The sequence below is a fragment of the Lutjanus erythropterus genome, chromosome 17 (genome assembly GCF_056507025.1).
Source record: "Lutjanus erythropterus isolate fLutEry1 chromosome 17, fLutEry1.hap2, whole genome shotgun sequence".
NCBI classification, from domain to species: Eukaryota; Metazoa; Chordata; class Actinopteri; order Lutjaniformes; family Lutjanidae; genus Lutjanus; species Lutjanus erythropterus.
In genome coordinates this window covers 22,140,152-22,253,251 of record NC_139333.1, presented here as the reverse complement: position 1 = coordinate 22,253,251, position 113,100 = coordinate 22,140,152, and the positions used below count along the sequence as shown (strand labels likewise).

The window sequence follows — 113,100 nt, the reverse complement described above, 5'->3', positions numbered from 1 at the left end:
GCACATGGGAAGGGGAGTGTGAGGTAAGCTGTTTGCAACCTGCAAGCTCACCGCTAGATGACACTAGATCCTACACACTGGCCCTTTAAATCACTTGATTTAACAGAAAATTTTGGCTTTTTTTTTTTTTTTAATGTGGGTATTCTCATAATTGTAATCCTGTCATTTTGGGAGCTGCATCCTACTTGTGCAGCAAACTACCAATTAACTTCCACAATTATAAGAAATAAGACTCCCTTTAAATTTCACTTTAATTCTTCATGTTTCCATTAATACCGCTCTTCATCTTTGGTCTGTAGTTTACTTCCTCACTCCATCCTTCATTCCTTTCTTTAGGATTAAAACATTATATACACACATGCAATATCTGGCCAAATCAACCCCCCCAAAAAAACAAATACTTTTTAATCCTTCCATTATCTACTCATTTCTCCAATCCTTCTTTAGTCTTTGCGGCAGCATGTTCTACTGCGACCTCGACCTTTCCCCACAGATGCACTCAAAACCCAAAGCTTCTCCCTGCTGCCCTAATGAAACGAGCTCCAGTTGTCTGAGTCACGTCTCTCCAACGCAATAAATATGGATTTTATTTGTCATTACGTAAATGCAAAAGATGTGAGGGAGACTTTTGCAAGCTGCACACGAAAACTAGGTTTTCTGTTGAAAACAAAATGACTGTAAATGGATAACATGAGCCATGTGTGTTCCTCTGGGAAACAGACTGCATCTTTCTTTGAATGATAGTGTCATTAAAGTCACATGAAATGACAGCAAAGTGCTATTTGCTTCCACATATATATGTACTTTCAGTAAAAAACAGGCAGCTAGGGAGGGAATCATAACAGTAGCAAATAACACTGAATAAACTTTAACGAAACACCTGCCAGCTCTGCATTACCCGCCTCCAAGACTGCCGGAGATTTGATGACAAGTAAAACAGTGCAGAGGTGGTTCGCTTGCCAGGTTTGGCTCCTGACAGCCAGCGGTGAGTCAGCTAACTTAGCTGTATGACTAACCAAGCTAATGTCTACTTAGCTACTTAAGCAACGAGTAAAGCTTTGTTTGCGTTGGGAAACTCCATAAATAACCTTGGTATTGTATTCCCTGTCGGTCTGGGAAGGGTGTGTTCAGTCTCGGCCCAGTTGTGAACCGCTGGGAGTCTTCTGAGCCCAGTTCTGTTGCTTATTAATAGCAGTTAATCAGCAGAAACTCTGACCCAGACATCAGAAGGCAAAACAGAAAGCATATGTGAACCCGTTTCCCCCAAATCAGTCACTGAGTTGTTTTGCACAAGTTATTAAGTTGTGCTTACAACACAACCTTTGAACACACATCCTGCCAAACAATGGGTCGTCACTGTTTGATCTGACCGTAGACTTATCATTCAACCAGTGGCCACTCGTGGTATTGCAGTGAAAATTCCCAACTGGCTCAAAAAAGCATTTTCCTCTCTAGGGAACGTCTGTAAAACTGTTGACAGGACACCTCAAACTGCAAACAAGGTCAATTATGACTCTTTCTATTATGAGTTTTTGATGCATGGAGTTTTTATGTTTGTAAAACTTTCCTCTAGCTGAAAAGAAGCAATCGTAAAAATCTGTGATGTCATCACAATGTACTGTTAAGTCTGTGGGCCGAGAGGGAATTTGGTCGTCAGGGGAACAGGGAAAGCACTACTGCGAATATTCAGTGGTCCATATAAACAGGAAATAAACCCAGAAGCGAGAAAATTTTTTTTGGCTTATGCGCCAGGTGAGAAACTCTTACTGGATTCTTTTCCTTCATTATTAACTATTCACCTGTGAAAGAAAATGCTTTTTGGGCCAATGGGGAATCTTTCGCTGCAGTACCCTACTTTGCTTTGAGCTAAGAGCAAATTTCCTATCATGTGAGGGCAGCTCTGCACTGCTAAAAGTTGAAGATTGATTGACAGGTGGATGTCATGATAATATTGGTTGCAGCTGGTTGGTTCAAGCCTAAATAAGCATGCATATTTCCATGATTTGGATATAAAACACAAAGACACTGATTATTTGTATTTTTGACATAAATTGTTGAATAATTGCACAGTAAGACTGGGGATGTGATCTAAAAGGTGAAAATGTATTTTCAGTTCATCTAGACTTTAATTTTGACCCTTTACTTGTTTGTTAGCAGAGAAGAGAACACAGGAGAACTGAAAATGAGAAGGAAAGCGAGAAGAGGACATAAGAGGCAAAAGAAAACTGCTCCACTGATTCCTCGAAATCAACTGAACAAAGAGAAAAATTGGCATTTCTATCTGTGCACACATGCACAGGCCTACTGACACACTCAGAGGCAACCCCTGGAGCAGGGATTGGACAGAGGGAGGAGTAGAGAGGCAGAGAGAGAGAGAGAGGGAGCACACTTCTCTCCCACCCCTCCACAGCTGCTGTACTACCAGTAGCCCTGTCAGAAGGAGACATGAGAGCAGGGCGGTGATAATGACGGGCCACTTGGACTCTTAGACCACCTCATAGAGACTCCACACCTCTCCGGTCCACTTCTCTCTCATACACACACACACACACACACACACAACAGCTATCCATTATCCACCGTGGACCACCGGGAATGGATTCTAGGCTGCTGATTGGACCGCCGGGGATCCCCACGCCGGACCCGACTGCCCGGGCACCCTGGAACATCAGCTCCATCAGTCCGCACCGGCTCATGGAGCTGTCTCCAGTCTCTACAGCTGTAAGTGCTCCCACTCCCTCTTCTTGTCTTGCTGTGGTTCTGTTTTTGGCTGCTGGGAGGAATCCCCCCCCTCCGGTGTGGCTGGGGAGCCTCTGCGCGCCGCAGCGATGCGTAACCGCGGCAAAAAGGGAGCCATCCAGAGCAGCTGGACTCACCACATCTGGCAAAACAGACGCACAGACTGCCAGGCGTGCGTGTTTTCTTTCTTCCTTCTTTTTGTTGTTGTTTTCATTCATAGAATTTGAGGAATACCACACGAGCAGAGGTGTGAGTGAGAGTGAGAGGTGTTAACTCTGAATGAATGAATCACACCACACTGCGCGTCTGCGCTCCGTTCATTCAGCACCGAACCTGAATGAAGGCAGGAGTGAAGCGCAAAGCCCCGTTATCTCCAGTGCGTCTTCAGACTGATCTGTCGCAGGAAATGGTTGTAATAAAAAAAAAAAAGCTGCTGTAGTTGTAGGTGTTTCTCACCCCTGTTTGAACCTTTTTATGTCGGCATCTGTGCCAAATTATCATTTAGACTGCATGCCATTCTGTCACTCTCTTGCTCGTAATTATTTTAATTTGTGGTGAGATTATCTTCTGTCAGTGTTCCTGGTATTCAGGGAACATTTCAAAGGATTTATGTGAGCTCCATAGTGACTTTTGTTATCTCATGTGTGAAGCCTGACCCATATATCAGTTGACTGATATTATCAGCCTGATATCGGGCTGTCACAGTTTTGTCAGTCTTTATTGGTATGGACATATATCTTTGTCCAATATGCACCTATATGGAAACTTTTTTTTTTAAACAGACCATAATGCAGTTTTATTTCTTAGCTTCATAGGCGGCATTTTATGTGTTTGTGTATTTTTATTCATACTTATTGATAATTATTAGAAATACAAGAATGTAAAGATTTATTTATTACACAACAAAAGTGTAAAGCAAGTCTTTGACATGTTGCTCCCTCTTTGATTCGTTCAACAACAGTCAATATATATATTATAATAATTGTAATTAGCAGTGAAAGTTTACTGTTTCAGGGACTTGATATTAAGACGATGATATGAACAAAACATCACAATATTTTGAGCCAAATACCTCAAAATCACTATTATGACAATATTGTGTTGTATTGCCGTTATCAACAGTTTGTTTTTGATGATGATATTTGTTAAAGCAAATATCAGAACAGCTAGAACAGTCTGGTAAGTTCAGAAAATTACATCACTTTACTGTCATGCAGCTTTTATCATAATATAACCATTTAAAGATGATATCTTGTCTCGTATCACAATATTGATATATTGCCCTGATATCATCTTGGACAATAACATTTATTGTTAAAATGTAAAATATGCTGCCTCTACTACATATCTTTGCCACAACTGTTAACCACGTTTGGAGGATCACTGCAAAAAATTGTGTTTATGTATGTAGTCTATATTCTGTGCATTATAGTCTGTATAAAGATATATTGATATCTGATTTTTAAAAACTTTTTTACTCCCTAATATTGGGGCATCTGCCCCAAAAATCCAGCATCCATCAGTTCCTTCTTGTGTTGCACTAAATAGCGTTTATAGACGCATTTGATCAAGATTTGTACCGTTACAATCCCATGAAAAACCAACAATAGATGTATTTGTGTCCTAATCTTAATTTATTACACGCTGACTGCAGGTTAAGTTCAGATCAGATCTTTTTTGTGCCTTAGAGGAAATTCTGTTTGCAGCAAAGCAGCATGAAAAACAAAACAGCTGGTTTGTGTGTTTGTATGTTCATTTGCTTGACAGTTCATTGAAAAGGACGGTTACACGGTTCATGTAGAATTAAAACGGTGACACAAGAAAGTCAAAGGACTGATTTTTTTTTTTTTTTTTTTTTTTTACCATTTCTATTATTAGTATCACTCACATCCCCTCTCATTGACACATTTATACTCCGGGACAATTATGGTCACCAGCAGCAGGAATGTGTTCATTATCAAGTTAATGGATGAATCAGACTCCATCTCCCTCACTGTCTCCCTCTGTGTCTGAGAGCGGGATTAGATTACGCATAAATCCCTTTATAGAGACGCAGACTGATCCAGCGGCGTGTCAACCTCTGTATAACATATAGAGCATCAAAAGAAAGTAGACTATAGTGTTTTAACTTTGCCCCAGGAGTCCAGACACTCTGATTTAGGGTTAGAAACAGCTGTTTGAGACACATACTGAGAAACACATGGGTGCACGGCTACGGTAAATGTAGTTCAACAAGTGTGAATGCTTCAGTTTGGACTCCGACTTTGAAGTTCAGACCTGCAGGCTTCAGTCTCTGCAGATTTTGTGGTCTGGCCTTCATGGTGGGAGTGCTGGGAAAGCTGATACTGAATCGGTGCCTGAGGGCAGCTTCCACTGAGACAGATGGGATCTTCTACTCCGCAATAAGTGTGGTTTTCATTTAAAAACGTTCTGTGTTTCTCTCCAGAGCCCTCTTTTCCTTTTCCCACTGTTTGTTGCTTTTACTTTCCTAATCATCCATCGAATCTACAATCTACTGGGTAATTAAAAAAAGATGGGTCCAATTTAATGCTCATGCGTGCAGGTGTGTGTGCGCACACACGCATTTCTGCAGCAGTGTGTCTGTGGAATGAAAACAATGTGAGTGCTGGTGTGTCTTTGTTTGCATGTGGATTTGTGTGTCTTTACAAAGACATAGTGATAGTGGACTTTATTCATGTTGTGGGGACATAGAATCCTTTATTTATTTATTTCATGTTATTATTATGATTAATTTTTGTTTTATTCTTTCCTGGTTAAGATTAGATTTACAGTTAGTTAAGTCTCCAGGAAATTAGTCATTGTAATGTCTTCTGACTCGCTCTCTATCTGTGTGTGTGTGTGTGTGTGTGTGTGTGTGTGTGTGTGTGTGTGTGGCCCTTTGTGATCATGTCCTCTGATCTGTGGTTGATTAGACTGTTAGCTGGTAAACAAATTATTTGCCCCTGAAGTCACAAATAACCATTTATCTACCAACGTATTGATAGGCCAATTAGCGACATGTGGTGGGCGGCTAATCGGAGCAGCCAGTGAAGCATTCATGAATACCGTTAAGTCTCTGGAGAACTGAAAAAAAGAGTACTTGTGGCTTTTGATTGTTTCTTGCATTGGCATTCAGTGAGAGAAAACACAGTGAGAGTTCAGTCATACTAAAACATTAATTTGCAAGACAGTGAGGTTTTAATTGAGCCAGCAAATGAACTAAAACCGGGTGCACACCGACTGTTCCAAAATATATCTTTAGGCTGGGACAAAAATCTCACAGTGTCAGAAATATAGAATAACCCTCTCACAGTGTGACTGCTTCTATGACGTACGTCTACAAACCAACTAATAGGAATGCTGCATGAAATGATGCACTGAATGTACGACTCTTTTGCTGTCCCAGGTTGGCTTCTTTTCCCTCGCCACGACCAGATCCACATTCCCCTCCTCTTCCTCTTCTTTGTTTTTTTTCCCATACACATACAGTAAATACCAGTATCACAAGGGTTTGATTCTTGCTTAGCTTATTTGTTTGTGTTTTTTTTTTTTTTTACCACAGATGGATGATACATAGTGATGACACACCCTGATTACCTTTTCTTATGATTCTTATGATTCAGTCGGTGTCTTCATCGTACAGTTTACATACTTAAATTACACTTGATGTGAATCCAAGTTTATTAGCTCGATGTCACAGAGTGGCTGGCAATAAACTTACAAGATTGCTGAAATCTCACAGCCTATAAGCACTGTAAAACTAAAGAAAATAATTTGCAAGTAAACTGGTCTTCATCTACTTTCTCTAACCAGTCCTGTCACAAATGAAGGATTAGTCTTTATCCTAATTAGCAATTTGTTTAATCACCGTTGAGAATTGGTTCCAGTGTGTTGTCCAATCCATTGAAGCCGTATTCCTCAGAGGTTATCAATTCCTTTTCACGAATGCCGGCATGCTTTTCTGACAGCTGCACACTGCAAAGCAGTGATGCCACCTCATGGGTCACGTCTACACTGCTGGAAACTTGGCAACAAGAAGGAGTCATGACAGAGAAAGTGTTGGAGAAAGAAACGGTCCAAAGTGTGGCTTTGTTTCACAAATACAGATGACAACATTCGGGCTAAATGGTCATTTCGTGTCAGGGTGGGAACACCAGCAGCATGCCAGGACTGTACACTGAATGCCTTGAAGCTTTGTTCAAGCTTGGCTTCCCTCTAACTCTAAAATATGTTGAAACATCTTTCTGTGCAACTGTGAGCTTAAAGTCCTGGAGTTCCACTGATACAGGCTTAGCAGATTTATTCCTTTCATTAAGAAAACCTAAATGAAAACAAATGTTGTAAAACTTTTCGCTCATTTTGTTCATTTTAGATGATTATTGACTGTTTCTATAGCTTACGCTCAGGCTACAGACAGCTTGAATAAAATTGATCAGTAATCAGTAAGGGAATCGGTAAAGAACTGGACCAATACACAGAATCGATAATGACATTGGTATTGATAAAATCCTATCAATTCCCGTTGGTACCTTCCATTATCTTATTATTTTAGGGTCAATATGTTGGAAATCAATATCATTATCTAAGAACATAACTCTCCAGTATTGATTTATATCAGTTTTGGAAAATGTGTGCAGAATCACACGATAAAGTGCAATTCACTCTTCATTCATTCAAAACAAAAACATTTGGTAACACTTTACTGGAGGGGGTGTGCATAAGATTGTCATAACACTGTCATAACCATGTCATTACACCTGCCATGAACATAAAGGAGTCTTCATAAATGTTTATAACTGTTGTCACTAAGTGTCATTCAGTCAACTGTGTCAATTTTAAGGCAAAATTGACATTGTTTGAGATGTTTCTGTCACGGAAACTTGACATTAACCAAGACGTCTTTGTCATATGTTCATAAGACTGTCATAACCATGTCATAACATCTGTTAATGACATGAAGAGGTCTTTATAAATGTTTATGACTGCTGTCACTAAATATCAATTGGTCAATATGTCATTTTTAATGCAAAGTTGACATTGTTTGAGATGTCTTTGTTATAACAACTTGACATTTAGTAAGACAACATAACCTGTCAGTGTCTTCGTCATGACAACTTCACATTAACCAATACAAAAATATCTTTGTTATGAAACTTGACATTAATCAAAACAAAAATTTGTCACAACTGCTTGACATTAACTAAGACAATATGACCTTTCTTGTCTACGTCTAGGTCTTGTCTACTAAGACAGCATAACCTGTCATTGTCTTTGTTATGGCAACTTGACATTATCAAAGAATCTGTTTTAACATCACATTATATTGTCATATGTGGTTGGTTTTGACACTGGTTGTCATGAGACCTTCGTAAGCATGTCATGAGTATTTTCCTTGACCTTGACCAAGGTGGTGCCATTTGAACTTGTCATAAAGATGTCATTAAGTTTTATTACGCTGTTTAAAACGGTGCCACGAATAATTCCCTTGACCTCAACTAAAGTGGCACCATTTGGACTTGTCATAAAGATGTCATTAAATGTTATAAGCCCAGTTTGACAACAGAGTGCAGTACCAAAGTGATTTACAGATTTGCGTCATGGACAGAGAGCGGTTAGCAAAAGCTATGCTGCCTGGTTACTAGAAATTAATGGAAGAGCTACCAGCCAATCAGATTGCAGAATTGTCACCACCTGTAATTATCACCACTGAGTCACAGTTTTTTCCACAGCTCTGTTGTCATTATGACGCCTTAGTGACTGCTGAAGCCCTTCAGTTATGTCTATTAAATTAGTCTTTGCTGTTGCAGAGTGATGCTGTTTTTCTGTGTTTGTTTATGCTTGTATTTAAATGTTTGCATTTAATTCAGATTTAATTCTTATAGTGGATGTTTAATTCTCTTCCTTTCCTTCACCCTGTCTCTTGCTCTTTCATCCCTAATCTTTGTCTTCTTCCTCTCTCAGTTTATTTGTCTTTGCCTGCTCTAAATCGCCTTGCATTAGATATGACGAGACCATTAACATTTAGATTACTTGCTCTCCTCTGACGAAGGGAAACCCAGAAACGCTGGCAGCGTGGCTCCAGAGCGGAGGAGAGAGAGACCACTCACTACTTCCATCTTTAAAGACTTCCACGCTGCTCGCCGTCCCCTCTTCTTCCTCCTCGCCGTGTGATCGGCATTAATCTGGCCCCGAGCCGCTGGAGCTGAGAGGTGGAGAGGAAATGAAAGAAAGGGAAGAGGAAAGGAAGGAGTGATTGAGAGATTTAGGGGACAGAGAGAGCAGACGTGAAGGAGGGACTTAGTGAAAGGATCGCGATAGTGGAGATGAGAGAGAGAGATCCAGCAGGGATGTGGACTGGGGGAAGAAATGAAGCAGGGAGGGAGGGAGACCTTGAGTTGACGGCGTCAGACTGGATTTAAGTGTGTTTACATTCCACACACACGCGGCCGGAGACACCACATCTGGATCACCTTCAGTCGCCGCTCCGGTCTTGCCCCCTCTTTCAGTAACACATCCCCTTGACCTTTTCACTCATTTGCTTTCATAACCACTCCATCACTTTTCACTCCGCTGTTCAGATGTCCTTCTTTTAGCAACAGGAGCTCGTTACTCTGCAAAAAAAAAAAAAAAAAAAACAGATGTTGGAGGCGCTTAGATGTGACAGGGCGGGATTAATGAAAGGAGATGTGTGTGTGTGTGTTCCAGTTGAACTCTTGGGCAGCTAAGGAAGATTTAGATAGTTCTGGTGAGTGGGTGTGTGTGTGTTTTGTTTTTATGTGTGTGTGTCTGCTTGAAAGAAACACAGTGAGAGACAAAAGGAGAGTGTAAATGCAGGGGAGTGTGTCACGATCTCTGAAATGAATTCTCAAGTGGAGCTGTGTGCTCTGAGGTGCAGCAGCTTCTCAGAATCTAAATGCTGCTATGAAGCGAAAAACCTCATGTTGACAAAAGTTCAGCTTTTAGGGAGTTACAAGCTGTTTTTTCTGCTCTTCAGTGCACTAGTAGGAGGCTTTGGTGAGTAATGGATTACATGTAATGAGATTATGTAGTCTGGATACATAGAAGGTAACCATTCCATTACAGTTACATGGGAATTATCCGAGTTTAAAATAAAGAACAATATACTGCCGTGCACAGTATACATGTAGTTCAATTCATTATTATGGCCTCTAGAGAAAAAAATGCTTCCCTAGGTAGAAATTTTGCCATTTTTGTCTTTACGTCAATCAGTCAATCAATAAATTTCACACAACTAAGGAAGGAAAAGCCAAACTAATAAACCTTTACAACGAACATGAGTCATCTTTTAATTGAAAACATCTTAAATTTGAACATTTTCTGGGTTCTTTACTTTACTTTACTTGACAGTAAACTAAATATTTATGAGTTGTGGCCAAAACGAGGCAGGTGAGGACGTCATCTTGAGTCTTTTTCACCACGGACTGAACAAGTAATCAATTAACTGATTAATCAATGATGAAAATAATCGTTAGTTGCAGCTATTAAAAAAAAACTATACTAGGCTGCTCCTACTTTTCACATTCCCCATCCTTGCTTTTATTTTTCTTTATATCAGAAAACATTCGATCAGTTTTTTTTTTTTTTTGCAACACATCCTCAAACCTAAACGACAGAACAGTCCCAGTGGAGAGTACCTGCAGTGACAGGCTTACTGGACTTTAACTACATTACATAAGTCACATGACATAACTCCAGAGGGATTACACACTCGGTCTACTTTGTAAAATAGTTGTAGTTGATCAGGTTTAGGCCATGAGTCAGCAGCCTCAGGCTCTCCAGTGGCTCCCAGATGCTTTCTTACATTCTTCAATAGTAAAAATGTCACATTTAAGAAGCTGGAATCACTTTTTTTTTTTTTTTTTTACTTTTTCCCCCTTAAAAATTACTCAAAATGAATGATTTATTACCAAAATAGTTGACAATCGATTTATTTGTTGAAAACTCATTGATTATTTGATTAACCGTTGCAGCTCTAACCTTAAGTCTCCCTACGCCGGCTGTGGATGCCAAATCCAAAAACTGAAAAGTTGCAGAAAAAAATAGTTGCAGCTTCAGACAGATTTTTTTCTTTCATCTTTCAGATCGCCGACTCCTGGTTTAGGATCAAAAACTACTTGGTTAGGATGAAATGAAAGTACTTTGTTAGGGTTAGGAAAAGATTGTGGTTTGTGTTAAAGTAACTATACAGAAATGTTGGTTAACTTGTTTTTGTCAGTGCAGTACCAGTTACTTTAGAGAATATTAAAATACTGCTTTATTTACAGCTGATGCTCAGTGAATGTAGCACTGCCACTGAAGATCCAAATATATCTTCCACTACTGCTTTGACAATAATAATACTAAAAGCAAAAAACATTTTATTTCTAACAACCTCTCAAGACACCCAAGGACACTTTACAACAGACATGACAGTTAATGCATAATAAAGATGACAAAAAGGATACAATAATGATAATAACAGAGCGACAACAACAATAATGAAGTACAAAGATAAAAGAACACTTTCACAGTAAGCACATTAAGAAATTAGAAATCTTAAAAGGTGAGTTTTCAGTCTGTGTGGTTTAACTCTGCTCATTTTACTTGTTTCGATCGTGTAAATCTAATTTTTCAAACCCCTATTGTGTCTGTAATTGACAGCAGTAAGCTAATGTAAGCTGTCTCAGAGGCTTTGCAGAGTTTCTTTGTCGCTGACGGAGGTCGATAGAAGTCAGCGTCTTTCATGACCTTCAAAAAACGAAACAGTTACTGGAGCACGAAGCGATGACAGACGCTTTCATCTCCTCTCAGCTCTTGAAGTAGGATGAGCTGTTCAGAATGGGTTTTTCAGTTCTGTGTGTTGCTTGAAGTCCCCTGAATGATGTTTTAAACCTCATGCTAACACTTGAGACCAATAATTATTTCCCTAATTGTCCCACTAAATATCCTATTATCCTATTATTATTTGAACGGAGGGTATTTGTGGAGTATGATGTGGGCTGCAGACTAAGTGGATTTTCTCCCACACCAGGGATTTATCGAACAGTTGCTGAGACGCTTAAGTACCGCATTTGAATTCGTACCCACAATTCATAGCCACACTTTCCATCATAGTCTATCACAGTCCCAAGCATCCAATTAAACCTCAAACCATATTTTAACCAGTCACTGTAGGCTTTTTGTTTCTAGGCAACGTAGGCTACAGTCTCTCAACCTTTTAACAACATGTGGGAGTTAGTTGCCATAACAACACACCAACTTATCATATCGAGAAAGGTTTGTTTTAATGTTGAGTTTGTGAAAAGTTTTGTGATATAACACAGTAACCTGGTATGTTGTTATTACATCATCTGTTATGAAAGAGAATAATTTGGCAAGTGGAAAATATGTCATAGTAACGTGATGAATATTTTGTTATAACAGGTTATAATTGTCTCTCATAATAACAAGAAACTTAGCAATATTTTTCTGTCATTATGGCCACCACAAACCATACCATGTAACATTTGCACATTTCTGATTTGGCTTTTCGAGCTGCTTTTTGCTTTTAATTTGAGGATAAGGAAAATAAAGGATGAAGATAAAAGTGGGAAATAAATGCTCCTGGACTGCCTTTCTGACATATGTTCCTTTTCCTATCCTCATATTTACAGTTATTTTATTGTTTTAGTATATACACATTTTATTTTTGTCCATCTTTATTCAATTTAGTAATTCATTTACTGTATTGTGATTTTGTTTATTGTTGATATTGTTCCAATCTCAAAATCCAGTTCCATGTCTTTTATATTGTCTGTTTTGTATCTCAGAATGTGGTGCAGATGTTATGCTAATTGTGTTTAGAGTTTGGAAAATGTGACTACAGACTGGACAAAAGGATGTTATTGGTTGAAAAACAAAACAAAACAAAATGCAGTTTTAATTCTGGGTAAAATGATGCCACATCTTTTCGAAGGAAGCCTGTGAAGTTTTCAAATTTCCTTCATGACTTCATCAACGATCACGAGACCCGCAGTGAAGCCAGAACTGTTTTTGACTGACATCTTTGTCTCGGCTTGATATCATGACGCTAAAACCACAAATTAACTTGTTCCTCGCCGTGTTCCTGTCGCCAGGGTTCCTTGGTTCCAAACCACCCGTTTCCAACAGTAGACGTCCCAGACCACGCTCACTACACCATCGGGGTTGTCATCCTGGCCGTGGGCATCACAGGCATGCTGGGAAACTTTCTGGTCATGTATGCTTTCTGCAGGTACGAAACGCTTCAGGTGTTAAATGAGCTTAAATGAGCAGCACTGTTTTCTATCTGTGATAATAATATATGTGATAATGAGATGACTGATTTATTCATAATATCTACTAAGATTAATGACACAACTGTCTGTGCGTGTGTGTGTGTGTGTGTGTGTGTGTGTGTGTGCAGGAGCCGGAGCTTGCGTACACCCTCAAATATTTTCATCATTAACCTGGCTGTCACAGACTTCCTCATGTGTCTCACTCAGACACCCACCTTCTTTATCACCAGCATGCACAAGCGATGGATCTTTGGAAAGAAAGGTGACACACACACACACACACACACACACACACACACACACACACACACACACACGCACCATGACACTTCAACTTCATTAAGCGACATTAACGTAACGTTACTTTTAAAAGCAACTTGTTAGATTACAGCGTTAGCTACTGAGAAAGGTGACTTGTTAGAGTAAGGATATCATTTAAAAATCCTCTTGTCTGTTCACACCCTGAAAAGATTTTTAACCTTGACATGCAATAATCAGTAAAGGCTTTTTAAAGTAGATTTTTGGCTCAGTGGGAGTGTGCCTGAAGTAAGCCTGGTGGTTTCCCCATTTTTCCTAGTTGACCAGTTTAAAGAGCAGTTTACTCCTTTATAACTGAAACATTTTTCTTTTGCTTCTGTGATTTTTTTTCCTTGTTAACTTGTTAGAGTATTTTTGCATGTGGCTCACTTGGCGGAGCGTGTGCTCAGTGCACAGAGGGTGAGTCCTCAGCAGCAGCCTGGGTGCAGTTCCAAACCTCGGCCCTTTTGCTGCCCTCTCACCCCTTTCCTGTCAGTCTACAGCTGTCCTGTCTGATACAGGATAACAAGCCCCGAAAGACTAACAATAAAGAGTACTTTTACATTATTTAAAATGAAAACCCAGTTGCAATTCTTTGTGCATATTGATTTTCCAGAGTGTGTGTAGCTTACTGTACTTCTACATTTGAATGTATTGACTCTACCGCCAAGTCTAAGGCCCCAGAGGACACCAGGGCTCGATGCATATAGCCTAACAAGTTCATATGACACCTGCAATGAAAAAAGTATATGATTTAAAATACATGACCCTAAATAGAAACTGATCGTACAGAGGCATGTAACACAGCTACTTCTTTGAAAACAATAAAACACAAGCTTGCACAGTACAAGCAACTAATGAACCTTTTGACTAAGTCAGTGCTTAGGTTTTGAATTATATACAAACAGAGGTGCACGGGCGTTTCAAATCAATCACTGCTCTCTCAAGGGTGTTTCCTCTATTGTAGGTTGACTCCTGTGGCACACAGGCTGATTATTGAAATTAGTCTTTACAGGCATTACAGCAGCAAGGAATACATGTAACTAGACAACGCAAAATCAGGAAATACAGAGAGACAACAGACTTACTGTGCTATATGAAAGTTATAGCAGTAATATTACAGTAATGTAAAACTTGACAGCCAACATAAGTTTCTGTTGACTCAGTCTGTGTGTGTATGTGCCACACACTCAGGGAAAAGAGAGGCTGCTCTTTTATAACACAACAGAGGTTTTTCATAACGTGTGTCTGACAGTCGGTTTCTCTAACAAGATATCCAAGGCTCTACACAGGTGCACTGGATGGTGTTGGATCATGCAGAAAGATTTGATCGTGGGGAATTTTTGCAATATTATTCAATTTAGATATGCCACCATTTCAGTGTCCATGGAGACCGTAGGACGTGTGTGTCCTCTGTCACCCTCGGGGTCTCCTCCGGTGACAGGCGCAGGTGTTGGTAGTTCTTACAGTGGTGGAATTTAAATTTCAACAGTAACAGATTATTTATTATTTATTTGAACACGTAACTAAATAACTGAGTACTTGAATTACAAACCCAACATGTTATGTAGTAATCTGAATACATTTTACACGTGTATTATAACAGACAAATTATATTATATACACTCTTTTACATGTGCATGCACACAAACATTAACATTAATACACACACACACACACACACACACACACACACACACACACACACACACACACACACACACTCTAAATTCCACTGAGACCTAGACTGTTTTGCTACCCTTTTGAGTGTGACCCACAGTTCAATTAAAATTCTGCACACACACACACACACACACACACACACACATACACACACACACATACACATACACACACACACACACACACACACACACACACACACACACAAACCTGCCATCCTCTATCACCCTTTTCTCCACAGTGTAAAAAAACATCACCTCAGGCTTACTCTGCAGTATCCAAGTCCCATTGATCACAACAAGCAGGCAGGAATGCGTGTCGGTAGCGTGTTTTACATGAGTGCATGTGGCGGGGGGGGGTTGTACTACAGTGTGTATTGTACGTCAGCGTGCAACCTATCTGTGGGAACAGAGATAGAGAGGTGGTAAAAGAGACTCCGCACTGATCAAACGCTGATAGTCGTACAGAGCGCTGGGTTTTCCTTCAGGAGTTGTCCTGACCTTGATGAAGACAGCCAATCACTGTCAGATCTGGAGCTCAGCTCTCAACGGTGGTTACAGCGAGAGGACTATCACATTCCTTCTCCTCCTTCTGCCAAGGTCAAGAATGAATAGATGGAAATCACAAGGCAAAAGACAATTGTGCCTTTTATTTCTGGTTTTTAATCCATAATGATGGGTATTTTTAGCGGCGTTGTTGCTCTAGAGATGGAAATGTTGGTAGGTAAGTCGGAAAATGTCGATCAAACGCTTTGTTCTAGAGGGAAAAACCTTGACAAGTGTTGGAAAAAAAATTTGGTGCAAAACAAAGCCACTAACAGATTGTTTTTACACTTTTCCAATGCTTGACGTCCCACTGAAGCTGCAGTTTAAAGCACCACTTCCTAACTGGAAGCGGTGCGACCAAGCAAACGTCATATTGTTCCAGTTTTTCCCGGTGATGTTCTACCTGCTTCAGCCATCAGCAAACAGGCTAAGCAATGTGTCATTTGTTTTCATTGGTCAAAATCAACCTTGATGTTTTCATTTCCCCTCCAGTCAGCAGTTAATATGGATGATGAGAGACTAATTTATGAGATTAAGAAACACTGTATATCATCCGCAGCACGTTTTTGTAAGGATATCATCAGAGCTGTTAGGAATTACTTTTCCTCCTCAGCCCAAAAACTTTTTTGCCTCATTTTGAGTTTTTAGCACAAACCAGCAGCGATATAATTTGTTGTGTCAGTCAGTCATTTATTCCAAAGTCCCCATGCTTTGGCCCTTTGCCCCACCCCATTTTGTTTGGCCACACCCACCTGTATAACTCACAAATTGTTCATAGAGTTTTGCAGCAGGTGTCTTTGGACTTTGCAGAGAAAGTCACTGAGTCCCACACCTTATACTTTAACCACACAGCTCAAGTGGTTGTGTGTCTGTGTGTGTGTGAATGCACTCATGCATGTATGTGTGTCCCTATATTGCCACAGCTGGTCGTAGCTATTGTGAATTTACACATTTTAAACTAATTTCTGTGCTTCCTCTCCAAATGTGGATGGAAAAAGAGTTACTGATTGATGCTTCCTAAAAAGATTTGCTCCTAATCATCATCGCAATGACCTTTCCATCTCTGAGATGTTTTACATATACTTGGTATGTTGACTTGACCACAACGCAGCGAACTTTGCTGTTAGACAAAACGCCCCAGGATGTTTTAAACGTTGTTCCTCGCTGGAGAACATCTGCTGTTCCCTGGGAGCTGATCTGGACTTCATTATTAGCCTCAGCGAGTTAACAAGGGCTGTCAAACACACACCGGCAGTCAGGACAACGGGCGTGCAGGCGTTGTGATTTATATTAAACTGCCTGAGCGCTATTTGTTTGAGTTTCTTCACGCAGGCGACACACTTCAGATTTTGTCTGGTGCTTGGCTGTGACGACTTGGCACTGTGATTTCATGATGGGTGACAGGTCGGTGGTAATCACACACTCGGGGCCTGAAGGGACAGCAGCAGCTGATAAAGTGATGATGGAGTGTTTGTATTTTGTCAGTGTGCAGTGTGTGTGTGTGTGTGTGTGTGTGTGTAGACTTGTACATATCTGGAAGTGATTTCTTCATATATTATGTATAAATTTAGCATAATGACAGACTCTATAGAGAACAGCACATGTTACTACGACTGTAGCTTGAATGAAGCTGTCCACAGCAGTACGTCAACATAATAGTTTGGTTTATAAACTATTACACACAGCCTGCAGTTAGCATGTGCAACATTAAATATTTAAACACTATATTTAATATTTACATATTTAAACACTAATACAGTATGCTGTTTGTTTACACCTCGTTTTCTCTCCTGTTTACCTCCATATGTCTCCAATCACCCATCCATCTATCTTTTATCAAGCAGCTACTCATCTTCACCCTGACTCATCCTTCACCTTCTCCTTTCCCTCAAACTCTTCTTGCCATCACTGTTGAAGCTCCCAAAGCAAAATATAATATAGCCGACGCTGATTTTTGAGGATTCAAGCGTGTTAAAGATGTTAAACCTGCAGTATGTGATTTTTGGGTCACTTGGTGGCGGAGGAAACTGACGTGTCAACATCAACATATCATATTTTCAGTTGTTTATACATTCAGCAGAGCATCATTATCATTCATTTAGAGTCGTCTTCTTGTCCATCTGATTATTGTAAGCTCTCCTTTTAACTCTGTTTTTGGTCTCTACCAAAACCCTGGGGAAATCTCTGGCTCTTTAGCTGTTAATTGCTCCACCAGCTAGTCGATAACTGTGTCTGTCTGCAGTTTGGTGCTGAGTAGGTAGAGTACAGTGGGTTTTTATAAAGCCTTTTAGCTGAAGAAAACTGCTTGGGTTGCAGCCACAAACAACACCATGAGAGCAATGAGTGAAACGAAACAAATAAAGTTGTGGCCAGACAGATAATCGATGAGCTGAAACGCGCTTCAAAGCTCTGGAAAGCTGAAGAGAGCTGCAGATGCAGGTGCTAATTCTCTTTAGGTTCGTGTCTGCGAGCAGCTCCTTTCATATTATCACACTGTTTTCACATTTTAGTTTTATTTTGTTCTGAAAATATTCATTATAGCTGCTTTAATGTTACGTGTAACTTCTTAGCATTACAATGTGGAGTGTGCGTGTAACAAAGCAGAGAATGCAGTAAATAGAAACACAATCAGCTCCAGTATTTCCAGCTGTTGTTCGAGACTTTCAGAAAATGCACTTATCCTCATAGCTACAGTCAGTAAACCTATTTGTCCCTCCTCTGTACTCCCTCTTTCCCCCTCCCTCACCTCTCCTCCTCCAGGTTGTGAGTTGTACGCCTTCTGCGGAGCGCTGTTTGGTATCTGCAGCATGATGACGCTAATGGTGATTGCAGTGGACCGGTATGTGGTGATCACCAGGCCGCTGGCCTCCCTGGGGGTGATGTCTCGCAGGAAAGCCCTGAGCATTGTGGCTGCTGCCTGGGTCTACTCCATGGGCTGGAGCCTGCCCCCCTTCTTCGGATGGAGTAAGTGCGACCAAGACCTGGAAGCATGAGTCGGTATTGATCAGCGTGATTCCTCTGAGGGATTCGGTTTGCTGAGCTCTGTCTTAGTACTTCCCTCTCGCTGTTTTTATTTGTGTCAGCATGTCAAATTCCTGCTGAAAGTCGTACTACTATATCAAATGGATCTGACTTTGCCTTTTGTCAACCTGCCAAATACATTTAATGCAAAGTCAGTTATCAGAAGACAGATCACCTCATGTTTACCCGCAGCTGACATTACAACAGCCCAACAATAATTGATGATGAGGTTGTGTCCTGCTGGCTTTTTTCACTCTTTGGTTCTACGTGCTTCCAAATAAGACTGTATGTTGGCGTTAACAAGTTAGCAAACCTTTGTTCTACTTCTTCTGCTGCCTTTCTTAATATGAGCCTGCCAGAGCGCAGACGCCAGAGAGGTGGTAAATACTTCCCTAGACCTAACAAACAGCAAATCAATTCACCGCCACAACCTGTGCAGAGACACCGCGTACTGAACTTATGAAACAATATAACAGGAAGCACCTCTTTGTTGTCTGAACTCAGGCACTTTTGCCAGTACAATGTGTCTGTCCAAACAGGACATAAATTATGTCAAAGTAAAAAGCCTTTATTAACTTGTGGCTATTTTAGCCGTTTCTGCCATTAAGTCCTTTGTCAGAGCAACTACAAAATGGTCAACTACAGGCTTTTCGTTTTACGGGCTGACAAGTAGCCATAAGGACCAGGAAGTAGTCACACGATTGGTCTGATTACTCATCAACACAACATGGACGCTTCCCCCCCCCCCACACCCGAGCAGCACTTAATGCAGATTGTTTTCTCACTGAGGACATAAATTATGATTTGGACTCTCATGCACGCTATGAAGTTGGTGGAGATGGTGATGATCAAGGGAAAGTGCGACTGAGCGTCAGATGTATAAAAATTCCCCACTGGAGCGCCTCTGTTGCTCAGTTGGTAGAGCATGTGCCCAATTTACTGAGGCTATCAGTCCTGTGCAGCGGCTGCTGGTTGGACTCCTGCCAGCAGCCCTGTGCTGTGTATCATCCCCTCTCTTGCTACCCCTTTCCTGCCTGCTCTTCAGCTGTCCCTATCAAATGAAGCCAAAAAAAACCTGAAAAAATAAACTTCAACTGTATTGTGGTTATGTTTTATGTATAATGTAGACAGAGAACAGGGAAGGACTGAGAGGGGAACCCTGGGAACTCCACACGTCAAAGGAATCCTTGAAAAAGTCAATGACAGTGGAAAAAAGTCATCAAACTGTGTACTTGCATTGTTTTTGTTCCAATTATTTTTTACAATACATGAATTATTATGGCTTTTCCAGTGATTAGTATTTAGCCATTTGTTGGGCTCTGTCTTTATAATGTATTGCATTGTTGTGCACAGCCAATTATACCTTGTTCATCACATGATAGAGGGTTTGCTTCCATTGAGCAGACAGATTGTACCACAAGTTTAGAGGGTTGGACAATTTGTTTATTTGTTCAAACAGAGGCCACACGTGTCTTTTGGACACATAGACAGGAACCCCCTGTTGAAGTTCTGTCACCCGGCGTCTTCTCTGTTTGCAGTGGCTGTTTTCCACTAAGAATTCTCTCGGGGTTCGGAGCCCCTACTGCCACAACAACTTAACACAACATGCAATAAAAGTGACTTATGGCTTCCTTCCGTGTCTGGAGAAAAGCAGAGTGTTTTTCTCAGTCTGCTGATATATGATATTTAGAAATCGTTACGTGTGTGTGTGTGTGTGTGTGTGTGCACGGTTAGCTGTGTCCTCATGTGTAAGTGAAGACACAGTGGTGTCTCTTTATGTCTGTGTGTATTTTCTTTGTTGACTTTGTGTGAAATGAAGGATGCAGTCCAATATAGAAGAAGCCTGTGGTGTGCATACCAAACAGTACGTGCCAGTTTTCACAGCAGAAACAACCGGAGAGAGCTCCAACTGCTTCATCTGATGGATTATGCACGTGGACCATTCAGGTCCCACAGTCATATATTAAAGCCTGAGCTTGACAGGTGGTGTTTTATATATATATATAAGAGAATACTGCATGCATTTGTATAATACAGTTTTATTCAAATATATACTTGTAATGCATGGCTCTAGTATGGCTCTGTCAGTTGGTTGGTCTGACAGTCCAACACAGAGTGACATATCTCAACAACTATTGGATGCATTGCCATGAAATTTGGTAGAGACATTCATGGTTCCAAGGGAATGAATCCTAATAACTTTGGTGATTCCTGTAGTTTTCATCTGGCACCACCAGCTGGACAAACATCACTTCAAGACAGAGTCGATGAAAGAATCGATTAAATCAGTCAGCGACATTCTCAGAATCTCTGAATGGCAGCGGCGAAAAAAATATGTGCAACTGACCCTTCACCCTCTTGCAAACAGCAACTGTCCAATCATAGAGTAGCAACTGTAACTAGGGAGCTGCAGGCCAAGGTCGAGCTTCGAATTTCTCTACACGTTGAAGCGGTGTGCAGGGGCTCTAAGAAGAGCGATGCTCGCCGTCTCATGAGTCTGGACAGCAGCATGTTTTTTGTAGTCTTTCAAAAACATGGAACACAAGAGCACACGTGAAGAATGGATTAAACTTTGTCTTTATTTGTTCTAGCATATGCTGCGAACGGTAGCATGTTCAGCTAACTAACTTTAGCTTACTGGCTATAGTACCTTTACCTCCAGCCAAACTTATTAGATACAACTGTATCTGCATTTGTTATGTGGGGAGTGAAGGAAGGAGGATGTGGGCTGCTGCAGAATCAAAGCAGGCCAACGCCGTCTGAAACGCTGCTGCACTAATGTAGTTTCTGCATTTCCTTTCCCCCAATGAGTCTGTCTTCTGTCATATACACGTACATGTCATATTTCACTGTCTGTGCTGAGAGCTAACTTTAGCTTCAGTCTTTTAGCATTAACGTTATATGGTGTACATAGCTTTCACAGGTAAAATATGTCAGACAGAAACATGAAAAGGTCAGCTGGAGAGGGATTCTCAGCTGACTCAAGGAGTTAGCTTATGTTAGCGAGTTACACTTATGAAATCTGCTAGCGAGAGTCATCATTTTAGCGGACAAAATCCGCGGTTGTCAGCTAGAAATGAGAGGCTGCTTTTGTTTGCTTCTCTGTGGAATCAAAGACCTCACGTTCCAACAATTACTCCCAGTTTCGGTGCTGAATCTGTCAGTATAAGCAGTGTACGTGCAGTGTGAGAATGGAAAGTTTGACAGGCGTAACTAAAAGGGCGGGGCTTAATAAAAGATCAGTTGTCGTAGGAGACGTAAGTATTTCAACTTGTGAGTTAGCACAGTGAATATCTCCCATAAGAAATGACATTACAGCTCAAAAACATGTTTAAATGTGCAGAATCTCTTTAATGGTTGTGACTGATCTTCTAATATAACTTGTGGCAAAAAAACTAATAAGGATTTTCCCCAAATTTTGGACCATTACTTTAAATTATTTAGTTAAATTGTGTGTCAATTGATGAAACCTCAGAGGAGCAACCAGGGAAATGTATGTATAAGTACATATTGAAATCCAAATCAGATAAGTAGAAAGGTGATGAAAACAACACAACCTGTAGCTTTACAGTATTTGGAATTTTGCAATTTACCAAAACGATAAAGCTTGACAACTGGAATGTCAAATGAGGTACAATGTGAAATTCAACTCTGCCTACACATTATCGTTATCAAGCATACATACCTGGAGGACAGTGGGATGGACGTATTCCTATTACAGATTCAAGTGTTTCAAGGTCTTTCAGATAGGGAAGAAAGAGGAGAATATACAAGACAGAAACTGACAGAAAAATAGGAATTGTTAGACATCATGGCGTGGGAAGCAAACACTGAAGTGTGTGTGTGTTCTCCCACAGGTGCCTATGTCCCTGAGGGTCTGATGACGTCTTGTTCGTGGGACTACATGACGTTCACGCCCTCCGTCCGCTCCTACACAATGCTGCTCTTTACCTTTGTCTTCTTCATCCCTCTCTTCATCATCATCTTCAGCTACTGCTGCATCTTCAGAGCCATCCGACACACAACGCGGTTGGTGCACGCAAACACACACACACACACACTGTTTACCTTTAGTCAGGCTCCTATCTTGTTTACGCTTGCAATACACACTCCCACGTGCGTCAATAAACACATGGGTGTCTGACACGGCAATGTGCATGTGTCTGATACTGATGTCATGTTGATTAACGAGGTGTCTGGGTTGTTCTATCGATTTTCACTGATGTCTCGCTCAACCTGAACGCTAATACTGCCCGTGCGGGCGGCGTTGGCAATGTAGGTGATGAGGAAATTGTGTGTGTAACAATATATGTCTAAGTCAATTAGCTGAGCCATCAGAATTTAAAGAAAAATACAATATAAGCCTTATTGAGGAAGAAGCAAAGGTCTTGAAATGGCAAGTTTTATCCAAATGCAAATTACATTGAAAGAAAAAGAGAAGAGCCTTCATAACTATGTGCATGTGTGTGTGACAGAGCCATAACAAAGATCAACAACTGCGAGGGAACCAGAGAATCGGCTAAGAGGTTCCATAAGATGAAGAGTGAGTGGAAGATGGCCAAGATCGCACTCATCGTCATCCTGCTATTCGTCGTCTCCTGGGCCCCTTACTCCTGCGCCGCCCTCACTGCATTCGCTGGGTAGGTGTGTATGTGTGTGTACTTGGACCACTTAAGAGATATTTTTTACAGTCTAGTGGAGTCAAAACATCTCCATAAGAACTGAAAACAAGCAAAGCACCATATTCTGAGGGGACACGGTTCATGATAATAAAGCAGTTCTGCTAAAACCCCAATTCCACAAACCATTGTGGACATTATGCAAAAAAACCTTTTCGACCTTTGTTAAACTGAATAGAGTAAAATCAAGATATTTAATGTTCAAACTGATAAATTTTAGTATTTCTTTTGTAAATATGCACTCATTCTGAATTTGATGCCTGCAACATGTTCCAGAAAAAGTTGGGACAGGGGCATGTTTACTATTGTTCACCAAAAGTTTTGAAAGCAAACTTCTGTCCTGTTCCTATTTGATATAGGGCTTCAGGTGCTCATCAGACCGGGATCTCTCTCTTCATACCACCACAGATGCTGGCTTTTTAAGTTAGCGCTGGTAACAATCAGGATGGTCCTTTTCCTCTTTAGTCCGGGCGACACGACGTCCATGATTTCCAAAAACAATTTCAAATGTGGACTCTTATCAGACAGCTGCAGCTCATCCAGAATGCTGCTGCCAGAATCCTCACCAACACCAAGAAAGTGGAGCACATTACATTAGTGCTTAAAACACTGCACTGGCTTCCTGTGTGTCAAAGGATAGATTTTAAAATCTTGCTACTTGTCTATAAAGCACTAAATGGTCTTGGCACTAAATACATCTCTGACTTACTTGTACGTGATGAAGCACTCACACCCCACAGATCATCTGGAACAGGTTTACTCAGTGTTCCCAGCATCAAAAACAAACAAGGTGAAGCAGCCTTTAGTTTCTATGCTCCTCACCTCTGGAACAAACTTCCTGAATACCTGAGGTCAGCTGAAACTTTCAGCTCATTTAAATCAGGGTTTAAAACTGCAGCTTACCAGTGAAGTAGATGCATGGCTTATTGTTAATATAATCTAATCTGTAGCTATTGTTTTGATATTTGGATTTTAATGCAGTGCTGCTGAGAGATCAAAGGTCAGGGGCATTCAGTGTTGGTTTGCGGCCTTGCCCCTTACGTGCAGATTTTTATCCGGATTCTCAGAATCTTTTAATGATATTAAGGACTGTAGATGGTGAAAACCCTGCATTCATTACTATTGCACATTGAGAAACATTGTTAGTCAACTGTTGGACTATTCATCAATGCACAAAGTGGTGAACCTTGCTGCATCGACAGTATGCTCGTGAATGACTGAGCCTTTGGAGGACGTCCCTTTTATGCCCAAATATGACTCTGTCACCTGTTGCCAATTAACCTGTTTACCTGTGGACTCTTCCCAGCAGGTATTTTTTAAGCGTGACACAACTTTCCCGCTCTTTCGTCGCCCCTCTGCCAACTTTTTTGGAACATGTTGCAGGCATCAAATTCAAAATGAGTGCATATTTACAAAAAGTCAGTATTTTCATAAGGGTACACTGTCTGATAGATGGCAGTGGCTCTTTAATGTGATGTATTTCATTCTAAATTTTGTGATTACATCAGACAGTCCTAACTGTAACTAATAAGCTGTTATTTTTGGAGTAAGGCAGTTTATTGATTTGATGTTATGCTTAATACTGCAGCCTAAAGTTAGTAAAATACAGTTTTCAGTTCACATGCTCACTCATTTTATGAGACCCCACCCCTGTGTCTCTACATTAATCGTGTACGAGGGTACACACCCACCACTGCCCTCGTCACATGAATGTGTCTCATTTCCTTCTCTCATTTTTCTTCCTCTTGCCCACATCTGTTGCTGCTCCCCTCTCGCCTGCCTCTCTCAGGTACGCTGACCTGTTGACTCCGTATATGAACTCTGTTCCTGCTGTGATCGCCAAAGCATCTGCTATCTACAACCCCATCATATACGCCATAACTCATCCCAAATACAGGTAAGATGCACACTCAAGTGTTGAGTTTCATTACAGCAGATTAAATTAATGGTGCGGAAAGAACATGCTGTATTTACCATTTATCCAGGCTATTATTGGAGATCCAATCGTGCTCTTTCTCAGTCTTTCTCTCTAATTCAAGTTTGCTTTATTTGTGTGACAATAATAAAGTGCAACATTGCCAAAGCAATAGAGGTTTACAATGTAAGCTGTGGTGTAGTCGACGTAATGTGCACGTATATACTATATATGCAACAAGAAAGCTACAGGATTCCTGCCATATATCCAATTAAAATTGTGCAAGAATCCATAACATTCACTTCAGCAATTTGTTTTCATACAAACCAATTAGAAAGTTGTGACAGCAAACTGAACAAATGTTGCAGATCATGCAGAGGGTCTTGTTGTCCTTCCTCGCCCCCAAACTGAAAACACCACCACGACCAGAGACACAGTAGGACCTCGATGATGATGGGCATTCAAAAAAAAAAAAAAAAGTACAAACATGGTCATTGGTCACATGCACCATTCTAAGCCAATCATTTCAGACCATTAACCTGCAGTTGCAGTCACTAGTTTTGCAAATCATAGATGCAAACATGGTACAGACACTGCATACCTACACAAAAGAACAGGTCAGTTGCTAGTGACACTTCAAACAACATATATTACTGGAGAATACTGGCGAGTACCAGCAGTGACAGGCTTACAGGACCTTATGTTACATAACGAACACACATGGTTTACGTTCTAAAACAGTCGCAGTTTGAGGAAGGTCAGCTATAAAAACTACTTGGGTAGGTTTAGGCAATAAAACTCTGTCATCAAATTAAAGCCCCTTGAGGCCAGTTATGATTTGCAGTATTGGGCTACATAGATAAAATCTGACTTGACTCAAAAACTACTGGGGTAGGTTTATAAAAAAAGACTGTGGTCTCAGTAGAAATAAGTGCGTGATGGAAGTTGCGCACAAACTTTAAACTCCACGCTGACTTTCCTTGACTAGTTTGACTTCTCGACTTTCAAAGTTTGTTTTTTTGACCGATCCATCCACCTCACCTCCTCATTACGCAGACTTTCTCGCTGTTTATATTTCTCCTGTCATAGTTACTATGCCCACGACAGACACAAAATAAACTGAAATATGAGTCAGAATAAACTGTCGCTCATTTTTGTGGTGAGGACAGACTGTCTTAAAAAGTTTTATACTAAGAATTCCAATTTGCAGCAATTTTTGCACAACTTATATCTTTAAATGTATTATGTTTAAATGCAAACAGTTCAGTGCACAGTGACTTTTTATTTAGAACAACATTGTAGGAGTAATTAAATTGTTCATTTTTGCATGTCTTTGTATGATTTACAATAACTGATATGACCGTCGTCACAATAACTATTCAAGCATACAAAATAAAATAGAAATGATTCAATCATAACTCAATAAAATATTAATTCAGAATCCTTTAGAGCAAATTCCCCTGAAAACAAAAGAAAGAAATAACAATGTGAGCGTAAAATAACAGCGCGAACGAAAGAAAACAGGAGTTCAAGAGTTTAAATCTCTTCAGCTGTAAATATCCTTGGCTGTTAAAGTCTAAAGGGGGTTTCGTCTTGATAACACGCACCCAGTCTTTTGGAAAGCTCTCAGTTATGTATGAACGCTTGTGCTGTTTGTGAGTGTGGTGGTGCTTATTGGGTGTTGCTGCCGGACGGGTGTGTACTTTACTGCTTTATACTACACCTTATACTACACAGCATTATGGAGATAAATAAAGAACAACATCAAGACGTTTCAAACAAATCAATAAAAATATAAAAATACATATGATACAATAAAAACACACAGTTGTTTAATAATAAAATGTGATAATAATGGTCAGAACCATGGAAGAAAAAAGTGAACTATTTGCATATTCATGACCCCTTGAATTCTAAATGAAGTCAAGGTTTAGAGCTATACAGTAAACCATTTTAACAAGGTATTAAATATGCAGTTCATTACTTTTGCAGAGCATTTTGTATTGGTTAAAACATAACTGGAGCTGGACTTTAAAATCAAAAACGGGAGGCAGGTTTTAAATTTTCATGTGTTCCTGGTTTGCCCTCAGGCAGACATGCTTTGACATACTGTGCTGCTTCCATGGCAATATCAGCTTTCTCCCCGAGTAAATATTGAATTTTATTCTGGTCTGAGAGTGTAGTGAATTTTTGGTATTGCACTTTTTTTTTCTGTCTCTTCATCGTTAGTTTTATCTTCAGCGTTGTCAAGTTGTGTCTTGTGTGTTCGCTCACTGTGGTCAAATCATCTCCCCTCTGAATTGTCTGATAAGCACGATTAAATATTATTTTGACTTTTTATAGTTGCTGATAAGTGGCGTCTTTGGCATCATCCAACAGTGTGGTGTTCTAATAAAATCACAATGTTTTAATTATTTAATGACATGATTTTCAACAGCAAGTTTAAACACTAATAACCAAAGACAGCAATACAAAAAGACGTACTCTATCCCCATAAGTAGGCAGCGTATGCGTGCAGATAGACTAAACAGAATAAACAGAAAGAGCATCAAGTCGGAGTACAACAAGAGCTGGATCCCAAGTGGACCTTTCATTTTTATTTTGATACATAACAAGGAGATCAACATGAGAGATATATTTCTAGACTTACAACTTCCCTAGTTTCCCGTCCCACTCAAACACAAAGACAGACAAGGAGGAGTCAAACAGAATACAGTGGTTTTCTTAGAAATAAAGAGTAAGAATGTAAAAATTAAAAGGCAGTGTTATACAGAAAGAAAATAGACATGAAGCAGTTTTAATAAAAGTACAATATCCTTAATCCCACTGAGTTGAAAACAAACTGGCGTGGTACTAAATTAAAAGTATACCAAGTAGTTTTCTCCCCAAGTAAAGTCACCGTCACAGTTCCTGTTTCTGACAAAACTTCTTGCAGGTTTTTGTCCTATACTGACCTTAGCAGAGTGCTTTCAAGTCGTCCCTTGTTTACGACGGGCTGTATATTTACTGCACACTCAAGCTGTGTGTAGAAAAAAAGACTCCAGGCACTTGTAGAGGAGCGAACAATCAGCGAGCTTTGCTGCAATCAAATGGGCACTTTTGCAAAACCACACACCTCCTGAGTTTGTTCTCCTTCACTCTTGAAGGTTTCAGTTTCTTCGTCCAACGTGGGCCGCGTCACGTCTCGTTCCTTCTCAAAGGGGCAGTTCGCCCCAAAATCAAGAATTCATATTCCCCCCCTGGCCTGTGGTGCTGTTTATCCATCTAGATTTTTTTGGTGTGTGTTGCAGAGTTTTGGAGAGATCGGCTGAAGAGAAGTCTGCCTTCTCTCTGATGTAATGAGACTGAATGCCTCTCGATTTGCATTGCTCAAAGCACCAAAACATACATTTGAAAAATTCAAAACCAGCGTCTCTTTTCAAAAGTCATGAAACTGTTTTTGGCTTCTGAAGGGGGATCCTCCAGAAAAGGTTTGGGAACCTCTCCTTTAAACCAAACCATTGTTTACAGTCCAGATGCTGCAAAGATGCAGATGATTGGTGTACTTTTCTTTAATTCATTTGATCCAGGTTGTGTGAGGCCGTGCACTGTTGATGATGGATTTATTCCTGACACTAAAGGTTAATAACAGCCTCATTGTAGACTAGAGTAGATTTACAGCTCAGTGCCGGTTTCAGCCATTGGTAACCGCCATCACAGCACGAGACGGATGTATTGTCCGTGATCGGGCTGTGTCATGTCTGATCACGCATAACAGCGTCCCCAACTATATTTACATTCTTTCGTTTGCTTTGTGAGACAGAGTGTCGGTGGGAAAGTGGAAAGGATCTATATGCTTTAGTATGGACCCTGTTTTCCCATGTTTTCGTGTCTGCTGGGGTCAACAGTTTTTCAGATTGATCCAGTATTGAGTGAGACCGCTGCAGCCATCAGCTGCAGAACTGGATGCCAGGTCTGTCCACTAAAAGTGCTTGTTCTGGCTCAGATTGTTGTTTGTTGTTGTCTGACAACATCAGAAAAGGGATAAATCTTTTTTGCCTTTTGTTTAAGAGTAAGATCATTTTTGATTTACCAGAAACCAATGATTTGTCCTTTTTTTCAGTGCAGTGCAACACACTGGAGTCCTATATGAGCCTACATGAATGTATTTTACCAGTTAGACTCGTGTTTTAATGCCTTTCTTCTCATCTGTGATGTGAAAATATCAGATTTTTATATAGTCGGATAAATTAAAGGTGTGCATCTTCCAATAGTTCAGTTATAATATCAGCAGACCTGCAGAGCTTCTCTCCTCCAAGGCTGCAGCCGCTGTCCAGCATCACCTGCGCTGCACACTGAGCACGTGGCTGAGCACAGGATTTATTTCACAATAACGACCTGTTTGCTGTATATGATCCCTTACTTATTACATGCCTTTGTTAAACACTCAATAGTCTGTTATTTCTTTATAGCAGACAGATGCAATGGACGCAGTTCTGCTCACAGACTCTGGAGGAGCAATAAAATCATTTTTAAATCAACAAAATCCTTTTTAAAATCAATATTTTGTGTCAGTTTTTAATTATTTATTTTGTCAGTAACGTGTTATAAGCAACATAATACGCAGTGAGCAGGTCATTTTTTTTTAAAATAAACCCCATATCCCTTATTTCTTTATCACTTTATCCCTTATGTAGTGTTAGTTTTAGATTTTGAAAGCTTTCAACACATATTTAGATTGAAGTTGTAAATTCTTGTCAGGGACAACGGTGTTTACTGGCACAGAGCAAGTTTAAAAGTAAGAAAATGGTCACAACCAAAACTTTTCATTAATGATATATATATATTTAATATATGTAAATCCTTACAGAATGCACTTTCAAAACAATGGATTAGAGTGTTGCTATTAATAAGTTTTTTTGGTAGGACATGATTTGTCCCAGTTGTCAAGAATGGATGAATTACAAACATTACATCCTTGTAAATCTTATACACTGGACCTTTAACAAAAATGTCTATTTCTGTAGGGATCTTTTTCCATAATGTTGTCAGACACTTAGAGTAAGAATCTGAGCCTGTCAGTGGCGAAATTGGTGCAATTACATTGCAGCCCATTTTGCCACTGACAGCTGCAGCGCTGTGCAATTTGATAAGTTGTTGTCCCCATTAGTCACTCGGACTTACAATCATGTGGAAACAGGGTCCAGATTAATAAACAAAGTTACCCTTTAACATCCCTGTGGAGAAATTTGTCTCAGACTCCGCACTGCAGTTCAGTTCTGAATACACTAAATACAAAATAAAATTCACAGACATAAACTACTATTTGACATTACTGAGAAGGTGCACGTCAGCTGCATAGTCGTTATAAGCACAGCTTATATGTCGTCTAAGTGGCTCAGTAGCTGTTTTATAACCCCTTAACGAACAACTATAAAACAGCTGACTGTGGAGACTTTTCTCTGTTTCTCCTCCTTGCAACACAGAGCCACTTAGGTCTTTGGCTTTAATGTGTCTATTAATTTGATTACTTTTTTTCTTTAACAATCCTAATTAAAAGGTAAAAATTGGCCAAAAAGGCCAAAGCTTGGCAGGCAAGAATATTAATGGGGCCCCACACTTCACTATCTCTCTATCTCTCTCTCAGGTCGGCGCTCAACAAGTATATTCCCTACCTTGGGGTGCTGCTGTGCGTCACGGGCAGAGACCGTTTCAGCAGCAGCAGTTTCCAGTCCACTCGCCGATCAACCCTCACCAGCCAATCAGAGAGCAAAGGCCACGGCAAGCCCCGCAACTCCTCCCAGTCTGAGAGCGATTCAGTGAGTGTGTCTCATATCTCATATGGTATGTCTCTGTCTTACGCCTCCCATGACGAATGCTCTGAGTGACGAGTTGATGACTTTAGTCCCGTGCGTCTGTGATTTTGTCTGCGCGTTGTCTCAGGCCCACTTCTCAGACACGGAGGAGGACTGCTCGTCTCGGACGCCTGTAAGTCGTCAGTTGTCCAGTGATGGCAGACAGGTGCGCCATACAAGCCAGAGGTCAAAGGTGAGAGGTCACAGCACGACAGAGTTTGACAGAACTGCCGCCCACAACCCCACTGACCCTGCCATATGTCTCCTCTCACAGATCACAGTGAGTACAGGTTTCTGGTTTATATCAACATACTGTTACTTACATACTTCTATAAACACTAGTATGTATTAAACTGAAGATTTGTGCAATCTGAAAGAGTTTAATCAGTATGGAGATGCTTGCTTACCCAAATTTAAAGAAACCTAATCAGTATAAAACAGTATAAAACAGTTAAGTGGAAAGCAGTTAACTTTTGACTGTGCTGTATTCCTCAACAAAATGTTGCATTGTGTGCTACCCAGTTGTTTTCCAACAAGCTAAAAGTTTTTTCTTTTGTTAAAAAAAATGTTATGTTTGCTAGGTCGCTAAAAAGTTAACGAAATATTGCATTATTTGCCATGCAGCTGTGAAGTTAATAAAACATAGCTAGCTAAAAAGTAAAGACAAACAAACAGACCAAAACATATCATATTGTTTCATAGCTAGTAAAAAAAAAGTTAACAAAATAATACAACCTATTGTTTGCTAGCTAGCTAGCTAAGAAATAGTTAACTAAACATTATCTTGTTTGCTAGCTATCTGAAAAGTTGCTAGCTATGTTATTAATGCTATATTATTTGCTATTTAGCTAAAAAGTTAAATAAATGTTGTATTGTTTGCTAGCTAGCTAAGAATTTAGTTAGCCTGGTTAGTTGATGGCTCAGCAGAGAAGCTTTAATTTTGCCTCCTTTGAGAAAAACTAGTTGGTCAAATTATGAACTGGAGAGAAAGAAAGGACCTTAATTACTTTCTAGCACTTAATTTCACTCAGTCCATCTCAAAAAGACTGATATTTCAAAAGGTAAACCTCCTCAAGTTCAAGTTTAAAGTTAATACTGGATCACATTTTAAATTGGAGTTTAAAGTTTTGGTGCAACAGAATTAAATTTAATCTAGGTTTAGAACAAAAACTAAACTGAGATTTAAAGAGGTTTAAATTTAATCTTTCTCAATAATTAGTAATATAAAGCTACTAACAAGTTCAGTGCTACATAATTTAAAGGTGAACCATGATTTAATTGGGTTTAAAAATGAATCCTTGCTGGTGCAACCCAGCTTTAGTGTCAGTGCCATTAGACTGAGGTAAAGTCATGTGAGGCTCAGTTTAACTTTCCCACATTAGTTTTACAGTGTTTTTGATTGGAGGTTTTGCTTCTGTTTTGGCATTACGTCAAAACTGATCCTAATCCTCTCCTACTTAATTTGAGGTTTGAGGTCACATTGTTCTGGAGTCCTGTTAAATTCAATAGACATCATGTTTATATTTGGTATTTGACGGTAAGTAGGTCATGTTAGCCCTCTTAAAATCCAGAGTCTTCACGGTTATGAACAGCGTTCCTTAGCGTGTAATCTGATAAGGTCATGTTGCTTTGGTCCCCTGTAACTGTAGGGTTTGGTTTTGTCATCCCAGTGTTTCAGTGTCACTTGCCATGTTACTTTGGAGTCTGTTTCAGACTCTGAACTGCAAGTTTGTACTTTTATTTTATGAAGTCACAGAAGTTAAGGTCTCAGGATAAATGCAATAGCTCCCAGACTAGGATGACTCTCACATGATTTTCTAAAGGCCACTACCATCCCCAAGAGCGGAATTAAATATTTGCCTGACATTTGGCTGAATGCTTGAACTTACCTTCATGTGTAGATCTTTTGCGTTATTACAGTATTTACAAAATTAGTCAGTTCTTTTTTTTTTATACTAAAGTCAGAAATGGTCCACATCCAACTCACAGGGACTTTAATGACATATTTTGATTTTTAAACCTGGGCTTTGGACTTATGGCCGTGATAACATTCATTTATCTGAGCAGATGGTGACATAAGTTGTTCCAGCTTTATGGGCTTTTCAGGCAGGGAGTGATTGACACGTCGCATTACTTCATTTTTGATGCGAGGTGAGCCGGCAGGTAGGGAGGCACGGGTGATCACACAGGCAGAGCGACAAGCGGGTGCCGTGAAAGTGTTGCGGTCATGTTCATCTCTCGTACACGCCTGCTTGCAGCCAGAATCACTCTTTCCTGAACTTTTTCCTCTGCGACACACAACTCCAGTGGACGAGAGGCTGATCCTTGCACATGGGAGAAAGTTAACTTAGGTGCAGCTGCATACCAAGCTTGCTCAATTCTTATTGGAATTGAGCAAGAGGTCAGGGTTCGAACTTCTCTCCAAGCTCACTGTGAATGTCTTCCAGAAGAGAAAATGTGCCCTGTTATGCCCTTATTTATCAGGGTTCTATTGCTGGGTTTCTACACAAATCTCTGATAACTTTTAGTCCACGCAAGTACTTTTATTGGAACTGTGCGATTCCACTGTGGTCTAAATACCTAAGATAAAAAGATTCCTAGTCTTTGCAGAAAGTTCTTGCTGTGGAAATGTGGAAGACAGCCAGCTTTTCACTCTGCCTAAGAGTGCTGCCGTTTGAATCAGGTATTGATCGCTTTTGACATCTGCCCCGACATTCCCTCCTCGCCAGTTTAAGATCCATTCACACCTTGACTCGTGTGACTCTAATGAATCTCACATGACAGCCAGGTGGACTAATGACCCACGTGTGACCTCAGCGCCTCTCGAGGAGTGGTCGACCCTTCACAGGTTAAACGCCTTTGACTTCACGCCGATCAGTCAGAAGTGATGAAGCCTTTTGGATGAGAGGGTGAAACATCTTCAAGAATCAAAAGCAAATCCAGTGTCCTTTTGACTCAGGACTTCTGGGGATAATTGACAGAGTATAGCGTTATGGCTGAGCACTTTCATCCCCTAATAGACATAAAAAGGATATAAAAACCTACATTAATATTTGCTTTAATTTTAATTGCAAAACATTTTTTATCTGATCTGTGCTTCTTGGAAAATGTTTGGAACATTTCTAAGCATCATGCTATTGGAAAGTGACAGGTCACTTTATGTGGGGCATCCAATATATGGAGCATTTCCGTCTCTCTGTAATCACCGTAGTTCGGAGAAAAAACACAAGTAACCCACATGTACGCACACATGCAAACACACACACACACATAGAGGCGCGCTGCCATGCAGGTCAGGTTCACTGAGGACTCCATTACAGAGGGTCCAAAGACTAATCCAATAATCTGGGTGTTTCAGTCTTAATCCACAGCTTGCACGATGCTGCCCCATGTTTCAAAGTACTGCACTTGTTGGCAGTGGAAGATGGCTGATTGTCTAGGAGCCTCTGACCTCCATCTGCCTCCATCTCTGCACAGAGCAGAGGATACACACTTTTACTTTTGTCTGTAATCACTGTTTGCCCACTTGTACTCTTGCAAACTGTCATTTTAAACCAATTGTTCAAAAATATACTCTCTGATTAGTATACTGTTTACTTTTCCATAATTCATTTTTTGTCCATTTTGTCACATTTTTTTCTGTAATTTGATACCAAATATGTGGCATTTGTAGCTTTTGCAACCAATTTTGATTCAACATATTTCTAAAAACACCAGACAAAACAACAAGTGGCACTAAAACTGCTGTAAATATCTCTGAAGGAATGAATCTCAGTTATTTCTCTGCTCAACATTCAGTCTGACAACAACAGATCCTTCAGGTTTTCAAAATAAAAGAGAAATGTCCCTCACTTTACCTCACACAGCTCTGTTATAAGAACAAACAATCATAATGTGGCAGGAGGTAGTGTTTTTGGCAACTTACATGAGAAATATCACTGAATTTATATGAGGAAAAGTCGTGATGTGTCAAGCCACCTGCTATTTAACAGTGAAACCACCCCCACTGATCTCAATATAGCGATCTGCGCTCCTGATTGCTAGTGAAAAATAGAACTGGTGCTCTGGGGCAATAAGTGGTGTTATAATTTACAGTTTTTCTTTTCTTTTTCTTTTTTTCACAGAAATGCTCATTATCTTTCTTGCAGAGAGTTAGATGAGACAACCGATACCACTCTCATGTCTAAATACTAAATATGAAGCTACAGGCAGATGCCGGTTAGCTTAGCTTAGCATTAAGACCTGAAAGTAGAGGGAACAGCTAGCCTGGCTTTGTACGTAAGTTACACAATCTGTATACCAGAACTTTTAAAGCTCACTAATTAACATGTAACTTCTTATTAGAAAAGTACAAAACTGTCAAAAGTTTTGGTTATATGAGGGTTATGTACTGGACTGATGTTTTGACTATGCTTGATTACTTTCTGGAGTCTCCGCTTGTTGCCTGGCAACCTCACAATGCCGAGAAAACGCCAGCTTTAAGGTTAGGTGCTGGTAGGAAGATTTTATTGCCTTTGGATCAAAGACAGTAGAGTAAGTGGGTGGAGCTATTGTGATATGTGGACTGTCCTTTTTTTAGCCTTGAGTTTGGCAATATGGGGGTCGCCATCTTGGTATTTTGCAACTAGAACATGTGCAGTAGCGCTGACAGCTTGGGGCTGAGGGGTGACGAACTACAACTTGGGTGGTGTTTGGTTTTGGCTCGTCCATTCAGCAGGAAGTAATGGTGACCTGCCTGGTTGCAACCTGTCTTGTATTACAGCTAAAGAATACACTAAAATATTTTTCTGAAAACCTTTTAGGCGAGAAATAGACAATTTAGTAACAGAAACTTGAGCACTGTCTAGTCTGACAGTTCCATCTGAGTTTTGTGAAGCTCTGTTGAAAGAAGGCTCTTTATTGTATTGGCACTTCCATATCGGCTTCACCTTTCAGACTCGGATACTTATTCTACTGTCTACGCTTTGATCAGAGCCAGAGTGTGTTTTCCTTTTGTTTCCAGTCTTCATGCAAAGCTAAGCTAAGCTAACCGGCTGCTGGCTGTAGTGGTATCAATCATCTCATTTGTATCTCAACAAGAAAGGGATTAAACGTACTGAAAATGTCAAACTATTTCTTTGAGAAGGAATTTTGACCACTTTTTAAAATTCCATGGGTTTCAAGAAAACAATGAGATTTTATGTGCCTCTATTTTCAGTGCGGAGTCTAATCCTATTGCTGTTGGCACATGTGATTGTTTTCTGGCATAAGCTGTGAACTACAGGATGAGACAAGTCGCTCAGTATTTTGGTGAAAATGTGACCTGGAGGCTCAAATAGTACAAGAGATCTTTTGATTATAGCTAACGCTACATGGCTGTGTTGTTTATGTGCGTACTGTTCAGACTCTGACAGAGCCTGAAGACATCTCCATGTCGGACATCAGTCTGCAGCCAACCAGTCACCTGCCTGCTACTGTAAGAGTCCATCAACTGTCTGTGTTTGCTCTGTGCTGTAGTTGTGTCATCAGTGTCTTCGTATCATGAAAATCAATAAATCCCATGAAAAGATGAATATATTTATCCCACTAACAGCTAATGGCTGTGTAGAAAAAGCTTGATTTATATGTCTGTGCCATAGAACTCCATTCCAGCATCAATGTTAGAGTTTTACTTGTGTTCTGTATATTTTATTAGCTGTGTAAAAAATTATTAAAAATTATTTAAAGATATTTTTCATCATAAAAAATGTATTACTTACTACTTACTTTCGCTTTGTACATAGTGTGTATTAGTGTGTAGTTAAGATTTTTGATTGTGTTTTTAAATAGTGAAGTTAGCCAGTTAGCTAGCCTAGCTGGCTGTTAATATGACAAAAAAAATGGCAAAGTTTATGAGGAGGAAATCCCGAGGGCTCGCCTTTAAGCTGGCGGTACCGGTGTCTGTCTGCCTGGTGCACACAGCTCTGTGTCAGCGCTGCAAAAAGTGTCGGCTCGGCTCCCTCCCTCTCCCAGCTCAAAACAGCCGACAAATATGTGGAACGAGTTCAAAATTTAACACAATCAGCAGCAAACATGAGACGCTCGCTGTCACATTGCAGTGCGCGTCAGCCGTTTTCATTTCGGGCAGCTCTTCCCTGCACTAACTGTCAAAAAAGAGTCATATCATAGCAACCTAATGTTAGTTCGTGGTTCGCTGGCGTTGCTAACGGACATCGACATGATCAAAAACTCTAACACAATAATAAACACAATATACAAAGCGAACGGTAAACTGTTAATAATATGTACAAATTTAAGAGTGAAGTATTTTCATAACTTTGGGATGAAAAAGCACTCTGGTGACCAAAGACGTACAGTATAGTGCAGATTTGACACTGGAAGCTACGTCACAGGTGGTCCGTTAAGCGGTCATACATAGAATATCCAGTGTGTGATGTGTGACACATAATATACCATTGAAAGGGAGCAACATGCAACACAAAACTACTGTTATTAGATTGAAAAGTGTTATTTGTTCGCAGAGTTGTTTCAGAGTAAACAACACTGGTTATGTTCATTGTAAAAATGAAAACTGTCACTCGCTGCAACATTTTGTCTTTTTGAAGACTTGAATTATAGTTTCTGGACAATGTTGGAGTTCTATGGAACAGAGTCAAAAACCATCAGAGTTTGTTTCTACTGAAGATAAGTGGGTGTGTTTATATCCACCTGTTTTTAAGCACTGTCTTAATTTGTGTACTAAAAAGAGAAGAAACCCCCCAAAATTGGGAAAAGTTGGTTCATCAATAAAACCAAACTTTACATTCATCTGAAGCAAATGTTTTTTACCATTTGAGATTTGAGGGGCACATTTTTATCTAAATTTGGTCAGAATCTGCTTCACATGTGGATGGAAATCTGTCTAATGAGATAAACTCTTTGATTGTTTCGGTCTTTTCAGGGGATTTGTTTATAATAAAAAGCTGCTCCAGCCCTAAACGTCTCCATCTGTCCTGCCCAGGTGTTTTACTCATTTATTTTTAAAGGACTTTTTAAAGGGGCATGCCACCCATTCTGTGACACTGCTCAATGATTCTACCACATTTAAAGTAGCTCGCTGAAAATAACTGACTGTGCAGCTGAACAAGCTGTGTTAACAGTGAATGTAAGGTAATGTGAAATGGTTGGCATATCTCTGTAGTCCTCCCTCCCTTTCCCCCCAACCGCCATTCTAGTAAATCCAATCAACTGTTCGGTACTTTCCGTTCTGTCCCATTTCATTCATTTCCTGCCGCTCTTACATCAATATTAATCAAACCTTGTGGAAAATCAAAAGTGTAGCTTCAATCTGTCATTGTTTGCTCATTGTTTCACACCCAGACCCCGTGTTTCTGCAACCAAACGATAGTGTTATCTGTCCTGGATGTCCTTCTCTGTCCATACAAAAGACTGAAGTGATGTAAAGATTGGTGGACGGTTCCCCACGGACATTATTGACTGACTGATCTACAGAAGTGAACAGAGTATAGTCCAAAGTAAGAAAAAAAAAAGAAAGTAAGAAGACTTTCTTTCACAGAAAAATCATTAAGAGTTAATTGTAGATGCACAATAATAATAAAGTAGCTATTACCTGTAAAAAAAAACAACAAAAAACAGAACACTTATTCAATTTTACTGCACTTATTTATATGTGCAAAAGTAAGTCATTCAAGGATAATTAAAGTTTATCACAACTTTGGTCCCATTTTTGTAATTATAGCTGTCTTATTTTTGCTGTTGTGAATTTTTACTTGCCAAAGTGACTGCTGTGATCTGGGAACTACAAAAATCTAACAGAGCACAAAACAAAACATTATTTTATATCAAACCACTTTATTTGACTATAAAACAAAAAATGAGAACACCTGAATTGTCTGTAATAATCCCTCATTGCACAGGAAAACCACAACACACAGTGTTGGTAATAATTGTGCGGCTCTCCTTAGTTTTCTCTTCCAAGTAAGTTTGTCTAAGTTGTTTTTGTTTCTTGCCCCGTCTGACTTTCTTTTAGCTGTTTTTCTACATTCTCAGATCTTAAGGAATAGTTTGGCATGTTTGAAAATACACTTACTCTCTTTTTTGCAACAAGTTAGATTGGAAAAATTTATACCACTATTATGTTTTAAACTAAATATGAGGCTACAGCTGACAGCTTCTTAGCTTAGCTTAGCTTAGCTTAGCTTAGCGTAAAGACTACAAACAGAGAAACAGCTAGCTTGCCTCATTCTGTAGGTAACAAAATCTGCCCACCACCTCTAAAGCTTGTTACTTAAAGCACTATATCTTATTTGTTTAAACTGTAAAAAATTAATATATGTTTTTTTTCTAATGAAATGGCTAGCAAAGTGCTTGTTGGCTACATGGCATCTAGGGAGAGACTTGCCGCAGACACTGATTGACGTTTGTAGTAGACAACAGCACTATGTGTTACACTCCCCCCAACCCCCCCTGCAGCTAAAGCAGCCCATGGATGTAACGCTAGGAAGCACAGTTACCATATTAACTAACCCTTCCCAGACTGAGAGCTCTCAGTGAACCAACAGAGACCAGTTTGACAGCAGGGAACAGGCTACAGTACCAAGGTGGCTCTGGCTGGGTGAGTCACTGCTAACCAAGCTAACAGCAGTTAGTAGTTAGCTAACTTACTTTAGCAACAAGTAAAGCTATCTTTCCATTATGAAACTCCATACATGACCTTGGTACTGTATTCCCTGATGGTCTTTGAGGCTGTGTTCACTGCTGAGCCCAGTCCTGTTGCCCACCAACAGCAGCTAATAGCTAACATTTACAGTGAGCTAATTTAGCAACAAACAAGCTAAAGCTATCTGTCCATCAGGGAACTTATTGTTGAGCCAGATACTGATGTATAGCTGATGTACAGAGCAATATATATGTGATACAAACACTTAAACACTGATTCTGACTTCATGGGAACTTAAATAAATGTAAAAGTGGTATTGATCTTCTCATTTAACTCTCTTCTGGAAAGCAAATAAGTGTATTTCCCAAATTATAGAACTGTTCCTTTAACATGGTGATAGAAGATTACAAACTACAAAAATAAGACCAAAGTTGGGAAGTCTTTTACTTTGCTCCTCTATTGCGGAGCCATTGATCTCAGGGGTCAACAGTGTGATACAGTCCCACTCCATCAGGAGCACTGTGGGAGAGCCATTCATCAATCCAACCAATCGATACCTTTGATCAGCTGTAACTGTTTCATGTCTTGCGCTGGCAGGTTAAGTGGAGGAGAGTTGTATTGATCCGAATCACAGCAACAGTTCATAATACATCATCCTCTCCTTTGAATTCCTCGCCGTGTCTGTCTTTTCACACAATCATCCAACCGCCCACTCGCATCAGAGGTGTCGGGTCTCGGCCGCGATACCTGAACGCCTCTGTCTCTTCTTCCCTCTGCCTGCACAGCTGGAGAACGTGACGGAGGAGTCGGGGCCAAGGACCGCGTGTAAGACGTCATCCGTCATTGTCACCTCCATATCCAGCCCGTCCATATTGCACAGTCCCCCTGGCTTCCATGGTAACCTCAAATTGACCAAAACTTACAGCCCGGTTTCCAAGGAGCCTCTTGATATTGCCAGGCTGGAGACTACAGTATTACCATGAACATCTGGAACAACAACTGTGTGTGTGTGTGTGTGTGTGTGTGTGTGTGTGTGTGTGTGTGTGTGTGTGTGTGTGTTTCCGTATTTCCCTCCGTGGGACTTCTCTGTACCAGCATGCTGTTTGCTTACTATGGTAACTCAAAGCCAGAGCATGCTCTTCTTAAGTTTTTTTGCACATCAGAGTGTGAGTATGTGAGCGTGAAAGTACATTTGAACACGTGTGAGTATTTGCACGAATGTATGTGTTTTACTTTTTCTGACATATCATGGTGTCTGGAGATGGTTTACCTCGGGGCCAGAGGCAACAAATTAGCCTTAAAAACACATGAAAAGTTCTCTTTGTCCAGGGTTGGGTATCATTTAGATTTTTAAGTAATCTGGATTCAGATTCTTGTCTTAATGTTTGAACTTTAAAAAAGAAAAAAAAACTGGGAAAACCAGTAATTTCAAGGCAACTGTCTTCACTACAGTTTTGAGTTTCATTTCAAACTCAGACTATAGTTTTGCAGAGTTATATTTTGTTTCTTCCTACGACAAACTTGAATATTTGAGTTTTAGAAACCCAAAATATTCTTTATTTCAAAAATTGAAAAGTGAAAAAGCTTTCTTTGTCACGCAGCAGTTGAATGTCCTCCGTCCAACACGTTTTGAGTTTTGTGCAGTACCATTAGATGACTCTGCAGGGTCACTATGACTGGGGACATAAAAAATGATGAAATTGTTTTTGCACAGTGTTTATGAGCCATACTATGCATCAATGCATACCTAACTAACAATTTAGACAGAAATGCAGGGCATCCAAACTTTGACCAAGCTTTCTAAAAGCTTGTTATTGTTTTTTTTTTTTTTTTAAGCAAATCTCAGAACCAAGTCTTGATACCCAACCCTGATTCTTTTTATTGTTTGTTTTCCTTTTTTTTTTTTTTTTTTTTTACTATACTTGAGAATGTGAGAATAGACTAAAAATACTTATATTAAATATGCATTAAGCAGTAATTGTTACATTAAAATGAAATCAAATTACTCCTGGTGGCACCACCGATCCCACTGCGAATCAACACCATAGTTTGCATCTATATGCAGATTTAAAGCACTTTAAGTTTGTTTTTTGTTTTTTTGGTCAAAACTAAAACAATGGCGCTTATGATAAAATTGTGAGCAGCTCCCGCCACAAGAGTTGTTAAAATCTCAGAGAGTCAAAACATCTGGTGAAACTGGTGAACAAAGTAACAAAGAGACACAATTTTTTTTTTTTTTGCAGGAGCTGGTGGATGAAGCCAGAGCTACAATGACCACATTTAGCCAGAAAAACAACTTCATTGCGATGCTGATGTTGCTGTTTCCTCTAGATGTGTAGGGGCCTGTTTCCACATAGCAAAAAAAGTTCTGGCAGGGTGCTGCAGAGTGTTGGGATGAAGTGCTTGTTTAAAAAAAAAACTCGGCATATGGCTTTTATTTCAATATTTTGAAAATATCAATATTTTTGACATTTTATTTCACAATGAGCACTAACTAGAAGATGCTCGCTCTCATATGGCCCTTTCTCAAGTCTCAGTTCTTCTGTGCTGTTGATGTGCACCAGCAAAGGCAAATTTTTAGCACCTGTGTTTCCCAAACATGAAAAGTATTCAGGCCGCTTCACATTTTTCTCCTCTGGGATTTTCTATTTCTTTTGTGTATTTTTGTATTTATTATTTGAAAAACACCCTGTGTGGAAAAATCTCCTGAAAGGTCAGATTCGGTGAAATGTCTTCTATGGTTCATTTATTTAAAAATGCAAAAATGTAGAAAAAAATTACCTTCCTAATACAGCGTCGCTGCACCACAAATTAATTCAAATTCAAACCAGCCTGTGGAATCGCTGCTCATACTGTACTTTAGCCAGCAGAAACTGACTGCTCATTACAGTCTGTCTGCCCTCTAGTGGTCAAAATGCTTTAATGCAGCTTTAATATGAGGTGAGTTACTTCTAAACTGGGTAATCGGATACATGTACCCACACATGCGACCGGACGGGAGAGGATACAGTCCGTTCTGTTTCCCCTCATTGATTTTTCCATTCCTGGTGACATGGAGCACCACAGCTCGGACAAATCAGGTCACGAATGTGTCACAACACCGAAGTACATCAGTTAACAGAGTGTGTGAGCGTGAGAATGAGTGTGTGTGTGTGTGTGTGTGCACTGAAGAACAAGACTCAGTACTGTACTTTGCATTTCTTTTGATGCCATACTTTGCTGTAATGTCTACCATTAGATCTACAGGTGACGGCTAAATGACTTTACTGTTATACGAGTTTGGTTTCGGGATCATTGACCTCATCACACGCAGCCGCACAGAGCCGCTTCATTGATCGCCACATCTCCAAAGCTATTTCTCTCCACTTCTGTACATTGCAGTTCCCTTTGAGATTCCTACGATTGCTGCATCATTGACTATGATTGTACTGACTGTTCTGTTCACATGTCCAATTAAATCTGACACGTGCTGTCATTTTTTTTAATGTTTGTTAAATGATAAACACTCAAATTGAAAGCTTAAAATCTTAGTTAACGAGGCAACACAGGTCGATGCATTCACGCTGTTGCTCATTTGTCCTGCAGTACCCATCAATGAATGTACAAAATGACATATGGCTAAAATGATGGCATTACTACAAAACAAAATATGATATAGTATATATATGAAAATTAATTTCTGCTTTAATTAAGTGATGTTTTATGAAGTGATGGTTTTTATGTTGATTTTGTTTTCTTTGTACAAAATGTTTTGTGTTGTTATTATTTATTTTTCTAAATAAAAATGTTTTAAAAATTCAAAATTCTGCACGACTGGTGGCCGCGTCTCCATGTCTTTGTCTTTGTGATACTTGAACCAGCCATGCATTAAGCTAGGCCTGCAACCTCGTGGTAATTTTCACAGTTAATTAAAGGTACAGTCGGCAAAGTTGATAGTTGAGTCTCATCCCCAGTTAGTCAGATACTTACGTTTTTAGGAAAGAGGCTCAGGAGGAGCCAAGAAGAGATGCAGAAGTCTAGTCTTCTTTCAGACCACCAGAATTACATTATTTTTAAATGTTATGGTTGAATTTTTGCCCGAAACTGAACTGCCTCCCCAACTTCAATCTGCTGAATCCGAGTACTTTAACATATCCTCCAATTGTGATCCTGTATATTTTTATTTTATTTTATTTTATTGAGTACACATAGTTTCACAGTTTTCTCTTTTTCTAAAGTCTAGTTTTTATTTTTATTTTAGTTGAAATGGTTCTCTCTCTCTCTCTCTCTCACACACACACACACACACACACACATTCATGCACAGCACCATGATGATTGTAGTTACTGCAGCTCTTAATGCATCATCTGTCCATCAGCGTCGACTGGCTGATATTATCATAAATCATTAGGTCAGTTTCCTGAATGGAAGAGATCCATCCAGCCGCAGATAACAGCTGGAACATCCTGATGTCAGATGTCAGAGTGGCATTAACGCAAGTCATTTCTGTCCATCATGTCAGGGAGCAGACAGGGATGGACATTTATCCTGCATGCTGTTTGACCTGAATAAACCTCCCTGCAGAACTATGGCGCCCTGCAGAGGCGAGAGGTGGTACTTGATTTGCAGGAGTAGAGGGTGTTAGTGGAAGGAGCAGACAGTCATAGAGATATTATTCAGTCATCCCCACCCATCTACATCTGCATTTTGTCTCTCTTTCATGTTCAGGTTTCATCACTGATAATAATTTAATTAAGTATGGACAAAGCATATTGTAAAAGGTCAATGTACATTACCATTATATTATTTTTCTTCTTTCCTTTATTATTATTATTTTTTAAATATAGCACCCATTCTTGAGAACTGAGACAGATGATGTCCTGCCAAATAAAATCTTTCAAAATTATTAATAAAAGCACTCTAATTCCAATTGTTTTTGGTCTAATTGTATCCTTAAGAGCTATTTGTTAATTCAGTATTCAGCCTAACAGATTGGTATCTGAGATAATGAGATCCTTTAGATTAGTTTTTGTGTTTTGCGCACTTTAAAATGATCAGTGTGTAGGATTTAGCATCATCTAGTGGTGATCTTACAGATTGCAACCAACATGCCTCAACCTCCCCTTCTGAACAAGTCAGAGAAAAAAAAAAAGTATAAGTCCATATCTAGAGACAGTGTTTGTTTTTTTCCTTCTGGGCTTGCTACTGAAAATGAAATGAAAAATACTAATTAGTCACAATTTTTAAAGTCCCTCTCCACTAAAAAAATGTTTTTCTTTTTGTTCATCCAGTTGAGTGTTTGAGCTTCACTGCATGACAACAGAAAGACGTATGTGCAGAGTTTGACACCAGAAAGAAGTTTTCACATCCATCTGCCTCGCTCACTGAACGTCTGAATTTAAAGAGCCGGGCCTACAAACGCGACTTTGTGACATCACAAATAGTTAGAAGGCCAATCCTGGTTCAGTTTACAAACTTGTGATGTAGAAACTTGAAGCCACCAGTGCAAATGCACACTTTGAAGTGTGCCACAGTGAAGTAGGAGACATCTTGTGTCCTACAGGAAAACTGAAGAAATGAGCAAAATTTGAGTATTCATAGATTCTCAGATGAGGTGAGGTAGAAGGAGACCTCTTTTGTACCTCCTTTGTAGACACATTATTGTTCCAAGCAGACTATTTGTATGTCTTAATACATTTCTGGAGGGCATCTTTAACGTTGTGTAACGTCCAAGCTTGGTTAGATCTCACCCCAAAGAGCCAAGGGTCAAAACCTCAAGAGATGTGTAAACTGGGATTTAAACCAGAGGTCTCTTGTAGCACACACAGCTGCACAATCCATTCTGCTAAAGAGCAAAGCACATTAACAAATGGTCACGCAGCTGTTTTTGTGTCTTACACTCATATGGAGCCAAGCTAGCAGTTTCCACCTGCTTCCAGGCTTTGTGCTCAGATAACAGTAGCAATAAATGTGTATGTGTACAATTTTTAATGGAGTAGATTTGGACTGAAGGTATTCATTAAAAGATCTCCAACTGAGTGAATTAAGTGTAACGTAGCTCCTTTAAAGAAAAGAGCAGTGTGTAATGTGTGTACGTCACGCAGCACAGTGAGAGCGATGGTGCTCATGGCGGAGCAGAAACTTAAACTTAGCAGTAAGCTGTCGATCTGGCAGTAAATGTACAGTTCAGGTTATGATGTGTCAGTTAATAAATGCTGCAGGCTTTCAAGACAGAGAAAAGTCTGGTCTGTTGCTTCAAAGCAGCTGGTAAAGTGAAGACTTCTATCTTCACGACAACGGATCCAATTAGTTCATGTAACTTTCAGAGGTTTTGTAATCCAGCCTTGAACTGCAGCCTCTCTTTTGGAGATGTGGTGAAGAAAATAAATTGCCACGTAAACAAACCATCTGATTCATGAAACATGCACACCAGGTCACTGTGCGCTGACTGGCTGGTGGAATCTCACGCTGTCTGCACTCTGCATTCTGACACGCCCCCATTTCTCCATATAAGGAAATACATTTACATAGAAAAGTATCATGGAAAAAGCATCAACATCACATCATCACATTCAGACAGAATCAGGTGTTGCTGTGCTGTGCAGGAGTGTTTGCTTGTATTTAGATCAGCTGTGAAACAGTTTAGGAAAGAATATTTAATTCTCTGATTTATCCGCTGTGCTGCCTGTGTCTGAGGAGGAAGCCAGAAAAGACACACTTTGCGACTCATAAAAAATTATTTCTTGGGCTGCAATAATCAAAATGGTGCATTTTGTGTCCCTGACGAAACGGACTGTGTCTCTGTGCGAGAAAGAAATGGTTTGACAATAAAGTTGGAAAGAATAACAGACCAGAAGGAAACAGGTTGAGAACAAAGAGTGCCTGATCTGTCAGAACCAAGCAAAGAGACTCACCACAATTAATGGAAATATCCGTAATTAGAATGAGAAATGAGGGTGAAAGTGATGACATCCAGCCAATAATGACAATATTAATAATAATAATAATAATAATCTAGCACAGTACATTCATAAAATGTAACACAAAGTGCTTCACATTCAAACAGATCGTTTATGATAAAACACTTAAACAAGGAAAATAAAACAAGATCAATTAAGCATAAAAAAAACTTCCAGGACTTCTATAAAAGCCCTTTTTAATGAGTGTGTTTTTAATATGCTCTACATTTAGTTTCTAAGACAGCCGGCTGTGATAATTTGTACATATGTATGGTCTGAAGCAGCTCTAAATTTGTTTGCAGAGTGTGAAGAAATTCAGGTAAGAAAATGCTGATGAATCCCAGATTTGTGCAAACAGTTTAAGCACAAATCCCTTCAAATTAAAATCTGTGGTGATGACATGAAGAAGCTCAACCCCACGTCACAGCCTTCTGGTATCAGTACAGACCTCTCGTCTTCCTGAAGGTCTTGATAAATATTGGCGTGAGTGATGAATTTGTTGCTGCTCAGGGACCATCCATTGTGTCTCTTTCAACATTTAAAATATTCAGCGTCGCTCCAGCACACAAACATCTTAATTCAAGGTTTGCTGGTGTGACAAATATTGAAAATCAAAAGTCTGTCAGCGCCTATTAAACAGTCACAACCTGCTGTTTGTGTTCACTTAACCTCAGCAGCTGCAGCTGGCTGCTAATTGAATTGCTCCGTATCACAAATACACAAACACAGGGCCGGCGGCTCAATCAGGGCGGCTGCGGTGGCAGCGGGGGTGTTTCAAGGGAATCGGCGCAGGGTAATTTGCTGTTTCCTTTTTCTCGAGCAGAACGAAAGACCGAAAAGCGACTGACATCAGTGCACAGACACTGATTGTGGATAATAGGGTGTTAGCAGCAGGGACTGATAGCGCTAAGAGAGGGAGGAAGAGAGAGGGAGAATGTGTTGCAGTAAGAGGGGTCTATATTGGCGATGTGAATCGGCAGTGAAGCATTCTGGGGCTTCGTGTTACAGGCCTTATAAGGGCCAGGGCCCCTGTGTCTCTGCTCACCTCGGCTATTCTTAGGCTGTCCGTCCCTCACCCTCAGCAACTCTGCAGGCAAGAAACTTTTCTCCGTCTAAATATTAAGTTTAAAATTGACTTTTGAGAGTTTGAGCTTCCTAAAATTTGAGGTTTTTTTTCTTTTTTGTGGTTCTCATCAGGAGCAACAGTTTAGTTTTTCTGCAGCTTGGCTCTACACTCTGTCTGTGCACCTGTGTGTATTTGTGTATGCCTGTGTGTGTGTCTGTGTGTGTGTGTGTCCTCCGTTTGTGTGTCACAGAGGTTCCACAGCACCTGACCCACCCACCACCAGCACCACCCCAGGGGTGTTTGTCCTGAGAGCTGGGAGCAGACGGGGCAAGACGGTAGTGAAGCCAGGGGCTGACGGCCGTCGGGACAAAAGGATAGCAGCAGGGCGAGGACGCGAGGCGAACAAGGGGCGACACCGAGCGGGAGGAGAACCCACACAGCAGCCGGCAGGAGTTTGTTCTCAGGAGGAGGGTTGACCACATTTAACCGAAGATGAGTTCATACACAGTAACTCTGAACGGCCCCGCTCCATGGGGCTTCAGACTACAGGGAGGAAAGGACTTCAACATGCCGCTCACCATCTCCAGGGTAAGGCCAGAGTCACCCACACAGGGAAGTAATTAAGTACAAATACTCAGGTACCTGTACTTTGAGTATTTATTTTTCTGGCAGCTTTTTACATTTACTCCCTACATTTAAACACAAATATCTGCACTGTCTACTTCTTATATTGTGATTCTTTTTTACTTTGCATCATTTCACGCTCGCTTTCCAACATCAAGACCACATGAAAATGATGTAAGAGATGTAACTAGACATAAAAGACAAAATGAGACCTAATAAAGTAACAAGACAAAAAAGATGTAAGAAAACAGAAAAGATATAACAAGATGAAAATGACGTTACAACTGTTAAGAGTTAGGTGACAGAATTGCCCACAAATTGATTGAAACTGAAACTAAACATCTTCTGCACAGACTACCGTCTTTGATTAAATGACTTGAGTCAAAGATCATAAAAACCAACATACTGAAGAAAAAACTAAGTTACCCAATATGGCTGATCCGGATTTGGATTCAGACATATGATGCACAGTAATGTACAAAGTAAACAAGAAGTTTTTTTTTGATGCATAACTTCTGTTTCAACATTTAAATGGAGCAGATGTATTAAAGAACCTCCTGCACTGAAAAATGCAGTCTTTTCAACAGTTAAATTAACCTCGACGGCTGAAAACCTGATTTTTTTTATCCCTGAAAAACATCTCTTCGACTGGTTGGCATGTCTGCATTTTAAACAGTTCCAAACCAATAATTCATCATAAACGCAGACGTAAACAATGCATTCACACAAACTTCAAAACGCTTCTCTTTTATAACATTTGAATATCCAAGTACAGAATATATTGATGATGTACAGGTGAAAATGTGTAGGTGTCTTAGTAAACACTAAAATTAAGTTGAAGTTTGTGTGTAAATTACACTCATTCAAGCAGTTAAATTCAACTTAGATGTCTGAAAACTTCCTCCTCTTCATCTGAAAATCACTTTTTCACCTGGTCTGCATGTCCAAACTTCATCAAGCTTGTGTTGATGCATGTGCATACTGTATATGCGCGTGATATGTGTGTGCACAGGTGTGATTTGTGTGTGTGTGTGTGAGCAGTTATGTAATGTTGCTGCCTGTATGTGATGATGACAGCGAGGCTCACATGTAATCTCCGGAGAGATTTCCAGAATAGAGCAGCGGTGGAAAGACTGGAATAGTTTTACTGGGGTCGAGGTGCTGCTGCATTAGTCAACTTTTCCCGTTGCAGTGAAGAAAATTTCACATCAAAAATAAGTTTTAAAAAAGAATAGAAGGTGTTTTTTCTTCTTTTTTTGCTTGTAATAAGTGAATAAAATTAGTTTTTTAATAGAGAAAGATAAAGATATTCCAAATGCATTATCAAAAAACTAGTCACTAAATGTTACTTGTAGGTGATCCTGTCTTTTATTTAAGGTAATGAATTATTTTGACCAGAAATTCATATACATGGTAAGATTTTGAGTTTAAGCAGTTTGTTAACACGTCACAGAAGAGTTCAATTATCTCACTCACCCTCAAATTTGAGCTGGTCCCAATCAGCTTGATTAATCACAGCTGAAGTCTAATATTTCTTAGCTCTGCAAAGTCAAATGATCGATTCAAGATTGGTGATTTTGATGACATTGATGTTAAAAGAGTTATTTTAACTGTAAAATCTCTGACAAATGACGTCATTCAAAAAACTGCATAACGTTGACAGACATGGCAAAGGTTAAAGACTTGTTACTACTATTGCAGACATATAGAGATAAATTAAGATAAGGTAGGATAAGATATGATTAGATACGATTGTATAAACTTTATTGATTAATAATTCTAATTAAAAGAAAAAACAAGCAAGCAGCAAAGTAATTAATTGTAACTTCTGCAGCAGAGCGACTGTGCGTCTCTGTCTGGCAGGACTGCTGGTGTATTTACAGCATTTCCTTTAAATAGAACTGAAAGAGAGGTGGACTGATGGATGGATGGATGGATGGAGTGACTGAGAGGGTTGGGAATGGGTCAGGAAAGAAGCGAGGAGAGCGAGGAAGCTAACGTGCAGCTTGTGTTACCTTTAGTAAGCTTTATTCCTCGCTTATAATCAAGTTTCACTTTCACCTTTTGGAGCTGCTCCTGAGAGGAAGGCACAGCCTGTTGTTGTGAGGGAGTGGATGGATGGAAGATTTGATAGATTCAGGAACACTGGTGGACTCACGGGGGGCAGGAGGGGGTGAATGCCCCCCCGTTAATAAATGTTAGTGTTTGCTAGCTAAAAAGATTAGATTAGACATTACTTGCTAGCCAACTAAAAAGTTAATAAAAGATTTGTTTGCTAAAAAGTTAAAATGTTTCCTGGCTAACAAAACAAGAATGCTACATCGTTTGCTAGCTAGCTAAAAAGGTAACAAAACATAACATAGCTTGCTACCTTGCTAATGAATTGATAAAACCTTTGCTTGTTTGTTAAAAAAAAGTTAACACAATGTTACACGGTTTGCTAGCTAGCTAGAAAGTTATCAAAACATTTGTTTGTTAGTTTACAAGTTCACACGTTTGGTAGAAAGCTAAAAAGCTAACACAACATTACATCATTTAATAAAAGCTACAAAGTAAACCAAACGTTGGTTATCTAAAAATTTAACAAAATGTTATATTGTTTGTCTGCTAGCTACAAAGCTAACACAACATTACATTGTTTAATAGCTAGTTAAAAAGTAAACCATGTTTTTTATCTAAATATTTAACAAAATGTTATATTGTTTGTCTGCTAGTTAAAAACTTAACAACAACTTTGTTTGCTGGCTACAAATTCAAGAACATTTGTTTGCTCGCTTCAGAGTTAACACAAAATTACATTTTATGTAGCTAGCTAAAAGGCTACCAAAATATTTGTTTGCTAGCTAAAAAATTAAAACTTTTCCCCAGCTTGCTAAAAGTTTTTTTTTGTTTTGTTTTGTTTTAAGTAAATTGTTTGATAGCTAGCTAAAACTTGAATTGAGCAATATGGCCAAATAATGGAAAATTTAAAAACGTACAACAAACTGCACTGTAAGGAAAAAAGAGGCGGGCTAACAGCAACTGATGAGAAGAATAAAGTACAATGTAACTCATTAGTTATGAATTGAAAGAAAAAAAACATAAGGAAGTCCTTTGATAAAATTCACTTAAATGTGCATTAAAGCAGCCATCAGTATAGATAAAGATTATTTTCCCTAAATTAGCATAGTTTAAGAAAAAGTGGAGAAAATTAAGTCTCTTTGTACGAACAGCAAGTGAATTTGTTTGAACTTCTGCAGCAGAGTGTCTGGGGGTGTCTCTGTCTGTCAGGACGGCTGGTGTATTTACAGCGTTTCCTTTAAATAGCACTGAAAGAGAGGTGGATGGATGAAGAGGGTGAGAGAGTGAGGGGTAGGAATGGGACAGGAAAGAAGCGGCAGCTTGTGTTACCTTTAGTAAGCTTTATTCCTCGCTTATAGTCAAGTTTCAGTTTCACCTTTTGGAGCTGCTCCTGAGAGGAGGAGGGCGCAGATTGTCGTAGCGAGGTAGTGGATGGATAGATGGAGGACATTAACCGTACTCCTTCCCACCTCCAGCTCCTCATTCTTCAGTCCTGATTGATGCTCCGCTGGTGATCGGCCCGCGTCGTATCGATTCACAGCTCCAGACATGTGTTAGTTTATTGTCTTCTGATCCCGGTCTTAGGCAGACAGGGGGAGCTTTGATCCGCGACCGGTGTGACATTGTGTCATTGGATTTGTGTTCATCCGGTGGTCATGTTGAGCAGCAGCTTGACGTGACAGCTCGAGGTGCCATTACAGTTTGACGTAACACGGCCACGGTTTGGATTTCGGTCCACTCTTGCTAAGAAAGGAAAGAGAAATGAGTGCGGTGGATTCATTACGTCTTGTTAGCCAAGTCAAAGCACCGGCCATTTAATATGTGACACACCAAACTGTTTAAAGTATGAAAAAAGCTGAAATAGTTACCTCATTCGTGATATTTAAGTCTCTTTACATGCTGTCTTGAAGCTGAATGAATGTAAACACCTCTCTGGTGATTGGCTGACATATTGATGGAAGGAGTATTTTTTATGGATTCATATAACACAGTTTGTTATATGAGGCTTGCAAGAAAACCACAGTGTTGCTCTTTCAGTAATATCCAATTTCCAAGGACTCAAGTCTTCATATCCATCTCCTGTTTGTCATCTGTTCTGTTTGAAGTGTACTGATGCATATGAAAACATGCATGACAGAGTGCTCAGGCAGTCATATGCGTCTCCATTTATGTGTTTGATTGCACTGAGGCAGCCCTGCAGAAATAATTTTTCTCTGCCTGAAATCACGTTGCTTTTCTGCCTCCTGCCACCTACTGTAACTCTGCTTTCTACATGCACACACACACCCATAAATACAGAGGCATAATAACTGTGATTCAAGGAATATGAAAAATAGTGTGACATGAGGAACAAGGACGAGAGTGACAGTGTAAGAAGTGAAATGAAATGGTGACATGAAGAATTGGGGTTGTAGAGAAGAGAACTACACTAAGACTGGGTTGCACCAACAAATATGAATCTAATCTAAGGTTAGTTCTGATTAGAGTTAATCAAAACTAGGTTTAATATGAGTAAACCCAGATTTAAAATTAAGCACAGCTCTGGTGCACAATTAAGAGTTAAAGTTTAATCAGTATGGAGATGCTTTCTTACACACATAAAAATAAATCAATAAATCAAATATACACTTGAGTGCTGTCAGGACCCTGTACTGGCTACAATTCCTGAACAAAATGTGTCTGATAGCTACAAACAAAATATACCACTGCTTTTTAGCTAGCTAAAAACTTTACAAAATGTTAAAACTTGTTTGCCTGCTTGCTAAAAAATTAACACGTTTGTTTTCCAGCTAAAAACTCATGAAGACATTAAGTTAAAAGTTAACGAAATGTTAAATTGTCTGCTAGCCAGCTAAAAAGCTAACAAATGGTTTGTTTATTAGCTAAAAAGTTAACAAAACCTTACATTATTGCTATCCAGCTAAAAAGCTGACAAAACATTTGTTTGCCAGCCAAAAAATATAACAAAATCTTTGTTTGCTATCTAAAAAGTTAGCAAAACATTACAATGTTTGCTAACCAACTTAAAAAGTTAACAAAACACTTGTTTGCCAACTAAAATTTTTACAAAATGTTTCTTTGCTATCTAAAAAGTGAACAAAACATTACATTGTTTCCTAATCAACTTAAAAGAGTAAACAAAACATTTCTTTGCTAACTAAAATGCTAACAAAACCTTACATTGTTTGCTAGCTAGCTAATGAGTTGACAAAAGTTTTTTTGCTAGCTAAAAGTTAGGCCTCATTTTAAATTGGAGCTTAAAAGTTTGGTGCAACTTAATTTAAATTTAAACCATGATTTAATCAGGTTTAAAAATGAATCCTGGTTGGTGCAACCCAACCTTAATGTAAATAGAAAAAAAGATCAAGGAAGTCTTGAATGAATGTCAGCAGCAGGTGTGTGGGAGGGGTTTTGTGTGTGTTTGGCCAGCGGAGGGGGGCTCAGTAGGGTCAATCACAGTGAAGCCTGGCAGGCATCAACAGCGTTGCTTATTTTTAACTCTTTAACGAGTTGACTGTAAGCTTAGACCCAATACTGTATGCTGCAGGCCTCTGTGTCCATTTAAACGTCCTCTCTGTGTAGCTGAAGCACTAAAGTCTGACTTTGTATCAGAGCCAGACCCCAACATAAGTTATCTCAGGGCGCTTTTCATATAGAGCAGGTCTAGACTGTAATCTTTATGACTTAAAGAGATCCAACAATTCCCACCATGAGCAAGCACTTGGCAACAGTGGGGAGGAAAAACTCCCTTCTAAAACAGATTTAAGAATAAAAATAAAGGCTTGTAAAAGAATGGTTGACATTATCTGCAAAATGAAAGCATTTTTTAGTCTTTCTTTCTTAGATTTAACCATTCAGCCACTGTGCACAGACTGTATAAACAGTCCATATAACTTGCACACTTCATGGCTTTGGTTATAGAAATCCTGCTGCCTTCCTACTTATTTCACCTTCAGATTTCCTTACATGCAGTTTTTAAAATGAAAATAAACATTTGTAATGTATATGTTCAGAATAAAAGCATTTTTTAGTCTTTCTTTCTTAGATTTAACCATTCGGCCTCTATGCACAGACTGTATAAACAGTCCATATACCTTATATCCCTTCCCTGCACACTTCATGGCTTTAATAACAGAAATCTTGCTGTTTTTCTACGTATTCCACCGTCAGATTTTTGTATGTAGCTGTGCAAACTGATTAGACTCTTAGATAAAATGTGGTTCCACTCTGTTGATCAACTTAACACAGAAATGTTATCCAGCCCCTCATCTACAGAGCTGATGGATTAGTTTATTTTGCTTCATCAGCTTTTCTCCTCTGTACCTTTAAGGCTTATTTACTGAGCTGCCACACACACACACACACACACACACACACACACACACACACACACACACACACACACACACTGCATAAATAACTAAGTGGAGTGAGGCTGTACACCTCAGAGGAATAAGTCACATGTCAGCTGAGCTTTAACGCTGTTTTGACCTCAGGTTTACGGCAAAATGAGCTGTCAAATGAACAAATTATTTTAATTTAGACTTCAGATTTAGTTTCTCATTTGACACCTACCCTGATTCATAAATATCCCGCCAATTTGTACCATGTGTTTGTGTAACTGCATATGTTTTTCAGTTGCTTGTGTGTTTCCTGAGGAATCTGTGCCAGTGGTCTCAGTGTGACCTGCTCTCTTGACCCCTCCATAGATAACTCCGGGCAGCAAGGCGGTGACCGGCAACCTGGCCCAGGGAGACATCATCACAGCCATCGACGGCGTCAGCACCGAGGGGATGACGCACCTGGAGGCCCAGAACAAGATCAAGTCCGCCACCACCAAACTGTCACTCACCATGCTGAAGTAAACAACCTGCACATTAAAACACAAACTTTAGTAGCTAATTTTAGGGCAGAAATTTAACCTTTTCCAGTTTTCATAAACAGTCCATGTGTCAACTTTTAAAGCATTTTTATAAACAATTAATTTGCTACTTTCTTGTATGTTTTGCATAAAAAGTTTTGAAAGTTAAAAAAGAACAATAATTATTCAAATTTCAGGTTTTCTAATCTGTGAATGAACAAGTTATTAACATTTAAATCATATTATTCCTGAGGAATCAATCGATTATCTGTACAGTATAGGCCTTAAAACTGTGAGTGACTGTCCCCCTTTTTTTTTTTTTTTTTTAAATCTTTTTATCTTTTTTTTTTATCTTTTATATATACTCAGGTTACAAACATTTAATGCCTGATTATTAAAGTTATGAAAATATAATTCATTATTTTTCAACAAGAACATATAAAATCCTCATTAAAAAACTATTTTCTAAACCAAAATCCCCCCAAAAGTGATAATAAATATGAAAAAATAACAACACATGGTCAGTGTCTTTGTCTATGCACGCTGCTAATTTGGATTTTTGATACAAATTATGAGCATATTTTTTAATGTTGGCATGATGTCACGTAAACTGAGTACTTGAAACAAAACCCTACAAAGTTCACCCACCCCAAGAGTTAAACTTTTACAAATAAAAACCAACAAAGTACGATTTAACAGTATATTTTAAACGATTATTTTCTTGCTTAATCTTCAGATCAAGACGTCCTGCACCAGTTCCCACAGCAACTCCAAGAATGGACTCGCCCATGCCAGTCATCCCCCACCAGAAGGTACAAACACACCCACAACAATAATGAACAAAGAGACACAAACAAATACCAGTTATCCATTCAAACACAATATGTATGTATCTGCAGGTTTATATGTGTCTGTTTTGTATTCTTGTCCCACTGAGAGATTCTTGAATGAAGCCGTAAGGCAGTGTCCTGCTGCCCTCTAGTGTCAGATATTCACAGTGCAACTACAGACAGCCTCTACAGAGGTCAGAGGTCAGCAAACCAAAAACACCAACCAAAAGAAAGGAAAAGACGAAGACAAAACAAGCTGATACCTTTGCTCTCATTTCACTTTCTTTTCCACCCCTCTATCTTGAACTCTTCTCGTCTTTTTAAGGAGTTGGAAACAGTCAAAGAGGAGGTCGGGCCAAAATGTTTTGGAGAAGAAGTTCAAATGGAGCATATAATTTTCCAGAATAAAAAGCCCCTCAACAGGAATCTCTTCCAGGTCCCTAAAAACGATCCATCGACCCCGGTCAAATCTCCGACCTCCCCCGCAACATCTGCAGCATCTGCACCGGGCCGGCTGGGGCAGTACAACTCCCCGATCGGCCTTTACTCTCCCGAAACTCTCAGAGAGATGATGCTGATGCAAGGCAAGTTAGGAGACGGGTCGCCAGCATCCCAGAGGGTTTCGTCGCTAGGGTAGGTTACCACGGTGACAAGTGACCTCAAGTTATGTAATACTGAGAGAGGAAGAGTTAACTCCTTCAGCGATAACCAAAAAACCAACACACCCAGCGAGCTGACGTAACAAAACTTTGCACAAGTGCTATTTTTGACTCAAGTGCACTTCACACTGTCCCCGTTTAATCTCACCTTAACAGCACCGTGATGATGACAAAGTGTACTCAGAACCTTCCCAGCATTCATTCCTCTCACACGTGGCACTATTTCTGGAGCGTACACACAAACATACCTGGCTGGACTCCAGGTAACAGAGGAGCAGATCAGACTACAGGGTCATTTGACGATCTTTAATACAAGCAGATCTGAGGCTCTTTACTAAAGGTCGAGTATCCCCAGCGCCCTATTCCAATGGCTCACAGGTAAATCAAAATAAAATGAGATTCAAGTGGACATTTACTGGGAAACAGATGATGTTGCAAGAAGATAATCTTTTAAAAGAGCTCTTTCTGCTGTTTCAGCTCCCTGAATTTTCTCTTTGAGGCTTTTTGTCTTCAAGCTGTTGCGAGAGCAAAGCCCAGGACACGGGTTTAAATCCTGGTTTGCCTGGAAACCTGCTTCAGACTTGCTTGTGAAGCTGTTTTTTGGTGTTGGTGTAAATTGCTGGTGAGATTACAGGAAGGTGATGATTTGTTGCTCCAGCAGAGTCAGCGTGGCGGTGGATACTTCGATGCCCTCAGACACTAGAGGTCTTTAAAATTATTTAAACCTGTAAACTTCCTGAAGGTTTGTTTGTTGTTTGTTTTTTAATGTATTTATATTCTAGTGCTTTAGCTCCAAATATTTAGTTTTGTCTGACCAACTGTACAAAATCCACTGACATTCAATGTACTATCACAGAACACTGTACTAATGACAAAAAGTTATATTTACAATTAAAATGTTTTGCTTAAAAGATTACTTAAATGTATCATATCAGCTCAACCCAACCATATTTTGTTATATTTGTCTGTTTGGATATGTATTCGTGGGCTTTTGCACATTTCTGGAATATAAAGATAAGTAGAAACTAGAAAAGTGCTGCCCTAAACCCATTTCTTCCTAAAGACGCAGATCTTATACTTGAAAAAACCCCCAAAACATTTTAATGGACATTACTCAAACATGGATAAGCAAGTGTATTTGTCGGAAACTATTTTCAGCTGCGGACTGATATTTGGCACAATTGGTGCTCCAGTGTATTTACAGAAGCAGAATGGTGTGAGTGAGATCAACTGAAAATAAACTACAGTGCCCACTGTCACGATTATTCCTTAATCCTAACCAAGTAGCAGATCTTAAAGCTATAATATGTAACATTTCCACATTAAATTGTCTAAAAACACTATAAGTTACATATTTTGTTGCTGTTGTTTGCTGCTTTCTGGAAAACACAGGCTACGATGGTGAACGTGACTAAACGAAACATAAAGAAAACTTTAATATTACCATGTCAACAGTCACAAAACCCTTTGTACAACGTGCACCATGAAGAAACGACATTGAAGCCTACAAATCTAGGGTTCCCTTCTAGATACTGCCCTATTGAAAGAACGTATCAATCAGGTTTTGATTACACAAACAATACTTGTTACTGACAATAAGAAAAACATAAAATATCAGTAAATTTTAGCACTTTCAACTAGAATGACACTGTCAAAAACAGGTTTAGCGGGTGATTTTTTTTCAGTACACATTTACACATTTGGGTCTCTCACAGAGGCTTTTATGTGATCTTTGCTGAGACTGTAAAGGGCCAAACCAGCGATGCTATTACTCTGACTGTACTGTATGTTGCAATGACAAGCGTTCAGTCGGAGTTAAGCTGTGGTCATCGTTGGGGGGACGCTCCTCGGTGGTATGGCATGAGTGAGGGTGAAGCCTCAGTCATGGGATACTTGTAGATGTTAATTAAGGGCACGACGTGCTTGGCCTCTGACATATCACATCCAGATATCAGTCCTCACTAATCTGTTTCCCCTCTGGAGCCGAGCTGCTTCACTGCATCGGCCAACGGTAAGTCAGGTGTCAGGAAACGTGCTTCGGGCAGATCGCAGGACGATGACGGCAGTTTCATGCCAGCGGCCCCACCTCACCGAGTACTCTGATTCCACTGGCCCGCACACACACACACACACACAGGAGAGAGCAGCTGTTGTACATGGTGCAGGAATGTTCCGCTCTGGTTACACACCATCATCCTGAATCCCCTGGATGCCCCCTCACCCAAACCTGAGACAGCTCCCCCTGACTCTGTGGGGAGACGTTTCACGTGTGAGGTGCTGCCGAGCACGTTCCAATTTACCTACTGTACCCTGAACACATCGACATACTGTATGGACCAATATGTCGGCTGATTTATGTCCTGCAGTCTGAAGCCCCGCCGCCGCCTTTACTGCAGTGGAGCTGGACACATTTACACTGACAGTAAAGGCAGAAACGTTCAGTATGGAGGCCAGTTTACGCCAATGTGGTGGAAAAAAAGATCCTGTAAGTCATTATAATGAGAAACTTTCTCAAAATTAGGAGTCAGTATCTATCATTTTGTCCATGTTTGCGTGTGTTTCCTGAAAGCTTATAGATACAGATATGGATACAGACATGGACAGGGACATGGGTATTGATACAGAGGATATGGATATGACGCAGTACCTCTGGAAGTCATGAGGGCGGTGTAACAGTGTGGCCAATAGTTCAAGCGAAACACAACCAAAGACACGACAAAGAAGTTTAAAAAATCAGAAAGTACTGGAAATGACGATTATCATCAATTAGTTAGCAAGAAGAATTCTCTGTCTGTGTGTCGAGACGTATTTAAAGGCCACACAAATCACTGCCATCTACAATGGCTTCTTCTCCAGACGTACATCATTCCAACATCCTCCACCGTCACCATGTTTGTTGTTATCAGAATCTTTTGACTTCTCTTGCTCGGGATACCTTTTGCCTCTGAGCGACGCCCCCTAGTGGATAGACGCATGTAAATATGCGAGCAGTGATGGTTACATTGTTTAAAATGGACATTTTTGTACATAAAGGTGGCATAAATGAACCTTAAGTCAAGCCACAGTCCTGACATTAGTGGATCAGGTGTTGAGTTTGTGTAGTTGTGTATTTTTGTGGTTGTTCTGTGCTAAATGTGTCCTCGTCCTCCCGTGTCATGTGATTGAGACACTTCTGCTCTTGTCAGTCACTCCTGATGATGCAGGGGAAGCTGGGAAATATCCCAGTGATGACAAACAGCTGCTATTCTAACCTGTACGTGGGATTACAGCACAGCACTGTGGCTGGATAGTTTCCTACAAACACGCACGGTGCCATTGTTATCACCAAAATACCTCTGGTGATTCATTACATTCTCTCCTTCTCTGTCTTTCTGTCTGTCCGTCCCCCTCTGGTGTGTTCCAGGTTATCGCAAACACAGCTGCAAAGTCAGTACCGTCACGTTTCTCAGTATTTAATGTGCATGAGGCATTCAGAGAGCATTTGTTTTTAAAGATCTGTGGTGATTTTTGTGTGGAGTGAAGTTGTGTCAAACATGGATTCATGTGTGTGGAACTCAACTAAAGCTTTAGTGTAACTTAAACAGCATTTGTTTCTTCAGGCAACTGCAACGAAAATCCAAGACAGGTTATTAACAGCATTTGGTCCCCAGAAGTGGAAAGTATTTAAGTACTACTCAAGTACTGTACTTGAATTCAGTGTGTGAGACTTTCTACTGTTCCTTCTTCTGCTTTACATTTATTTGGCAGCAGTAGTTCAGGTTATTTTATAGATCAAGACTTACAAAACATACTTTTCTGAAGACTTATATCATACAGAGTGATTTAACTTTACAATATAGTTTTAACTTAAACATTACCACAGTTTAAAAGAACCTATTTTTATCACTGATACTTCAATATATTGTAATAATTGTTTTTTTCCTAATTAAACAAATTGAAGAACTCATATTCTACTCTGATATATCTACCTGTTTTCCACCTCTGCTGGTCCTCATATTCATTCATATTCATATTCATATTCATTCACATTCATATTCATTCTGTGAATATGAATGGATTGACAGTATATTACTGTGTATAAATGCATGAGCGATGGCATTTTGTGTGTCCTTTATACTGTCCATCCATGTTTGGCAGTAGTGTGTATCAGTTAATAGTAGTATACTGGTAGTATACTACTAATTGTATACCGTGTGTGTGTTTCAGTGTGTGTCATTTGAAATCTGCAGTTAAAGGGCTAATCTGTCTGTTTGGCCTGGTGGTTGTTTTAAACATTAGCATGTTTGGTTTTCTTTGGACTGGTTTAATTGTTGCTTCCATCGAGTGAAATTTTCGAGTGTAGTCATGATGTTGTGATGGAAAAAGATTTTCATTAGACATGCTGTGTCCCAGTATAGCAGTATAAAATACTAACCCTTTAAATGACATACCATGTACTGTTAGGCATCATATACTGTTTCAGAAGCCAGTGTGCAAGACATCAGCATACAGTATTTCACCATTTTGTACATCCTCCAACCGTTGTCAATCAAACTTTGTCCACTTTTCTTTCCAATCTAAATGATTAAAGCTGCTATTGACTCCTTTCAGGGGTGGAAGTAACTAATTACAAATACTCAAATTACTGTGATTAAGTAATTATTCAGGTACTTCTACTTTTATGAGTATATTTTAAGGCCTGTAGGAGGAGTCAGGTGAAATTTAGACTGATGATTCGGAAAAACAGAAACCCCTTTAAATGAATGCCTGCTATTGATAATGCATTAAACATCGACGGTTAAAGAGTAACTAATGAGAGGAATATTTTGTGCTTTTACTTAAGTGTTTTGATACCTGTAGATTTACTTGTAATTTAGTAATATTTTAGTATTAAAAAAAGAAAAAAAGAGGGCTTTTGACATAAATTGACACCAAAAAAATCCCCAGATTTTCTGGCATTAGAGATAAATGTATTGATAACACTTACGGTCATTATTCTATTATCTGTGAGTGTTAATATTAAAGTTAATATTCTCATTGTTGTCTCATCTGGGAAGTTTACCTGCCCACTTACAAATATATATTGAAAAATCCTGCTAATCTAGTGACTTCAATAAATTTTGATGCTTTTCAGTGTGAAAACTTTACCTACATCCTGTAGAAATGCTTAAATTCACCTTGTGGTCAGGCAGTGGGACACAGCTGTAGTGTAGTTTGTGGTGTATTTGTTCTGTGTAGTTGAGTGTTTATTCATAATGTCTCTTCAAAAGTTAAATCTGAGCAGTACAACAGCGCTACCTGTCTGTCAGTTATTCAACTACACGTTGACCCAGTTTCCTCCCTTCACTTTGGTGCTTTTTCTGTCATTTCTCTCTTCTCAAATTCCCCTCTCCTCTTCCTCATCTGTTAACTTCTCACCTTCACCCCTGCACCTGACACCCCCCCACCTCCTCCTCCTCCTCCTCCTCCTCCTCACCCCACTGACCTCTGACCCCGACACTGACAGTGTGGAGTACACTCCCAGCTTCAACCCCATTGCTCTGAAAGACTCAGCCCTGTCCACCCACAAGCCCATCGAGGTGAAGGGTCCGGGTGGAAAGGCCACCATTGTTCACGCCCAGTACAACACACCAATCAGCATGTACTCACAGGACGCCATCATGGACGCCATCGCAGGCCAGTCGCAGGCTAAGGGACACGACAGGTGAGGTCACACAACCGCCAACCAAACCCCTTCTCCAAGTCTTTTAGGGGGTTTCTCCACTCACGCACTTTACATCACATTACACCGTTCAAACCAGCCCGCATGCTGGAAAATTAAAGGGTCAGTTCACCCAAATGATCAAAGAAAACATACTTTCTGACTTACTGCTGGCAGTATCTGACCATGCAGATGGTTGTGGTTTTATTTGCCAAGGTTTCAAAACATCCAGCTCTGAGATTTCTGATATATGGATGGAGTCAAAAGGATTTTCATACTACTTGTATTAAAAATCATTCAAAAAAATTCAGACGCTCACGTTTCCCTGTTTACAATGTTTACTGCAAAGTGGAAGGAGTTTTTCAGGTGTTTAGGACTGCAAAAGTTAAAGTCCTATTCAGTTTTCATTCATACTTTATTTTAACTCTGAAATCCAATCAGGTAGAGACCTCATTCACAATGAAGTCAACTTAAAAAGAAAATATAGGCTCCTAGACACAAAGAAACTTACACATAAGTGGCAATAAGGAGTAAAACAATAAGCCACAATAAAAACTTTAAATTATATTTTATATTTTTTTGTACTATTACTTTGTGCACTATTACTACCTGACTCAAATTTACCCCTTTTGCCAGAAATCTTTCTGACAGAAAGCCTTCCTAACACATGCATAGCAGTCTATTTTAACCCAAACCATCTTTTCCTAAACCTAACAGAGGTTAGGTTTGTTACCTAGAGGTAACCGAACAGGACCTTACCTCACTGCATATTCTTAGCACATGGCTATCCTTAGCTGGCTTCAGAGCAGGGCTGTCAAGCCCTAGGCTAAAGTTGGGGTTAGCCCACTTTAGAATGGGGGAGGGCTGTGCCAGTGTGAAGGCTCTCTTAGCCTGGAGCTGAGTGCAGTGTGAAAAGCCCCTAAAAGTAATAAGGCAAATATGATTTTCAAATGGAAGTTAAACTTGTCAACGTTGGACCACAAACTTTGTCCCTCTTTATATTATGTCATCTGACTTCCCACTAGAAGCCTTTTCCCAGAAAGAGCTTTCGGGATTTTAATTTCTCTAAAATTCAACTGGAATTCTTATTTATCAGTTTCTTCCACAATTATTGTTAATGACTGAATGATTGATAACAATTATGGGCCGGGGGGATCTCAAAACCTTGGCAAAAAAAAAAATATATATCAACATGGCTGTAAATCTTCAGCAGAAAGTGAGAATATATGGTTTTTTGTTCACTTTGATGGATCAATCCTTTAAAATTCTTTGCCCGAAAAGCCCAAACAAAGAGCAGCATTTGAAAGCGTACCTTAAGCCCACGCTGCTACAACTCCACTTTACTGTACGTCCGGGCTTTTCCATGTTGTCCCTGTCCGTGTCACGTACTCCTCCGTGCCTTTCACCCACTTTCCTCTCCTCATTCCATCCACAAACAAACAACCAACCACACCTGCGCTGTCCTCCACCCATCCTCCCCCATCCTCCCTTCCCGGTTGTGACCTCAGTGAGGAGGCGGGCTCCCCCTTGGCGTAAGTACAGCGGTGCTCCTTTTCCATCCGGCCTCTCCTCATCATACGTGTCTCCTTCGTCTCACGACTTCATAACAGCTTGTGCATTGCTCCATGTCTCTCATAAACTAACATCCCACTGAAAATACTTTAAAATCAGCGTCTATTTTTGTCTTCTTTGTGGTGTATTATGTTTTTAATGTGTTTCTGAGGTGCTATGTGTCAAACCAAAGTGTTTGATGGAAGTACTTAAAAGTACTTTTGCCAAAGTGTGAGAGTGTTTAGGGATTTTTTATGTTTTTTTTTTGGGTCCTCCTGTTAAAAAGCAGCCAGTAGCATCACAGCCTCTGGAACCTGACCGGGATGTCATGGCATGGGAGTGTTCTGAGTATCCAATCATCACAGGTTTTCAAACGGTCTGATCAGTATTGACTCACTTTTCTAACATTCATTAAAAATTTCTAAAAGTTAACTATCCAGTCATGTTGCTGTGTAAACTCACTCCAGAATCTATCGTACACTACCGTACAGTACAGGCACCTTCAACGTGGAACTATGGGACAACACAAAGACGGTGAACGTGAACAATGAACAAACAGACTGTGTGTAAAGCCGCGCAAATGCAATTAATGATCGTAATGTAATAATGCCCATAATAATGAAAGAATGGAGCCCAGTGAGGCCTCACTAGCAAATAGAAAAAGAGTTTCTGCAAGTTTCAACAAAATTAAGACCTTCATGAATGCAATTTAAGACCAATTTCACATCCATACTGACAATAAAGTACAAAGGACATGAAGGAAAGTCCCAGAATTACATGCAAAACATGTTTTTCTGACTTCCCATGCAACTCTAACACCTTTATACCCAAAGTTCCTAATTTGAGTGTTTTCTTGGTTCTACACAGGCTTCAACCATGCTCTGTTCTCGAGCCAGACCTTGCTGCACTTGCACTTACCCATATTAGTTAAAAATAACGTTATCAGAAACAATTTGAACTTATTTCACAGCTATTTCTTGATGAGGCCACAATAGCCAAGCTACGCACTACATTGCAACATGTTAGCTGCGTGTGTTCCTGTATTTTATTGGTCATGCATACAACAATTCTAGGCCCACATGGGATTACAAGCAGTATTGGAGTATTCCAGTTATTTACTCAAGTAAAATTAACATGGAACTTTTAACTGGTTTCTCAGTTTATTACGGATGCATCTTGAAGATTGACTATTTCTACGTGGTTGGATTCTCTGGCGTGCAGACCAGAACAGCCTGTGTTTTGATTTTTCAAGGCAAAGTTGCAGTGAGTGAGATAATATATCATGGGCATTCAGTCGATTATGATCATCTATTACATTTGGGGGCTTTAAACACAGTACATACTACACACTCAGAGTTCTAACAGTACTCTCTGTCCTGCAGTGGAGCTCTGCCTGTCAAGGACCCGGTGGTAGACTGTGCATCTCCGGTTTACCAGGCAGTGATCAGGCCAGGAGAAGCCCCCGATATGTCTGAATGGGCTCGTCGTGCTGCCAACCTGCAGTCCAAGAGCTTCAGGATCCTGGCCCACATCACTGGCACTGAATACCGTCAGTACACCCCTTCTCTCTTACCTCTTTTTGTCTTTTCATACCTCCTCTCTTGATCTTTCTGATACCCTTCTCTTCTGATCCTTACTTCTTGTTCAGATTCATTTAGCGTAGCATCAGTGAGTCCTTATCCTTATCCTTTTCTCTCCATGCAGTGCAAGACCCAGATGAGGAAGCCCTGCAGAGGTCGAGGTAAGATGGGAAAAAAGTGAGAAGACTTTAAGGGTATTTGTACATTTGTTCACTGGTTCTCAACCTGGGGGTCGCAACCTCTCCTTGGGGTGTCAAAGCTTCACTGGAAGTCACAAACAGGATGAGTCCATGGTTAATAGACCTGAATACAAGCCTTATTCACAGAGCCTGCTAACAACCAGAGAGCTAAAAGTCATGTGTCAAGGAGAATGTAACGCCAACCTTTTCAAGACATTTGTTGAATGCATATAAGAGGAAGGCTGTGTTTATACAGTTGAAATATTTTGGCACAAAGAAGCGAAATGATTTAAGCAGCTCCAGCCATTTCACTTTTGGCTGCATTTAAACAGGAATATTAGTGAAATATTAATTTTTCCTGAGTTACGTAAACAGAAAAATAAATGCAAAGAGTGAAATATTTTGTGCAGGTAAACGTAATCACTGTTGAACTGTTAAAAGTGCAAATATTACCTGATGTAACATGCTTGTCCTGACTTCCACACCATCAGAGAGAAGTTCGAGTCGGAGGTGAAAGGGCCCCGCTTTGCCAAGCTGAAGAACTGGCACCAAGGACTGTCTTCACAGATCCTCAACGTCCAGGAATAAAGAGGAGCAGGAGAGACAGTGAGAGAGAGGACATGTATAAGAAGGACATGGACAAAAAGCACAGGAGTTATCAGGAAGAGGGGATAAATTATGGAGGGAAAAAAAGGAGCAGGAGGGGGAGGAAACTCCTCAGGAATGTGAGATAGAGTTGTAGCCTAGATTAGTAGAATGTGAGATACTAACTGTTAGTGTGAGAATGCTATGTGTTCATAAGCTTGATATTACCTGTCAAATGTGTCTGTCTGCTGCTAAGACCTGATCTCGCATTTGGGTTTTTTCTTTCTTTCTTTGTTTCTTGTTTGTTTGGGTTCTGTCTCTCTTAAATGAAAGGGAAATTGTACAAAAAATAGTAAGTATTCAAGTGAAAATTCAGGACTCATGATGTCTCTTTTAGTACATAAAGCGCATTCACAAACATATGAATTTTAACACTTTAAGCATGCTTGTGAGAAGGCACACAAGGATAGAGATTTACCTACATGCACAAATACAGTATGTACAAAAATGCACTCAAAAAATGTACTGATATCAATGTGAATAAATGTTTTCTTAAAACCATACGGCTGAGTGAACTGTTATAAACTCATGGATGAAACACACGTGTTACTCTGTCTTGAAATTAAAAAACTGGAGGCACGGTCGCGAGTGACAGTCGACATTCCTCCATCGATGAGACACTTTTAGCGCCGGTGGTGTGGCAGACGGCGTGTTTTGACTTTGCAGAGACAAGCATCACTCTGGAAGAGCATCTGATAGCTTTTGACAGAATATTGTGACTGTTTATCAGCTGAGGCGACGTGGACAATGACACAGCTACAGCACCTTTTCCTTTAATTCTGTTTTGGTCTCCATCAACTCTTGAGAAAAATATGCAGTCCTTTAGCAGGTGTTCTTTTTTGGCCTTGGCTAGCTGAAGTAAGGTAGTCACTTACTTTGTGAAATAGTGTAAAAAGCTCTGTAGAGACGTGGGTAAATGCATAGTTGGATTATAATTCACTTGGGGTTCATCACTACGTGCTAGCTCTCATTACACAAAGTCATTTGGCATTGGTGCAGCTTTAAATCACAAAAACGAAGATTTGAGACATGATGGATGCTACAGAGCACATCGAGCCTGGTCAGGAAGTCAGACACAGAAACAGCAAAGATAATCCCGTCAATTTTCAAAATTTAAGGCCATGTACAGACTCACACTCAAAAAGGAGACAAACAATTAACTATTTAAATATCTAGCCTACTTACACATGGTAGAAGCATAAAGAAAATCAAGGATAAATGATCAAATCAACAAAATTTGAGCAAGTAATGTGAAAAGGCTGTGTAAAGTGAGCAAGGCTGGCAGGAGCCATGTGGAAGACGGATCAAAACCGAGGCGTAGACATGACCTGCCCAGTGGAATCAAAGAGTAAGGCCATGAAAACACAGTGATTCTTATTTTCAAGTGAATATACATAAATAAAAAACTACTTATGGATGTTATATTCCATGTCTGTCATATTCCGACAATAAACCTAAATAAAAAATCAAAAACCATCCAATTTTGTTGGTAAGCATAAGAAACCTAAATATGGAGCCCATTTCTGCCAATGTGATGAAGAAAGGATTATGTAAGTCATTATAATGAGAAATGTTCTTGAAATTATGAGGATCTTTTTTCCTGTCACATTGTCAGAAATGGGCCCACATACATAGACACAAGTCTCGCACCTTGACTAGAAAATGCTTGTGAAGACTTGTGACCTCAACTTGCTCAAAAACAGTGCAATGCAGGTGATGATTTTACAGCTTATAGTTCGTCCAATAAATGCTTGAATAGTCCTTCCCATACCTAAAGACAACCGCCAGTCATCCATAATGCTGCGTCATGATGCCATGTGTGCTAAAGCCGCCAGCAGAGGGCAGCAGTGGGATTCTGCACAACCAGACTGATAAGACGAGACGTCCTCTCTGCAACACCACTGTATATCACAAATATATCAGTTTAACTTGTCTCCCCTTTTGTTTTATCAGGTTTGTGGACCAGATGCTAAAAATATAGAGTTGCAGCAGCTTATTTATTTGTGTTTCCAACTATTCTTTAAATCATTGGTCAAAAAATGATTAAAAAATACATGAAAATGCAGCTGTTGTCAGATTTAAACTATCCACAGAATTGCTGTGGTGCTGAGTCGGCACGTCTGGGAGAAATGGGACGATGGGGAAGAGGAGGAGGAGGAGGAGCAGGAGGAGGGAGGGGCAGCTGTGACTCATTCAGGTGGAGATGACAAAGCATTTTCTCTCGTTTTACAACAATAAAAATAGCTGCAGGTGCCCCTTTTTTCTGTCTTAATTCAATTAAAATCAGTTCAGTGTGGTGAGAAATCCAAAAAAAAAAGGAGGAAGGAATGATATCTTTGGGAGAAGCTGTGTGACGTGATCACGGATTACATGACAAAATCTCTAAAGTCATATGATGTTCCAGTGCTGAAGCTGTGCTGGTTACATAACAGCGTTCACAAGCTCAGCATCCAGAAAGGTGTGTCCATAGCGATGTGCCAATCAAAAATCTGCAAACAGCAAGTCGAGCATCATCAGGAGAAAGATGGATGACGGGTGGAGGGGGGGTGGCTGCAGCATGACTTGAAAATGCTGCAGCATCCGGTCGTCTCTCCTCCTCCTCCTCCTCCTCCTCCTCTCTCCATCTCGTGCATACCGGCTGTTTCCTCCCCCCCTCTTCCTCTCAGTCTGCGTTCTGTAGCCCTGCTGTGCGGTCCTCTCACTCCTCTGTTGTAGCACCAAAAGGGAGGAGGAGCCACCGGCGCACACACACACACACACGCACACACTCACACACACACACGCAGACACACACACTCTGACATCTCACATCATCTCTTCTGCACGCTCTCTGTAAGCACCAGCTACACCAGCAAAGCCAGCAGGCCCGTTTGGAGCAGGGGAGCCCAGCCGTCTCGTCGCCCAAAATGGATGTACTGATGAAGGGGTTCTCCATGGCCAAGGAGGGGGTGGTGGCCGCTGCGGAGAAGACCAAAGCCGGCATGGAGGAGGCGGCAGCCAAAACCAAGGAAGGGGTGATGTATGTAGGTACGTAACTGTCTGTGCAGGAAAAAAAAAGAGGGAGATGCACTCACTTTTTTGGGTGTGTGTGTGGTTGCATCATGTGTCTTGAGGTGGGGTCCCATGGGTGTCCATGTCTGGGACACTTGTGTGAAGTGACAGGAATGGAGGGAGGAGGAGGAGGAAGGAGGAAAAAGGGAAGAAAGGAGGGGATGGAGTGAGCACTGCTGCAGGACTGGTGCAGGGCAGAGGGTGGGGGGCTGAAAGACTGACGGAAGAGGGGGGGTGTTAGGTGGAGAAAGAAATAGGAAAAGTTATAACTGGGAAGCAGGACAGGAACTGGTGGGGGGACTGGTCTGTCTGGGGAGAAAAAAAAAGAGGAGAAAAGAAGGAGGAAAAGGGAGGAAAAACGAGGGATTCTGCAGGATCTCGTGATGGTGCCGCCTCACGCTTTTATCACCTGTCCTGTTTTATTCACATTCAGTGGTTTGTGGAGGGACGTCCAGTGATGGATCCAATGCAGTGATGAAGTCCCCAGAGACTCCATTTATCTGCCTTTATTAATTGTTTATAAATAATTAATGAGAATATCAGAATAGGGTTGACCTACTTTTAATAGGCTGCCATGCATTTTTAGTGGTATACTCACAGATATCTTTAAAAAGAAGTATGAATTCACGATAAATACACCAGTATATGAGGACAGACCATTTGAAAAAGCAAAAAATAAGAATTTATCATGTGAAAAGATGCTATATTGCTGTGATGTAGCTTTTAATAGGCTGACATGCACTTTAAGATAAATTCACAGTAAAGACTAGTATTTGAAGACAGACAATTTGAAATAACAAAAATATGAATTTATAACTTTATAAGATGTTTTATCATCATGCTGCTGTTTTTAAGGCTGCCATGCATTTTGTCTTTAGGTGTGTTCCAAGATATTTTAAAATAAATGTATGAACTCAGACTAAAGATGCAAGCATTTGAGGGCATAGCATTTGAAATTGCAAAAAAATTAGAATTAATACTTTTCAAAGATTCTTTATGTTCTTACTTTTAATGGGCTGACACACAATGTTTGAGGTATATTCATAGATATTTTAAGATAAATGTAGAAAATTGCAAAAAAGGTTAAAATATATGATGACCATCTGAAAACGCATGAAAAATATGAACTTAGACTTTTTAAAAAATGCTTTATGGTGATTCTGTTGTATTTAATCAGCTGCCATGCAGGGTATATTCACAGATATTTTAAGATAAATATATAAATTCACCAAAAAAGATGCAAGTATATGAGGACAGAGCATCTGAAATAGCAAATAAAATATGAGTTTACAGTTTTTAGAGATTATTTATGGTCTTGCTGTTGCTTTAAAAAGACTGCAATGCATTTGTGAGGTATTTTCACTGATTTTTCCAGATAAATGTATAAATTCTCAAAAAAGGTTCTAGTATATGAAGACAGATAATTAGAAATGGCAAAACTACTTTTTAAAGATGCTTTATGGTCATGCTGTGGCTTCATTTTGTACTTTTATGCTAGCTCAGGCAGCTAATGCGTCACATCTCAAGGTTACCCCGAGTACCAGGCTTTTAGGCCGCCTGAGTGAGGGTTGGGAGGGGTGGGGGTGTGTAAAAGTAGGAGGGCGGATGAGGAGTTGGCGGAGTGAAAGTCTTTGTCGTCATCTGCAGTGACTGACCGTCACACAGCAGCAGCAGCAGCTTCAAAATCTTAACGATGATGAAAATGGGAAAAAAAAAAAGGCACAATGTAGGCAAGAGTCACAAGCTGGAAGAATAGTGGGGAGGGAGGTGAGGTAGACGGGGCAAGGATCACTTGAGCACTGCAGCAATTTGCTCTCCCATCAACCCCACCCCCCTCCAACCCCTCCACCCTCACCCCATCCTCGTGTTGATGCAAGAACGTGTGTGCGTGCGTCTGCAGCAGCAGGATTTGCCCGTTAGTGTGTGCTGCTTCGATGACTAACCACCTTCCTCCCCCTTAGCTCTTAAAACACCCCCCCCCCCATCCCAGGAAAGGATGGAAGGATGGAGGGATGGAGGGATGGAGGGATGCATAGGGAGAGACTGAAGGGAGGGGTGTTATGTCAGAAAAAAGCTTTGAGCTTCTAGTCTCGTGGCTCCTGTGTGAACAGATGGAGGGACAGAAAGAGACAGAGAGTTGACACGAGGGGATGATGGAGGTGGAGGGATGAGACTCAGGTAGAGCAGAGGAGGGGAGGGGAGGGGAGGGGGTGACAGTGAGCTGAGGGATGGAGAGAACGGCAAGAAGGGAGAAAAGAAAATGGTCATGCAGATCACAGGGGGAGGAACAGAAGAAGTGGATGTGATCGGTGAAGTGAGAAGGGTCGATGTATCTGCCTGCAGCAGAGTGCACACGTCAGCATGTGGATGTTGGTACACTGTGTCAACGTCTGCACGCCCACTTTCACATACAGCTGGACAGACAGACAGACAGACACAGACAGACAGACACAGACAGACAGACAGACAGACAGACACAGACAGACAGACAGACAGACAGCGGAGCACACTCTGAAATTAAATTAAAAAAATCTGAACACATAAGGAGTTACAGGAGTATCATAAACATAATCTGTAAGAAAAAGAAATGTGGAGATTTTTTTTATCTACATTATTTTTTTTCCTGCATATGTATTTATTTATTAATTTATTTTACATATATATATATATATATATATATATATATATATATATATATATATATATATACATATATATATATATATATATATATATATATATTTAAAAAGTTTCTTTTTTAAACACAAACATATTAAATATATGAACAATCTTGAGATTCCTTAGATTTGTGCTAAAATAATTATAAGCATTTAATTTATTTTCACATTAATTTTTGTATATATTTATTAATATATTTACTTGTTTTATCTATCTGCGTACAAATATACATCACACTATACACACACACACTTTATATAACCACATTTTTTAAGCACTCCTATGTCTCCATAAACACAAGCTGCCACACAACAGCCCCGAACAAACTACAGATTTCCATGGTTTTATGAATGAATATACTGAACCTTGAAAACTTCCAAAAGTACGATTTTTCATTTTAGAATTCATCAATAATCTGCATTAATATTAGAATATAGCTGCAGGCAGTTTTCCAGAAAAGGATTTAAGAGCTAAGAGATGAACCAGCAGTGATTTTCTTTTTCTTTCTTTCTTTCTTTTGTCCCATAATTGCTGTTACATCCCTTATTTATAGATATGGAGTCATAGGAGTGTCACATAAAGGAAGTCCTGCCTACAGCCAGCTGATTGACAGTTTGGCCCTTCAAGGAATAACAAAGGCAAGCGGGAAAAGAATGAGGAAAAACACTGAGCTAAAATATATATACATGACATTTTATAAATACATATATACATATATATATATATATATATATATATATATATATATATATATATATATATATATATATACATATATATATTTATGTATATGTATATATATATATACATATATATATTTATGTATATGTATATATAAAGAGAGAGAGAGAGAGAGAGAGAGATGCAAGAATAAATGTGAAAATAAATGAAAATGCTTGTAGTAATTCTTAATAATAATATAAATATTGTGCTATAATTATTTATATTATTTTACATTTATTTATTTATGTCTTCATGTTAACATGTTTATTTCCCTTGATTTTTATACATATACTCTTTTTTTTTATGGCACTCCTAAGACTCCATATATAGAAGAGATCTTTGTGCGCAGCTTTCTTTCTTGTGTTTGTCTCAGTGCCTATATTATAACTTTTACATTGCAGCTAACACATAAACCACATCACCACTGATTGGATTTTTCATTAAATACGGGACATATCTGAGCTTTCATCCCATCAGGACTGCTGAAGCACAAATCCTCCTCTGGAAAACCCGACTAAAGCCACATTTTTGCACGTTTAATACATTATTTCATAATGGGAAAAAGCGTTCACACACTCTAATCCATGCAATCTTCATTTACTGAGGCAAGCTTTCGATCGGGATTATCATTTATTGTTGGGATTATTTCAAAAATTGCTTTCTTGTTCTTGGTGTCCTGCATCACCTGGGATTGCATCTGCTTTTGCTTCAAGCCATGTTTAATTATTTACATGTAAAAGGAAGTCATTAGTTGCATCAGAAGAAGAACACGACTTCATAGATACAGCGGGTTCTGCATGATGCTGACAGACATTTACAGATATTCACAGTGACACTCAGGGGGCTCCCTCTGTTGACTGCGAGAAAGAAGCTGTGTCATTGCAGTGAGTGTGTGTGTGTGTGTGTGTGTGTGTGTGTGTGTGAGTGTGTGTGTGAGTGTGTGTTTGGCTGTACTGCAGTACTGCTCAGTACTAAGGCACGTGGCTCATGTAGCTCGGGGAGCGTGCAGAGAGATGGAGGGATGCAGAGACAGAAAGAGGATGGGTGGATGCAGGACGGCAGCATCTGCATCTGTGTCAAAGTAGAAAGAGAACAGTCAGCGTGCACAAACTCATGTTATTCTGCAGATTTATTTCTCATTTTCTTCCTTAGTTTCTACCTTTGCTTTCATCTCACTGAGCAGATACTTCTTTCCTTCCATCCCTCACTCTGGCAGATTATATAACCACAATTTAATCTGCTTGGGATCATACTATAATGAGCACAGCGCTGGTGAGCAGAGAGGAAAGGTGCTGTGGCTCACCAGATGTTTTCCAATAAAAAAAACAAAAAACAACATAAATCACAACTGAGCTTCAAACCCTGAAACACTGATTTCTCAAGGTTGAAAAGGAAAGATAATGGGAAAAACAAAACAAAACAGAAAAAGCAGTGAAACACATTGGCTACACTGAAAGGACACTGAGAAGAAATAGCTCTCTAAATGTATTTTTAGAAAGAGCAATGGATACTGCTGATCACACACTCTCAGGAAGGATACGTCAGAGTCTAAAGGGGCAGCAGCAGCTAAAAAATGTTTCAAAAAGAAGCGTGTGTTATCACTCAAACTTCTGTAACGTTGCTCTAAATCTGTGGCAATTAAAACGTAATGATTGATCTAATTAATCTGTACTCATCAAAATAAAAGTAAAGTAAATTAGTGCAAATGTTAATATTTAAAAAAAACAGAGATACACAATAAATATTGGGGCTGATAATCACAAATTTATATTAAAAGTTTATTTATTTTTCCTGTAATGGAATTATTGGAATATCTTAGGGCTTGAAAGCATAAATGGTAGAGAAAGTACACGAGCATAAATTTGGCTCATGGCATGACTTTTGACTATACCGTGGGAGAGCCCTCACTTTGCTCGACCAAAAAACAACAAAAAAGTTACAACAAATCATTAAAAGCAAAGATAAAAGAACCAATAATGTCAGACAACGTCACTACAGTCCAAACAACAAAGCTGAGGAAGAGCTGCTAAAAAGACAGATACTTAATATTGATACTTATTTTTTTTTTATTCCATTTTTGCAATTTAAATGTTCTTCTGTACCTCTGAAATATGTGAAATATGTCATTTCAGAGTACAATAATAGCTGCCATGCAGCTGTAATACCAGTGCTTTACCCCTGCAGATGAATTTAGACTTAGATTTTAAAGAAAAACGAATTTACCATCATACATACTGTTACCGTCCTTGCTTTAAATTATACCATGATATAAATCTTAGGCCATAATGCTCAGCCCTGATAATGACTTAACACTCTGGGCTTGATATCACACTTTGGATATTGAACTTCCTCACAAACAAACATTACAGACAGATTGGATTGCTCACTTCCTAAAAATGGCCATCAGAGATCAAGGAAACATGTTCAATTGAAATAGTGTGATAATAACTCTCCAGCTGTGTGTCCCCTTAGGAAACTTCTATTGCAGACTGGAATAACTCTATGTATGTCAGTTTCATATTAATTAGAGCTCAAGTCAATACTGAATACTCACTGAATGAGCATGTGTCTGTTTATGAGTCATAAGAAATCATTAATGATCTTGTACAAGGTGTAGAGGTTTATAACAATTATATTCAGCAATATGTTAATGGAGTCTGGCAGGTAGAAAGTGGGCAGTTACTTAACTCACAGTCCAGAGTGTGTATTTTCGGAGCAGTGGTCTGTGTTTACAGGGTAAGGCTTAGCTTTACATTGACTGACAACTGACAGTTATAAACAGCTGATCAACCTACAGTGGAGGACTCGTCCTCGCTTGTTATTGTCAGTTTACAATGTTGCCCTCATCCTGCACTCCTACATTGTTCCTGCAGCCTGCCCAAGAAACAACTCTCTTCAACCACAGGTTCCAGATTAAAGACGATTTCAATTTATTTAATATAGAGTCTATACCTTCAACTCGCTATTTGGACTGCTGTACTCATTTTTGCATGTGTGATTGTTGCATACTGCTCCTATAATGAAACTTAAAAATGGAAAAATTCCCGTTCCATCTTCTTGCCACCTTCAACAGAGGAGTAACTGAAAGCATCCTGATATACTGATGAAAAGAAAGAAAAATTAACTTTTCATGCTCACATCCTAAACATCGCTCACTGATTTAAAGACAAAAGTACTAACAAAACGCAAAACAAATCAAATGTGAGTAAACTAAAATAATGGAAATATGCAACAATATTCAACAAAATATAAGAATTGTAAAGTATTTAATTCTTCTATTATCTAAGCAGGTATCATTTGCTGCATTAACTTGATGATAATCTCTGTTTGATTCTCAGGCAGTAAGACGAAGGAGGGAGTTGTGTCATCAGTAAACACAGGTAAGAACAACTGTGTACGTGCCGGCCTTATTTGTGACCTCAGCGCTCCAGTCACATAAACTTCTTAGCAAATTTTAGGCAGAATTTGGGAAATTCAAATGTTATCTTCTTACCTGCTATCCATATCTTCAGATTTATTTTCCTGACCTAAGAGGTGTTTGCTGTCGGCCAGAGATGAGAACATCTTTGTCCAAAGCAAAATCAACATCTACATCAAGTATTTATAACCCCATGCAGGATTGTCTTATACATGGCGTGTTAGAGGTGCAATGGTTAATCAGATGTACATTTACAAGACCAACCAGTTAGACTTCATTCTTTAAATCTTTTCTCTTGTACAATTAAAAATACAGTTTGAGAACCCCTCAGGTGAATCATAAAATCTAGTTTTTTTGTCACTTGTCAAAGTCCATTTTCAAGTGTGGAATACCATCTCAAAATAATGACTCTGTGTCTCAAAATAATGAGAAACATTCTTGAAATTAATTAGGATCTCGAAATATTGAATTAGTATCTCTAAATAATGACTTTGTATCTCAAAATAATGACTTAGCGTTTTAACATATTAAGCAATTATTTTAAAATATTGAGACAGTATCTCAATATAATGAGTTAGCAAGTGGTCAGTTTCAAAATGATGAGAAACTTTCGTGAGATAATTAATTACCATGAAATACTGAGTTAGCTAGTATCTCAAAATACAGAGTTAGGATCTCAAAATACTGAGTTAGCATCTCAAAATATTAAGTTAGCAACTCAAAATAATAAGCTAGCATTTCAAAATGTTAATTTAGTATCTCAAAATAATGAGAAATTTTGCGAAATAATTAGTTAATGACTCACAATATTAAGTTAGTATCTCAAAATAATGAAAAACCTTTATGAAAGGATTAGTTAGCATCTTAAAATACTGAGTTACCATCTCAAAATACTGAATTAGCATCTCAAAATACTGAATTAGCATCTCAAAATAATGAGAAACGTCCTCAAAATAATTAACTAGCTCTACCATCTCAAAATACTGAGTTAGCATCTTAAAACAGTGCAGGTTAGTATCTCAATAATGACTTGTAATGATTTATATGATTTTTTTTTTTTTTTTTTTTTTTCATCACAACGGTGGAAATGGGCTTCCACTGTTTTTAAACACTATTTTACGTTTTAAAAGAGGAAAAACTTCTGAAGCGTAACTGATAACATCCGGGACATTTCCCCCACCACGGGGCCAGTGGAACCATGATACGAAAATATAACTTAACTGAAGATGGAAACCGCGAGCGTACGTGAGTAACGTACAGAGTAACGTACGGAGGGGTCGAGGTCACAAACAGGACAGTATACGTGTGTTGTTGTGTTGTGTTGTGTTGTGTGTTTTATTAGCGCACAGTGTGTTTCAGTCTCACTAACCGTCCTCCGCTGTGGGTCTCAGTTGCCAACAGGACCGTGGATCAGGCCAACATCGTCGGAGAAACAGCGGTTGCCGGGGCCAACGAAGTATCACAGGCAACCGTGGAGGGGGTCGAGAACGTCGCCGCGTCGACCGGGTTGGCCAACCAGGTCAGTTACCATGGTAACAGTTGAGGTCTGCCACTAGATGGCGCACTTTCCCCACATTAAACACACCGGACGGCTGCAATGTCTTAATAAAATCTAAGTGCCAGTTTATTTCTTTAACAAAATGATACATCAAAGCAATATTTCATTAGTAAGCACTTCAAATACATCAGAGCCTCAACCATGACTAATATTATTATACTTTTGATATACTATTATTTTCAATTAATTTACATTATTTTTGATTAATCTATAAAACAGCGACAAAAATGTAGATGTAAATTTACCAGAGCCCAAGGTGCCATCTTTAAATTGCTTGTTTTCTCCGACCAACAGTCCAAAACCCAAAGATATTCACTTTATACTGGGACTATTGGGTATTTTTACTCGATAAATGATTGGGTGTACATACTGATATTTTGGTGTTTTTTAAAAAAAATCCAGCAATGATATTTGTTGTTTTTTTAACACAAACATAAAATAAGTGAACAATCTTGACATGGATCCCTTAGATTTGTCCTAGTTTGTGTGTATGGAGTCATGGGAGAGCTATAAAATAATAATAAATCTGGAAAAGAATAAGCAAATAAAATTTAAAAGTGGAAATATAAGGACAACAAAGTATAAAAGAACATAAGCTTTCATTTTTCATTTAGTTTGTCACTTATTTGTTCATTTATTTATGTATATATTTATTTATAAATACATACATATATTTATTTAAATTTAGGCCAATTTATTTATTATCTGCACATTAATTATTCTATTTCCATAAAAATAAAAAACAAATGAAAAGGCTTATAGTTATTCTTAAATTATTCTCCCAAGGGTTTTATTGTTATTTTCCTTTATATTTCCACATTTATTTTCTTATTCGTTACAGATTTATTTTCTTTACGACACTCCAGTTACTCCAGGTTTCTGTACTACAATTACTGGCCAACATAAAAACAATAAATATCATATCCGCATTAAGCTAACTGGCTGATATATACTGACAAGCTGTTTATATTGGTTTATTTGTTAGTCATTTCAGCACTACAATGAACCAATCAAATATTATTTATCCTTTAAAGCTCATTGAGCTTACTGAAACTTTATACCTGAAGTATTTGTTTGATTCGCGACACTGTTGGCCTCCTCCTGGTTTCATGTTTTGAGCTGTTGTCAGACCTGTTTGTCATCTAACGTCTTTCATGCACGTCTTTCTGGTTTTTCTGTGTTTTGCTTCTTTTGTGGCAAAGCTTCTGTCTTGTGTGTTGTTCTGTATTGCTGTGGTGCTCACCTTTTGTTGTTTATGTTGTCTGTGTCTCACCTGTGTTTCCCTGATAGGAGGAGCCTGTATACGAGGTGCCTATTGGACAGAGCAGTGTGGGGGTCATAGGTCATGCTGGGGTGGGCTGTGGTGAAGGAGAGACAGAGAGGGGATACTCTGCATGCTACACGCACCAAAGTTACCAGTTTATCAGCTAAGCCTGTACAATATAATCCAATAAACCTGCAATAAATTAGAGTTTTCCTGCAGAATCATCACATTTTAAAGGATTTATTGCAAGAATATTTTATTGGATTACATTAAATGGCACGAGTGTACCTAATAAACTGGTTTCTCTAGAGTATATAGACTAATAGCCCACTAAGTGAGTGTCAAGAGGGGAAAGAAGAAACAGAAGCTGCTATGAATTTGCTTCCTAAATTAAAATGGATTTGGATAAAAGCTTACATTGAATTCAACTTAAAGTATAACATAACAAGCATAAAATACACACTGGTAAAAAAAAAAAAAACTCTCGAAAGTTAGTAAAAAGGTGTTTTTGAAAGTTGAAAGACAAAGATGCATTATCAAAAACAAGTCACTCATATGTTACTTGTTAGGTGTGTCTTACGTTGCGTGTAATGATATATTTTGACTAGAAATCAGATAAATATAGATTTTGAGGTTTTGCAGTTCAGAACATCTTTGTGAATAATTCATAATGTAAATTCTGAAAACGTTTTTCCTCTGGCCTCTCAGATGCTCACTCATTTGTGTGGTTTAGGTAACAATGATACTAAAAGTCTCCATTTCTAACCATGTAGCTCCTCTGTGTAGCAATAAGTGACATAGACAGGGTTGCACCAAGAAAGATTAATTTAATTTAGATGAGTTATAATCAGAGTTTGGGGGAAAAAATATGCATACAATGAGTAAATACAGATTATTTATGTAAACTGAAATTAAACAGTTTAATCAATGTGTAGATGCTTGCTGACCCAAATTAATTAATCAAAAATAACTTTGATCCTGTCAGGACCTTGTCAACTTTCGTTAACTAGCCAGTCTGTAATTCCTTAGCAAAACATTGCATTGCTTGCTAGCAAGCTAAAAAGTTAACAAAATGTTACAGTTTGTTAGCTAGCTAAAATGTTAACAAAATGGATCTAGCAAAATCTAACAAAATTGTTTGTTAGATAACTAAAAACTTAAATGTTATGTTATATTGTTTGCTAGCTAGCCAAAAGTTTAACAAAATGTTATAATGTTTGCTAGCTAGCCAAAAAGTTAACAAAATGTTCCATTGTCTGCTAGCTAGTCAAAAAGTTAACAAAATGTTAGACTGTTTGCTAGCAAGCTAAAAAGTTAACAAAATATTATATTGTTTGCTAACTAGCTAAAAAAGTTAACAAAACTTTACTTCTTCCAAGCTAGCTAAAAAGTTAACAAAATGTTTGTTTGCTAGCTAAAAGGTTAATAAAATGTTACATTGTTTGTTAGCTAAAAAGTTAACAAAATGTTATATTGTTTGCTAGCTAGCTAAAAAAGTTGACAAAACATTACTGTTTGCATGCTGGCTAAAAGGTTAACAAAATGTAGAATTTAGAGTATAAAGTAATGTGAGGTTTAAATTTAGTCTGCCATAATTTTAAGCAAGTTTAAAAATTTTGGTGGAACATAATTTAAAGATAAACCATGATTTAATCTGGTTTAAAAATTAATCCTTGTTGGTGCAGCCCAGCCCTACAGTACAAGCTCTGAGCCACCTCTCCAGCACGTCAGTTAAGCCAGAATATATTCATGGCATGCCCCAAAATAGCTTCATGCACAGCTCATGTAGAACACAGTCTGTGCACCTGGAGCATCTTCTATACTGTAAAGCTCTAATCTAACTAACCGAACCCCCATGGGAATATCCTAAGCATGATAATAAGAGTTGAGTCGACCCTATACAGCATGGTCTTTGTAGTCTTAACTGCTTTATTATATCAGAGCTGGAGGAAAACGAAAACTAGACGGCCATCGGTGCTTGAGGCCTTCTGCCCTGCCATCACCTCATCCTTTCATCCTCTCAGACAAATCTACTCCACCCTCTTTTGTGCCTAATGTAATATCACTCTTCTTGTTTTGGCCGCAGGGAGAATATGGAGGAATGGAGCAGGGTGGGGAAGGAGGAGAGGTAAGAAAACAAGTTTGGATGCCGCTGGGTTTAAAGGTTTAACATTCATAAAGGGACCATTATTCTGAGGAGTGCTTTCACTTTTGATATTACAGTGCATTTTGCTGCCAAATATTTTTTACCCACTTAACCCTCGACTTGCCAAAGCTCCTTCAGAGCTACAGAAGATTATTCAAGTGTTTTAAGATAAACAATACTACAGTGACCAGTAGTAGAAGAAGTATACTTTACTTAAGGAAAAACACCAATACATAAACATAAAAATACTTTATTACAAGCAAAAGTATTCAGAGTTCTACTCAAAACTACAGAGGTATTACAATATTAGCAACTTTACAGAGATATACTTGCTTTTAAAGGGGTAGTTCAGATTATGTGAGGTGGGATTGTATGAGGTACTTACAAAGTCAGTGTAATACGTTCAATAGATGGTGGTCAACATGACCTCAGTTTGGAGAAGCAGAGAGGAGGACCAGCACAGAAGCTAAGAGCTAAGCTAATGTACCGCTGAGGACAGAGTCAGCAGCAAAACAGATTTTAGCCTCTTAAAAAAGGGCCACCTACAAGAAGTCAATGTCAGTTTTAAGTGTATGTTACATTTAGAATATTTTCACCACCTTACTTTGCCGTCAGACAGCCTTTTCCTACAAGAATCAACCAGACTCCTTTGACAAAACCAGCAATTTTACCTTGCAGAGCACAGGAGTTGCTCGGCTACTGACTTGATCTGTTAGTTTGTTTATGTCATTGTATGACTTTGATGAATCTGAACTGTTCTTTTAAAACACCAAAGTCACGCAATAACACAGACAAGGCAGCGGCAGACCAGCGACTTCTGTGTTCTGTGAGGTAAAATTGCTCATTTTACTCATGGAGTTTGGTTGGCTTGGAGAAAGGGATATTGCAAGGTGAAGCGGTGAAAATATTACAAATATAGAGTACAGTTAATCTGAGCACACTGCTCTGTGAATGAAATACAGTAAGTAAATGAATACAGTTGCTTATTTTCGTATCCAGATTACGTACATGTAATCCATTACTCCCCAAGCTTGTCCATATCATGATTAGTTTATGACTTACTACAGGAAATATATGATGTGTTTCTCCGTTAAAAAATGAAATATTGATATCATATTAAGAAAACACATATGATAATGTGTAAATAATCCAGCGCATGATAAACATACTGTACGCTCAAAACTATTTCCCATTTCTTTCTGTTTCAGCTTCTTTAATGTGAATATTTCTTTACGCAAAATATTATGGTTTAAAGTCTGGGTTTTCTGGTGCACCCCCTAGTGGAATCACTCACACAGAGTACATACGCAAGTATACAAACAATTACTGAACGTTCATGAGGCAGTTGGTTTTCTATGCGAACGTTTGGTTAAAAAGCAGGTATATCTCCAACCTAACTTTTAATTACATTGTGATACTGCTACTTTTACTCAAGGATCTAAGTACTTCCTGTTACACTGACATGTGATTCTATCTTTATTTCCTTTCTTTAAGGGGTATTAGTCGTCTTCTGGACCTTCCTTCCCGTGCTCCCTGGCGGCCCCTCGCTCCCCTCGCCTTGCTGTACCAGACTCCAGATGTTCAACATATTTTTTTGTGACTTTACAGAACCAAAATCAACTAAAACAGACTCTTCCGGATGCCGCACCTCAGCCCCTGTATCTCCCCCCTCCTCCTCCTCCTCCTCTTCTTCCTCCCCTCTGACTGTCTGCAGCCTGTAGCTTCTCCTCCACCGCCCGTCTCACCCTCGCCTCGCCTCACCCGTGTGTTAGTGTCGTCCTGATATGACCCCCTGGTGTTGTTACCACCACCCCCACGCCTACCAACCTATAGGGAAACCTCACACTCAAACACACACGTACACACACACACACAAACAATAAGAGATACACCTTCATCCGGCACATGCATGAAACACACACACACGCGTACAGTCCACACAGTCAATGCCAGCACAGACACACACACTGGGCCAACTTTTTGGTGTGTAAATACAGTCAAGCCTCTGCAGCCCACAACAATAACAATAACTCTGAGGCAGGGTATGAGAGGGTGTGTGATCTGCTGTTTGTGATAGCTTATATGTGTGTGTGTGTGTGCATGTGTAGCTGCTGGCGTGTAAAGTAAATCTCCAGAGGCTTGTGCAGGGAATCGTGCATCGAGGACAGATCTCATTCTGTTATGTGTGTGCAGTAGTTAGTTAGCTACAATAGACTGCATGACCAGATGTGTAGAATGACTCGTCTTGTGTTGTAACCGTAGAGTAGCGGCTGTTTCTGTGTAGCTTTGTGCGGCTTAGTGCGTGTTTTTCGCCTCGACGTTTAGAAACAGGGTTATTATTACAGCGTCATTAACCACAAAGCAATACACAGCGCTCGTTTTTCTCAAATTGTGTTCATGTGATGCAGGAAATTTCAAAGAAGTTCTCCATAACATTAAATATTTGTGGCTAAATAAACAAAATGTGAGACGAAATAATAAAGCTGCTCACGGTACATTATTCTGTTTATTAGACAGTTACTTACCCCCACCCCCCCACCCCCACCCCCAAAGAAAAAAAAAAATCAGTAATCTGGAACAAAATGTTAATTTTAATGTCATTTTATTGATTTGATTTGTTGCTCCTCCTGACTCTATGATCAGAACTGCATCCATAGCAAGCATCTGTTCTTCATAGCAACAGCCTGTTCATCATAGCAACAGTCTGTTCTCCATAGCAACCATCTATTCTACAGTCTGTTCTTCATAGCAACAGTCTGTTCTTCATAGCAACCGTCTATTCTACAGTCTGTTCTTCATAGCAACAATCTGTTCTATGGTGTGTCGTTCATAGTAACAGCCTGTTCTATGGACTGTTCCTCATAGCAGTGGACTGTTAACCAGAAATAACAGACCAATCAGAATTGAGTAATAATACAACTTTACCAATCAATAACTGTTAATTGGACTTGATTGACAGGGGCATCTCTCTGCAGACAACCAGATTCTTATTCTTAAATTCTGATTGGTTGATCGAAATCTGCAGCCAACAGAGCGGCAACTTCAATTGTGTTTGTGTGATGTGGGAAATTTCAGAGATTTTCTACATATCTGGGGCTAAATAAGGAAAATATATTAGCTATAAATTAAATAAAATAAATTAGTTCATGTTGCCGTCCTGCATCACCTGGTCAGGATTTATTTCGCAATAAGGACTCATATTCCACTTATTATGCGATTACTCACCAAAAAGAATCAATAATCTGAAACAAAATCTTAATTTTAAAATAATTCTATGGATTTAAAAAGTATTTTGTTGCTCCTCTTGAGTCTATGATCAGAACTGCACCCACAGCAAAAGACTGTTCCTCATAGCAACAGACTGTTAATCAAAAATGACAGACCAATCAGAATCGAATATTTAACAAAGCTGTGCAATAATAAGAGTCAATAACTGTTAATTGGATTTGACTGACAGGGGCATCTCCCTGCAGACAACCAGAGTTTTGTTCTTGTGTTAAATAAACGGTATAGAAACTTTGGCAGAAAAGTACATGTTTGCGTATGTAACTGCATCACTTGTAGCACCTGGTTCCCAACCTAGAGGTCCAAACCCCCACTAGGGGTCACCAAAGCTTCATGGGGGGGTCACGAGTACATCAAAACGTATATTTAAAGATATAGTCACCCTATATTGCAGACTAAATGAAATTCTTCTATTCAAAATTGAGATTATTCTTTAAGACGTAAAGTTTAAGAAAATTTTTCAAGATAACGGCACCGAGAAGACGTGAACTCAAGCTTCACTCTCTGCTAAACAGCCTCGTCCTGCATTAGTAAAGAAAAGTGTGCAAAACAACCAAAGAAAGATCTAAAGAAATATTCCTGGGGTGGCATAAAAATGTATATATTGATTTAATTGCAAAATTCACATATCAATATTTGCTTGGAAAAGACCCCAAATGGAGATCAAAAACATTGTGACACAAGAGTAAATAATTGAATAGAAATAACTAAAGGTGGCATTAGAAATTGATAAATAAACCACTGAGTTATAGTTCTTCATGAGCTCAGTTCTTAGAAAATATACAGAAGAAATATGTCAAAATGAATATTTGCCAAAAGTACATAAAATACTGCGCAGTACATTTAGAATAATTCCAGTTGATGGTTATGAAAAACATGGAGACTTGGGTTTGAAAACATCACATAGCTTCAATGAAGAGTTTAAACAAGCCGATACAGAATATATGTCAGACACAAGGGAATTATTTTATTTTTTTAAATTAAACTACTTAAGGGTAAATTAAAAGGGAAAACTGAGCCTAAGGGGGTTTTAAAAAGCTTAATTCAAGGAGCAGCTGATAATGATCACCTCTTGTTATTGTCTAGTTGCTTTTTAGTCTTTGTGAAACTGGTTTGCATGCCAGCGGGAGCAACTTATTCAGATTTCTGTGATAAAAAAAACATGTGATTCAGTGAGGGAATCAGTCCGCTAAGAGAGCAGAATGACCCAGCTTTATGTGTAGTTCTGTGTACAGCTTGAATTCTGGGATATGTAGTTGTTTGTTAGGGTAGTTTTTATTTAATCACTAACTAGTCTGGCTGTTCTGAAGCTCCCGCCCATCAACTGTCTCGGCCAATCAGAGGATCCCCTTCTCCTCTCGGTCAGTGTGATGCCACCTTTCACCGCTCGTCTGCCTGGCATCAGTGTGTGTGTCTGTCTGCACTGTATGTGTGTGTGTGCGTGTACATGTGTGTGTTAGCATAGAACCGGTTCAGCCAGCAAAGTGTGTGTGTGTGTGTGTGTGTTTGTGTCTGGAGCAGGTTTGTGTGTTTTTACTTTGAGGCCAATGGAAACTGATGACTGCATGTTGCCTTATCAAGCAATCTGACATTCACACACACACACACACACACACACAGATACAACACACTACACCACACTTGTACCAACACACACACACACACACAGCACACTTTAAACAACACACAATCACAAGTCCCACTTCAGATACACGAACACAAATCGCACACCATGTTTTAAGTTGGCATCAAAGCAGACTCGCTGATTTTATAAACAGTACCAGTGAAATTAAAAAGGTTTTGTTGAAATCCAGCAACTGTGTTGAGAATTTATTTCAAGACGTGGGACTGAGTGTTGTGGAGGACCATGTCTGCCAGTAAAAGAAAGAAATATCTCCATGCTAAGTCATTGTTATGAGACAGAAAGTAATTATTATGAAATAAAGTCATAATCATGACATAAAGATTGAAATGAAAATTATTAATAATCATCTCAAAATTTAAACTTTTTATCTCATACTTTGGACTTTCTATCTTGTACTTTTGACTGTTTATCACATATTGATTTTTAACGTTACATTTTGGACTTTTTATCCCATAATTTAAATTTTCATCTCAAAATTGGACTTTTTCCTCATAATTTTCACTTTTATTGTATAATATGGGGAAAAGAAAAAGAAAGAAATAGTCTCATGTCCAGTCATTATCATGAGATAAAAAGTAATCATGAAATAAAGTCAGAATCATGAGATAAAAATTGATTTGAAAATAATTACTTATCTAATCATTTTGAATTGTCATCTCATAAAATTGAATTTTTAATCCCATAACTTTCTGTTTAATAATTTCATTTTTTTAATCTCATGATTTGGGCTTTTTCTCAGATTTTTTATTTAGAATCTTATGATTTGGACTTTTTATCTCCCAATTTCTTTCTTAACTTATTATAACTCATTATTTGGACTTTCTATCCATAACTTTAAATTTAATCCACTTTCTATCGATAATTTTGACATTTTTTCTCAGAATTCCAACATTTTGTCTCATAATTGTGACTTTTTATCTCACAATTTTAACTTTTCCTATCATATTTTTTACTGTTTATCTCATAATTTTGATTTTCTATCTCATGATAATGACTTATCATGGAGATATCTTTTCTTTTACTGGTGGAAATGGTCTTCCACTGGGTGTTGAGTGAACACAGCAGTCAGAATATTACAATGAGAAGATTTTAATCTCACATTCAGGGCAACGTTAACCTACTGAGGGGCTACAGGGGTAAAATGAGCCATGGGCTCAAACAAGCAATTTGCTTGTTTGCTTTCTTACCAAGAGAAATAGCAAATAAACATACACTTACATGTCTGTGCATGAAGTATGTAGATGAAGCTGGGACACAGCTTAGCTTAGCATAAAGACTGGAAGCATCAACACATAACAAGAATGAGACAGAAAACCTTTCTCTGTCCAAGACTCAAAAATAAGTGACATATATTTTATGACAGAATAGAATGAAAATAAACTGATGCGACACACTGTTGTATCTTTTTCTGAACTTTTTATTGGTTTCCAAAAAATGAATAAAATAAAAATAAAAAGTAATTTCCTCTAAAACAATTTCAATGTTGAGGAACTGGACGATTAAAACTGAGGAAAACTCAACCAGGGGACGGGTGGTCAGAGGGACACCTAGCCCCCTCCCTGCTCCCCTTTCTTGGCCAGCGGAGGAGTCGGGGAGAAGCTGCTTTGAATATACGAGATAAAGCGACAGGAAAAGAGGAGGGGACAAGGAGTGGGAGAACATCTATCGAATAGTAAAAACAAACTATGGAAAAAACTTTGTTGTTTTGAATCCTAAACCTTGGGAACTTCATTACTAACTTTTCCACCTGAACAGTGTGAAGACAAACTCTAGAGTAATAAAATTCTCTCTTTTATTCACATGAAGTTAAATCTAAATCCCTTTTAATTAAAAGTTAAACTTAAGTGGCCAACTCCCTTTTAGGGCTCACTTCTCTCTGAAATAAGGCATCTGTAGTGCTGTCAACTGAAATAATCACAACGGGAGAGTCAAACGTGCATTCAGCGATCACAAAAAGGGCGCTTTGAACATGGCTGCCATACAACGATATCATGAACGTTTATATGAGGACTGCAAAAGGGACTTTTCTTTTGTAAGGATGTTTCTCTCCAACGTACAAAAACAAAAGGAGGGCACTATTTAAACAGAGTTGCAGATACAGTATAATGGCAGCACAGAGATCACAGGATAAATACCAGGCTAGCCGATGTCTCGCTGTGTGTGTATAATAGAGCCGAAGAGCAGCGGTAAACAGTGATATGTTCTGAAGGCTGTTTAGATGGTGGAAGAAGGCAGGAGAGGGTGATCAATAGCAGGGCGGAGGGGAGGGAGAGGAAGTGTGGGTCGTGATTGGCCGTTTATGTGAAGGTGAGCCCGGCCTCGTTGTAGACTTTGAAGACCTTCTCGATGGCGTTGACGTAGGCGGCCGTCCGGAGGTCCAGACCCAGGTTGTACTTGCTTGCCGTGCGCATGATTTGCTGAAAAGGCAAAAGAGAACACGTGTTACACCACCGTCATACGATTTCACCAGAGCAGAGCAGGAGCTGCTGATTAGTGCTAACTGATGTTTAGTTCCAGCATGAATAACTATTAAACCATGTTTGCAAATTAAAATAAATACCTACAGAATTCACAAAGAATTAGGGATGCATGATAAATACTGTGGCTGATAAATTAACTGCCAATAAGAAGAAATTTAGATTATTATTTATTATTATGATAATGAACATTTACATTTGAAGAGTCAACGTTTTTACTGTTGCGTTTTTTGCTGATCTTTGTTTTTGCTGTATATAGTGATGTAAGTTAGATTTTCTTAGGTCAGAGCGGTGGAATATTAAATCAAGTCCAAGTCTGCAACATGGTTTTTATTTGTCCTCCACACCTCACCAGGAGTGTTTCATGAGCAGAGCATGATTACATTGACTTGCTTAGATCGTGTTAATTTTTCCTTGATTTTTGTGCTCATACCAAGTTGGCTATGCAGTTATATTGTGTTTTTGTTAGCAGTTAGCCTTTCATACCCTCAGGTGTGCATGAACAATAGTTTATATAAACTTCTTTTTAAAACAGCAATCCTCTGATGTTTCTTTACACAAAAATAATCCCAATGAGTTCCGGTGAGTGATGTGTCCTCATATATTTCATTTGAGTTTACTATGCTGAAAAATATGGTGCCTGTCCACTAAAACAGGTCAGACTGTGTTGTGTCCTGCCCGATCACTTACCCTGGCAGATCTCTCCATGGTGTAGGCCAAACCAGAGTGGACAATATCCTTCTCAGAGGCACCCTGCAAAGACAGATCAATGTTAACCACACAGTCCATATCAAAACAGTCACTTTAGAAACAGTGTGTACTCCTGTCATGATTAATCACCTAGTCAATCATTAAAAAAAAAAAAAAAGATCAACAAACATTAGCTTGGTTGCACTTTTTGTTATGTGTTCGTCAGCAGATGTTACTCACAGCAACTCGGGCCTGGAAGTCAGCAGTAGGCACGACAGGGATGGGTCCTCCTTGTTTGCCAAACTTCCTCTCTAAACTCTCCTGCACAGACACTAGAAGAGAAAACAGAGGAGAAAAGAGGGAATTAAAGGGACATCAGAGAATTCTGCATCAATAACAAATACCACTGATAACACACTCTCACACTTCATCTAGCTTTACAGCTTGACATTCAAATTTTTCTTATATAAAAACTGAAGAAGAAAACCTTATAAATATCTATAATACAATACTTTTGTCAATGAAAATGTTGATGATAAGTAATCATTGATATCCTTTTATTTCATGACTAAATTGTGATGAATGAATGAAAAAATATTGACAACAAAAATTACATGGAAATCTCTTTTCTTTATGCCTCGTCAAAACAGTTGTCTCTGTTCAGGTGGACAACCTAATTAGATCACAGTAATCAGCCATCTCAAAGAACTAATTAATCAACAATGAAACGGCATCTCTCATTTTTGTCAGCACCCTTTAGATGGAAAGAAACCAAAAACAACAAAAGAAAAAGGAGAGACGATCTGTCTGTTCACGTTTTTTCTTTTGTATTCAAACCAAAAGCAAGACTAGCGTCTTAGGGACTGAATTGTGTAAAAGATGTTAACACACCCTTCCACAGAATCTGTCAGGGTAAATATCACTTATGTAAGTTGATTGATTCGATAATAAGCTTAACAGTTCCCTTTTAGAACTAAAAGTAATATTAAAGAAGCTCAAAGTTCTGTGTGGATTCAGGATGGCACATTGCTGTGCTCCATTAATGTTTTGCTAAATTTAACAGAGCCAAGCTCACAGTAAAACACAGTAAAACATCTCCTCCTCCTAAAAGATAATCAAGATTTCTTACAACTCATTAACTGACTTCACATTCTGTGGACATTTAATATTGTTTTAACATAGTTTGGTTTTAGTTTTAGCTCCATGCAAAGTGAATAAACTTGATGTTTCCCAGATAATGCTTGTCTGTCTTAATGGCACAGTTGACATTTTTACTGTTGAATTATTTAAACAGAATTCAACTGAGTGAAACATGACACTGAATTTAGTAGAAGACTTCAGTAAGATATTTAAGAAATTTTTAGCAGGTAACAAACATTTGAAGTGTCTGATAACCTACACTTTGGTCAACTTTGGTTGTTTTTAAATATGCTTTATAGACAGACTTGATCTGACTTGAATAATGATTCATCAGTAATGACGTAGGAGGGACCAGGGTTGTTTGAGCGTCTGTAGCTCTAGAGTTGTTTGTGCTAGAAAATTTGATACAGAAACAGAAACAAAAAACAACTAAAATGTGACTTAAACTCACTAAAATGTTCAATAAGTGACTACAACTAAAACCTAATTAAAAATTCTTGTCAAAATGAACACTGCTTAGAAATATGAAAATTGTGCAAGACAATTTTCTGAGTGAATATAAGTACATGTATATAAATAACTGTAAATATTGTTTGAATTTATTTTATATTTTATTCTGTATATATCTTCTATGTGTAGAATAAAGGGGCTGCAACTTTCATGTCTTTGTGCTAGCCTGTGCTGTAATGTGATTTAAAAAAATTACCTGGATACCTTGACCATACATGGTAAACAATGCCCCTGCTATTTTGATTGGCTGTATATGAACAAGACAGAGTTAAGTCAGCACTAGTACTAGTGCAAGAGTATAAATGGAAGAGGAAAGAGGTTGTCAGAGAGAGATCCCTTCTCCTGGACAGACACTTCACATCAGCCAACACGAGTTTACACTGAACCTGCACAGCAACACCACTGACGCTGCCTGAACCACCACAGATTCAGTAAGAATATTTATTTATCTCTCCTTTAAAGTCTTGTAGGCTGCATTTTTATCTATATTTCTTTCTATTTTAATTATTTATTTGTGTTTGTATGCATTTTAAATGTATTATATTTATTTAGAATACACTTAGGGCATATACCAAATAGCTAGCTGTGGCACTGGGCAAACTTAATATATTATTAGTAGTTCAGATGTCATAATATCCATGTCTGACTGGAATCTTGATGAGCTGTGTCTTGTACTTTTAGGAAGCAGCTGTAGAACCAGAGTATCCACCGCTACACCGTCTAATCCGGAGCATCACAACGTCAAGGTATTATACCACAGCAACTGTCTGACTACTGAATGTGTTGTACCATTTATCAGTAGCTTGAACTTTACAAAAAAATAATATTTCTTTTTTCTTTTGATATAGATGTCTGCTTTTCCTTTCAACTACCCTCCCGGTTGTAAGGAAGAGGAGAAGAGAAAATACAGACAAGAACAACTGGAAAAGAATAAAGACAAGCTCTTTTATGATACTAAATGTGACTGTAAAAAATGCAACCTTATTTTCTGTAGCAGCCATGTAGATGATTGGCTGGATATAATTAAGGAAAAGTACGGTGAACCTGTAGAAAGAACGATGACATCAACAACCCTAGAATTCAAAGATGGATCCATATGTGCATATTCTACTGGAAAGATTGTTGTGTATGGCAAAACACTGATGGAGAAGTTTGAGAAAGATTTTGATGCAATGGCACTTGAAAAACCAATGGCAAAATTGAGTGTAAAAGATGACAATCTGCCACCCAAAGCGTCCACGCTCAAGCCAAGTGATAAGAAATAGACTGTCTGATGAATACGTCAGAACAGACAGATACCAAAAAAGCTCACACAATGGATCATATATAAGTGTTGAATAAAACTTTTTCCTGTCATTGTATTTCATTAATAGGTAACTGGGTTGATAATTGAACTACATTTCTTTCTGATTTGCAATACTTCATCATGTACTGTACACCTGTGCAATTTCTGGTTCTGGTGTTTATATCTGTTTTAGAACTGTGTCACAAGAGTAAAATGTAAAGGAAACGTAATGATAATGTGTCTTCTGACTGTACATATCACACTCTGGTGTGTCTGTATGTTATGGAGGAAGTAAAGAGCAGTCTTGTACTCACTCAGCAGGTGGTAGTTTGAATCTCTCTCATATTTGAAGGTCAGTCTTCCGTAGCTGACATGGTTGAGATTCTTCAGCCACTCGAAATATGACACTGTCACACCGCCAGCGTTCAGGTACATGTCCTGCAGGAGGAAACATCATGAACTCAACAGCCTTTACTCCTCTGTGTGTACAATTACTTATATTAAACTTACTCTGTGCTGTAAACATGTTTGTATTGTGTGAATTAATTATTTTGAATGAAAAAAGAGAACTAACAGAGAAGTTTGAGTGAATTTGTAAAGGTGAGCAAAAAAAAATCTCATATAAATATATATATATTTCTGACAAAAAATTTTTTTTTACAATTTTAAAGTTTGGAAAAGACATCCTAAGGTTTTATTTATTAAGAATTTAAAACCCAACAAAACACTCAAAAAGAGACAGGTGAGGTTTGATCAGATTTGAATGACAGTACTGGAAACATCCCCATAAATTCATTGTGTTGGTTTGTAACCATTTATGAGTGATTTTTTACTGCTACAGTTTATCTTTTCAGGAGACATCTGTCATTTCCTGTTAGTCCTTCTGGTAGATCACCTGAGTAAATATACATGCATGTCTATGGGATCTGCTGCCCAAAAATATGCTGCATGATTAGGCAAAATGCTTTCCCAAAACATCTGTACCTTGGGGCAGTTCCAAAAAATATGGTGGTGGTGGTTTGTCACCTAATCACCAAAATCTCTCAGAACTTGTATGATTTGTTGATATTAAACATTTTTATTCTAGGCTGTACTAAATCAGCCTACTACCATAATGTTTTATTTTAATGTATTTCTTTGCTCCTGTAAAGCACTTTGAATTGGCTTGTGTCTGACTGGTGCTATAAAAATAAACTTGCTTTGCTTTGCCAAATGAAAAAAACGTGCAAAGGTTTTTCCGACTGGATTCACACTGATACATAGAACGGAATGTGGAAAAAATTATTTCACGTGTTCTCTAATTGCTGACTGGATATTTAATCTTTTAATACTTTCTCTCATCTCTCCTTGTGTTAGGGAATTTCCCAGTCTTTAGGCAAGATGCTAAGGCCTTGGAGCCATTGAGAGACCTACACTAACTTTTAAGAGACATACTGTCTCTCCTCCAGACATTAGATGCAACTGACTTCTCCTTTCAGATAAACAAGGGAACAACCTGATAGTGTTGCTATGGCAGCTGAGGTCAGAGATGTAACTGTAATCTAGTTTGAACAACACTGACCCTGAGCTGTGGAGCCAGGGGTGTTGAACTGTGGTCTCAGACCTTTTGTATTCATAATTCTGATGTTTGGATTTACAGACCAATAGGCTAATTCAGTGTGTTGGGTCTGACCTTACTTGGGCATCGTGACATTGTCTGTGAATGTTTAAAGACTATCTTGGAGGACTGAAACTCCAGAACTGAAGGAAACATCAATACCAACTGTGTACTAGTTATTCCTTCATTCTCCTTGATCAAGTATTATTAAACCAGTTTCAGCGTAACACATATTGGACTCCTGTGTACTTCCTTCTTCTGATGTATGGGCAAAGGATAAAATACACTACAGGTTGTGGTAGCTCCACTATCCTTTCAGAGCCACCACTGTATGCATGTACTATTAATTCTATCTATCTATCATGGCCCTTTACACATACACACAATCATTTTAAATATAAATAAAACAAATGTTATAGTTTGTATTTCTGTGCGTGTTTGTTTGTTGTGGGTGTACTTACAGGAATAACCATAACATTGTTCTCCAGGAAGACTTTGTCAGCATCTGGGGTGGTGGGACCATTGGCACCCTCAGCAATGATCTAGAAGAGACAAAATACAAAACACAAACTTCAAGTGACTGCGACCAAGTTGCCCTGAATTCAAACGTAAAGCACAGCATTGTGGGTAAACCGGTGTGAGTGTTCACCTTAGCCTTGATCCTGGGAGCATTGTGACGTGTGAGCTGCTTTTCTCCGGCGGCAGGGATCAGGATGTGGCAGTCGGCTTCCAAAATGTTGCCATCATAGGGTTTGGCTCCTGGGAAGCCCACAATGGTGCCGTGTTGCTGCAGAAAGTGCAATAACGGGAGAAACATATTGGAAAGCTTCCAAAAAAACATTTAACAGTGACACTGTTAAGTGAGAATAAATGAGTAAGATGAAAAACAGTAATTTGTGTATTTTTGGAGAGGAAAACAGGGAAAAAAGAGAATAACTTTGAGCAAAAACTAAGAGAGGAGACAGAGGTGTGGGGAAGCCAGTTGTGCTGGTACCAGTTTGTAGTCCTCCAGCTGTTTGGGGTCGATGCCCTCTGGGTTGTAGATGGATCCATCAATCTCACCCACGCCCACACACTTGGCCCCAAACCTGTGCAGGTACCTCATGGAGTGGAGACCCACATTACCAAAGCCCTGTGAAAAGTCACAGAAAGGTAATTACCACCACAGCCACCATGATATTCACTTATTAATTCTCATTAAATAATATCAACAGTAATTGTTACACCCTGATTCAGCTCCCTGTAACTGCATACTCTGGTGCCACCATGTGGCGAATTCAGGTTATAACATCATCAACATAATCACATCGTGATGGACATATCATGACCTGAAAAGAAACCCCAGACAGGTACTTAATGATTTAAATATTATGTGTAACTGTAATTTTCAATTGCCAACTATGGGAATGGGACCCTTATACACCCTAAACTTACAAAATGTGAATAGGCAGGTTAAAAAAAACCACAATGTTTATTACAAATTTATGACTAGATAAACATGATACAATGTTGAGCTGCATCTTATATTAATCTTAAGCTTCCTGCTTTCACATGATGTACATTACTTCTTGTATCTCACCCTAAAGATCTCCTGTCCCCACCTAAAAATGAGTGTATGGTAGGGAGGGGGGAAGTAGAAGAGTTTAAAGGATGGCAACCTTGGAATAAAAGCTGTAGTAAAATATCTTCGGTTTCTCCATTTCTATCATCGCATGGTATGTACAATATCATCATTTCATACAACCCTAATGCGAATTTAACAGAAATGCAGAATAACAAGGAGAAACTGACTTCGCTGCTGATTTTTTATTTAACCAACTGCAACAGCGAATGCTCCTGTTTTGATCTTGATACAATACTAGAGATCTGCTCTCTCCTCATTCACTGATGAATCTCTAAGAAAATCTAATCTCTGCACAACATAATCCTCAAACACACACACACTAACACACAGATGGATTAGCTTTTTGAACATACACATCATGATTCAGCTGTTGTCACCGCTTCTTCAACTCCTCAATGCCGCCTCACAGACATCATACCAGTTCAACATTTCTAATCGTTTCTCTGTTGTTGCTGAAAAAATCTGCCTCTTCGACAGAATTTTTGCAGATATGAAAGGAAACAAGTAAGAGAAGATCCTCTTTTGAAGGGTGCATCAGCATGTTAAATGTAAGACTAAAAAACACTCAGTTGACAGTTTAAAGAAGCTGCTAGAAACTCATTATTTTGAAGGTACTTTTTATTTTGTGAGTACTTTAGCTTGTAACATGTGGGATAGAGCTGCAACAATTAATCAATTTTGAATTATTTGTTAAATTAATCAGCAACTATTTTGAGAAATGATTATCCAGCTTAAGTAATTAAAAAAAAGGTCAAAATTCTCTGATTTCAGCTTCTTAAATGTGAATATTTTCTAGTTTCTTTACTCTTAAATGACAGTAAACTGAATATCTTTGGGTTGTGGGCACAAAAAGACATTTGATGTGTCTTCCAAGTGCTAGCTGTATGTTTAAATCAGTGGGAATTTTGAGTTTGAGTCTTTTTGACCTTTTGGAGTTGCTGATTGAGTTAGAAATGTCAGCAGCTATTAGTTTGTTTCTACAGATCATATATGTCTGAAATTATGAGCACACGTTTTATGTGAAGCATATAAAATAAAATGGATCCATTTGTTAAGATAATTTTACAAGGATCGCACTGCTAATTTATGTTGTTAAGTTATTCAAATATATATATAAAAATATTCATTCAGGAATTATTAAAAAAAGAATCACAATACATAAGAGAATCATTTTTTTTCTCCCATCCCCACCAGATTACTTTGTTGTCATGAACAAGTGGTAATTATAGTAAGCTTTCTTAGAAAGCTGCGGAGGCCAGTGGGGGTGAGGGTTTCCTCACCATGTGTCAGTGGTCACCGGTGTGTGTGTGTGTGTGTGTGTGTGTGTGTGTGTGTGTGTGTGTGTGTGTTCATAACACGTGAAGAGCTGCCATGTGACAAGTGGAGGTGAAACCACTAAGGAGAATAAACTGTTCTTCTCGTCTTCCACATTCACTGATTAAATCAGAGGTATCCTTCCAAAGAGAATGACCTTTCCATGATTTTAATGCTTGATCAGTACAGAACTCTTTGGTTTGTTTCTGACTATTGCCTCTTTATTTCAGACTTATGTGAAGTTTATTTTCACCATCTTTCACAATAAGATATTCCATTAATTACATTTAATACTTGATACTGAAACAAAAAAAAAAAAACTGATTATTTTAAAACTCAAACTAAGTCTCAACATGCGGGACTTGCAGTAGAGAAATTGAGGAGTTACTGAATCATTACTTCATCATCATTACTCATGAACGAAGAAGGGAATCTCCTTCAGTCCACTGCTGTCTGCATGTTATGAGGAGATCAGCGCCAGACTAAAACAGATGGCACTGCTCTGATTGAGGCATAGCTCTAAAACCCCTCATCATGAATTCAAATGAAAACTTTAAATCCTGCCAGAATCTGTCAGCAAATATCTGCAGCACGTATCTCTCCTCTTGGGTAAAATGTTTCTACTATGACCAAACGCTGTCTTTGAGAGTGTGTGTGTACCTGGACGATGAAGGTCTTGTCCTGGAAGCCTGGTGTCAGGCCCAGCATGCTCATGTAGGACGCCTCGTTAATGAAGTTCTCAATGCCGTGGAAAACTCCACGACCGGTGGCTGAGATACGTCCGTGGATTCCTCCCTGGCTGATGGGCTTTCCTGTCACACACGCATGGGCGTTGATGTCCTGCACACACATAAAGAGAAGATTAGACCACCTGCATTGACCATACTAGATTATGTAAGGGGTTCCACAGTAACCATGGTCCTATGGCCACAAAAAATTACTCTGTGCCATCAAATATTCCAAGTAGGTGGCCTCCTGTGGCCACCAATTTTGATCCCTATGCTCAACAGTCAACATTCTATGAACACAGAGAACAATATTGATCGCCGGCTTGCTGCCAATGTCAGGGCCTGTTATTGCATCATTCTTTTCTCCGTAAGCTCCATCTCTCAGCCATGGTGTTAATTGCTTGACATACACACAGTAAAGAGGTTGTGTAGTGCTACAGGATCAGGCAGTGAGACAGCTGACTGCACGTTAGTACTCACTACCCATAATCCTCTGCCCTCAGATACCCAGAGCAGGAATGTGTCACCCACTCCAAAGCTCTGTCAGGGGTATCTGAAACAGAGGACACGTGACTAATGTAGGTGAGAGAAGGGCAGAGAAGAGCGAGGAAAAAGGAAACTGAGTAATGTTACTAAAACACTGAATGCAGGTTTTAGTATGGAAAGTAAGATTTGTCCACCACAACTGATCACAATGTTTGAATTTATTAACATTTTAATGACGCAGGTGTATAGAGTTCTTGGTGTAAATTATTTGTACATTGATCACAATACCCTCTATGGGATTATAAGACAATAAAAAACAGCAAAATGCTCAGCTGACAGTCAGGAGGCTGTTTACTTTACACCAGCCTGACCTTGACCAAGGAAATAGCAAGGAAATCGGATATGGCTACACAGTAGCATGGAATTTATTCCCAGCTGACGTATCCTGGCGGCAGTCATAAAAAGATCTGGTGAAGTGTGTAAAGGTTCATTTGCTTGTCTTAAAACGATACTGTAATGTCAGTCTAGTTGGAACCACATTGGACTATTTTCATGCTGCATAAAAACAAATAAATAACCAAACAACCAAAAAATCATGTTAAAACTGTAACATTTAGAATAAATAAATTTTAAATATCCAACAACAATGAAAATTTATATTTCAGTATTTTTAATGCTACTTATATTAGAGTTGAAATGCAAATGATCACCAAGTGACAATCACTGGTCTGGTTTATCGCAACATTAAGAAATAACAACAACAAAAGACGACTTGCCAGTATGGCATGACAATTTGCCCCTTTGCAGCCCTTGTGCTGTGGGGTATTTTTGGACCCCAGAGGACAACGAACGTTACTAAATAAAAAAAAACACTCATAATTCAATCAAATTACTTCAAATATATTTTAGTTGTCAAGATCATAGTATTAAACAACCCCCATTATTTTCAGACCATTTGATGAAAAAACAAGCATATTATGACAGAAAAAGTTTTCGTTTGGGTTCCAAAATGACCCCATGACATCATAAGGGTTAATATATAATTTTATCCAACTACAGACCAAAACCCAAAGATTTTCAGACCATGAAGAGCAGCAATTCCTCAGCTTGGGAGAAGCTGGAACCAGTGAATGTTTGGTAAAAATGGATTAAATCAGTTATCCAGCAAAAATACTGACTAACTTTTTTCCATCAACAAATCCTTTATGGTCTAGCATAAAGACCATAAAGACTTTGACCTCAAGTCAGTTAAAATCAAGCTTATGTAAGAGTTTTTGACTATTCAGATCAAACCTATAACAGCTGTGATATCCACATTAACACATGCGTAAACACACACGGGTCAGTATTTCCATCTTTAGTCAAATATGCCCTGTTTGAAAAGTTTTGATTTCAGAATCATTAACTGATAACATAAACACACAAACACACACAGGCTTCAGTGTGTAAAGCTGCTTTTAAGAGAGGAAAAAATGACTCAGTGGTCGGGCGGGAAGGGAGCGGCAGGAAACCACTGCTTATGGTTTACATGTGACTCATTCCTTGCTTTTGATTTGACCTATTTTTAAATTCGTATCAAAAACCAGCCAAGTTGAACAGATTGGTCATGTGTGTGTCTGGAAACTCACAGTGTGTGCAATGGTGTTGGCGTATGTGTCGGCAATCCAGGACATTTCCCTCTCTCCTGTGCTCATATCTGGAGCTGGAACGTCGATGCCAGGTCCTGGTCAGGCAAGGCAGATAGGAAAGAAAGGGAGAAAGAAGCGAGAAAGTTAATAAAATACACCTGTCACCATGCAGGAACGCACAAGAGTACATTCTTCACACATAGGGTCAAGTCTGGTTCAGACTACATGTTATTTTTGTTTTTTACGATGGTCAGATTAGGCGATTATAGGTGATAAATTCTTGCTGTGGCCTGGCCAAGAGGCATGACGGACTACATGTTGCTCCCAGACCAATCATAGCTTGCTGTTTGTCACGGCATGTGTGATGTCACCAGGAAGGACGTGCTCGGAACCAACTTCTGGGAACAACAACGTTAACAAACAATGGCTGTGTGTATGATAGCGGCTGTCTTGTGTCCAGAAAAGCCCGAAAAAAGGAAGAAGCGGTGACAGTGACCTTTCCAATTACATCATTCCCCTTTTGTTTAGCTCAGCATTTGGAATGTGTTTTGGAATTTGTCATGCTCGTCTTTACTGGGATATTATGAGGCGTCAGATACACTACATGGAGTAAAGCAATCAACTGTCACTAGAGCTGGACAGTAGATTGATATTATACTGCTGCAAGTCCTCTGCAGCGGCCGCTGCTTCGGCTGCCACCTGCGGCCCAGTTGCTCCATGTTGTCCCCTCTCTCTCTACCCACTTTCCTGTCTGTCATTCCCAACCCAACTTGGCGCTGTATGTCTGAAAGATCGGGCTAATAGTGTGATCTGAATCGTCACCAGCAATATAAATTTGGAGGACAAGGGTAATATGAATGTCAGACTTGGTGTCCTTGTGTCATATATACATGTGCCCTCGAGGGCCTTGTATCTTAGATGAGATGAAAAAACAGCAGCAGGCATGCTGAGAGGTGGGGGTGGGGAATGGGCCCGCTATGAAAGAGAAGCAGCTGTATTTCTTGACATGTTACACTCACAGTGACAGGACAGTGCAGTGATGTGTGCAGCTTTGTCTCCAGGGTACATAAAAAGCCGCTTGTGAAGACAGCCCTTGTACAAAACCTCACCAAATGCTGGTCTATAAGGGTATGACAGACAGCGTCATCTCTCTCTTTGCTGTGTTTGAACTCTACACATTATAAACATTACCAAGCATCTCCAGGCAGGTGTGAACAAACTGGTTGTATAGGGGCTGTTAACCTGTTGAACCAGTGTATGTTTATATGTTAATGCTAATATTGCAACTTTTTTTCAGAAACTAATGGCTAAAGACCAACTCTACACTCTTTTCTGAATTTTTCAAACGGAAGCTCCAATGCGGCTACAAAAAGCAGTGACGTAGGTAACAGCGCTGATGCCCTGCCTCTCCAGGGGTTCATATCATCATGCAGAAACCAACGTCTGGTCACATCAGCTTTTTTACAAGAGCTTGAGAAAATAGCATTTGGGCGCTAAAAACATATGTGCTTCAACTAAAACTTGCTTCACATCTCAGTAACTAAGGAACACTACTGGGAAGCTACAGACTGATGTACAAACCCAATGGAACCTGCCCTTTAAATAAATACAGTTGGATTTCTGTTGTGTTATTATCTTCACCTGTCAAACAAGGTAAATATCTTCCCAAAGGACCTTTTCACCTGTTCATGCACTAACCCCTGAGTGATCTCACACAGCAGTGAGATACATCAAAGTCTTTGGCTGAAAAAACCTTCTGACCAACAAACAAAATATATACAATTGTATTAGAGGATTGGTTATTATTTCTGCTTTCTCCATAAGTTGAATTTTTATCCTGCTTCTTTTTTCACCATAATTAATTGTCTCCCTGTTCAGTTGACTCGGGCACACCCTTAGGTACCCCAACCTGAATAAACAGCACTGGATGACAGGAAATGTTTACTTCTCTGGGTGGAAACATTCACCTTTCTGTACCACAGTTACTGTAACTGAGTCAAATAACAACAACACCAAGCAGTGACACAAATTAATACTCCCCGACTTTGTTTAAAGTAAGAAGCTTTTAACATTCACGCACAGAAACTCACCAATAAAACCCTTCTTAGCCAGCTCAATAGTGAATCTCCTGGTAATCTTCTCCAGCTCATTATCCTGCGACAGACACAAGAAGAACATGTTGCTTGGTTACAGTGTGATGAGACTTTTAAAGAAGGAAAGTTACACAACAAAAATGGGCTACACAACGGCGTGCATTACTAACAGTAATCCAAACAGTGCCTTGCCAATACACAGCAATAGTTTCCATTTGATATTCAGAAAGATGCCTCTGGCATTTTGACAAAACTGTGAGGCTTTTTGGGGGTTTTCTTCCAGTTACAGGAAAAATATGTAGCCACTGCACATGCAAAAATGAGTACAGCAGTCCAAATAGAGTTGGAGCCATGGACAGCATATCAACAGACTCGAGAAAGCTCAGGCAGGCTGCAGGAACACTGCAGGAGCACAAGACAAGGGCAACATTTTAATCTGGCAATAACAAGTATGAGCTTTGCTGTCAGAGAAGCGAGTATTTCAACTTAACATGTTTTCTATGGTCTCTGATGACACGGCATGGTCATTTTATGATTCATTACAGTATATATTTATTACAGCTTTCTCCTTTAACTTGAGTTAAACTTGTTGCTCAGAGGGAACAGCCACTGACCTTCATGCCAGTTTATTTCAGTGTCCTTTAATAGACAGACTAAAATCCATACCCATAATACAATAAAAGTTAAGACAGGCACCATTAGTTGATTAAAAGAATAAGTAAATGTCATTACATCTGTTCATCCACTGCAGTCTCGCCAGCCTTTTAAATGAAATTGAATCTACAGAAAGATACTAAGGCACATCTGATTAACTGCTTCAACAGTTGAATGTAAACAAACATCCCTGTTGTCTCTCTTTTCCAATCTCTATCTCTCTGTTTAATCACTCTGTCCTCTCATTAATCAAGACATACATAATGAAAGGATAAGATCTGGCATCCCTGCATTTTGCGTTCTAGTGTGATGAATCATCCTCTGCATTTGTTTGGATGTGAGAAAGAGACTGGGAAACACAAGAAAACTGATATTACTCTACATACTGCCAGCCTTGTGAATGTTGAGCGCTCATCTTGGGTTTTGTGGCTTTCCTATATGTATTACAGCACACAGTTAAACATGTCTGTGCATATCTACATGTGTATGAGTGTGTACGGGAAGAGGATTGTCATCAAAAGGCTTACAGAGTAATTCCTGGGGTTGATCTTGACTCCAGCTTTGGCTCCACCAAATGGCACATCTGGAGGAGAATAGTACAGCTTAAAAACAACAGCAACATTCAAACAACTGTCATAACACACTTGATACCATATCATTTTAAAAAAGAATTTGAAAATGTAAATGACAGTTGTCAGGACATAACACCAACAATCTGTTGATCTTTACAAATCAAAACTCTACAGACTAACAATGGCATAGGCAAAAATGTTTAAATCAAATCGTGGACAGGCGGGCTTGTCAGTGTGGCTGCTGTGGAGCAATATTCACATTTCTCTTTGTGAGTTTTGGTGAGAAAGTTTGTTTCGAGCCCTGTACAGTAATTCTCATGTACCATGAGAAAAACATTTGCCTAAATGTCCTCAGTTGCTGTCTTTTCTAAATGTTAACACGTTTCTTTCCTCATAAATGACAGCAAATCTAATCTAGAAGCATTACTGGCTAGTGTTAAATATATATTACATTATATTATGCAGAAAAACATAGCTGAATGACATCACTTCTGACATGCTGTAACCCGCTCGCCCTTAAATACCAGTCACATTCTGAAATCTACAGCATAACACATTGTATTTTTCGATTTTGTTAATTCCATTTAAAACAACATGCTACTGGCTAAGACAGCCATGTACATTAAATTGTAATGTGCATGGAATAATGGATCTATACATGACTTTTCTTTGTTTTGATATTGGAATCAACTATTGAAAAACAAATATGAGACAACCACTAGCATTAATATGCACATAGAGATCAGGGGATAACCAGCAGGAGGCTTTGTGGAAGGCTAAGACTTTAATACTTACCAACAACGGCACACTTGTAGGTCATCAGAGAGGCCAGGGCTTTGACTTCATCCACAGACACATCTGTACTGTAACGGATACCTGAGGGAAACACATACACACAGAAAGCAGATTACAACACAGCCACCATACAAACGAGAAATGGAAAATGTTTTTATGTTCAAATTTACATGCATGATCAAAACAGACACATTTCAACAGTTTTTACCTAAATTAATGTGTATTTTGGCATTTTTATAGGTTATGAGCTCAAGCAGTTTGTATACTGGCAGTAGTATTAGGTGTTCTGATTGCAACATGAGGAAATGATTAGAATTACTTTTTTTAGAAGTGCCATATTGAATGTGTAAACCAATGTATCTTTTACTTTTTCTCCACTTTATTTGCTTTCACAATCAGAAAAAAAAACACTATGTACAAAAGTACAGAAAAGAAAACAGTGCACCTTAGTAGTCCTAGATTAGAAGTAGCTTGATGTTTTAATAAACACAGTGTTTTGTTAAATGTTCAATTTTGACTACAGATCTCAAATCTAAGGTCTGTTATGTCTGTATAGCACACCATTGCTATGAAAGAACAGACCATTGCTATGAAGAACAGACTATTGCTATGAATAACAGACCGTTACTATGGACGCAGATCTGATCATGAACCCTGGAGGAGCAACAAAATAATTTTCAAATTAATATTTTGTTCCAAATTACTGAATTTTTAAGTAAGCAGTAAGTAGCATTACTACAAAATAAACCTCAACAGAGACAGGATTAACACTGTTAATGTGCTGGATCTGGCCAACAGACCACCAATTAAATAGGCCTGACCTACACTGTAACTGTCTCCACTACATGAGCAGCTCATAACAGGGAAAAAAAGTGAATGAATATCAGAGACAGATCATCAAAGACCGGACTGAACCAGTATGTTCTCCACAGCCACACAAGACCATATGAACAGGTCAGAGATCACTGATTGTGTCTGGTCGTCACGGTAGCAGCAATGGGCGGGTGGAGGCTGAGTGAACCAATCCCAGCCCTCCATTCTGACCCCAGCCTTTGAGCTGCAGTCATTCCTTCCTGTTGTCTGGGGTTTACTACTGTCACCACGGTAACACGTGTGGGCCAGCCTGTGTGTGTGTGTTATATGATATCATACAGCCAGGCCGCCTAAGTCACTGCACTCCATCTCACTGGCACAGTGTGTGTGAGAGTGTGTAAGACTGTCCAGCAGCACCAAATATAGCTCATCCAGAGTTAGCTTACACTCTGAAACTCAAGGGCAAACAGCACAAGGGGAGACAGCAGATTGCTTTATGGGGACAAAAGCACTGTGTGCGTCTATGTTCATGTTTTCCGCTGCAAGCTACAACACAAGCAGTAGACGAGAAAGCCCACCTACTATGATGTCATCTTTTGTTGCCACTTAATAGCACTATTTTGGTCCCACCTACTTCCATTTGCAGTCAGAAGAAAAGATCAAACCTCTCAGAACCAAAGCTTCATCTTCCAGAGTGCTGCTGTCGTTCTGCCGCTGTCTTTATCTGCATGCATTCATCCAAAGATCAGCTGAGGTCAATCTTGAGCTCACTGATCAAATTAAACAGAGAAAAAGCCTGACTGCCTACCCATCCCCCAACCAACCATCCATTTATCCACCCAACCAACAGCTCACCCCAGCAACCAGATCCGAAACATGTCAGTAAACACATTCCTCTGGAGGGCTGATTTTTGGGAAATAAACTGAGCCCACACTGAAATTCAGCGCTGCAGTGTAATTTCTACAGTCTGGCCTAAAGGCTGACATGAAGGAGCTTTCTGGTTCAGATTCTCTCAGGTCTAAAGCAACCTGCCAAATAAGTAGACTCATTCTAAAACACATTTTTGTGCTTTTGCTTGGATAACACTCTGTTTGGTTTGATTTATCTGTTCATTTATCCAGAGCATTTGCCCAATTGTGATATTTTTCCTTTGTTGCTTCTTAATAGTTGCGATTTTTCTTATGCGTACACGTTACTGCTCGTAAGACTTAAAGTGTGGTATTTTAATTAGGTATACAATAATTCATGATATTAAAAGCTGCACTAATGGTAGTGGCAGTTCTTATTATTTCTTTTACTTTTCTTTCTCCTCCAGAAGTGTAAAAAGGTGTTGAAAAGAAATTTTGGAGGACGGCTGATTCACTTCTAGTGATGGTAAGGTCTCTCAAACAACAGCACACTAATATATTCAATTAAAAATGATGTACATTACATAGTTATGAGCAGGATATTATTGTCTGGGTGTAATAATCCACAAATTTTAAATGGTGTGTCAAGTCTGAACTATGAAAGAGATTTTGGTTATGAGGCAAGGACTTCTGAAGGACTGAATGTTTTTTAGCTTTTAGACAATAAAAGGTGTCCCTCCACACCTATGCGACTTTGACATACTATTGCACTTGTGATTTCCATGGAGAGCTACAACAATTAGTTCACAAATCGATCAAAAAAATTTTCAAACATTTGCTGCTTGCAGCTTCTTACATGTTTGCTGTTCTTTATTATTTATGACAGTAAAGGAGGAGTCTTTGGGTTTCAGACCATTGTTTGGACAAAAGAAGCTATGTGAAGATGTCACTTTGGGCTATGGAAAATTGTGATGAGCATTTTTGCATGAGCTTTAAATGATTAATTGACTAATAATGAAAATAATCAGCAGATTAATTGACAATGAACAAAATCTTTAGTTGCAATCCTGGTCCCATGTGACAACAGCGAAATGAAGTATCCCACACATTTATCCCACTTCTGCTGTGAAAGCAGAAGGATGTTAACAATTTTGCAGACTTAACAAAACTAGGGTGGCTTGCACTCTTTAACAATAGGACAACTTTCCACTAACTCTCTTTTGGAGATGTACGAACAACCGTTCATACACACACTGAGTGAAAACGCTCATTCAGTAGTCAGTAGAGAGCAGTGTGATCCAGCCCAGCAACTGTCACTCATGTGTGGCACTGAAATGGGGGTGAGCAACACATGCGCACACATAAAGACAGCCTTTGAACTTTGTAGTTTGATCTGAACACCAAGGGTCTATGCACTATATTAATGATTAAACCCACTGAAAAATAACCGCTCTTACTCCTATCCACCCCTATTATCCAAATCCTTATCATACAGGACCTATCACACTTGTTTGATTGTTGTATTTTTGATTTGGGGGGCAACTTTCCCTTTAATGCAAGGCTGTGTTTTGATTTAGCTTTGGATCAAAGTGATGCTTGTCTCTCCTCAGCCTTTTATGAAAAGGACAGAAGCAATGATGCTCTTTAAATGTTATAAATTTTACCTTTATGGCTTCTCTGAGTGATCTCTCGCCAATAACTTGATAGGTAGCCTGGAGGTGCACTGATCCATTACTGTTAAGTAATCTAGGGGAGAAATCTTTAATTGATATTTTATCTGGGTGCCATCAATGATACACTCTGACACAGCTTGCCAGCTAAGTCATTTAGATAGAGCACAATGTCCATGCACCATGTGCATGTCTTCAGAAGGAATATGTCTCCCTAGAATAGGTCTACATTCAAGCAGATACAGTGGAGGGGGTTTCATGGTGTTAATAGAAGGCTAATGTCCACTCCACACCATTCAAATATGCCCTTTGACTGACTGCCTTACTGGATGGCATGTCTCTTTCTACTGAGAATGCCTCCTCTCCACAGCACCCTCCCCCACCTGTCACACTGCTGACAAATAGGAGTGCCTGAAAATGCAACCACCCCCTCCCCAGCTCTTACACCACCTCCTGTCTTCCTATACATCATATCCGTCCCCCCACAAACTACCCAGAGTGCACTGCAGCAGTGGCCCATAATGCATCTGCTTTGAACCTTGATCTTTCAACCAAAGGGCATATATCATTGTCATACCATATCATTCTCTTTCTGAAACACTCCACATAAAGCTTGTTCAAACATTGCTTTTCTTGTATTTGTCTACAGAATGAGTGAGGACCCCATTTTGTACATTTGTCCTGAGTTTGCCTGGGTACATGAATCACCTGACAGAACAGAGCTTGAGCAATAGGTCATTCAATGATCAATCATGTGTTTTGTGCAGTCAAGGCCTGAAATGCTCAATGACATACCTTGATGAATTTAGAGTAGATCTGCAATGCATAGTCAATCAATCGGTTCAAAGAAAATTAACTGTCAACTATTTAGATAACTCATTCATCATTTCAGTCAATTTTCAAGCAGAAATAGTGAACATTTGCTGGTTCCAGCTTCTTAAATGTGAGGATTTGCTACTTTCCCTTGTCATTCAAGTCTTTGTGATTTGGACAGTTGGTTGAACATAAGAAGCAATATGAAGACGTCACGTTTGGCTCTCAGAAACTGTGATGAACATTTCTCACAATCTTTGACATTTCATAGACTAAACAGTTATTCAATCAATTGTGTAATAACTGTCAGAGTAATCAATAATTGAAATAATCGTTAGTTTAGAGCTGCCCTTTCTATCGCATCATACACCTGACACGCAAATTAGAATAGGAGTAGCCCAAATTAGTAATAACAGGGAATAACCTGGTGCATCAAACCAGTTTTAACCAGATCAAACCACTGGATTATGAGAAGCTGTATGAGCTGGCAGAGCTATTGTACATGAAAGGCATGATTTAAGATTAATGGCTAGGGCTCAACACAACGCTGCAGTTTGACGGATAGCTTTCTGCTAGCCTGTCAGCTAACAAACTGCAGTCACATTACAGCCACAGGTGAGGAAGGTCACTGTAAACTGCTCATTTAGTCTCATGTGAGCAGTGAGATGCAAGAAACAAACAGATAAATAAGATAAATAAGCACCCATTACAAAAACAGGCTGTCGTTAACTAAATAACAGGATAAGGATAAAACAGTGAAGCCTCAATGCAGAAAACATAAGGCAGATGCTGTCAGTGGGTCGTGTCTATAAGTGACTTGCGAAACTCTCGCGAGATTCGTATAGGTTATTTCTTCACTGTGCAAATTTCACGAATTAATAACGTTTTATACCGTGGCAAATCTGTGGTTGAAATCTGGGTATTTTTACACACAACAACACTTAGAGAAGAGCTAGACAAAGATCATGGTTGGGGTTAAAATGATCACTCCCGCGAGATCTATAGTGGGTCTGGGGTTCCCTTCTAGACACGACCCTGTCGGTGTCAACAGCTGCTAACATTACTGTACCGTTTAACTAGCTAATGTTACTGCTACCAAGTGCTAAGCAGATGGCTAACGGTAAAGCTAACGGCCATTGGGACCGGTCGGGGAGGTTTTGCTGAATTCTTACCTCCTTTGCAGGGTGTTCTGTGCTGGCTGTGCTGGGCGCGGTACCCCTCCACCACTTCCCACTCTCCGTTATCCCTCTTGATGGGGAAAGAGACGCTCAGGACGTGATTGCAGGGCTTGATGATGCGCAGGATTCCCCGCACACGGTTCCTCTTCTGCTCGGGGCTTTCCCTGGTCCTCAGATCCTCCACCAGCTTGTCCTCCACGATGGCGGCACCGCGGTCGAAGAAGCCTTCGACCATCCTGAAGAAGTTGGGGTCGTCAGGCTGGTTCGCTGCGTCGGCATAGTGACGGACCCGCATCAGGGACGAGGACACCGGGAGAGCGGAGTCCACGCACCCCGAGGCCAGGGCGCTACCCGCAGAGCGGCTCAGCAGCTCCCCAAAATAGCGATACATGACTGTAACTAGCTAACCGTGTAGACGAACTAATAAAAGGCAACTAAACGACAAGGACAATGGGGGTGACGACAGGAGAAAGGGGGGTATAATGAGCGACACAGCAGCTCCTCACCGTGTCCCGTCCTCTGGCCGAGTGGGGAATGACATGCTGCTGTTAGGTCCGTTTGCTTTAAAAGGCAGCACGAGCCAAGGAAAGCAGACGGGGGCTCCTCGGGTCGCACGCGGAAGAGGAGGACCAACCATCAGAGGCGCGCGCCTTTGCCAACCAACTGACAGCGCGCGCTCCCTATTTTGCACCGGGGTTTTTGTTTTTTTGAAAGATCAAGAATATACGTAAAAACAAAAAATGAATCTATACATGTATATCCATAAACATAAAAGATACAATTTTAAATAAAACTAAAATATATAAGTATTTTTTAAACTTTCCTACAAGAGAGGAAAGTCAAAGGATGTAAAGAGATTTATTTATACAAGCATCACGATTCCGAAAGACCAGAGGAAAAACAAATAAATAAAATAAAAAATAAAGACATATGTAAAACTAATTAATTTAGTAATCTTTACAAAGTAATTTATTATTTCATATTTTAAAGACCACTAAAAGAACTATAAAAATATAGTTAAAATATATAGTTAAAAATATATTTATAATTCGGGTTTACTTCCTGGATGTAAAGCCTACTTAATATGCGCAGTAGTGCTTGCCCTTGCCCAACTTTACATTGTGATGACATCACAGATTGTTAGGTAGCTTTTCTTGGCTCTTGGAAAATTTTGCGAATATAAAAACTCCATGGATCAAAAATTAATCACAGGAGGAATCATAACTTAGCTTGTCTTTTTTGTATAATGGTGGATCATAGGAAAAATGCTTTTTGGGTGTGCAAGTAAATTTTTTGCTGAAATACTGCAAGTGGCCTCTGAGAAAAAGTGGAAGCAGGGCTGAGGAGCAATGTCATATCTAGTTCTGTTACACATCGATGTTTTAGCCCCTCCATATGCCTTTCAGTGACACTTCGGGTGTGGCTCTTTAACCAATCAGAGACAAGCCATTTTAGTTATAGCAAATAAATTCTCAGGAAGATATGAAGGTAACATTACTTTCAAACTGAACAATCACCTGAAGGCCACACGAAAATGATAATATAACAGAAAAAATGTTGAGGTGAATGAGACACTTAAAATGAATGTTATATTAACAATACCAATATTTCCTTCGGTTTTAGGGAACATAAGCTGGCGAGTACAGTATGAAGTGTATCAGCATTGTCATTCATTAGCTTTTGTACAGTGTTCACAGTGTTACAGTTTTGTACTTTGTGGTTTGTTCAAAGGATCTGTGAGAGGCCTGCTGTCATCAGCAGTTCACCGATCTGTTGAGTGAGTTGACACAGCCATGAGGGAAAAGAGAGAGAGAGTTGGGTCAGGTGGGAGATGTTGAAAAGGCCCATTGTGTTTGCATCAGTCATTAACCACCCTCATGGGCAGCTACAATTAATGAGGAGGTTCATCTGGTGGTGTACAGTTTGTGTCTGGCAGCACAGATACTAGACTACTGACAGTTTTACTGACCATTTCATCAAAAAATATCCATACTGCCTTAATAAGAAAAAAAAATCTACAACCAAGCCAGCGGGTCTGTGAGGCTGTACTAGCTGAATGCTAACAGCATCCTAACATGGCCACTGACATGCTAAACTAATATGGAGAATAGATAAACATTGTCATGTTAGCATTGTTGTTGTGGTCATCTTATCATGCCCGCATGTCTGTGAGGCTGCACTAGCTTCATGCTAACATCGGCATGCTAATATGAACACAAGAACAATACTAACACACTAAACAAATATGGTGAATATCACTGTGGGGGCTGTATTAGCATAATTCTAGCATCAGGTCACTGATCACTAGCTGCAGCCACACTAGCAGCTCTGAGCTTTACTAGCTGAATGCTAACATCAGCATGCAAATGTGTCCACAATTACTGCTGACATGTTAAACTAATATGATAAATGTATATTGAACATTACACTTGCTAAGTATCTTCATTAGATTTGTGAGGCTTTGCTAGTTTCCTGCCAGCATTGGCAGTATACTAGCATTACCAATAACATGCTAAACATCAAGATGCAAGCATTGTCTTTGTGGCCACTAGGATTAAGGTAGTATGGCCATACAAGCAATTCTGTGAAGCTATACCCACTGAAAGCTAACATCAGCATGTTAACATTGCCACAAGGTGTAATGTCTACATATTAGTTTAGCATGTTAATATTTGCAATGAGCGCTAAACACCAAGCATGGCTGAGGCTGATGGGAATGTCAGAGGTTTTGCAGGTATTAGGTCAAAAAACCAAAGTATTAAGGGCTCCACAAACATCCTAAGGGAGACATGAATGTCTGAACCAAGTTTTATGTCACATTTCGCTCAAAACCACAAAACCACAAATGTCAGCTTCATGGTGGTGCTAGAAGAAAAGTCAGAGGATCACCAAAGTGAGCAAGATACAATCTTTGCAAATGTCAACTCACGGGTCACACAATGGAAGGGCGGGCACACCCTAGGTGTTAACAAACCCATCAGGTTTAATACCTGAACTCCCAAACCAGTCAGGCAGAACTGAAGGAGCTTCTTGGATGAGAGGCGAAACATCTTCAAGAACTCTATCAAGTCCAGTTGCCTACTACAAACCTTGATACGAATACCATGACAGAAAGTCATGTAAATTGGCATTTTAATTATTTCACTATTACTGATTAGTGACAATTTCCACTGAAAAACATCAGTATTGTCCTTCAAAAACAGACATTGCTGAGATCCAGCTTGGAACTTGAAGCTGCCATAAGATGGTAGAACTAATTATTTTCATGTTGAGCTTAATCATAAAAAAACGGCAAAGGCTCAGCAGAATCCCCTTTTCATGATGCAGTATTTAACAAATACACTGTGTTCCTGTACTGGCAAACAGCCTACTTTACATACATGTTCTGTCCAGATGTGTGCGTGCTGTGGTGCATGAATGTTTGTGCACACAAGCATAAGTGCCATTATACTATATGTGTCCAAGTGTGAAGGCACAATTGAGGCCAGCAGGTCATTCATTTCATTGTGTGTGTGTGTGTGTGTGTGTGTGTGTGTGTGTGTGTGTGTGTGTGTGTGTGTGTGAGTGGGGGTTTACTGGAAAGCATATCGACAGCTGGAACAGGGCAGAGGGGTGTGTGTGTGTGAAGAATGATGGAGGGAGGGTGTGTGTCTTCCGCTGAATTGCAATGGCACCACCAGGTTGCTCAAGATAATTGTAATCAGAGGCCTCTTGCCTCAGCATAAGTAGCAAAGTATCATGGGTACAACTTATGGACCAAATCAGCAGATCTTTTTAGCAGCATAAGTGCAGAGTTGGCAATTTCAATCAGTCAGTTCTCCACTTTGGTGTTTCATTGTTTGCTAGTTAGCTAAAAAGTTTTTAAAAACTTACACTGTTTGCTAACTTGCTATAAAGTTAACAAAAAGCTACCTTGTTTGCTAGCTAGCTAAAAAGTTAACAAAATGTTAGACTTTGGTATCTAGCTAAAGTTAATATGGCTGCGTCTGAAATCATTCACTGTATCACTCACTATAAAGGGATTTCTTTATAGCAGACTATATAGTGAGCTCACTATGTATTGAAGACAAAAGGCTTTTGCACACTACTCTCTG

General features: G+C 39.2%; 4 protein-coding genes across 6 annotated transcripts; 3 read left to right on the top strand and 1 right to left on the bottom strand.

Annotated features, from left to right (window-relative positions):
• Positions 1 to 2,384: 2,384 nt before the first annotated feature.
• opn4b (opsin 4b) lies at positions 2,385 to 42,017 on the top strand. Of its 2 annotated transcripts, XM_084740402.1 has the most exons (11): positions 2,385 to 2,721; positions 12,855 to 12,991; positions 13,163 to 13,296; positions 18,320 to 18,523; positions 22,438 to 22,609; positions 23,056 to 23,220; positions 25,049 to 25,156; positions 30,801 to 30,972; positions 31,097 to 31,288; positions 36,392 to 36,463; positions 40,432 to 42,017. In XM_084740402.1, exons 1-11 carry the CDS (start codon positions 2,596 to 2,598, stop codon positions 40,627 to 40,629), a joined length of 1,680 nt encoding a protein of 559 aa, XP_084596528.1. In that variant the 5' UTR covers positions 2,385 to 2,595; the 3' UTR covers positions 40,630 to 42,017. The 2 variants fall into 2 exon arrangements, with proteins under 2 accessions (XP_084596528.1, XP_084596530.1); XM_084740404.1 differs by lacking the exon at positions 36,392 to 36,463 and having other exon boundaries at positions 31,097 to 31,201.
• Positions 42,018 to 47,530: 5,513 nt separating this feature from the next.
• On the top strand, positions 47,531 to 66,824 carry ldb3b (LIM domain binding 3b). 2 transcript variants are annotated; one of them, XM_084740366.1, is made up of 10 exons: positions 47,532 to 47,678; positions 47,902 to 48,239; positions 55,046 to 55,197; positions 55,934 to 56,009; positions 60,090 to 60,112; positions 62,172 to 62,369; positions 63,875 to 63,898; positions 65,300 to 65,466; positions 65,622 to 65,658; positions 66,168 to 66,824. In XM_084740366.1, exons 2-10 carry the CDS (start codon positions 48,144 to 48,146, stop codon positions 66,262 to 66,264), a joined length of 870 nt encoding a protein of 289 aa, XP_084596492.1. In that variant the 5' UTR covers positions 47,532 to 47,678; positions 47,902 to 48,143; the 3' UTR covers positions 66,265 to 66,824. The 2 variants fall into 2 exon arrangements, with proteins under 2 accessions (XP_084596493.1, XP_084596492.1); XM_084740367.1 differs by lacking the exon at positions 63,875 to 63,898 and having other exon boundaries at positions 47,531 to 47,678.
• Positions 66,825 to 68,928: 2,104 nt separating this feature from the next.
• Positions 68,929 to 83,698, top strand: sncgb (synuclein, gamma b (breast cancer-specific protein 1)). Its single transcript, XM_084741491.1, has 6 exons — positions 68,929 to 69,348; positions 76,113 to 76,154; positions 77,584 to 77,711; positions 79,041 to 79,058; positions 81,101 to 81,142; positions 82,655 to 83,698. Exons 1-6 carry the CDS (start codon positions 69,228 to 69,230, stop codon positions 82,661 to 82,663), a joined length of 360 nt encoding a protein of 119 aa, XP_084597617.1. The 5' UTR covers positions 68,929 to 69,227; the 3' UTR covers positions 82,664 to 83,698.
• A 3,788-nt stretch (positions 83,699 to 87,486) lies between these two features.
• glud1b (glutamate dehydrogenase 1b) lies at positions 87,487 to 109,564 on the bottom strand. The gene is made up of 13 exons (XM_084741629.1): positions 109,001 to 109,564; positions 103,684 to 103,764; positions 102,844 to 102,899; positions 101,660 to 101,723; positions 99,570 to 99,664; positions 97,388 to 97,567; positions 94,784 to 94,921; positions 94,439 to 94,576; positions 94,251 to 94,331; positions 92,507 to 92,630; positions 89,498 to 89,589; positions 89,258 to 89,320; positions 87,487 to 88,507 (listed from the first exon to the last, which is right to left on the bottom strand). The coding sequence occupies exons 1-13, from the start codon at positions 109,395 to 109,397 to the stop codon at positions 88,388 to 88,390; spliced, it is 1,629 nt and encodes a 542-aa protein (XP_084597755.1). The 5' UTR covers positions 109,398 to 109,564; the 3' UTR covers positions 87,487 to 88,387.
• Positions 109,565 to 113,100: the final 3,536 nt, after the last annotated feature.

Excerpts from the sequence above, each read along its gene's own strand:
- ldb3b (XM_084740366.1), top strand. The coding sequence starts at position 48,144 with ATGAGTTCATACACAGTAACTCTGAACGGCCCCGCTCCATGGGGCTTC. Across the intron at positions 55,198-55,933 it reads CTGTCACTCACCATGCTGAA|ATCAAGACGTCCTGCACCAG; the intron begins GTAAACAACCTG and ends CTTAATCTTCAG. Across the intron at positions 63,899-65,299 it reads GAGGCGGGCTCCCCCTTGGC|TGGAGCTCTGCCTGTCAAGG; the intron begins GTAAGTACAGCG and ends TCTGTCCTGCAG.
- sncgb (XM_084741491.1), top strand. The coding sequence starts at position 69,228 with ATGGATGTACTGATGAAGGGGTTCTCCATGGCCAAGGAGGGGGTGGTG. Across the intron at positions 69,349-76,112 it reads GGAAGGGGTGATGTATGTAG|GCAGTAAGACGAAGGAGGGA; the intron begins GTACGTAACTGT and ends TTTGATTCTCAG. Across the intron at positions 76,155-77,583 it reads TGTGTCATCAGTAAACACAG|TTGCCAACAGGACCGTGGAT; the intron begins GTAAGAACAACT and ends TGTGGGTCTCAG.
- opn4b (XM_084740402.1), top strand. The coding sequence starts at position 2,596 with ATGGATTCTAGGCTGCTGATTGGACCGCCGGGGATCCCCACGCCGGAC. Across the intron at positions 2,722-12,854 it reads TGTCTCCAGTCTCTACAGCT|GGTTCCTTGGTTCCAAACCA; the intron begins GTAAGTGCTCCC and ends TCCTGTCGCCAG. Across the intron at positions 22,610-23,055 it reads GCCATCCGACACACAACGCG|AGCCATAACAAAGATCAACA; the intron begins GTTGGTGCACGC and ends TGTGTGTGACAG.
- glud1b (XM_084741629.1), bottom strand. The coding sequence starts at position 109,397 with ATGTATCGCTATTTTGGGGAGCTGCTGAGCCGCTCTGCGGGTAGCGCC. Across the intron at positions 94,922-97,387 it reads ACAAGACCTTCATCGTCCAG|GGCTTTGGTAATGTGGGTCT; the intron begins GTACACACACAC and ends GACTTTTCACAG. Across the intron at positions 89,321-89,497 it reads ACTTCCAGGCCCGAGTTGCT|GGTGCCTCTGAGAAGGATAT; the intron begins GTGAGTAACATC and ends CTGTCTTTGCAG.